Here is a 101,955-nt window from a genome sequence, read left to right on the forward strand (position 1 = left end):
AAGGGTAAAATTAGATCTTGTAGGAAGATATTTCAATGCAAGAAGGATCGTAGGAAAGGACATAAATCAACATCTGGAATTATGTTGCAGCCATTAGGGTCACCTGGTTGCAGGAGGGACAGGACTGGCTGCTCAGTACTCCTGGGTTCTGTTGTTTTAGATGTGACAGGGTGGGAGGGATTAAAAGATGAGAGGTGGTGTTACTAGTCAAGGAAAATATCATGGCAATGCTCAATCAGGACAGACTGGAGAACTCATCTAGTGGGGTATTATGGGTGGAACTGAGAAATAAGAAAGGTATGACCATGTCAATGGGGCTATATTACAAACCATCCAACAGTCCAAGGGGTTTAGAGGAACAAATTTATAAAGAGATCCCAGACTGTTGCAGGAAAAATGTTATAGTTAGTGATTTTAACTTTCCTTATATTAACTGGGACTCCCATTCTGTAAAAGGACTAGATGGGATGGAGTTTGTCAGATTTGTTCAGGAAAGGTTCCTTAATCAGCACATAGAAGTCCCAATGATAGCATGTGCAAAACTTGATCTCTCACTAGAGACAGACAGGGCAGGTGACAGAAGTTCATGTGGGAGGACACCTTGAATATAGTGAACATAATGCAATTAGTTTCAAGTAAATATGCAAAAAAGGTGTGGTCCATGGGTGTCATAAGGTGGGTGTTGAAGGCAGACCCAAATGCAAGACAGACACTACTGGGAACTGGACTGGACTAGGGTTAGGGACAGGATTGGACAGACTTGGGCTAGGAAAGCAGGACCAGGCCAAGGAACTGGGAACTAGGAGCCTGGACTTGGACTCCAAGCCAGAAACTGGGTCTTGACTTGGGCTCAGACCTCAGAAGTAGGCAAGGACATGACGTGGCTACTGGGCAGGATGAGGCACTCCTTGGAACACAGGGCCAGGATGACTACCAAGGTAAACCACTGAGGAAACTATCAGGGGTTCAGATGGGGAGGGAAAGAGAACAATCATGCCTCAGGGCAACAGCAAAGACCACCTGACTTACCCCACAGAGGCAAGGGCAGGAAGGGAGCTCAATCCAGGGTGGCTCTGAGTCTCAGGGCAGCCAGTAACCTTGACTGGCTACAGAAGCAGCCAAATCCATATCCAGCTCAGAGTGGCAGACAGCCACTCAGCTTGCCCCAGAAACAGCCAAATCTATACCACGATGACTGTTCCAATGAGAGACAACAAGGCTCCATAAAGCAGTGGTCCTCCAACCAGGCCTAGAGATCACAAATGGCTGCTCTAGCCTTCCACCAGCAGGTTACTCCAAGAGGATACTGACAAGACAAACCAGCACCCATACATGCTCCCAGGGCCACTTATATTCCCAGCCCCAAGACGAGCATCAGGTGCCTATGATTAAGCCCAACTGAAACAAGGAACAACCAGAAGACCCGGAGTCCAGAATCCACAGACCGGACCGTGAACTGGAATGCGGAATTTACGGACCAGACCATGACAGTGGGTTGAGATTCTAAATTGGAGAAAGGCCAATTGTGATGGTATCAGAAGGGACTTGGCAAGTGTGGATTGGGACAGGCTGTTTTCTTGCAAAGGTGTACTTGGTAAGTGCGAGGCCTTCAAAAGTCAAATTTTCAATAGTACAAAGCTTGTATGTGCTTGTAAGAATAAAAGATAAAGATAACAGGTGTAGGGATGCATGGTTTTCAAAAGATATCGAGGAGCTGGTTAAGAGTAAAAGGAGATGCATAGCAGGTAGAGGAAGGTATGAACAAGTGATGTGCTTATGGAGTATAAGAAATGCAAGAGAACACTTGCATCAAGAAATCATGAGGGCTGAAAAAAAGCATTAGGTTTCCGTAGCAGAAAAGGTGAAGGAGAATTCTGAGGGAATCTACAGAGCCAAAGGGTTTCGGGGGAAAAAATTGGTTCTCTGGAAGATCAGAATGGTAATCCACAGGTGGAGCCAAAAGAGATGGGGGGAGATCTCACATGATTTTTTTTACTTCTGTGTATACCCAGGAGATGGACTCAGAGTCTATAGCAGTGAGGCAAAGTGGCATCAGCTTCGTGGACCTTCTGCAGATTACAGAGGAGGTGGTGTTCGCTGTCTTGAGGCAAATTAGGGTGGATAAATCCCCAGGGCCTGACAATGTGTTCCCTCAGACACGCGGGAAGCAAGTATAGAAATTGCCAGGGCCCTAGCGGAGATATTTAAATCGTCCTTGGTGACAGGTGAGATAGCAGAGGATTGAAGGATAACCAATGTTGTTCCACTGTTTAATAAATGCTCTAAAATTAACCAGGAAATTAAAGGGTGGTGAGCCTGACATCAGCAATGGGAAAATTATCGGAAGATATTCTGAGGGACCGGATATATGAGCATTTGGATAGACGTGGACATTAAGGGTAGTCAGATTGTCTTCATGAATGGTTGGTCATGTCTAACCAATCTTACAGAATTTTTTAAAGGAAGCTACCAGGAAAGTTGATGAGGGCAAGGCAGTGGATACAGTCTACTTGGACCTTAGCAAGGCAGTTGACAAAATCCTGCATGGGAGGTTGATCAAGAAGGTCCATTTGCTCAGCGTTAAAATGAGGTAGTAACTGGGATTAGACATTGTTTTTGTGGGAGAAACCAGCGAGTGGTAGTAGATGCAACACACATCAAATTTGCTGGTGAACGCAGCAGGCCAGGCAGCATCTCTAGGAAGAGGTACAGTCGACGTTTCAGGCCGAGACCCTTCGTCAGGACTAACTGAAGGAAGAGTGAGTAAGGGATTTGAAAGCTGGAGGGGGAGGGGGAGATGCAAAATGATAGGAGAAGACAGGAGGGGGAGGGATGGAGCCGAGAGCTGGACAGGTGATTGGCAAAGGGGATATGAGAGGATCATGGGACAGGAGGTCCGGGAAGAAAGACAAGGGGGGGGGTGACCCAGAGGATGGGCAAGAGGTATATTCAGAGGGACAGAGGGAGAAAAAGGAGAGTGAGAGAAAGAATGTGTGCATAAAAATGAGTAACAGATGGGGTACGAGGGGGAGGTGGGGCCTTAGCAGAAGTTAGAGAAGTCAATGTTCATGCCATCAGGCTTCTCCTATCATTTTGCATCTCCCCCTCCCCCTCCCCCTCTCAAATCCCTTACTCACTCTTCCTTCAGTTAGTCCTGATGAAGGGTCTCGGCCTGAAACGTCGACTGCGCCTCTTCCTATAGATGCTGCTTGGCCTGCTGCGTTCACCAGCAACTTTGATGTATGTTGCTTGAATTTCCAGCATCTGCAGAATTCCTGTTGTTAGTGGTAGTAGATGATTGCCTTTCTGACTGGAGGCCTGTGATTAGTGGAGTGCCGCAGGGATCATTGCTGGATCTGTTGTTGTTTGTCATACATATCAATGACCTGGATGATAATCTGGTTAACTGGATCAGCACTTCTGGAGATGACGCCAGGATTGGGGGGTATAGTGGACAGTGAGGAAGGCTGTGAAAGCTTGCAGCGAGATTTGAACCAGCTGGAAAATTGGGCTGAAAAATGGCAGATGGAATTTAATGCAGACAAGTGCGAGGTGTTACACTTCAGTAGGACCAACCAGAGTAGGTCTTACACAGTGAACGGTAGAGCACTGAGGAGTGTGCCAGAACAAAGAGATCTGGGAATACAGGCCCATAATTTATTGAAAGTGGCATCACTGGTGGATAGGGTCATAAAGAAAGCTTTTGGCACTTTGGCCCTCATAAATCAATGTATTGAGTACAGGAGCTGGGATGTTATGTTGAAGTTGTATAAGATATCGGTGAGGCCTAATTTGGAGTATTGTGTGCAGATTTGGTCACCTACTGACAAGTAAAATGTAAACAAGGTTGAAAGAGTACAGAAAAATATTACAAGGATGTTGCCAGGTCTGGAGAACCTGAATTATAAGGAATGATTGAATAGGTTAGGACTTAATTCCTTGTAATGGAGAAGATTGACAGGAGATTTGATAGGGGGTTATACAAAATTATGAGTGGCTATACATAGGGTAAATGCAAGCAGGCTTTTTCCACTGAGTTTGCGCAGGAATACAACTAGAAGCCATGGGTCAAGGGTAAAAGGTGAAAAGTTTAAGGGGAATATGAGAGAACACCTCTTCACTCAGAATGTCATGAGAATGTGTGGAATGAGCCACCAGCACAAGTGGTGCATGGGCACTTGATTTCAATGTTTAAGAGAAGTTTGGATAGGTACATGGATGTTAGGGGTATGGATGGCTATGATCTGGGTGCAGGTCAATAGGAGTAGGCAGTTCAAATTGTTTAGCATGGACTAGATGGGCAGAAGGGCCTGTTTCTGTGCTGTACTTTTCAATGACTGTATGACTCTACACTAAATTGGGGAAGAAATATTACAACTGGGTAAGACAAGAACTAAGGGATGTGAATTGGGAAGAGCTGCTAACAGCAAGTCCACATCTGACATGTGGGATTTGTCTAAAGACTAGTTGATTAAGGTTCACGATTGGCACATTCCAGTAAGGAGTAAGGACAAGGGAACCCTGGATGAACTGAAAATCCCTAGGGGCAGTATGGTAGTGTAGTGGTTAGCACAATATTTTACGGTAATGGTGACCCGGGTTCAATTCCTGCCACTGCCTGCAAGGAGCTTGTCTGTTCTCCCCGTGACTGTGTGGGTTTCTCCGGATGCTCAGGTTTCCTCCCGGAGTCCAAAGATGTACAGGTTGCTAGGGTAATTGGTCACTTGTAAATTGGCCTGTGATTAGGCTAGGGTCAAACTGGGGGTTGCTGGGCAGCACCACTTGAAGGGCCAGTACTCCATGCTGTATCTCAATAAAATAAAATAAAATTTTTAAAAATTAGTGAAAAAAGTAGAGGAAGCATATGTAAGATTAAAGAAATAAAATCAGACTGTGGAATATAGATAGCAGTAAAGTGCTCAAGCAGCAATTAGGAAGATCAAAAGGAACTGTGAAATGTCTTTGACAAGTGGAACCAAGGGGAAACTGAAGTAAGTTTATAATAAGAAAAAGAGGAGAACTATGGAGCGGGTAGGTCCATTCAATGATAAAGGAGGGAATTTGTGCTTGGAGTTAGAGCAAGTGGCTGAGGTTCCTTGTGTCTGTAATTATGGGGCAGTACGATTTGGAGCAGAGTTGGGTATGGTAGTGTGCTGGGACATTTTGAAATTAAGGACAAGGTAGTGCTAGGTCTTCTGAAAAGCATTAAGGTGGATAAGTCCTCAGGGCCTGATGGCATATATCCCAGAATACTGAAAGAAACAAATGAAGAGATTGCTAGGGCTTTGTCAAATACTGTATATCTGTGTCCTCACTAGCAATAGAAAGGTCTCACGGGACTGGACAGGAACAAGTGTGCCTTTGTTCAAGAAGGGAAAAGGGGATAATCCAGGTAATTATAGGCCTGTGAGCCTCACGTCAAGGGGAAACCTCTTGGAGAAGATACTTAGGTTGATTCAGAAAATAAATACATGGGACCCAGAGTGAACACAAATTTGGATTTGGAACTGCCTTGCCCATAGAAGTCAGAGAGTAGGGGTAGGTGAGTGTTATTCTGGCTGGAGACCAGTCTATGTTCTACAAGAATCAGGGCTGGGACTTATGTTGTTTGTGACATATATACCAATGTTTTGGATGAAAGTGTATATGGGTGGATTAACAACTTTTCAAATAACACCAAAATTGGTGGAGTTGTGGACAGTGTAAAGGACTATCAATGAATACAGTGAGATTATTATCAGTAGCATCTACAGACAGAGGAGTCACAGGTGGTGAAAAAGAAGGCATACGGCATGCTTGTCTTCCTCGTTAGGGGTGTTGAGTATAAGAGTAAGGAGTTCATACTGCAAATACTGTACACAAAACTTTAGTCAGACTACAGTTGGATTCTTTCATGCAGTTCTGTGGAGGCTGTGGGGTGGATGCAGATGAGGCTTACCAAGATATTGCCTAGTTATTGAGGGTATGAGCAAGTCCTCTGTTGGTCAGGGTCAACCATGAATTCCGTGTCCTAGGTGCCTCAGCAAACCAGGGCAGTCTGATCTGGTGAGCAAGCTGTTGCTCGTGCAGCAGGTGTCTCCTCTTTACACAGCTGATGAATACAAAAGAATGGCAGACACCAATAAAGTTTGGCACCAGCAGCATCACAGAAGTTGCCAGTTAACATTGAACTCAACACAGGACTGCCTTAGGGACTCCTGCTCAGGATTTTTCCCTCGGGGTTTACTCCCAAAGCCTTCCCCATGTGTGGGTATAGCCGCCATTGAATTGAATTGACTTTATTTCTTACATCCTTCACGTACATGAGGAGTAAAAATCTTTATGTTATGTCTCCAGCTAAATGTGCCATGTGCAATCATAGTAATTTATAATAAATAGAACAGTAAACATAATATAGAGTACACTCAAATCAGCGTGAGTTAATCAGTCTGATGGCCTGGTGGAAGAAGCTGTCCTGGAGCCTGTTGGTCCTGGTTTTTATGCTGCAGTACCGTTTCCCGGATGGTAGCAGCTGGAATAGATTGTAGTTGGGATGACTTGGGTCCCCAATGATCCTATGGGCCCTTTTTACACACCTGCCCTTGTAAATGTCCTGAATCATGGGAAGTTCACAACTACAGATGCGCTGGGCTGTCCGCACCACTCTCTGCAGAGTCCTGTGATGAAGAGAGATACAGTTCCCATACCAAGCAGTAATGCAGCCAGTCGGAATGCTCTCAATTGTGCCCCTGTAGAACGTTTTTAGGATTTGGGGGCCCATACCAAACTTCTTCATCCGTCTGAGGTGAAAGAGGCGCTGTTGTGCCTTTTTCACCACACAGCTGATATGTATGGACCACGTGAGGTCCTCGGTGATGTGGATGCCGAGAAACTTGAAGCTGTTTACCCTCTCAACCCCAGATCCATTGATGTCAATAGAGGTTAGCCCGTCTCCATTCTTCCTGTAATCCACAACCAGCACCTTTGTCCATGCAGCTGAGGTTTGAGATCAGAGTTTTCCTTCTCCTAGATGAGCTGTCAACTACGGCTGATGAGCCCCATCTGCCCGAAGTGGCTGGTTTTAAAGCACCAGTAACCTGCCTTTGCCTCTTTTCCTGTCAGTAGCAACGCTTTCCCTGGATTTGGTAGCTAAGCCAGACATGAAGGCCAGGAGCTGGACTTGGTTGTCAGAGGTTATTTGAGACACCCACCATTGGGAGCACTTAACAGGTAGTGGGAGTCAATTCCCCCCTCCCCCCACCCCGGCTATGACAACTTTAAAGAACTGTATGAGCTATAAGGCTGAAGAAACTTGGATTGTTTTTTCTAGAGTTTTGGAGGCTAAGGGGAGACCTGATAGAGGATTTTACATTTATGAGAGGCATGTATAAGACAGCCAGTCAGAATCATCTCCCCCAGTGAAAATGTCAAATGGAGGACATGCTTTTAAGTTTGGGGGGATGGGGGTGAACTATAAAGAAACATGAAGTGTGAGATTTTGTATACAAAGAGAGGTAGATGCCTGGTATGGGGGTAATAGTGGAAACTGGCAGTTTAGTGGAGTTTGAGGCTTTAAGATAGACACATGCATAGATGAGAAAAATTCACACTAAGTCTGGGGTTTACCTTCTGAATAAACTTGCTCTTTACTGCAAGCTGGCATCAACAGATGTGTTACTCACCCTGGAACGAAAGCTCCCGATCCAAAGCTTTTGATATTCTTATTTTATGTATTTCTCATCTACTTCCCACTAGATCTACCCAGCATGGGTGGTGTGCACACAGAATGACGTAAGCCATGCGCAGTGTTCAGCTTCAGTGCCCCTGTGCTATGTGAGCTGTGTGCAGTTCTGCTTTTACCTTATAGGCACAATGGCAAGCTTCCATCCTGGGGTTAATGGGATTGTTGCTAGCCTGGTAACCACGCATGAGTTTACTATAGTTCAATTTAGCCTGCAGTTTGTTGCTTAGGCTGGTTTGAACCTGTTATGGACCTTCTCTGCCTGGTACCAAGCCCGAAGAGCCTTCCTTATCTCCCTTGTACTCTACTGCTGCGCTAACGCTAAGAATTTGCTATTACCTTCCATGCGTGAATATTAAGGGAGTGGAGGAATATGGATGGAATATAGGAAGAGACTATTTAATATAAATTGGCATCAAGATAGGCAAAATATTGCGGGCAAATGGCCTATCCAGTGCTGTGCTGTTCCATGTTAATATTACTGAAAGGAAAGATTTATCTTTTAGTTTCCAGAATTAGCTGAGACAGCAAAGTGGTGAATACAGTATCAATTTAAAAAAAAGCTTTGGTATGAATAAGCTTAACAAATAGTGTAGTGTTTTAAATATTTAACCTGTTTCTGAAATGCTTTAACATTTTAATCATTACTGTTGTGGAGTAACGTAGCAGTTAGCACAACGCTTTACGGTACCTGCAACCTGGGTTCAATTCCCCCATGACAGCATGGCTTTTCTCTGGGTGCTCTGGTTTCCTCAGGCAGTCCAATTCAAAGGCCTATTGTTTAGCAAGTTAATTGGTCATTGTAAATTGTCCGGTGATGAGGCTAGGATTAAATCAGGGGATTGCTGGGTGGTACGGCTTGAAGGACCAGAAGGGCCTATTCCATGCTGTATCTCAATCAATCAATAAATAGTTATTGTTAAAACAAGTGTTATATGTATTAACAAGGTGCTGGAGGAACTCAGGCAGCATCTGTGTAGGGAAATGGACAGTCAACATTTCAGGTCGAGATACTTTATCTGCTCTGAAAGATAGAAGGAGATTGCCAGCATAAAAACGAGGAGGAAAAGGGTGGAACAAGAGCTAGCAAGTAATAGATGGATCCATATGAGGAGGAGTGAAGGGCAGATGTAGGAGGAGAGTGTGGAAATAATGACAGAAGCTGGGATATGATAGGTGGAAGTGACAAACGAAGGGCTGAAGATGATGGAATCCCCTTGCATATTTCATCGTCTCTAGCCCTTTGTTGCTCTCCCTTCTCTTCCTACTACATTTCCTTGGTTGAATCCACTTATCACCTCCTGGCTTCCCTCCCCTTTCACCTTTTAAACTGGCTACCACCCCTCCGTCTTTCAATCCAGATGAAGGGTCTCGACTTGAAACATTGACACTCCATTACCGAATTCCTCCAGCATCTTGTATGTTGCATCAGATTCCAGCATCTGCAGTCTCTTATCTCTGTAGTATGTAGTAACCTAATATTAACATGGTATAAAGTTTAGATGAAAAGCATGATGGCCAATTGTCAAGACTGATGCTCTTTGTGGAGAAAGGAATGAAACACACGTGTTTAATGTGTGTTAACCAGAATTAATAGGCTGGTGATATGCTTGAATCAATTGATAATGGTGAACCTACTGGAACTCCACATTGGTTACCTAGATGAGTTCTAGTCCAACACCTCCCAGTGCTTTATAAAGAAGATCCACTCAGACTGTATGCTGTTGTGCTGGGGATCTGATGTGAACCCCACCCCCCCCCCGCCACCATGATGATTTGCTCACTTCAATCTCAATGCTTGAAGCAGTGGAGGCTACCTCAGTAAAGATATTTAAGACAAGGTCAGATAGATTTTTTGCATAGTAGGGGAATTAAGGGTTATGGGGAAAAGGTCCATGGTCAGATCAGCCATGATCTTATTGAATGGCGGAGTAGGTTGGACGGGCCAAATGGCCTACTCTTATGTTCTTATGCTTCATGATCTATGAGTGCTGATGCTGGGCAGGCTGGAGGGAACAGCATGCTCACTCATTTGCTAAGCTGCATGCTAAATTGTGGGGTTCAGCGATGTCACCTAGAAATTGTGATAATGTATAGCCCATTGGCTGGGACAGGCAGTAGCTGTTCCCTACAGTCCCGTGTAAATCTTAGGCATAGATACTAGGGTGCCTAAGACTTTTGCACAGTACTGTAGTAATTTGATGTATTGCACTGTACTGATGCTGCAAAAATAAGAACAAATTTTGTGACATATGTGAGTGACGATAAACCTGATTCTGATATGGGCCTCTGTTGTGGACTGAGAGTGGGAAGGGGAGAGGGAGAGGGGAGTTACAGTTGGGAAAAGGAAAGGGAGCAGGAAACACTTGAGAAACATTGTGTAATAATCAATAAACCAAATGTTTGGAATGAAATTGCCTTGCCACCCCCTGCCCTGGCACTCCATCTCTGCCACCTGTCCCCACATGCCTCCCGTAGCTCTCCACCCTCACCACTCCCAACATCCTATGCTCCTGCCAGATTTGCAAGCTCGTTCTCCTCTCTACCTTGACAAGAGTAGAACTGTGCAAAAGTCTTGGACACCCTAGCTGTATATATGTACGTAAGACTTTTGCACAGCACTGTATATTGACACATTGTATGCCAAAGAGAAATCTCTGGGCTTGGGAACATTGTGTAGCTGAACAAAGAGAGAGGGTTGTTGTGACTGATTAAAACAGAGCCACATGGAAGCTGTAACTGGGAAATATAAAACTCTTTATTGGCACAGCAAACCTTCAGGAGAGAACCCTGAAATCACTCTTCTGGCACAATGTTTTATACTTCTTCAAACAGTCTGTGTTCTTACATCTATTGATGCTTCTGGACACATCTTCAGTGATGTTCCTGGAATCATCAGGTGTTTCGGGTCTTTCAACATCATACAACCCCCTCCAGGTGACCCAGCTGATCAGACCCCAGCTTGAGTCCAGGTGGCTAGCTACTTATGACTCCATGGCTCCCCTCTTTTGAACCACAGCCATCTTGAGGCCCTCTCTGCCGCATCGGTGGTACTGCAGATGGCTCTCCTCTTCCTCTCTCCCTCGATGCCCAAAATGCTGAAGGCTCTAACTAAAGAACGGGCTACGAATCCCCTACAACCAATCTCCACTGGGTCATGGCTTGCAGCTTCCCATCAACCCCTCCCTTCGCCGTTGCCTCCAGAATTTGGTTAACATCTTCATCAAACTGCTTCCATAGTGAAGTCACGTTAGCTGCAGGCCATTTGATCCGCCTCCTGTTAGACTTCATGTTAGAGGGATTAGTTTGCAACACTTGGAGGTTCCGGGCACTATGGGGTGACTCCGGGCCTGGCCCCTCCTTCGTCTCACCAGGTTGGACACCTGCACGTTGTGCTGCTCCTGCTCCCGCCAAACACTTCATCCTCGCTTGGTGGATCTTCAAGCCACGATCGTTCTTGCAGATTTTGCCACGTGCACACTGCTTCCTCGTCGTCGTTTGTTCATTGCCTGGGTCTGGTGTCGTTGAAACAATAAACTATTAACTACAATTTCAATTGCCATTATCTTCTACTTTTGTTGCAGTGTTGATTGATGGCTTCGTGAATATACAACTAAGGAGAAGGTTAAGCGACAAACAGAATCTGAACAGATCTGTTCGAAACTGTGCTCTTAAGTGGCAGGGATAGACTTTTAACAACGTGCTAATAGCAGGAACATTCAATGTACCCTGTGTAGTTCAATGGGACTGAGGCTACGTCTACACTACACCGGATAATTTTGAAAACAAAGCTTTTTCTCTTCGTTTTGACCCTCCGTCCACACTGAAACGGCTCTTTCCTCCCCCAAAAATGGAAATTTTCAAAAACACTCTCCAGAGTGCGTAAATTTGAAAACGATTGCTTCGCATTGTAGTGTGGACGGGGTAAACGGAGATATTTTAAACCGCTGTCATGACAACACCACAACAACAAAGCTTTTTCTGCTTCTGCTTGGTGCTGCGCAAGCAATGCTGGACAGTTGTTATAATGCGCAGTCGGTGTGAATGGCGTGAGAGTTAAACTGTGAAGTGAGCTTTTTTGACTAGATCCCCTAAATTGATTTGATTGAGTCTATCTTTAAAAATGTTAATGTCAGAAACACTGCGCAGGTCTGGCGGCAGAAGATTCCACTGTCTTGTTGATCTTGGGTAGAGGACGGCTTCATGCGTGTGTTGTTTACTTTATTGTCTATGTTAATAGCTTTTTTGGAGTTAAACATCTCCACGTTCTCCACTGCTTTGCTGACTTTGTAGTCATTTGTAACTCGCGGAAACAGTTCGACTTCATTGTCTGTCTAAATGGAGAAGTCCGGTCTGCTTTTTCCAGTGGAGGTTTTCTTTGTATTCCTCGAAGACATTTGTGAAAACCTTCTTTTGCTGTTGTTGTACGTACTCTTTTGTTTTTGACCAATGGAAATAGCACAACGCCGCCGTGGAAACGTAAAAATTATACCGTTTCCTCTTTGCTTGTTTTCTGCAGATGTGTCCCGCACATGCCCAGTAGGAGGAGATTCACCGAAATATCCATTTTAGTGTGGACAGAGATATTTTGAAAAACGCCTAGTGTGCACGCCTGTTGTTTTTACTCAAAACCGGCGTTTTCATAAATTTGAAAATGCCGGTTTCGCGTAAAAAATATAGGCATCCAGACCAAGTGTTTTTGAAAATACCTCCGTCCACATTAAAACGGGTACCTGGGCAAATCTTCTCCTACTGAGCATGCGGAGGACACATCTACAGAAAACAAGCGACATGTTTGGTCGCAAACAACAGGAATTCTGCAGATGCTGGAAATTCAAGCAACATACATCAAAGCTGCTGGTGAACGCAGCAGGCCAAGCAGCATCTATAGGAAGAGGCGCAGTCGATGCTTCAGGCCGAGACCCTTCGTCAGGACCAACTGAAGGAAGAGTGAGTAAGGGATTTGAAAGCTGGAGGACATGTTTGGTGTTGAATCTCGCTGTGAAAGTGCGCGTTTGTGCAGTTACAGACTAGAAAAACTTAAAAGGAAATTGCCAAACGAGGGACAGCTGTTGACTCTCGCGCAGGAGGACTTAAAACTGAAAAAAACAAATACTGGAGCATATGGAGGCAACCGACAGGGAGTTCACGGACAGTATAACCCAGCTGACGACGAACATTGAAAAACTGACTAACTCTGTTGCATTAATAAAGCACCTTGTTAAATGTGCAAAACATGTCTGCATCAATGTTATCTTGTATTTCCATACAATGTTACATTAGGCTGTTACACATCCGTTGTCAGAGAAGTACTTGCATAAATAGGTAAACCACCTTCATACAAGCAAGGACAGAAAACAGGGCAAAGTGAGTATACTTATTTATTCAGTAAGTTATGAGTCAAAGTATTTGGTGAGTACATTTCTAACTCTTCTGGCTTCAGTCTTGTTGCTGTCTGTTCTGAAATCTTTAGGTTGTGTGGGGAGTTGCGTTCAAGAAAACAATGAAATGCCGTGCTGCCCCCACCATCTGTTCCGGCACATCATGACAGCATTTTTTGGAAATCTCTGGTTACCCCGTCCACACTGCTCTGCACAAGTGGCGTTTTCAAATTTACACACTCTGGAAGGCGTTTTTGAAAAGCTCCGTTTTCAGGGGAGGAAAACGCCGTTTCAGTGTGGACGGAGGGTCAAAACGAAGAGAAAAAGCTTCGGCTACAGATTTGTCCAGTCTAGTGTGGATATAGCCTGAGTCAGAATGCCTCATGCCTACATGAACACAAGAGATTCTGCAGATGCTGGAAATCCAGAGTAATGCATACAAAATGTTGGAGGAATTCTGCAGATCAGCTAGCATCTATGGAGAAGAACAAATACTTGATGCTTCAAGCCGAGACCCTTCATCAAGACCTGATTGGTTTCACTAGCCAAAAAGCATCAGTTGGAAGTTAAGTTGTGTACAGGTTTAATTTCCTGAAGACTGGCTTGTATTTTAGTTCATCTATAGTTCTTCTTTTTAAGCCCTTCACCCCGACTGGGGCGTAGTCCACTGACAGCAGCTCACCATTGCCCTTGGGCTTCTGTAGCCCTGTAGCTCTGGGTTTTTAACGGGATGGAGTCGCTAGCCCTATGCCCAACCCTCTTCCTTTCACAGATGGGCTTGAAACCATCCATAGTGGAATTAATCTATAATTATGCTATCTATAATTTCATATTTCCAGAATGATTCTTAACAGGGGAAGCAGCAGTTTCCATTACATCCAACAGGAGCTGAGAGAAACGTCAGGTTCTGAATTTTCTGTCAATAAATGGAGTAGTGCCTGCTAATCCCCAGCAATGGCCCAGAGCAAGAGTAGATCAGTCTGAGTGAAAAAGAACAAGCCTGTATACTATTAAATAGAGCCATGAGATAACTCAGAGGACTGTAAATTACAAAGTAAGAGCACAGGGGTAAAATGTATAAAAATACATCAGAGAGAGAGAAAGTATCACCAAGGAGGTGAGAATGTGTTAATAAAACACATCAAGAAGAGTCTGTGTCCTAGTTACTCAGAGGGCTAGCAACTAAGTTTTCAAGGAAAAGCCTGTGATTACTTTACACTTTATACTTTATTGTCGCCAAACAATTGATACTAGAACGTACAATCATCACAGCGATATTTGATTCTGTGCTTCCCGCTCCCTGGAGTACAAATTGATAGTAAAAATTTAAATTATAAACCATAAATAGAAAATGGAAAGTAAGGTAGTGCAAAAAAAAACCAAGAGGCAGGTCCGGATATTTGGAGGGTATGGCCCAGATCTGGGTCAGGATCCGTTCAGCAGTCTTATCACAGTTGGAAAGAAGCTGTTCCCAAATCTGGCCGTACGAGTCTTCAAGCTCCTGAGCCTTCTCCCAGAGGGAAGAGGGATGAAAAGTGTGTTGACTGGGTGGGTCGTGTCCTTGATTATCCCGGCAGCACTGCTCCGACAGCGTGTGGTGTAAAGTGAGTCCAAGGATGGAAGATTGGTTTATGTGATGTGCTGCGCCATGTTCACGATCTTCTGCAGCTTTTTCCAGTCTTGGACAAGACAACTTCCATACCAGGTTGTGATGCACCCTAGAAGAATGCTTTCTACGGTGCATCTATAAAAATTAGTGAAGGTTTTAGGGGACAGGCCAAATTTCTTTAGTTTTCTCAGGAAGTAAAGGCGCTGCTGGGCCTTCATGGCAGTGGACTCTGCTTGGTTGGTCCAAGTCAGGTCATTTATCACCTTTGCTAAGTAGTGCTTCTTTGTACTTTATGTACTTGTTTATAAATCTGTAGTGCTTATAACTGATACTAGGTAATACTGTATACCTGTACCTAATATGATTTGCTGCAGTCACAAACATCTTTTCAGTTTGATTAAAATGCAAGCAGAAAAAAAACCTAAAGAAGATTAGGTTTTACATACTTGCCTTCTTATTGACTGGTTACAAACCTTGCTCATCCATCTTCAGATTCAGGTAGCCCCAAGGCACTTCGGCTCCTTTTTACTAAATTATTGTGTTTGTAAAGTCCCTGCAGGACTTGCTCCAGAATCGCAAAAGTTTTCTTGTTCCATGGTAACTGCAATTAAAACATGATCCTGATCCAGATAGGCTTCTGGAATTGTGTTGCAAAACTGGAATACTGTGAAAGATGCTAGGGGTTAATTTGACTCAGCAAGGTATTTTGTTTACAGAGAACCATAATACGTATTTCTTCTCAGAAAGCTTAGGCCTTCTATGTCTACATTTGCTTAAGTGTACAAAAGAACTAGATTTGTATAAAACTTTGCATCAGTCAGCCCAACATGCAAAACATATGCAGTTAGAAAATTTCATTTTATGTACTTAATGAAGTCATGGTGCTACAGTCACAGTCACCTATTAATAGCCAACAATACATACACTGTACTCAGACTTCAAAAAATATAGACAATATTTACATACATACAACTAGATTTAACCATATCGTAGACCTCTGTTGTACTTATTCTAAAGCTGTTTCATATTCTGCAACTAATCCTTCTTCAAGCACATTTTGGAAGTTATAACTGGGCCTGCTTTCTTCTCCCTTTATTCAAATAATTGCCTTTATTCAAGTTGGAGCTGTAATGAAAGGGTTAAAAACAGATCTTTTCTCTTGGCATGGGGTTGATCGTTCACAGTACTCATAATGAGCAAGCCCGTTAATTAAAAAAATGTGTACAGCATAAGCACTTGATTCATCCATGAGGCCTTGGAGTATACAAATGTAAGCTTTTATGGGAATGTGATAACTTGGTTTCTTTCCCAAAGATGACCATTTCAGTTGGCAAAATAAAGTCTTGATGATAAGATTTTGGAAACAAGCGAGACTTGTTCAGTGACAACATAGAATCTATCCTCCCTGTACATCTACAGTGGTAATAGAAAGTTCGTGAAACCTGTAGAATTTTCTCTATTTCTGCATAAATATGACCTAAAACGTAATCAGACCTTCACACAAGTCCTAAAACTAGATAAAGATGAAATAAATAACACAAAAATAATTATACTTGTTTATTTAGTTATGGAGTGAAGTGCGAGTATGCCAACTGATTTTTCTAAATGTAGTAATGGTATGTTCTGGATTGGTTCCGATTTGGTATATTGCATGAAGTTTTGAATCCAATCAAGCCTGTTTAGTCATCCAATTGCTAAACAAAAGGTTTGTATTTGTAGTTTAATTCAATGACTGTCAGCTGGTCCATTGTAAATCAAAATACCCATTCGCCTTAGTGGATCAGTTGGGTATGTGTAAGGCACTTTATTGATGTTAGAGTCTGCTGCCTTTTAGAAATTGTCTTTTTAGCTGATTGAGCGGTATCTACACACATTTCTGACCTTCAATCATTTACCTGCATAGTGGTCTTAAACATTCCTCTTTTTCAGCCACCTTCGATAGCGCTGATGTTGCTTAAAAGCATTCCTTATCACTCCCGTCAACTTGTGTGCAAAGTACTCTGTGTGCTTGCTTCTGAAATTTGCTTCCTTGACATCTGAATTTTCGTGGATTTTAATTGTCTATACTTGCTAAGTATTTTCTGCCTTTGCAAACCAACATTATGTATCTTATTTTTATAGTGAAAACACTGAGCACATTTGAGTGGACACAATTTAACTAAATATTTTCCTTGATGAAGGTAACAGATTTCCTTGATTTTTGAATGAACACAACTGAGTCAAATGATTGCCCTGATAATGAAAAGTTTTGTCCTCTTTTTGTTCTCATATGATGAGGTATTCCTTCCGAGACTGTCTTTCTTATGATGTTTGTGGGTCTGAAGAACGAACAATGCCAGTGCTGCAAATATTGTTTGATTCACAGCATGCATCTATATATTTGCCTCTTGCAATGAATGTAGTTTCATTGCATTTTCTGATACAAATTCCGTGGCTGTAGCAATCTTGTATACACAGTAAATTCAAATGTGAGTGCTAGTACCACTCTAGGCCACAGGAGATGCCCTTAACCCTGGCATTAAATAGAATCAGTATCAGGTTTAGTGTCACTGGCATAGGTTGTGAAATTTTGTGGCAGTAGTACACGGAAATCATAAAAATAAAAACTACAAATTACAATGTAACTAACAATATATTTTGGAGATTTTGGAAGTGATATCTCTATGTTATTACTTGAGCACATGCAACTTGGCAGAGGCTAAACCAGATGTATTTCAAAGATTGTCGTGGGTTCATTGTTTGGGAAGGAAGAGCTGTTTCATTGGGATGTACTTCATTCAAACTGTCCTGAGACCAGTGTCCTGACAAATTAATAACTAGGGTTACGACAAGGCATTACATTAATTAGACTAATAAAGTGTATTAGTATGGGTTGAAGAATTGAATTGAATTGACTTTATTTCTTACATCCTTCATGTACATGAGGAGTAAAAATTTTCGTTAATTCTCCATCTAAATGTGCAACGTGTAATTTATAGACAGGTTATCACAGAAGACAAGGTCAGAACCGATAGATCTTTATCATACGAGGAGATGGCACAAAAGGATTGGTTCTTGCCTCTCAATTGATATCCATAGCAGCATTTCCCATGCACCTATCTCTCTCTGTGTAGAAGAAAAATTGTCTGCACTTTCCTAGATATACATATATATTAATAACATGAAAGAGGAGACAAAGTATAATGTATCCAAGTTTGCTGATGACACAGAATTAGATGGAAGGTATATTGCAATGAGGATATTTGTTTTCTGCGACAGAATATTGCCAGGTTGAATAAGTGGGGAAAAACTCGCCACGTGGCCTGGTAGACGTGCACCTTCAGGGTCGACCCGGTTTCTTGCTGATGTCACCGATTGAAGCATCGTGGGAGACTGAAGCATCGAGACAGCAGACGGTTTGCGCTGCCCTCGGAAGAAGGCCCCTGTACTTGAGCAATGCCCTCTCTCTCTCTCTCTCTCTCTCTCTCTCTCTTTTGATGGTGACTGAGAGCCTGTTGGTCCTCGAGCCGGGGGACTGAAAGAAGCAGTGTGGAAGATTGTAACATCGAAACTGCGAGCTGCGGGTTTTCTGCTCTTGACGTTGCAGGAGAGCGACTCAGTCAGGCCGGATCGGATCGGGAGTAGCATCTCCAACAGCATCACACTGGACATGGGGGCCCCCCAGGGCTGTGTGCTCAGTCCACTGCTGTTCACTCTGCTGACCCACGACTGTGCTGCAACACACAGCTCGAACCACATCATCAAGTTCGCCGATGACACGACCGTGGTGGGTCTCATCAGCAAGAACGATGAGTCAGCATACAGAGAGGAGGTGCAGCGGCTAACGGACTGGTGCAGAGCCAACAACCTGTCTCTGAATGTGAATGAAACAAAAGAGATGGTTGTTGACTTCAGGAGGACACGGAGTGACTACTCTCCGCTGAACATCGATGACTCCTCGGTAGAGATCATTAAGAGCATCAAATTTCTTGGTGTTCACCTGGCGGAGAATCTCACCTGGTGCCTCAACACCAGCTCCATAGCAAAGAAAGCCCAGCAGCGTCTTTACTTTCTGCGAAGCCTGAGAAAAGTCCATCTCTCACCCCCCGCATCCTCATCGCATTCTACAGAGGTTGTATCGAGAGCATCCTGAGCAGCTGCATCACTGCCTCGTTCGGAAATTGCACCATCTCAGATTATAAGACGCTGCAGCGGATAGTGAGGTCAGCTGAGAAGATCATCGGGGTCTCTCGTCCCACCATTACAGACATTTACACCGCACGCTGCATCTGCAAAGCAAACAGCATTATGAAGGACCCACGCACCCCTCATACAAACTCTTCTCCCTCCTGCCATCTGGCAAAAGGCACCAAAGCATTCGGGCTCTCACGACCAGACCATGTAACAGTTTCTTCCCCCAAGCCATCAGACTCCTCAATACCCAGAGCCTGGACTGACACCAACCTACTGCCCTCTACTGTGCCTATTGTCTTGTTTATTATTTATTGTAATGCCTGCACTGTTTGTGCACTTTATGCAGTCCTGGGTAGGTCTGTAGTCTAGTGTAGTTTTTGTGTTGTTTTTATGTAGTTCAGTGTAGTTTTTGTATTGTTTCATGTAGCACCATGGTCCTGAAAAAGGTTGTCTGTTTTTTACTGTGTACTGTACCAGCAGTTATGGTGGAAATGACAGTAAAAACTGACTTGACTTGACTTGCTGGATAATATCATAGAGTGTCATAGAGTAATGCAGCATGAAAACAGGCCCTTTGGCCCAACTGGTCCACGTCAGGTGCATGAATATACGGGCAATGAAGGGATATGCCGGAGCGATCAGTTTAATTTGGCATCATGCCTAGTACAGACATTGTAGGCCAAAGGGCTTGTTTGTATGCTGTACTTTTTTATGATGAACGTGCTGATTTGACATTACATAAGGGTTCTATAATAAACATGTCTCAACAATGGATTTTTAAATATTAAGAAAATGAAGTGCTGATGCAGGAAAGTGGCACAAAGATAAAATATCAGACTTTATCTCACTGAATGATGCAGTATGCATGATGGTTGATCGGTCTAGTCCTGCTTCTAATTCGTATTTTCTTATTCAAGCCGCATCCAATCTATTCAACACAGATTTAAAATTAACCTTATCCTAGCTGCAGATTAATTGAATTCATTTTTTTATCTGCATATACATTTTAGAGTTTATAGTCAGTGCCTATATGCCAATCTGCATCGCATCTCCTAATCCCTGATAGGTACATTGGGAAGGTCTGTCACCAAGTGAAGATGCTATCTTTTTATAATTCTTGCCAAATCTCACTCTGGGGTAAGTAGCACGATCTTGGCAAACATTCTGACACTTAATTAAATCCCTGGGGGTGACTATTGGCAGTTTTAACTGTTGGTGATTGGAAATGAAAAGGTGTTAAAGAAATTCAAAGCAACACATATAATACTGGTGGAACTCAGCAGGCCAGTCAGCATCTATGGAAATCAATAAACAGTCAGCATTTCAGACCGGGACTCTTCTTTAGGGCTGGGAAGAATAAAAATGTGGGTGATGGGAAGGACGATAGCTAGAAGGTGATAGGTGAAGTCAGGTGGGTGGGAAAAACTGGAGAGGACGGAATCTGATAGAAGAGAGAGGACCATGGGAAAAAGGAGGGGCACCAGATGGAGGTGACAAGTAGCTGAGAAAAGTTAGAGTCCAGAGTGGGGAATAGAAGAAGAGGGAAGGGGGAGGGAATCATTTCTTTACCATGAGGAGAAATCAGTGTTCCTGCCATCAGGTTTGAGGCTACCCAGGTGGAATATGAAGTGTTGCTCCTCCACCCTGAGAGTGGCCTCATCTTGGCACAAGAGGTAGTCATAGACTGATGTGTTGGAACAGAAACTGGAAGGGGTATAGGAATTAGAAACAGAGAAAACCTACAGCACAATACAGGCCCTTTGGCCCACAAAGCTGTGCCAAATATGTCCTTACCTTAGAAATTACCTAGGGTTACCCATAGCCCTCTATTTTTCTAAGCTCCATGTACCTATCCAGGAGTCTCTTAAAAGACCCTATCATATTGCCAGCAGCCCATTCTATGCACTCACCACTCTCTGCAATAAAAAACTTACCCCTGACATCTCCAATGTACCTACCTCCAAGGACCTTAAAACTGTGCCCTCTCGTGCTAGCCATTTCAGCCCTGGAAAAAAGCCTTTGACTATCCACATGATCAATGCCTCTCATCATCTTATACACCTCTATCAGGTCACCTCTCATCCTCCGTCGCTCCAAGGAAAACAAGGCCAAGTTCACTCAACCTATTCTCATAAGGCATGCTCCCCAATCCAGGCAGCATCCTTGTAAATCTCCTCTGCACCCTTTCTATGGTTTCCATATCCTTCCTGTAGTGAGGTGACCAGAACTGAGCACAGTACTCCAAGTGGGGTCTGACCAGGGTCCTACATAGCTGTAACATTACCTCTCAGCTCTTAAGCTCAATCCCACGATGGATGAAGGCGAATGCACTGTATGCCTTCTTAACCACGGAGTCAACCTGCACAGCAGCTTTGAGTGTCCTACGGACTCAGACCCCAAGATCCCTCTGATCCTCCACACTGCCAAGAGTCTTAACATTAATACTATATTCTGCCATCATATTTGACCTACCAAAATGAACCACCACACACTTATTTGGGTTGAACTCCACATGACACTTTTCAGCCCAGTTTTGTATCCTATCAATGTCCGGCTGTAACCTCTGACAGCCCTCCACACTATCCACAATGTTAAATATTAAAATGGTTGGCTACTGGGAAATTTTGCTTTTGGTGGATGGAGCAGACAAAGCGGTCCCCCAATTTATGACCAGTCTCACCAATGTAGAGGAGGCCCTTTGGGAGCCCTGGATACAATAGACGACCCTACATATTCACTCACCTCTCCTGGAAGGACTGTTTGGGGCCCTAGATGGTGGAGGGAGGAAGTGAATGGGCAGGTATAGCACCTGCAGGGATAAGTGCCAGGAGGGAACTTAGTGGGGAGGGATGAATGGACTAGGGAATCACAATGATCCCTGCAGAAAGCAGCAAGTGGGGATGGGGGTGAAGGTATGTTTGGTGGTAGGATGCTTTTGGAGATGGTGGAAGTTACTGAAAATGATGTGTAAGATTCAGAGGCTCATGGGGTGCTAGGTTAGGACAAGAGGAACTCTATCCCTGCTAAGGCGGCAGGAAGTTGGGGTGAGCGTACTTGTCTGGGAAATGGAGGAGATGCAGGTGAGGGCAGCATCAACGGTGGAGGAAGGGAATCCCTGTTCTTTGAAGGACATTTCTGATGTCCCAGAGAGGAAAGCCTCATTCTGGGAACAAATGTGGCAGAGGTGAAGGAACTGAGAAACCAGAATAGCATTTCTCAGGAGAAAGGGTGGGAAGAGGTTCAGTCAAGAAAGCCAAAGCTCTCCAAAGTTCTTTCTTTACACCAGTTATCACGTACCAGCAACACTTCCCACGGCCTCTTATGAATAATTCTCTATATAAAAGCAACAAATGGAAACAGGAGTGCTGGTATGTGGGTTAGGAACTCTTAATGTGGTATAAGTGCTTCAGTAACTTTGCTTTTCCATGTGTTTGAAAAATTAAAGCACCGTGCTACCAGTATTTGCAATAATATCCTATGTGATGTAATTAGTAATTTAATATATATTTTCAATCGGTATGGAGGTTTAAGTTTTGTGGCATATGAATCACATAATAGGATTGTTACTGTGCCATCTATCACCCACATCGTCCAGAAAGTGGACTCTCCATGTTTATTGGGAATTGTACCCAATTTTTAATTCAGTAATTATCAGCGAAGAGAAGGTGGGCATCTTCTTATGGTCTCATAAGACAAACACTATTATACACATGTCATGTGGGGTGTTATGACATGTGCCTCAGATGACACTGTTTGTACGTTAACACACCTCCCGCCCCTATTAGTCCGTGAGCCAGGACCCCAAATTTGGGCCACCAGTACCATCTGGGGGGGGGGGGGCGGGGGGGAATAATTCTTATAGTGATTTTTGGCAAGGTATACACCCCTAGTGCTAGAAAATATGTGATGGCATTGCAGCGGTGGTAGCTTTCTGTGAGGGGTCTGGGAGTTGCACCTCCATGCTATAAGAAACATGAACCCATGGTGCTTTGCCTATGATAAGATGAATTATGCCAGGTACATGTCCCCTTACTTTGCTCAGATGATGAACCTCCCAGAGAAGAATCCTTCTGTGTATGAGACCTTCAAGACAGGCCAATTCTGAGTGCAGCTGTCAAGTAACAACCCCTTTGGGCAGATCCCTGTGGACCAGGCTATTGAAGACACACAGACTCCTGGAGGCACATCACGGTTCAGCCTGAACGCTGGAGCTATCAAGTGTTACTACATAACAGCTGAGCACTGCAGTGCATTCCTGGGACAGTTAAGCGAGATGGTGCAAGGCAACAAATCAGAGCTTTGTCATGCGGAGCTACAGCGGCCAAGAATCCAGAAAGGCGAGGAAGCAGTTTCAGCAGTGGTTAGCCTCATATATGAATGGGTCAACCAACTTGCAGAGAAGCGGGATCTCATTAGCATCTCTACGGCAAAGGCAGCCCCCAAGGACATTGCCTCAGACCTGATGAAGGCAAATGAGATTGGTGAGCAATGCTATGCAACCTTCAAGGATGAGAGACTAGAGGAAGACCCACCAGCAAACAAATTCCATGACCCAATGAAAACCAACAAGCTGAAAACATTCAGTGATATGTGTAAGAAGAGAGAAGTGAAATCAAATGGGAGAGCGATCATCTTGAAAGCAGACAGATCTTTGTTTGGATGCATCATAGTGATGGCACAAGGGCGCAGTCTATGTATGGAGGATATCCTTTCTCATCCCCTTGGACCATTGCCCTGGGCACTGTCCACACCAGAAGGATTGCTGAGAAAGACAAATAAAGCTACTTTAGCCACAGCCTTGCGGAAAAATGTAGCAGTAGAGGAGAAACTCCCAGGAAACTCTGCTACAGTGGTGATGGAATGAACTTGGTCCAAAGAGCGAAAAGTGATCAAGTTACTTTCAGAGATGTTGCCACAACAGTTCTGGGTATGGCTCTGAGGGAAGGCAGTCAGAGTAGCAGAATAGATGTTGTGTTCGACACATACAAGGAGAACTCTATTTCAAGAATCATGAAAGATCTCCATGGGGTGAAGAGACTGGTCATGAGTTGCAAGGTATCACGGGCACACGGATGGTGAGGCAATGGAGGAGCTTCCTGACCAAAGTCAGTAACAAAAGTAGTCTCATTAGCTTCATAGTCCATGAATGGAGGAAGGTGGAGTACAGAGCAAAGCTACAGGAGAAGATTCTGAAGGGGAAAGATTACTAGAAATTTTAGGTAGTCCAAAGATAGCAGTAATAGGGTGAGGAGAGATATCTATATTTAATACCTTAGAAATAATATTGAAAATATCTCTCCAAAAAGTTTCCAAAGTAGGGCAAGACCAAAACATATGAGTTAAAGAGGCTATCTGCCCCGAACATCTATCACAGAAAGGATTAATATGCGAGTAAAAACGCGCTAACTTATCTTTGGACATATGTGCTCTATGAACCACTTTAAATTGAATTAGGGAATGTTTAGCACAAATAGAGGAAGTATTAACTAATTGTAAAATCTGCCCCCAATCATCCACAGAAATGGTAAGCCCCAATTCCTGTTCCCAATCTACCCTAATCTTATCAAATGGAGCTTTCCTAAGTTTCATAATAATATTATAAATCATAGCCGATGCACCTTTCTGACATGGATTAAGGTTAATTATCGAATCTAAAATATATATAGGAGGAAGCATTGGAAAGGAAGAAAGTATAGTACTTAGGAAATTTCTAACTTGTAAATATCTAAAAAAATGTATTCTTGATAAGTTATATTTATTAGATAATTGTTCAAAAGACATAAGGGAACCATCTAAAAATAAATCCAAAAACCGTAAAATACCCTTAGTCTTCCAAGTTTGAAAAGCGCGATCTGTAAAAGAGGGAGGAAAAAATATGTTACCTAAAATAGGAATCGCTAACCCGAATTGATTAAGATCAAAAAATTTTCTGAATTGAAACCAAATACGCAAAGCATATTTAACGATCGGGTTAGAGACCTGCTTAAGGCGTTTCGAATCAAAAGGAAGAGATGAACCTAAAATAGAACCAAGTGTATAACCCTGAACAGATTGTAATTCCAATGCTACCCATTTAGGAATAGATAGTATGTCCCGGTCAAGTAACCAAAATTTCATATGTCGAATATTAATAGCCCAATAATAAAATCTAAAGTTAGGTAATGCTAAACCTCCATCTCTCTTAGCTTTCTGTAGAGAAGATTCTGTATGCAACTGTGAATGACAAATGTTACAGAATCACATTTTAGGACAGTGGGAAGGTGTCAGCTCTTCAGTGTCACCAAGAAGAAGCAGATGGCTGCCTACTTCTCCATGCTGCCCATGCCACAGGAGAGAGATACCAATCTGTAGTGATCTGCTCAGAAGACACAGATGTCTTTATCATGTCTTTAGCATTTTGTTACAAGATTGAGGCCCCATTGTTCCAGAAGAGTGGCACTAGAACCCATACAAGGCTTGTAGACATCAGGAAGGTTGCTGCCACTGTTGGCATAGAGGTCGGTAGGTCTCTCATTGGGTTGCACGCGTATACAGGATGTGCCACTGTAAGTGCTTTTGCAGGCAAAGGGAAGAAAAGTGCCCTAAAACTTCTGACCAGCAACAGGGAAACTCAGGACACATTCTTAAGAGTTGGGTCAGGAATGGGACCTCTCCCCAGAACTGAAGGACAAACTGGAAGCATTTGCATGTCTCCTGTATGCCGCAAAAGCATCGACCACCAAGGTCAATGAGCTCAGGTATCACCTTTTCTGTGCCAAAAAAGATGAAATCAAAAGTCATCAACTCCCACCATGCAAGGACTGCTTAACAAAACATGCATAGTGAGCCAACTACCAGGCTGCTATATGGAGAAGATGTTTGGAGGACCCACAAGTGCCAAGCCCTGTTGGCAGAGGATGGAAGATGGAGAGAGAAGAGGAAACTGAACAGTTGGTGGTGCACTGGATGGAAGGCAGCCAGCACCTGATGTCGTCCTGGATCTACTGGCCTGTAACTGTCCAAAAAAATGTTCACTCCCAAGATGTATGTGTGTTGCAAATGGCCTCAGGTGTACTGACATGTGTAGACTGGCAGACTGTGAGAACCAGGCATCCACCTCAGAGAGTGTGGAAAGTTCAGATGAAAACGTGGAAGACTTGGAAAATTATTACAATTATTAATAGGTTATGAAAGTATGGAAAACGAAGTATGGAAAGCAGTCTTTGATTAAATATATTCATTTTACAACCAAGTGGGGCTTGGTTATGGCTGTGTGGAACCCCACATTTGAATTATTGTACTGTAATTCTATATGCTATGACAAAAGCTTAAGATTGTTTAGATTTGATACAATATGGAAAATATCATGACATTGATAAAACTCCAGAAATCTCTCCAAATGAGGTTATTTTACCTTTTTTTGGGGGGGGGGGTAACATTTTCTGCTGTACTGATGTTAATATGGAATGTATAGAAAAAGTGATGATGAGATGTACCCCAGGCTACTGTGGGAGGCAAGGGAGGAGATTGCTGAGCCTCTGGCGATGATCTTTGCATCATCAATGGGAACGGGAGAGGTTCCGGAAGATTGGAGGGTTGCAGATGTTGTTCCTTCATTCAAGAAAGGGAGTAGAGGTAGCCCAGGAAGTTATAGACCAGTGAGCCTTACTTCAGTAGTTGGTAAGTTGTTGGAGAAGATCCTGAGAGGCAGGATTTATGAACATTTGGAGAGGTGTAATATGATTAGGAATAGTCAGCATGGCTTTGTTAAGGGCAGGTCGTGCCTTAGGAGCCTGATTGAATTTTTTGAGGATGTGACTAAACACATTGATGAAGGAAGAGCGGTAGATGTGGTGTATATGGATTTCTGCAAGACATTTGATAAGGTACCCCGTGCAAGGCTTATTGAGGATCCAAGGGGACGTTGCTTTGTGGATCCAGAACTGGCTTGGCCAATAGAAGGCAAAGAGTGGTTGTAGACAGGTCATATTCTGCATGGAGGTCGGTGACCAGTGGTGTGCCTCAGGGATCTGTTCTGGGACCCCTACTCTTTGTGATTTTTATAAATGACCTGGATGAGGAAGTGGAGGGATGGGTTAGTAAGTTTGCTGATGACACAAAGGTTGGAGGTGTTGTGGATAGTGTAGAGGGCTGTCAGAGGTTACAGCAGGACATTGATAGGATGCAAAACTGGGCCGAGAAGTGGCAGGTGGAGTTCAACCCAGATTAAGTGTGAAGTGGTTCATTTTGGTAGGTCAAATATGATGGCAGAATATAGTATTAATGGTAAGACTCTTGGCAGTGTGGAGGATCAGAGGGATCTTGGGGTCTGAGTCCACAGGACGCTCAAAGCAGCTGCCCAGGGTGACTCTGTGGGTAAGAAGACGTACGGTGTATTGGCCTTCATCATCCGTGAAATTGAATTTAGGATCCGAGAGGTAATGTTGCAGCTATATAGGACCCTGGTCAGACCCCACTTGGGAGTACTGTGCTCAGTTCTGGTCACCTCACTGCAGGAAGGATGTGGAAGCCATAGAAAGAGTGCAGAGGAGATTTACAAGGATGTTGCCTGGATTGAGGAGCATGCCTTATGAGAATAGGTTGAGTGAACTCAGCCCTTTTTCCCTTGGAGCGACGGAGGATGAGAGGTAACCTGATAGAGGTGTATAAGATAATGAGAGGCATTGATCGTGTGGATAGTCAGATGCTTTCTTCCAGGGCTGAAATGGTTGCCACAAGAGGGCACAGGTTTAAGGTGCTTGGGAGTAGGTTCAGAGATGTCAAGGGTATGTTTTTTCCAGAGTGGTGAGTGCGTGGAATGGGTTGCCAGCAATGGCCGTGGAGGCGGATACAATAGGGTCTTTTAAGAGACTTCTGGATAGGTACATAGAGCTTAGAAAAATAGAGGGCTATAGGTAAGTCTAGTAATTTCTAAGGTAGGGACATGTTCGGCACAACTTTGTGGGCCGAATGTGCTGTAGATTTTCTGTGATTACTTATTGGAAGTAATAAAACTACCACTGGTGCAATGCTATCACGTATTTTCTAACTCTAGAGATGTATACCATGCCAAAAATCACTATGAGCATTATTCCCCTCAGATGGTACCGACCAACCCTACTGGCTCACGGACTATATCTTTAAATTGAGTGCAGGAGGCCGCAGCATTTTCACTCCGCTGCCCTCTCGGCAGTGACTCACGCTCGGCCTCTCCGGAAATTACCGAGGGCTGTCGGCCCTCTTGTTCCAGATTCCCGAACGCATTCTGTCAGAGACATTACTGCCCGAGGGGATCTCTGTCGTTCACATCTTTTATTTATTTTCCTTCTCGGATCCGACTTGTTATCTCTCTCCCTCACCCCCTTTTCTTTACCAGTGAGAGGAAATGCGGCGGCCGCGTCGATCTCCAGCGAGCCGCGCGCGAGCCGGTCTGCGCGCGCAGCTCCGTGCCTCGGCGCTTGAGACGATTCCGGCAGCTTTCTCCGGAAGTGGTAACGCGGAGACCGCTGGGAGGCCCGGGTGAAGCCGCGAGGTGACAGCGGTGGATAATGGCGGAGGCAGCAGCGGCGGCCATGGGGACGGCGGCGGCAGGAACAGGAGCGGCTGCAGCACCAGTCGCAGGTGGAGGTGGCGGAGGAGTTGGTTGGACTAAACAGGTGACGTGCAGGTAAAGGAAGTAAGAAAAAAGATTACAGTTTCGTCCAGATCACAGCGTTCTTATCCGCGGATTATTTGCGAGCACCACAATAATAAACGTCCTATTTAGTGGCGATCTGTTTAAACCTGAAAACTCGACAATCACAGGGCGAGCCAGTGGAGCTGTTCTCAGTTAGACAAGGACTTGTCTTCCTTGGCTGTTTGGTTTTAGTCGAGGCTTGCGGCACACAAATCGTTAGATTTTTGGAGGCGTGCAAGGAATTGTGTCGATAGGTGCCGGTTAAACTCTCTTCATTTAGGTATTTAAAGATGTTCCGAATGGCTGATGATGACATAACATAAGAACATTATTGCTTAAAGAATTTCTCTTTTAAAAAGGTGTTTTTATTGATTGTGAAGTGCTTTTGGAAGTTGTTTAAAAACTTTGCGGAAAGGAAGAAATATCTTCTGTTTTGACGTGACGTCATGTCCACCGAAAACCGCAGTGAGCTGGAGTTCTTTCAATTGATCTTCAATACTGAATTTACATTACACGTGTCCATTTAGACAGTTATCAGCATTTCCTATATTTTTCACTAAATACGTCGACGAAATTTCATCGTTTTTGTTGAACTGGAATTTTCACTAGATGAACTTCGTTTTCAAGTCACATTCGCCCTAGGTATATGTTGCACATTGTCCAATTTAGATGTTATAGATTTTTGAGAACTTGGAGAAGTTAATCTTTCGTGAATTAAACATTCATTAACCTACATTTGAAAATGTATTTGGAATGTCACCTTTTCATAGACAGAATTGTAAAAGGACATCGGAAAGTCTGGTGAGTAAAACTGCACCATATGGAATTCAAAACAGGAAAGTGTGATGATTTTCTTCGATGTAAACTGCATGAAACATTCGAAATGGTGAGGAGATGGAAAATGTGGATGAGAGACATTTAAAATCTAGGTCAAAAATTGAGAATAAGTGGTGTAGTGTAAAGAAATGAAGTCAAATGGAAATTTGGCCTTTTTTATCCCAAAATAGCTGGCAATCAAAGTGAAATTTTTACACGTGTACAGACCTATGATTGAACTTCATCTGGAATAGCACGGTTAATTATGGACCCTGCACCAAGTTGGGGGTGGTGCAGAGAGTGAGATGGTGGAGCATAGACTCATCAGAAAGGTGGTGCTTTCAATGATGAACACAACTCGTAAAGCCTTGGTTTATAAATTGAATATGGAGGCCAAAGATAATAAAGTTGGGGTATTAAAAGAGTTAATAGATTAGATGGAGATCGTTTTTCTGCTGAGTGAGTTCTTATGATAGTGTCAGGAAGCACTTCTTACACAGTAGTGGAAATCTGGAATATGTTCTCCAGAAATATAGTAGTTACGGCAATTGAGTGTTTTGAATCTGAAATTGATAGATTGTGTTGATTCTGTAATCCTTTAACACCATTGACCTGACCTGGTAAATAGCCTTAAGGTGGAGATTAGCCTGATCTGATTGAAGAATGAAACAGACTTAGAGGCTGAATGACCCACTTCTGGGCTTGTATTTGTGGCCAAGTGGGGGGGAAACTGATGAGAACATTTAGAAAACTGAGTTTAACATTTATAAAGGCACTTAATTTTGTAGCATTTGTTTTTATTGGATGCCTGGCAACATTAGCAAGGCTAACACACTTTGTCCAAATTAATTCAAAAAAGACGCAGCAAGTATTCAACAAATCAGGCAGCATCTGCAGAATGAGAAATTGGTAATAATTCATTCGACAAGGTGTCTTTGATATGATCAGTCTTCAACCTGAAGTATTAAGTTTCTCCCAGATGCTTCTTCGACCTGCTGAATGTTTTCAGTGTTTTATGTTTTCACGTCAAATTTCCAGTGTCTGAAGTCCTTTGTGTAGTGAGTCAGTGGATTTAGATCACAACTTGATGTCCTGCTTTTGTTTTCTCTTAAGAACATATTGCTCGTTAAGTTGAACTTCGGGTCAGTGTTACTCTGTGCCACCTAATCTGGAGCAGCTCAGGAGTGGTAATTCTATGAAATATAAAAGAGAGGGGACTGGATTTTTTTTTATTGAAAATGATCATTGCCTATACATGTAATGAGTCTGGTAATCGCCATTGTTGAGCTAGAGCCTGACAGTTGTCTTATGTCCAGCTCTGTACAAGCATAGGTTGCTTTGTTTTCTGATACAAATTCCATGGCTGTAGCAATCTTGTATACAGCTTCATGACTTGAACAACTTGGGGACGATGAAGAATTTGAAGGTATAGAGTATGATCTTAAATGTTACAATGAAAATGAAGATTTGAAGGATGCAATCATCGATAGCATTGTATGAAGGCAGTCTATTGTCTACACTAGGTGTCTGCTGATTTTACTTATAGTCAATCAAAAGAACAAAGTAGTGTACACCTCAAATACACAGTTTGTACTACTACAGTAGTATTAATGGTGTTCTAATTTGTTTAGTATTTCATTTAAGTACATAATATGTTACTCAGATAAGCAGTAGTTTGTCTGTTTTTAACTATTTCCATGAAACTTCGGCTAATTGGGGCAGCTGCTTAATCGGGCCAAAATGTACCGGTGCTGATGTGTCCCAATTAACTGGAGTCTACTGTATAGATGAATGAAAGCTATCCAACCCAGCTTAATTTCATTATGTCAGGAAGGTCAATGATTCTATTATTGCAATTAGATTCAGAAACTATTTTGAGGTATTTTCCCTTTGCTAGCTCAGTGCATACTTGGAGCGTTTTTTTGTTTTTGTCTTTAGTCCTGTTTTAGTTAGAATTAGTTACTGAAGTTACTTTCGCCATATGTATTTTATCTGTAAGAATTACCTTTAAAAAAAGCTGAAAAACAGTTTTCTGTTCAATGTTTGTTGTATGAACTGTCATTAACTAGAACAGGGTACAAATTTTTTGAATCACTGTCATGTACACGATTAAACTGCACTGTTTTATTTTGCCCATATAATTTAGTATTCTATTTGTTTTGATTACTTGTATGCAATAAAGTCTATTATGCACAAACGTAAAATTACATGGGGATACTTTTCATTTTAATTGCTGGCAGTTTCAATTTATTGAAATACCTTTTATTAAAAATTTTTGGCATCTATGAATGATTGCAATCTTTACAAAATTTCTGACTTAATCTTTATCTTGGGACATGCATGCATATTCTCAAGTGAAATTAAAAACGATTTTCCATAGAATCATAGAGAGCTACAGCTTGGAAATTGGCCATTTGACCATCAGTGATCCAGTTGTACTCGTCCTACATTAATCCTATATTTTTATTCATTCTCATCAAATCACACCCCCCCCCCCAATTCTCCCACTGATTTACACACTTGGGTTAATTTTTTGATCAAGTAACCTATATTTAACAGCATATTCCTGGGAAGTTAGGGCCTGAAGGAAGCCCACACAGGAGAAAATGCAAACACCATGTGGACAATGCCCAGGTTCAGGACCAAAGCCGGGTCGCTAGAGCTGTGAGGCTAGCTCCTCTACTAGCTGCTTTTCTTTGAAAGGAATACACAATAAATAAAATTGAATACAAACTTGGGGACTGTGATCTGGTCAAGGGCAAAATAAGCTGAGCTTCTGCACTTTTAGAATCATGGGATATATTTACAACACATTGAGCAGAGGCTATGCAACCCATCTCACTTATGCTGGTTGAATCACATCTCCTCGTACTCCTATGCTGGTATCCCTGCAGGTCATGGCTCTTCAGACCTGTCCTTGTGATGTGAGTATACCCGCAATGCTGTTGGGGAGGAGTTCCAGCATTTTGACTGAGTGACAGTGATGAAACAGTAATACATTTCCATGTCAGGGTGGTCTGAAGGCCACCTTCCATGTGGTGGTGGTGATGGTCCCGTGTATTTGCTGCCCTCATCCTTCTGCCTAGTAGGGTTGTGAGTTTGAAAGCTGCTGTCTAAGGGGTCCTGATGAGTTGCTGTAGAAGGAACAAAGTGCTGTACTCTGAGCTGGTGGTGAAGTGAGGAAATGGTTTTGGATGGGTTGCCTGTCAAATGGACTGCTGTCAACAGGAATTCTGCAGATGCTGGAAATTCAAGCAACATGCATCAAAGTGCTGGTGAATGCAGCAGGCCAGGCAGCATCTCTAGGAAGAGGTACAGTCGACGTTTCAGGCCGAGACCCTTTGTCAGGACTAACTGAAGGAAGAGTTAGTAAGAGATTTGAGAGGGGGAGGGGAAATCCAAAATGCCCCTAATCTGAGGAAAGACATCCTTGCCATAGAGGGAGTACAAAGAAGGTTCACCAGATTGATTCCTGGGATGGCAGGACTTTCACATGAAGAAAGACTGGATGAACTGGGCTTGTACTCATTGGAATTTAGAAGATTGAGGGGGGATCTGATTGGTCCAGAACAAGGGGTCACAGTTTGAGGATAAAGGGGAAGCCTTTTAGGACTGAGATTAGGAAAAACTTCTTCACACATAGAGTGGTGAATCTGTGGAATTCTCTGCCACAGGAAACAGTTGAGGCCAGTTCATTGGCTATATTTAAGAGGGAGTTAGATATGGCCCTTGTGGCAATGGGGATCAGGGGGTATGGAGGGAAGGCTGGGGTGGAGTTCTGAGTTGGATGATCAGCCATGATCATAATAAATGGCGGTGCAGGCTCGAAGGGCCGAATGGCCTACTCCTGCACCTATTTTCTATGTTTCTATGTTTCTATGATAGGAGAAGACAGGAGGGGGAGGGATGGAGCCAAGAGCTGGACAGGTCGTATTTCTCTCTCACTCTCCTTTTTCTCCCTCTGTCCCTCTGACTACACCCCTTGCCCATCCTCTGGGTTTGCGCCCCCCCCCGGTCTTTCTCCCCGGACCTCCTGTCCCATGATCCTCTCATATCCCTTTTGCCTATCACCTGTCCAGCTCTTGGCTCCATCCCTCCCCCTCCTGTCTTCTCCTATCATTTTGGATCTCCCCCTCCCCCTCCCACTTTCAAATCTCTTACAAGCTCTTCCTTCAGTTAGTCCTGACGAAGGGTCTTGGCCTGAAACGTTGACTGTACCTGTTCCTAGAGATGCTGCCTGGCCTGCTGCGTTCACCAGCAACTTGGATGTGTGTTGCTTAAATGGACTGCTGTGTCCAGTATGCTTCTTGAGCGTTGTTGATGCTGCACGTAGGCAGGTGGATGCTTGAGCCTTGTAGATTGTGGATAGGCCTTGGGGAATTGGGAGGCAAGTTTTTAAGATTCCTAACCTCTGACTTACTATTGTACCTGAATTCTGTATGTGGGCAACACAGTGTGCTGGAGGAACACGGGGATCAGACAATATCAGTGGAGGGAAAGGGATGGTCAATGTTTCTTTTCCTTCTACAGATGCTGCCTGACCCATCAGCATATTGTTGCTCTAGATTCTGCAGTCTCTTGTGTCTGGTAACTCCCAGGATATTGATAGTGAGTGGGGAAAGTTAGTAATGGTATGCCATTGACTTTCAGAGGATGATAACTGGATTATTGCTTGCTGAATATTGTCATTAGCTGGTATTTGTGTGGAATGAATGTTCCGTGAATGAATGATGCTGAACATTGTGCAATGATCAATGAACATCTCCTCTTATGACCTTATGATTGAAAGCAGGTCATTGATGAGGCAACTGAAGATAGATGGGCCCAGGACACTATCCCAATGAACTTCTTGGAAAGATGTCCTGTGGCTGAGATGATTGAGCTCTAACTGCCACAGGAGTTACTAGATAGTATTACCAGTGGTGGGTTTTCTCCCTGATTCTCATGGACTGCAGTTTGGTCAGATTCCTTGATGCCATACTTGATGAAAAGCTGCTGTATTGTCAAGGACAGTTACTCTCACTTATTATATAATAAAAACATAAGAAATAAGAGTAGGCCTGTCATCTGGCCTATCGAACCTGCTCCCCCATTCAATCCTCTAAATAATTTGTTTTCCACTGAATTTAGTGTCAGCAGCAATCTTAGATGTGTTATACTTAATCCCCCTTTCCAAATTGTTAAAGTATATCATAACAGTTGTGACCCTAGCACCGATCCTGTGCCACTCTGCTCATCACTGACTGCCAGTGGGAGAAACACACAAGATTGTCTTTAAAGCCACAATGTTGCTTATTTTGGCTGAATTGTCTTAGGTGTTTTTCTAAGGTGAATTAAACTACTTTTAATGCACCAATGAATCCATCTCATTGTATGTAATATTTTAAAGATTAAAAACTGTAATTTTCATTCCTAGTGTGTAAAATTTACAAGAAACTTAAGACCATGAGATAGAGGAGCAGAATTCGAATACTCGGCCCATCAAGTCTGTACTGATGGCAGACTTGATCCTAAACTACAGGAAACATGCGCTCCACATCCACTCTATCTGGCTCTTTCAATGAGATCCCCCCTCACCCCCATTCTTCTGAACTCCAGTAAGTTTATGCCCAGGCTCTCAAATGTTTCTCATTCGTGAATGATTTCATTCCTGTAATCATTCTTGTGAACCTTCTCTGGACCCTCTCCAGTACCAGCACATTTTTTCTTAGATAAGGGATCCAAAATGGCGCTCAGTACTCCAAGTGCAGTCTGACCAATGCATGATGAGGGCACAGTATCACACCTTTGCTTTTGTATTCTAGTCGTCTTGAAATGAATACTAACATTACATTTGTCTTCCTTGCCATTGACTCAACCTGCAAATTAACCTTCAGGGAATCCTTCACAAATACTTCCAAGTATCTTTGTAGCTCTGATTTTTGTATTTTCTCCTCATTTAGAAAATAGACTATGCCTTTATTCCTTCTACCAAAATGCATGACCATACACTTACCTACACTCCCTACACTATATTCCATCTGCCACTTCTTTGCCCATTCTCCCAATCTGCCCAAGTCATTGTGTAGACTCCCTGCTATTTAAACACTACCTATCACTCCATCTATCTTTATATCATCTGCAAACCTGGCCACAAAGCCATCAATTCATCATTCAAATCATTGACATATTGTGTGAAAAGAAGCAGTCCCAGTATCCCTGCGGAACACCATTTGTCATTGGCATTCAACCAGAATAGGGCCTCTTTATTCTGACTCTGTCTCCTCCCAGTAGCCAATCTTCTATCCATGCTAGTAACTTTTCTGTTATAGCATGGGACTTATCTTGTTAAGCAGCCTCATGTGTGGCATCTTGTCAAAGGACTTCTGAAAATCCAAGTAAGCAACACCCACTGACTCTATCCTGCCAATTATTTCCTCAAAGAATTCCAACAGATTTGTCAGGTAAGATTTCATCTTAAGGAAATCATTCTGACTTTAGGCTACTTTATCATGTGCCTTCAAGTACTCCAAAGCCTCATCCTTAATAATGGATTGCAACATCTTCCCAACCAGTGGAGTCAGGCTAACTGGCTTATAATTTCCTTTTTTTGGCATCCCTCCCTTTTTAAAGAGTGGACTGACATTTGCAATTTTCCACTGTTCTGGAGCCATTCTGGAATCAAGTGCTTCTTGAATCATTACTAATGCCTTCACAATCTCTTCAACTACCACTTTTCGGAACCCTGGTGTGTAGTCTATTTGGTCCAGTTGACTTATCTAACTTCAGACCTTTCAGCTTCCCAGGCACCTCCTTAGTTATAGCAACTACACTCACTTCTTCCCCGACACTCGAATTCCTGACATTCTGCTAGTGTCTTCAACAGTGAAGACCAACGCAAAATACTTAGTAAGTTCATCTGCCATTTCTATTGTTTCCCTCTCCCCCCTCCCCATTACTCTCCCTCCAACATCATTTTCCAGCGGTCCAATATCCACTCTTGCCTCTCTTTTACTCTTTACATATGTGAAAAAACTTTTGGCATCCTCTTTGATACTTTTGGCTAGCTTACTTTCCTATTTTTTTCCCTCCATATGGTTTTCTCATTGCCTGTTGGTTTTTAAACACTTTCTAATGGTCTAACTTCCCACTAATTTTAGCTATATTATATGCCCTCATTTGTTTTATGTTGTCTTTGTCAGCCATGGTTGCCTCATCCTCCTTTTAGAATACTACTTCATCTTTGGGATGTATTTATGCTGGGCCTTCTGAATTGCCCCCAGAAACTCCAGCCACTGCTGTTCTGCTGTCATCCCTGCTGGTGTCCCCTTCCACTCAACTTTGGCTAGCTCTTCTCTCATGGCTCTATAATTCCCTTTACTCCACTGTAATACTGATACATCTGACTTTATCTTCTCTCTCTCCAAAACTGCAGGGTGTATTCTATTGTGTTATGATCACTGTCTCCCAAGGGTTTCTTTATCTTAAGCTCCCTAATCAAATCTGGTTCATTGCACAACGCTCAAACCAGTTTGCCTTTCCCCAAGTGGGGTCAATCACAAACAGGTCAAAAATGCCATCCTGTAGGCATTCTACAAATTCCCTCTCTTGAGATCCACCATCAACCTGATTTTCCAAATCATAACATATCACAAGATTGCCTTTATTACATACCTTTTTTTTCCTTTTGAAAATTATATCCCACATCCTGGTTATTGTTTGGGAGCCTTTATATAACTCCCATCAGGGTCTTTTTACCCTTGCAGTTTCTTAACTCTGCCCACAGGAATTCTACATCTTCATCTAATGTCACCTCTTTCTAAGGATTTGATTTCTTTTTTTCAACTAACAAAAGCACCCACTCCCTCTACCTATCTGCTTGTCCTTTCGATGTTAAGCTCCCAGCTATGATCTTCCTTCAGATACATCTCAGTGATGCCCACAATGTCATACCTGCCAATCTCTTAATTGCACTATGAGATCGTCTACCTTATTCTGTGTACATTGTGCATTGAAATGTAACACCTTCAGTCTTGTATTCATCACTCTTTGATTTTGCTTCCATGTTACACTTGCCATTTTGCCCTATCATCTGCTTGTCGCATTAAGCACTGCACTAACTTGTATACCACCTGCCCATCACTGAAGTTCCCATCCTTCTGCCAAATTAGCTTAAACCCTCCCCAACGACTCTAGCAAACATACTCGTAAGGATATTGGTCTCTCATGTTCAGGTCTAATCAGTCCTTTTTGTACAGGTCATACCTTCCACAGAAGAGGCCCCATTGATCCAGAAATCTGAAACCCTGCCCTCCCCCTGCACCACTTCCTTAGTCACTCATTCATCTCTACCATCATCCTATTCTTGCCCTGACTAGTAAATTGGGCTCAGAGTAATCCAGAGATGATGATGACGATGGGCATTATTACTACTACTACTTCTCCCTTTCTACCTATGACATTGGAGCCAACGTGCCCCCAACATTTAGCTATTCACCCTCCACCTTGACCAATGTGTAGCTGCTCTGAGACATCCTAGCACGCAGGAGGCAACACACCAACCTGGCTTCTGTTTCGTAGCCACAGAATTTCTTGTCTGTTACCCTAACTATCAAGTTTCCTATCACGGCCACTCTGCACTGAGCCTCAGTGCCACTGGCCTGGCTGGCTACCGATGCTGTTCCCTGATAAGTCATCTTACCCCTCCCTCCCCCCACCTTCCCCAGCAGTATCGAAAGAGGTATACTTGTTGCTGAGGGCAATGGCCACAGGGAAATCCTACACTGTCGGCTTATTTCCCTTACTTCTGTTGGTCACCCACCCACTACTTGAAGCTTGCACACTGGGTGTGATCACTTCAGTAAAAGGCTTGACTATTAAGTTTTCAGCACCCCCCCCCCCCACACCCCGGATGGTCCTGAATGCATCCAGCTCTAGCTCTAGTTTTTTGACCTTGTTAGTTAGGAGCTGAAGTTGGGTGCACTTCTTGCAGATGTAGTCATGGGGGTGACCATTAGGTACCCTGAAATCCCAAATCTAATAGGAGGAGTCTTCCACTGTCTGAGCTACCATTCTCCCTGCACTTGTTAGGCCTCGAACTTCTCAAACTAAGTTTTAGCCTGCACCTGTCCTTGCCGAAACCTGTTGAGCCAAACCCTGACCACTCTAACGGTCTCTGCTCAAACCCTAATGCTTTTTATTGGCACTTGCTAATTAATCTGAGTTACTATTAACCCAATCAATCTCCCACTCTGCAGACAAGTCCCGACAGGCCCCACTTGCTTTTTGAAAACTGTTGAGTAACGTCCACAAGGAACTGTCTCCAACTCACTCCGCAATCTCTCACTCTGTAAATTTGTTGAGCTGTAGTTGACCCGAGAAATGTACAAGCATCTGGTATTATCTGAGCTGCTGTAGGAAGGTGAGGGAGGTGTTGGAAACGGACCAATTGAGTTTGAGGGCAGATTGGAAGTTAGAGGGAAAGTTGATGAAGTTGACGAGCTCTGCATGGGTGCAGGAAGCAGTTACCTATGCAGTTGTCAATGTGACATAGGAAGAGTTAGGGAGCGAAACTGGTGTAGGCTTGGAACATGGACTGTTCTGTCTAGCCGACAAAAGGGCAGGCATAGCTAAGACCCGTGCAAGTGCCCATGGCTATACCTTTGGTTTGAAGGAAGTGGGAGGAGCCAAAGGAGAAATTATTGAGAGTGAACTGGTTTACTGAAAAAAAAATTGAACTGGTTGAGTTACTAACTACAGGGTAGTGGTTTAAATAAGTTATTTAATGGTCAGTTAAAGGACAAATGTAGTTTACAATGTCCTATGATCTGGGCATTACATAAATGCCTGTCACTAATTGCCCATCATGATTTGCTGCCGGTAATCACTGTGGTCCTTCAAATGAAGTTACACCCACTGTACTGTTGGGTTGGGAATTTCAAGACTTAGACTCAGAGGCATTGAAAGGTAATGATATTTACAAGGCTGAATTGGAGGGCACCGCACCTACAGCTGGTAGTGTTCCCTGTGGTCTTGATCCCTCTTGGTGGTAATGGTAAAGATTGCAGATTTAGGAAATAGGAAATCTTGGTTTGGTGAGAAATGGAAATCAATTTTGTAGATAGTGCATCCTACTGGTGAAGGGAATGAATGTTCAGAAAGGATACCAATCAAGATGATTCCAACATGTATCCAAGATTCCAACATGTATCCAAGCAAGTTCAGAGTATTTGATCATACTCATGATTTGTGACTTGTAAACTGCAGAAAGGCTTTGTGATATTTAAGAGGGAGCCACTGACAACAAGAAGTTGGACTAGTTAAGCTTCTAGTTAGTGATGACCTATTCAAGTATGACACCCACACCCTCCAATAAGATGTGGCTGATCTACTTTGAGTTCTGAAGTCAGTGGTAACCCAGAGGATTTTGATGGTAAGTGAAATGGCAATGTTAAGGGAAAGTGGTTAGGTTTTTTTTGGAGAAAATCTATTGAGAGTCCATAATTTTGATTTGATTACTGCCAGTTATTGGCCCTGCTTGAATGTTAGCAAGGTCTTGCTGTCCACGGGCATCATCAGCTTGGCTGTAGAGGCAGGTACATCAGAGGCATTTAAGGAACTCTTATATAGGCTCATGGATGATAGAAAAATAGTCATAGTCATACTTTATTGATGCCGGGGGAAATTGGTTTTCATTACAGTTGCACCATAAATAAATAGTAATAAAACCATAAATAATTAAATAGTAATAAGTAAATTATGCCAGGAAATAAGTCCAGGACCAGCCTATTGGCTCAGGGTGTCTGACCCTCCAAGGGAGGAGTTGTAAAGTTTGATGGCCACAGGCAGGAATGACTTCCTATGACGCTCAGTGTTGCATCTCGGTGGAATGAGTCTCTGGCTGAATGTACTCCTGTGCCCAACCAGTACATTATGTAGTGGATGGGAGACATTGTCCAAGATGGCATACAACTTGGACAGCATCCTCTTCAGACATGGAGGACTAATGGAGGACTAAGTAGGATGAAAGGGTTAGATAGATCTTAGAGTAAGTTAATAGGTCGGCACAACATTGTGGATTGAAGAGCCTGTACTGTGTTGTAATGTTTTATGTTCTATATGCTGGCTTCTGTGGGGCTACAGGTGTGTTCTGTTAACTGGGAACTCGGTTCATGGCTGCACATCTGATATGAACAACACGTAAGAACAGAACACTGATGTAAACTTGGGATGACCTCTCCTTTTTCCAGTGAGTCATGAACTGAACAATGAGCAGTTCAGCTAGATTGGGAAGTTCTGGACATGCTTTAAAACTTGGAGGTTGTTAAGTTAGTAAAGTGCTCACAGAACCAGGGGTAAAGGATGTCCTGCATGCCAAACACTTTTGTAAACATCTTTGTTGGTCAGTTGCTAAGAACATAATTGCAGAGTTGAGGTTTGATTGTCATCAGGATGGGTGTTCACAGAAACTATTACAAACTTGTTGAGTGAGTTTCCCATTGGTAACGTGTTTCTGAAGATGGGTGAAATACTTGTCAACACTGGTCTTGAGTTGGCTCATTGAGTGAGAACTTGAAAGATTCCCTATATGGCCTTGAGATATGAGACTGTAGATGCCGGAATTTAGAGCAAAACAAACTGCTGGAGGAAGGAACTCAGCAGGCAAGAGGAAATAGTCAGTTCATGTTTCATCTGGAAATATGACCTTTAAATTAGCAGAGACAATTGTTAAGAAAGCAAAGTTAGACTCATGGTGAACTCAAGTTAATATAGGTAACAATAATGTCCTCTGCAAGCTTGTATTTCCTGCAATGGAGTGCTACCACTGATTTACAGTTGAAGATTCTTTCTGCACTCTGATTATCCACAGAAGATGCTGCAGGAAATATGGACAGTTGACATTTTGTGTCAAGACCTTTCATAAGGACTGGTGAAGGGGTTCAAACTGAGATGTTGACTGGTCATTTCTCTCCATAGATCCTGCTCAACCTGCTGAGTTCCTCTAGCATTTTGTGTGTTGCTCTAGATTTTCACCTGCGGTCTCTCTTGTGTCTCTAGTATTATCCACCTAGTTCTATTCCAATGAATAATAACTTGCCATGCCATTCAAACTGTGAAACATACACCTGCAGGAGATGATCTGTACTTCCACCAATCCACCACTGGAGGGCAGCACCAACAGGAGAGCCCACCCCCAACTGGGCTGCAATACTACGCAACAAAAACAATGCAAGCTCGAGGAGTGAGGCCTAGTCCTAACTATAACCGAAGTGACACTGCTGCCTTGCCACCTGTCCATCCACTAGGAAGACAGTCACTCACAGTTTTTCTGCACGCCACATTCATGCCAACTTGAAGGCACCTACTCCAGCAGTAGCAGGGTCTCCATTTAGGTTAGCTCTTCCAAACCCAATCTGGCTTCTCCTGCAGCCGAATGGTTCAGCTTAATCTCCTCAGGCCCGATGGTCTGGCTTTCGACAACCCAGAGGGTACTCCGAACAGTGAGCAGCACACTGATGTGATGGACCTGCTGTACAGGTAGTTATTGGAGTAAATAATAGTCTTACTATGTATGAAAACACATTTAACAAGGAGAAAAGCACCTTCGGTTGGCCTCCGAGAAGTCCCTGCATGTATACGTGGTGCCATCTTACCAAAACAACATATGAGATTAGAACTATACTTAACATACCAATGGGGTAGAGGGTGACAACCTTTCGTGGGCAGTTTAACTTCCTTTGTGCACTAATATCAAAAGATGTGTGCACGCACACACCTTAGAGGGAACATTGCAACCTGTAGGCAAAGATTGGATGAGCCAGGATTGTTTTCATTGGAGTGGACAAAACAGTAGAGACCTTCTGGAGGTGTACAAAATTATGAAGGGCCTAGTAAATTATATAGGATGGATCTATTTCTTTAGCAGGGAAATTGGGGACCAGGGAGGTAGATTTAAGACAATTAGCAGAAAGGTTAGAGGACAAATGAGGATAAGGCTTTTTTTCCAGAATGTAGAGCTCTGGCACTGTAAGAAAGGCCAGAAATTGACTTTGCACTTAAGCAGTACTTGGGTATATACTTGAAGGGCCCTCATCTGTGGAAGTATATTAACCTAGTACTGCATGATCTGTACTTTTTTCCCTCCATCCCACTTGCTAATGAAATGCTCATCTGTTTTTTTTTTGTCATTTATACACACAATGTCAGTGGTTTAAATGGCTAGATTCTCATTCTCCGCGGTTCATAAAAACAACTTTGCTGGCCATATTCAGATAATTCAGTCCCACCATAACTGGCACCCACAGAGTGACTATTGACTTCTCGTATTGAAGTTAGTGATTAAGTTAAGCATTATTGGTCTGGAACCATTCTGAATTAGGTCTCACAAAAAAAACTTGTAACCGAGAAATGGACAGTGGGTAGAAAAAATGCTACATCTATCAGTCGATGACCATAACATACATATGTGTGTGTGTGTGTGTGTGTGTATACACACACACACACACACACACCACTGATGTCGAATCATCTGTGACCAAAATACCCAAGGACCACTGTAAGAGCTGAGAATATTGAAGCGATTATTAATGAAAGGCAGTTAGCGCCTGTTGAGAGGGGTACTTTAAAGATCCCCCTAAATAAGACTCTTAAACTACAATGCATAATCCAGTGCAATTTTTGCATTAGCCCAATTAGAAAATGTCATCTGACAAAGCCTTTGAAGTACCCTAATGAAGCAGAAAATCTAAACTACATCATGTCCAGACAAAAATCTTTCTCTTAATGTCAAAAAAAAGCTGGATATTGACTTCAAAGATGGTGGGGGAGGGGTTTGGAACTGTACATGTGCTTGTCTACATTGATGGTGTTGAGGTTGGCAGGGTTGAAAGCTTCAAGTTCCTTTGAGTGAACACCACCAAAAACCTCTCCTGATCCAGCTATGTAGATACCACAAAAAAGAAAGCTTACCAGCACTTCTCCTTATTTAGGAGGCTAAAGACATTTGGCATGTCCCCATTGATCCTTACCAATGTTTATCAAATAAGCCATAAAAAGCAATCTATCTGGATACTTAACACCTTGGTATGCCAACTGCTCTCCATGTGACTGCAAGAAACTGCAGAATAGTGGACAAGGTTGTCGAGGCTATTTTAAATGTCATGGCTCCTTTTCAGTGTTAATGAACTAAGGTTCCTGTGAGTCACTGCAGACACTGCACTTTTTCACAGAGACTTTGAAAGCATGTTTAATTGTTCCTCTTTTCATCTGGCAAATCTGTTGACATGGCAAAGTTTGTGGTGGGTCATTTTTCTTCCTCAGTCATGTTCAGCATGCAAGCGCTGTGGCATATACATTGGAGGTGACTGAATGTAATGAGGACTCCATGTTAGGTCATGCATTTGAAGGGTTATGAGGAAACAAAATGCCTGATATGTCTTCCACATTTTGAGCTGTTTTAGATAGTCCTTTATCTGTGGCAGGCAGGAAGGTAGGGATCACTGCTATGCAGTAGACTCTGAGTGTTCTTTGATCTGAGGTCTTGACCTCCAGGCACTCTCGCCATCAAATGTCAAAAACTGCTTACTCACTGAAAGGTATTAGTGAATTTCAACATCAATCCCCTTCCCTTTTTTTTAGAAAGGTGGTCTATAAGAAATCAAAAGTTGTCCATCTTTACATAGTTCTTGGACCCTTTTATCATCGGGGTGTTACACAGCAGGACAGATTAACAGATAACCTGCATATATTAAGTGCAAGGGCCATTCTAGACAATGTTTAACAAATAATGACTTGGGCTTCAGCCTTTGAAATGGTTGCTTTTAGAGTTCATTTATCATGTACTCATTTGATCAGGTACCCTTTTTCCAGTAAATGGCTACTAGTGAGATACAGGGTTTAAGAAAGTAAGGCCTCTAAATGTGTTGCAGTTTCCATGAAATTATAAGCTGAAACTGTGAAACTTTACTTTGTAGGTATTTCATGCATGGAGTTTGTAAAGAAGGAAACAACTGCCGTTATTTCCATGATCTTTCAGCCAGCAAGCCTTCACTAATTTGCAAGTACTTTCAGAGAGGATGTTGCAGCTATGGAGATCGCTGCAGGTAAGGAGCACCAATGACATTTAAAGTTGTTCCAGAAATAGATGTATTTTCTTTGAGTTGATAACTCAACTCTGTTGGGCTTTGACATAACAGATGAATTTTAGCATTTTAGTTATTTATTTTGTGCTTGGTACTAATGACTTTCATAAGCAAGCTCCTGCCACTTGCCAAAATTTGCATAAAGTTGGGTGATATTACATTGTCCAGAAATTGAACAACTCATTGTAATAATTTACTAAATTGATTTAAGCAGCCTTTATTTTAATCTTTAGATTAGTATAAACATCCCACTGATATTTAGTAAGGATCTGTGTGAAGGAAAACGGGAGCAAATTTCATCTCATATTTAGCTTCCATATCATGAGCTGTAAAACAGCTTAAAACCTAGTAATGTCAAATATTTCTAATATTTCGTTTCGATGGCAATTAAATAGGTATTTTTATTTTGATAAACTGTCAATAAGGTATTGTAAATGTATATCCATGCAGTAATCACATTTAACATGATGTTTGGGTACATTCAACAGTTTTGGATGTATCAAATTATTTTTGCTCTAATCACAATGTTTAAATGCCTTGCTAGGATTCAAAATGGTGTGAGATTTTTCTATTTTTCCAATAAAACAATTGTAAAACTGCATAGTTGTTTACATGTGTTGAGATATAACACACACCCAAAACGCTGGAGGAATTCAGCAGGTTGGGCAGCCATCTGTGGAAATCAATATTTCGGGCTGAGACCCTTCATCAGGACTGGAAAAGAAGGAGAAAGAAGCCAGGTTAAAAGGATGGGATGAGGGGAAGGAAGACAGTCTAGAAGGTGACAGGTGAAGTGGAAAAGGTAAAGGGCTGTAGAATAAGGAATCTGATGGCAGAGGAGAGTGGGGGGGGGGCCAGAGGATAGGGGCACCAGGGGGAAGTGATAAGCAGGGGAGGAGAAAAGGTAAAGGTGGGGGGTGATGGGGAGGGGAAAAAATTACTGGAATTTGGAGAAATCACTGTTCATGTGATGAGGTGGGAGGCTACATAAAAGGCTCCTTCAACCTGACAGTGGCCTCTTCATGGCAGAAGAAGAAGAAGCCCTGGTCCAACATGATAAAATGGGAATGAGGATTGAAAATGAAATGATTGGCCACTAGGAATCTTGCTTTTTGCAGATGGAGGAAAAGTGCTCAACAAAGCAGTCCTCCAATCTATGTTGGCTTTCACCAATGTAGAGGAGGCTGCAGCAGGCAACCCCAACAAATTTGAGGTGGTGTTGCCTCACCTGGAAAGACTGTTTCTGGCTCTGAGTGAGTTGAGGGACGATATGATTGGACAGGTGGCACTTCTGCCACTTGCAGAGATAAGTGTCAGAAGGGAGATTAGTGGGAATGGACAAACAGACCAGGGAATCATGGAGGTTGTGATCCCTGCATAAAGCGGCGAGTGGGTGTGGGGAGGAAAAGATGTGTTTGATGGTAGGATCCCGTTGAAGATGGAGGAAGTTGCAGACGCTGATGATGTGGTAGGTGAGGACAAGCAGAACTCTGTCCCTGTAAAGGCAGTGGAAGGATGAGGTGAGTACAGATGTTTGGGAAATGGAGGAGATGTGGGTGAGAGTAGTATCAATGGTGGAGGAAAGGAAACCCTGTTCTTTGAAGAAGGAGGAGGTGAAAGACTGAGAAAAAAGGACTAGCATTTCTGTGGGAGACAGTTTGTCTCCAGAGATGGGGAGAGAGATGTCAGAAGTCGACCAAGTGAATTTGATGGCAGATTAGAAGTTGGGGGCAAATTTGATGAAATTGATGAGCTCCACATGGGTGCAGGAAGCAGCACCAATGCAGTTATCAGTGTAGTGCGAAAAGAGTTGAGAAGCATTACCAAGTATCTTGGAACATGGACTGTTCCATGCAGCCATTGAAAAGGCAGGCATAGCTAGGACCCATGCAGGTGCCCATGGCTACTCCTTAAGTTTGGAGTAAGTGGAAGGAGCCAAAGAATAAATTGGTGGGGGTGGGGTCCAGTTCTCCCAGTTGGAGAAGTGTGGGTGGTGGAGGGAACTAGTTGGGTCTTTTGTTGAGAAAGAAGTGGAGAGCTTTAAAGCCTTTATAATATGGAGGTTGTATAAGTGTATAGGGACTGGATGTCTATGGTCAAAATGAGACAAGCCAGGGAATTAAAAGTTGTTGGGAGATGGAGAGCATGTGAAATGTCACAGATGTCGGTGGGAAGGAAACAGAATGGAGTTAAGCTATGTGGAAGCGAGTTCAGTGGAGCTGGAGCAGGAGCAGGCAGAAACAGTGAGCCTACCCAGATAGTCAGGTTTGTGGATCTTGGGTAAGAGGTAGAAACAAACAGCATGGGATAACGGAACTATGAGTTTGGCAGTGGATGGGACATCTTCAGAGTTGATGAGGTACTGGACATAATTAGTTTTACTCATAAGGTAAATGTAACCAATGGTACAAATACCTTTGTTTATAAAAAATCTTTGGTAGTGCATAATTTATTACAACATGATGCCAGTATCATTCAATTTACTTAAACCTAGTTGGTCATTACGCTTATTCACTCTGTATTTGCCGAGCATGCCAGAGAACCTAGTGTATTTGTTGAGAGCATGAAAATGTCAAGGTTTTAACTTCATGGTCACTGAAATGCAATAAATCAAAAACAGACACTTGAGCAAATGCACTGTCATAGTAAATGGGAATTTAAGAGACAAAGGATGAACTGATAATATCTCTTTTTTTTTAGAAAAATGTTTGGAAGCCTTTGAATGATAGCTTATTTATCCAAACTGTCGCATCACCACTACCACCACCACCGCCACCTATGTTTCATCATTAATCTAATTGTTGCGTATACTATCCTTTTAATAGCTTAAACTTGACAATCTTTAATCTTGCCTAAAGGTCTCATTGTTGACTTGCATTATTTAATAATGTTTTTGAAGTACATGTTTATTTTTGATTTGCAGAATCTTCTATGTAAAATATTGTGTTGCTTTGTGATGTAATCATCATTTCAACTCATGGTGGAGGAGGTGATAATTTGGTCTACTGCTCCAGGAAAGGTAGAATGGAAGAAGCCAATGAAATCAATATCAAAGAAGAAAAAGTCATTGAAACAACAGTTAAAATACAGAATGAATTTAGTAATAATTAATACAGCACAGTGGGAGAAGCAGCAAATCTTAAACTATTCCTATAACAAAATTTATTCTAGTTTATTAGAATTATTTTAAGGAGGGGGACTGGTACCACACCAGTCTGTTGGCGTTGCATCAGTCCGGAGAAATGCCAGAGTCTACAATAAGAAATATGTTAAAAGAGCACAGAGGTAAGGTTTAATGGAGCTTAAAAAAGAAATAAGGTTTTGTTAATCTGCTACAGTTTGAGGACATGACTACAAAATTGGTAAAGGGGAATTAGTGGATGTTGTGTATTTGGATTTCTTAGACATAGTTGGTCAGTAAGGATAGACACATGGAATCAGAGGTGATATAGTGAGATGCTTTGAAGTGGTTAACTTAAAGAAAGCAAAGAGCGAGATTTCTCATGTAAACTGGCTATAATTGGAGAATAATCTGTCTTTAGGCCCCAGTTATTCACCATTCATAACAATGATTGAGTTGAGAGAATCCAATGAGTTTGGTGATGGGATTGTGAGAAGGGGGGAAGGATATAATGGAGCTTCAAGAAGATGTAGATAGACAAGCTAAGTGAGGGGGAAAAGATCATGACAGGTAATAAGGGAAAATGTGCATAAAATGGAAAACTATTTTGTTAAATGGTGATGAATTGGAAAATGCTGATATCCAAATGGACATGGATATTCTATATAAATTGCTGAAAATCAACATGCATGGACACTAAGCAGTTAGATTTCTTTTTATAAGTGAATTTGAGTACAAATGTGGAGAGATCTTGCTGCAGTTACAATAGGGTTTGAAACCTGAGAAACTTGTCATAGTGCAAATGCAATGAAAGTTCATTCAATTGGTTTGTATAGGATAGTGTCAAGTGTGGAAGATTTGGACAGAAGTCAGTCTAGCTCTTATTGAAACTTGTAACATTCTTATAGGGGCTCAACAAGATAGATGCAAATGCAATGTTTTCTGCTGTATGGGAAGTTTATGTCATGTTTCAGAATTGAGACAAGTTATTAGAGGGTAGAGAACTTGTGCATGCAAAGGATGGTGAATCATTGGAATTCTCTACCCCCAGAGTGCTATGGAAGATTGGTCATTGAGTTCATTTGAATCAGAGATGGGTAGATTTTGAAATTCAGGGATATCCAAATAGTGTAGGGGCTAAGTTAGTAAGTTGGATATAAATTTGGTGAGTAGTAAAACAGATGGCTCAAAACTAAATCTGGTGATATTCACATTGAAAACGGGAATGCCCACAAACAGGACAGTGGAAGTTCCTTTAAGACTATAAGACATAGTAGTAGAATTAGGCCACTTGACCCATTGAATCTGCTGTTCTATTCCATCATGTCTCTGTAGCTTCATTTACTAATCCAGACTCCAAGATGTTCTCTCATCAATTGTATTCTTGGCATAAAAATAAATACACTTAAGAGGGTTCAAAATGACTTCTCCAAGTCTACATCCTGTCCCTAACTACCACATTTTCATACTATTTCTTATAACATTTTCATAAAAGAAAGAGGTAAGAAGTGCATAATAACCAAGGTCTTTAACCATATAACCATTACAGCATGGAAACAGGCCATCTTGGCCCTTCTAGTCCGTGCCGAACTCTTACCCTTTCCTATTCCCACCGACCTGCACTCAGCCCATAACCCTCCATTCCTTTCCTGTCCATATATCTATCCAATTTAACTTTAAACAACAACATCGAACCTGCCTCAACCACTTCTGCTGGAAGCTCGTTCCACACAGCTACCACTCTCTGAGTAAAGAAGTTCCCCCTCATGTTACCCCTAAACTTTTGTCCTCTAATTCTCAACCCATGCCCTCTTGTTTGAATCTTCCCCACTCTCAATGGAAAAAGTCTAACCACGTCAACTCTATCAATCCCCCTCATAATTTTAAACACCTCTATCAAGTCTCCCCTCAACCTTCTACGCTCCAAAGAATAAAGACCTAACTTGTTCAACCTTTCTCTGTAACTTAGGAGATGAAACCCAGGCAACATTTTAGTAAACCTCCTCTGTACTCTCTCAATTTTATTAACATCCTTCCTATAATTTGGTGACCAGAACTGTACACAATACTCCAGATTTGGCCTTCCCAATGCCTTATACAAATTCAACATTCCACCCCAACTCCTATACTCAGTGCTCTGATTAATAAAGGCCAGCAAACCAAAAGCTTTCTTCACCACCCTATCCACATGAGATTCCATCTTCAGGGAACTATGCACCATTATTCCTAGATCCCTCTGTTCTAAAGCATTTTTAATGCCCTACCATTTACCATGTGTTTTTACTGTTCTCAAAATAAGTAGAGACTCCATTATTGTGTAATAAAATCAGATTTTTTTTTCCTGATCTTCCTGACAGATCAAGTATCAAGATACAATCAAGTATTTTGGATCCTGGTTATTTGTTGTTTATAGTTAGCTTCATAGTGTAGAAACAGGCCCTTTGGTCCAATAAATTCATATTGACCTTCAACCACCCATTTACTCTAATCTCACATTATTGACCTCCAGATTCTTAAATTCATTAACTCACTAGGGACAATTTACAGCATCCCAATTAGCCTACCAGTCTTTGAGATGCGTGTGTGTCTGAGTATATAGGAGGGGGCAAGAGGGGTGCTTGTACATTCATGGGGCAAACAGCACCTGAGACCAGGCTTGAACTTGAGTTTTCAGAGCTATTTGGCAGCAGCTTTCCCAGCAGTGCCATCCAATTCATATGAAGAAAGTGGGGAGCTAGCAAGGTGCTTGGCAGTAGCATAGAAAAGACCAGCATTTAAGTGGCAAAACTATCCTTGTTAGCTATAGGTCCATATGACCACATGATATTACCAGGGCCAGAGGGACTGAGTTCTAGGGGGAGGTTAGACAGGCTGAGCATTTACTCTTTGGAGTGTAGGAGACTGAGGGATGATCTCATAGAGCAGCGGTCCCCAACCACTGGGCCGCGGATCGGTACTGGGCAGTAAAGTATGTGCTACCGGGCTGCGAGGAAATGATATTTGGCGATATGAGTCAGCTGCACCTTTCCTCATTCCCTGTCACGCCCACTGTTGAGCTTGAACGCACGTGCGGTCATTACCCGCGCGTCATCCATGTCAGCGCGGGAAGAAATCAACTCCTCGAGCTTGCAAATGACGGCGGGCTGAAAAGTATGTTTGACATAACCTCTCTGCCGGTATTCTGGATCAAAGTCAAGGCTGAATATCCTGAGATAGCCACGGAAGCACTGAAAACGTTGCTTCCATTTCCAACATATCTCTGCAATGAATGCAATGAAAACTAACTTGCGGAATAGACTGGACATAAGGAACCCCCTTCGAGTATCGCTGTCTCCCATCACCCCTCGATGGCACCATCTTGTTGCAGGGAAACAAGCCCAGGGCTCCCACTGATTCAGCGATATTGGTGTGTTGCAATGATTTTATATGTTCTACGGGGAAAATATGTGTTGTGTTTAATATCCAAACGTTACTTAAAATGTTATGATGCTATTGACTTATAAGTGACTTATAATTATCACTATATTCCTGCGAGGAAAATATGCGCTGTGTGTTTAATATTAAATTCGTTAGATAAACCCTTTTAGAAACAAAATTAGCCACTTATCACCTCTATTCCTATATTCTGGTCATGATTAACACCCTCCCCCCCCCCCCCAAACAGAATTGCCAAAAATAATTTGTAGAAAAAATTGGCACGTACACGCATGCGCACTGGTGCCTGCGCAAGGCTTCATGTTCATGGTTGTCTTTCCCGGGGTAAACACAAGTGTCCCGTATTTGACTTCTACTCTGGTCTGTTGGCAACCCTCCCCGCCCCCGGGTTGGCCGGTCCGCAAGAATATTGTCAATAATAAACCGGTTCGCGATGCAAAAAATGTTTGGGACCCCTGTCATAGAAGTATATACAATTACAAGGAGCATGGATAAGGAGCGTGTTTTTTATTCCAGCTTTGGGGAATTGGAAATTTGGAGAGGTTGTTTTAAGGTTGGAGGTAAAGAGTTTAAAAAGAACCCAAGGGGCTACCTTTTTAACGCAGTTGGCGGCAGATATATGGAGCCAGCTACCAGAGGAAGTGGTTGATGCAAGTACATTAGATACATTAACAAGTATGCGGACTGATTACAGATGGCAGTAGTCTAGAGGGATATAAGTGCTGGGAAATGGAATTAGTTTGAATATACCTCTTGATTGACATGAGTAAGTATTGCTGAAGGGCCTTTCACCATGCTGTAAAACCCAATGACAAATGGAAAATACTTTGCTTCTTGGTTTATCTGCAGGTGTTGCTCTGGTGATTGTGTTCTGATTTTTTAAATTCTCTGCTCCTAACAAATTATAGAATAATTCTACTAGCTGTTAGTTGGATTGCTCAGTTACTTCAGTCTTTTTTGATCTGTTCTCAAATCTGCATAATGGGACTAAAACTCAGTCTTGGTTTATGCAAGGATACTATCAAGTGAACCAGAGCTGACACTTATTTTGAAAATGATTAATAGACGTGAAGTTTATTTTAGAAAGCAGTATCCTGACATTATGCCATGTCTTCTGCACCACTACAGCTCCGTTTTTTTCCCCTTTGGATGAATAAGTTTTGCAAACTGTGTGGTGTAATACATCACAATGCTTGTAATTGTTCACACCATTTTGTTATTTGAGCATTTCCCTGTTTACAGAGGTTTATTGTATGATCAAAGCTAGGTGCCTAATGAACATATGATTTCCAAATGGAGGGCAACTTCACAATGCTTAACTGTTATGTTCCTGGAATAATCCACAGGTTGTGTTCCTTGCTTGACTACATACTACATACTCCTGAATTTAGCCTCCAGAATACCCCTCCATATTGGACATTTTCCTGCAGAATTTTCCTCATTTCTGGTCCAAATTCAATGCCTTGCTGTTCATTATACTGTGGGCCTTGCACTGTTAATAAGCCCGTTGATTGAGATTAGATCGGCACTTTGGTCAACAAAATTAAAACTGCACACTTGGTCAGCATCTGTATTGTTCGCTGTTTCAGAAAGTGAAGAGAAATGGCAAGGATAATGATACCATCCAGTCATTATTGTTTACTTGGACATTATCTGTCACACAGATGCTTATATCTGTGTCCTGCTAGAAAGCCTAATATATTGAGTGACAGTTTTTTTTTCCTGAGCGGAGTCATAGTACAAGAAAACAGAGATAGCCACACAGAGTTAGCTATTAATTGAATTGAATTGACTTTATTACTTACATCCTTCATATACGTGAGGAGTAAAAATCTTTGTTGCATCTCCATCTAAATATGCAACTTACAGTAATTTATAATAAATATTATGTACAACAGGATAGTCAGTATAACCTAGAAATACAATTGTATCAGCATGAATTAAGCAGTCTGATGGCCTGGTGGAGGAAGCTGTCCCAGAGCCTGTTGGTCCTGGATTTTATGTAGCGGTATCGTTTCCGGGATGGTAGCAGCTGGTTTAGTTTCTAGTTGGGGGTGACTTGGATTCTCAAGGATTCTTTGGGCTCTTTTTACACACCTGTCTTTATAAATGTCCTGAATAGTGGGAAGTCCACATCCACACATGGGCTGGGCTGTCCGCACCACTCTCTGCAGAGTCCTGCGATTGAGAGAAGTACAGTTCCCATACCAGGCAGTGATGCAGCCAGTCAGGATGCTCTCAATTATGCCCCTATAGAAAGTTCTTAGAATTTGGGGGCCCATACCAAACTTCTTCAACCATCTGAGGTGAAAGAGGTGCCGTTTTGCCTTCTTCACCACACAGCCGGTATGTACAGACCATGTGAGATCCTTGGTGATGTTTATGCCGAGGAACTTAAAGCTGTTTGCCCTCTCAGTCCCAGATCCACTGATGTCAATAGGGGTTAGCCTGTCGCCATTTCACCTGTAGTCCACAACCAACTCCTTTGTTTTGGTGGCATTGAGAGAGAGGTTGTTTTCTTGACACCACTGTATAGGGAGATTACTTCTCTGCAGGCTGCCTCATTATTATTTGAGATTAGGTTTATTTATTATTATTTGAGATCAGATTTGGGAACAGCTTCTTTCCAACTGTGATAAGACTGCTGAACGGATCCTGACCCGGATCTGGGCCGTACCCTCCAAATATCTGGACCTGCCTCTCGGTTTTTTTGCACTACCTTACTTTCCATTTTTCTATCTTCTATTTATGATTTATAATTTAAATTTTTAATATTTACTAATTTTTACTATTTTTAATATTTCTAATATTTAATATTTGTAATCCAGGGAGTGGGAAGCGCAGAATCAAATATCGCTGTGATGATTGTACGTTCTAGTACCAATTGTTTGGTGACAATAAAGTATAAAGTAGGTCTATCAGCGTAGTGTCATCATCTATACATCATCATCATCATCATCATCAGGTGCCGTGCCCAGTTTGAGCTTTGACTGCCATGGCCCACACACTCCTGTTTCAGGTCAAGTGGATCGATTCATTGGTATTCATTTCCAGTTCTCTGGCTGCTGTCTCCATCATCATTTGTCTTTGTCTTCCTTTTGCTTTCTTTCCTTCAATCTTTCCCATAATTACCGTGCATTCTGACTCCTCTTTCCTAATCACATGTCCAATGAAGTTACGTTGCCTTTTCATGATCTCATACATTATTTCTCTTTTTGTGTTTGCTCTGTTCATGACATCCTCATTAGATATTTGTTTCGTCCATGATGATATTGTCCAACATTCTGAGCCATGTAACATAACTGGATGAGCGTAACATTTCATTACTCTGAGATGGGTTGTTATGCCTAGTTTAGTATTGGTCAGTATACTCTTCATTCTCGTAAAGGTCTCTTTTGCCATCCCTGTTCTTTTTTTGATGTCCATGTCGCACCTGCCACCTGATGTCACCCGGCTTCCTAAGTAGCAAAAGTTCTGTACTTGTTTTATATCTTCCCCGTTTATTCTCAGCCTGCAGATAGGATTCTCCTTTTTTTTTGGGATATCACCATACATTGTCTTTTTGCAGTTGATAGATAGACCCATTTTTGCACTTTCTTCAACAGTATATAAGTTAAGTTTTGTAGTTCTTCCTCCGTACTTGCAACTAACACAGTGTCATCTGCATATCTGAAGTTATTGATGTTTTCACTGCCAACTTTGATTCCCAAGGTGTCTCTTATTTTTTGTAATATTGTTTCACTGAACACGTTAAACATATCAGGGGAGAAAACACACCCTTGTCTAACACCTCTCTTGATTTTCGTAAACTGACTCACTTCTTCATCTATTCTTACAGTGGCAGTTTGTTCCCAGTACGGATTTCTGATCAGGCAGAGGTCTTTCGAATCTAGATCTAGAGTTTCCTGTAATATTTCAAATAACTTATTGTGCTTCACTTTATCAAAGCTTTTGTGTAGTCGATAAAACAAACAAATCTTTTTGCACTTGAATAGCTTGTTCTGATAGCATCCTTAACATCAATATTGCGTTTCTTGTATCTTTGTCTTTCACAAAATCATATTGTCTTTACCTATTTCAGCTTGTATCTTACTTTTAGCTCTTGTCATCAAAATTCTTTAAAGTATCTTGGTGATATGACTCATTAAACTTATGGTCCTATGTAATTCACATTCTATTGCTCCAGGTTTCTTAGGAAGAGTGATAAATACTGATTTTTTAAATCTCTTTTGGTATTATTCCAGTCTCATAAATGTCATTGACTAAATCAGTAAGTATTTCAATTCCATAATCTTCAAGGGTGATAATTTGTTCTATTATTAATTCATCAGGACCTGCTGCCTTTCCTTTCTTCATCTTATTTATTGCATTATGAACTTCAGATTTTAAAATACTTGGTCCCTCAATGTTTTTTCTTAATTTCTGGTTTTTCACCTTGGTTGTCTTCAAACAATTCCTGCATATACTCAGTCCATCTGTTCATAATCTCATCTTTTCCCATGATAATTGTACTGTCCTTTGCTTTCAAACATCCACCTGAAGAACAGAGGAGGTTTTTACCATTGATATTCTTGATTTGTTGATGTAACCTTTTTGGATCAGTAATAGGGATTCTTTCTATTTGCTCACATTACTGGTTTAACCATTCTTCTTTGGCTTTTTGACATAAGCTTTTAACTTTTTTATCTAAGGACTTATATTCTATAGGATTTGCTTTCTTCCGTCTCCTTTCTTCCATTAGATTTTTGATTTCATCTGTCATCCATTTATTCTTTGTGCTTTTATCTTTACTAGGAATCACTGACTTTTGCTGATTCTACCAAGGCGTCCTTTAGAGTAGTGGTCGCCAACTTTTTTAAGCCCAAGATCCTCTACCTCGGCCTTAGTGAAAGGCAAGATCGATCTAGACACGCGCATGTGCACCGGGCAGAAAAGACCGGAAGTAAAACCCCAGAACCCTGGAAACAACCTCTCTTTACAAACAGTGGGAGTATTGCTATATTACCATTATCCTAATTAGTATTACTTATTTTTATAATGCTCACATTACAGCACCTTTAATTCTGTGTTTCGTTATTTAATTTTATTTCAACACGAAAAATTAAGGAATAAAAATTGACTGTTGCACTCAGTGTGATGACTGGGGCTGAATACTTTCTGCTAGTTCCCTGAAATTTGGCTCATGACTACAGACAGCCAGTCTGAGACACTCCGTGAGGTGTCCGTCAGTAAGACAGCTCCTGTACTTAGATTTCATAATTTTCATCTGTTGCAGCACAGCGGCCTTGTAAACCTCCTGACAGACTGAATATTTGAATGGACAGTTTCCTTCGTTAGACTGAATGTTGAATCTGCCATGTTTTTCAGGTGTTTTGTATTGGTAAACTGTTACTGAGACACTAAGTTTCAGGGGTATACAAGCCAATGACACCACTGTTTTTTGTTTCCCAGTTCTTTTACATTTGGGGAATGTTGGAATTTAAAGGGGGAGAAGTGTTTATAATGTTCACATTACAAGATAAGTTAACACCAATGAGGATAATGGTAATATAGCAGTACTCCCACTGTTTGTAAAGAGAGGTTGTTTCCCGGGTTGCGGGGTTTTACTTCCAGTCTTTTCTGCCCGGTGCGCATTTTTCTTTTTTTTTGGGATCTACTGGGCAAGTCTCAAAGATCGACCAGTTGATCGTGAATGACTGGTTGGCGACCACTACTTTAGAGAGTTAAGTTTCATTTCTACATGATTGCTATCATCTTCAACAGATTCTATTTCTAGACTTTGAAATCTATTCCTTACTTCAATTGTAAATTTTTGCCTTTAGTTTTCTTCTTTAATTAATTGCAAGCAGTCAAGGGATTGTTCAGGTTTTAAACTGCAACTGGTGATGAGGCTCTGATTGGGAACTTTCAGAGCTTTGGGGAAAGTGGAGTTACTCCTTAGTCATTCATTGCTCCCAGGGCTGCTCTGACCCAGAACGGTAGCACCTGCAAGGGTTCCTCCTCAGGATACGAGCGAAGGCCAATGGCAGATCCGGCAGGTTCAGTAACTGAGCTTATGACGGAGAACACGAAATCTGCAGATGCTGGAAATTCAAGCAACACGCACAAAATGCTGGTGGATTGCAGCAGGCCTCCAGCATTTTGTGTATTTTAACGGAGAAGGCGGATGAGCTAGAACCTCAAATGTCAACAGCTGTAATACAGGCAGATGAACACTTGGGAAGAGATATGGCGATTTCTTTAGTTCGCCCGATGGTAGGCAATAGCAAATCAATGTTGCAAGATACTGGGTTTCCTAGAATCTATTTGCTAAGAAAACCATGGTCAAACTCACAAAATGTATCACACAACAACAGCGTCAAGAGGATCTTCAAGACAATTCTGAAGATGCTTTGCTCAGTAGGGTTGATTCTGGTCAGCAGGGAATCCCCGACCGTCATCAAGCTACTGCTCATCATCTATACACATTACACCTGTGGTCTGTTTGCCAGAATGATTGTAATGTTGAATTAAATGCAAATCCCCAAAATATAACTACTGGTTACACCCACTTCAACTCTGCTTCCCATTCCCATTCAGATATATCCATACCTGGCCTCCTCTACTACCATGATGAGGCTAAACTCAGGCTGGAGGAGCAACACCTCATATACCGTCTAGGTAGTCTCCAGCCCCTTAGTATGAACATAAGAGTTCTCCAACTTCCGGTAATTCCCGCCCCCTCCCTTCCTCTATCCCTATTTAACTCTGCCCCCTCCCCCAGCTGCCTATCACTTCCCTCATGGTTCCGCCTCCTCCTCCTTCTTCTACTACCCATTGTTCTCCTGCCTATGACGTCCCTGCTTCCCCTTCCCCACCCCTTTGTTTTCAAATTACTGGTCTTTCAACTGAATCTACAAGCATTCTTCAAATCCTTCCCCCTCCTTCTTTCTTCAGTCCTGACAAAGGGTTCCAGCCCGAAACGTCGACTCCTGACCTGCTGAGTTCCTCCAGCATACCGTGAGTGACACATTAGTGTGTAATGTGTATCTGCTACTGGTCCAATGAAAATGGTTAATGTTTTGGTTCAGACATGGAAATGCATTGCTGTCCAGCATCATTAGCTCAAAATCTTGAAACTCCCCACCTAATTGCACATGGTTCAAAAATGGGACTGTTTACGACTTGTTCAATGCCAGCTATAGCTTGCCAGCAATACAAATTTCTCATGAATGAACTATTTACAAATTACTATTTCATGCATTTACTTTCTTCCTCCAGCAATAAAGGATTTCATAGATCCTCTCGTTATAATGGTGGTACTTCCAAATATTAAAAAAACATTTTATTTGCAAACAAATTATATAGTTGCTAATATATTTAGTAAAAATTCCTTTTATGTGAAAGTACTGGCATAGCTCTTTTCTCCCCCCTCAATTCTCAATTTTTGAATCATTCATTCAATCCTTGTAGCATGGGGTTGCAGAAGTAAAATTGCATTCTTTAAACCCAAAAGTAAAATTAAAACTGAAGTTCTGAAATGGGATAGTTAATGGTCACCCAAAACTGTGATTAGCTTGGTCTTCATTTTAGCATTTCTTAAGGAATCTGGCAAATGTTTATTTTATAACAAAGTTGATCCTGAGCTCCAAAGTAACATTTTGAAGTAAACTGACAATGAAGGATTGCCTCTTTTATCTGAAACAAATTTATGCTCATCTTGCATACAATGTAAGGCTAGCAATCTCACAATTTAGAGATGGTAGAGCGGTGACAAAATGATGAAATAAACCTTGGCATCCATCAACCTATGTATTGAAACTAATGTATTTTCACATAACATTGCTTGGAGTCATGATATGGGTGTGAAATGAGAGGGTGGAAATATAAGTTAAATTTTATTTGAATATGAATATCTCCAGGAGATACCCTTGTAACAGATGTAGCTGAAGTTCATATTTATTTTATGGAACTATTTTAAGTAGAATTAGTTCTGTAATAGAATTTAACATTACTTGATATAAAACTTGGTATTTGCAAACCCAAGAGGATTTGAAAAAATGAATTAATGCAGCTGGTAGAAAATAAACTAATTTTAAACTAACCCTTGCTTATAATAAACAAAATTGGATTATCATTCAATGCTATTATCAACTATTTATTTGGCCAAACCATAGCACTGGACTTGATGTCAATTGTTTCTGGTGATCATTTTTTTCCATGGCAGAAAATAGAACTTTTAAGCTAAGGCTTGTTGTAATACCTCCACCTAAATGAAAATAATGTTGTAGCTCCCAAGATAGTATAGATGCTATTTTATTTTTGAACAAAGATTTAAGAAGTAGGAAAGAGAGCAAAGTCCTGTGTAAAAATACATTAATTAATTCTGGGAGATAATTTAAAGAAAATGCAACAGAAATAATGTCTTTATATCAACAATTAGTCTTCCCTTCAACTCCTAGTTGGTGTTTTTTAAAATTTGCAATGGGCGAGACCTATTGGCACAGTTAGTGAATTATTTCCTCTTTTACAAGTTGAAATGGCTAATAAGCAATTTAGCATCAGTTTAAAAACTTGAGAACATGGTTCACTTTAGATAGTGTGATTTCTGTTTGTTATTTACCATGGTGAAAGGCTTGAGGGCAGTAAATGCAGCATTTTACTTTATTGTCGCCAAACAATTGATACTAGAGTATACAATTATCACAGCGATATTTGATTCTGCGATTTGCGCTCCCTGGATTACAAATCAATAGTAAATATTAAAAATTTAAATTATAAATCATAAATAGAAAATAGAAAAGGGAAAGTAAGGTAGTGCAAAAAAAAACTGAAAGGCAGGTCCGGATATTTGGGGAGTACGGCCCAGATCCAGGTCAGGTTCTGTTCAGCAGTCTTATCACAGTTGGAAAGAAGCTGTTCCCAAATCTGGCTGTATGAGTCTTCAAGCTCCTGAGCCTTCTCCCTGAGGGTAGAGGGACGAAAAATGTGTTGACTGGGTGGGTCGTGTTCTTGATTATCCTGGCAGTACTGCTCCGACAGCATGTGGTGTAAAGTGAGTCCAAGGACGGAAGATTGGTTTGTGTGATGTGCTGCGCTGTGTTCACGATTTTCTGCAGCTTCTTCCGGTCTTGGACAGGACAACTTCCATACCAGGTTGTGATACACCCTAGAAGAATGTTTTCTATAGTGCATCTATAAAAATTAGTGAGCGTTTTAGGGGACAAGCCAAATTTCTTTAGCTTTCTTAGGAAGTAAAGGCGCTGGTGGGCCTTCTTGGCAGTGGACTGTACTTGGTTGGACTAAGTCAGGTCATTTATGATATTGACCCCGAGGAACTTAAAGCTTTTGACCTGTTCCACTTGCGCACCACCGATGTAAAGGGGGTCGTGCGGTCCGCTACTCCTTCTGAAGTCAACAACCAATTTCTTCGTCACCAATCAATATATTTGAAGTATGATCTAGGAATAAGCAATATATTTTAAGAATATGATTGAGAAAGTACTTGTAAGAGATGTTGAAGATAGAAGCATTAGAGGTTCATTTTCTAAAACTCCCCAGATTAGCGGTTGTGCCTTTTCCCCATTGAATATAAATGCTGGAGTGATATTTCTCTCGAGGAATATTCCAGGTGATGACAGACTTGTAAGTTTAACATTTATATGCACGTTACAATGTATAGACCAGAGTAAGTACTTGAGCAATTATGAGATTGAAAATTTAGCAAGAATTTGTATAAACCACATCTGACCTCAACTAGTAGACCTTTTTTGGGGGTGGGGGTGGGAATATAGCAAGGAGCTTTTATGTTGGACTGTATGTTCTTGGAGTCCTACTGCACAGAAACGGGTCCTTTTCCTACTGAGTCAGCACTGACATTCAAATACCCATTAACAATAATCCTACATTCCAAAGATATACGATTAGGGTTCGTGAGTTGTGGGCACGCTATCTTGGTGTTGAAGCTTGGCAACACTTACAAGCTACTCAGCACAATCCTCACTGATGGATTTTGATGTAAAACACCACATTTCACTTTGTTTCGTTGTATGTGTGACAAATAAAGCTAATTTTAATCCTTAATCCCACTTAATTCTCCCCATCAGTCTCTCTCAGATACTGCCACTCACTGCCATGCAAGGAGCAATTTCGAGTTAATCTATCACCATATTCATTTTTGGATTGTAAAAGGAAACACAAAGAAATGCATGTGATCATGAAGAATGTATAATTTCCATACAGAGTTCAGATAGCTCTTGCAAACCTGGTTCTATGAGACATCCATATTTTAATTGCAGTACAAAAGCATTTGGTTGGTTTAGGTGCATTTTTTTCATACACGTGCACTAGTTGTCAATGATGACAAAGCCTATTGAAATGTATGCTTTGTTTTTATTCAAAAGTGAGGAAATTATATTTCAGTTTTACACAATTTGGGTCAGTGCTTGTAATTACATAGCATCTTTTTAAATATAACTATGTCCTGAGATGCTTCACAGGAGGCATAACAAATAAAATTTGAGACCAAATTGCATAAATAGGGATTGGGACAGATATCGACTTGGTTATAGAGAGCTGTTTTAAGGAGGAAGGAAAGGTGGAAGAGTTTGGGAAGTTTAGGGACTTGACTGGGACATTTAAAAATGGGGATGTGCCTGATACCAGAATTGGAGAATTACAGTTGTAGGGCATGATTAAAGTCACAAGGATTATTACATTTTAAAATCAAAACTTGCTGAATTGTGAACTAGTGTAGGTTAGCAAACAGAGGTGATCATGTCGTAGTATGAATTAGTATAGAGTGCTGTTTTGGCTGAGCTCAAGGTTGAAAATGAAGTCAAGTAATTCTGTAGAAGTGGGAGTTGTAGTAATGGCTGAATCTTGATTTGGGGTTATTTATGTAGTTCAATATAGAGAGCAGGATAGAGTGGGTAGCAAGGAATATGGTTTTTTGACTGAAAACAGTAGAAATTGTAAAGAGAAGCCAATGCAGATAATTCGCCAACTAAATAGTATAGAGGTGTATAAATTGACGAGGAGCACAGAAAGGGTGAATGTAAACAGCCTTTTTATCCAGGATTGAGGAGTAAACAGCTAAAGAGATTTAATAGGAATCCAAGGGGCAACATTTTCATCCAGAGGGTGGTCTGTATGTGAAAGGAACTACCAGAGAAAGTGGTTGAGGTAGATAGATTAACAACATTTAGAAGGCATGTAGAGAGGTAAATGGATGGGAAAGCTTGAGAAGGATATGGGACATGCTTAGATGAGAGCGTAGATGGGAATCTTGATTTGCATGGAGCAGTTGGGCTGAAGGCCAGACCCTAATTCTATTTTCCCTCGCCATCAAACCTCAGTTACTCTAATTTGATAAGTTAGATATATACTTTTCTCCAAATGACTGGAATCTTGGCCAATTGAAACATTGAAAGCCAAAATTAGTAGACTTGTGAAGGAGGTTTTAAGGAACATGTAGCAAAGTTGAGCAGTGGTAAAGAATTGTGATGTAATTGAATGAGAGAGCAAGCTCATTAGCTAAATGGCCCATTCCTGTCGTGTTCCTGGGTGGGGGGGGCGGGGGGGGAGTTGTTATCACAGGTTTGCGTTGCATTAATTGTTATATCCCTAATTGATATACAGGTATGACCATGTGAAGCCGTCAAAGCAAGGATTGTCGGAGTTTCAGAGTGGTCCTACACCACTGGCCCCGAAGGATTCTGCCACAGCATCAGCTACAAAACTTACTCCACTTACCAAATTAAATGGTGAAATGAGCACAAAAACAGCAGTGATTGAGGAATCCAAACCTTCAAGAACAAGCTCAAATCTGGAGGACTGGGTTAATGCAGCAGAGTTTATACCTGGACAGCCATACTGTGGACGAAGTAAGCTGATTCGACATGTTTACATGCTTGATGTTTAATGAAATAAAAAAAAACAAACAACCTGCTGTAGTATATCTCAGTTTACTGTATGTTTCAATATTCAACATTCATTACAATATTTGTAATGAGCAATTCCTTATCTACTACTTTGCAAAACAAACAAGGGCTTCTTTACTAGGGCAAGGAAAATGGTTCAGACTTGCTTTTCTTTTTAAGACATTTTGGCTTTATTTGCTGATGTTTTGTGAAAATGGAAGTGGCAATATTTAAACTAAACCAGTTCAATTATCTAATTTATGTTAGATATAGGATGGTCAGTTATATGACTGTCTCTTGAATTACCCCCATAACACAAAATTGTTGTGTAGGGCATTTTTCATTTTGTCCCACTACTCCTTTAGGGATTCCTCTTGGAAAATATATAAAGTAAGGTAACCATGGTGTAAAGTTGAATCAAATTGGAACACTCACCCTTGGTGCAATGCTTTCAGGTGTAACTAGGCAACCGTTCCTAAAATCTATATTTGTGTGTTACTAACAAGTTCGAGGAAGGAGTAATGCTGCAAGTATAGAACCCGTTTCCATTTTTCTGGGGTTTTTTGCAACAAAACACAAAAAAGATTACACCAGAAAAAATGTCATGATACATTTTGCAATTGTGCAGAGTGGAGCGGGCTAATTAAAAATTTTGCAGAGCTATATGTCATGTCTTTGCGTATACAGAACTGCTTTGCTGTGTGAAAAGAATATCATGCGCAATCAGCGGAACAGCACTGGAATATTTCTGGGAACATTGAGGGGATGGTTTGGAGGGAGGTGAATGAACACACACTCAGTGAAACCTCTTTGTTGATGGCTGGTGCTCATAAGTACAAAATAAATGTTTCTGGACACTTGTTAAAATAGTAGGAAATTATTCCTATTTTCATGAACTCTGACCACGTGACATTTTAACCAGCTTGGAAATAGACATCTCATGCCTTCAAGTGAAATAATCTTGAGGGTTATGTTGGGCTTTGTTTGGTTGCAATTGAGCTGGACTTAAATTTTAAACTTCTTCCCCTCGCAAATGATTTATTCATTTATTAGCTGAAAATACTACCAAAGTTGGAGTAGCTGACATTTGAAAGATGAGGTGACCTCGAGTTTACCTCAGTTGATGAAATGGAGAAGTTATTCACATCTGTTATTTTCAACATGTAACTTATAGTGGTTGTGTATGAGATGGATATGCAGTGGTTTTTCTGCTCTTATCTGTTAAAGACTAAACATGATTTATTGTAATATTAATATTCTTACAAATCAGGAATATTTATTGAACTTGAATTTGCTTTATTTATGGTTCCTAGATCAAAATCAATTATTTTATGTTTTGACATCTAATTTACAGTGTGACTACAGCAAAAGACTGTAGATGTTGGAGATCTGAAATGCAGAAAATGCTAGAAAATGCAGGTCAAGCAATGTCTGGAGAGAGCAAGATGATAAAATTGGATTAATCCGTTTCTCCCACCCACTTTACCTCTCCCTCCCCCACCCCTATATTAAGTACTTACTGAATCTTTCTGGCATTTTCTGTATCTTGAGGCTTGCTGCGATTACAAACACTAAAGTGTTAATTTTTGTGAATCCCTTGGTCTTTTTTCCTGACCAAAATGCAACTATTTAAATTACTGAAGTCAGATGAGCTTCTCCTTGGAACTTTACAGTTCCACATTTTTAACAATGTGGCTTCTAGTAAAACTGAATATAAAATTTATTAATAAAAATTAATTTGCAATGTTTGAATACAAATTGAGAACTATGTCCAACATCATTATATATGCTTATAAATTATACTCTTAAGGTGGCAGGAATGAACTTTTGGCCAAAAGGGCTAGTCATAATATCCAAGTAAAACAATTTGGTGTTGTTTTAAGCTATCAATTTTAGTATTTTTTTAATCAAAGTAAATTTCTTCTGCCAGTAGCTTTTGATATTAAAAAGCCATCAACATTTGCAATTCTTTTAAAATTTTTGTCTAGGAATATTGGTGTGTAACGTAAAACTCCTCAAGAGGTGGATAAATTAAACAATATTTCCTTTTTTCCCCAAAAGGATTCTCAAGTGCCTGATCCAGTGTGACTGCTTGTGGATTGTCAGGTACTGAAGCAGACCTGACTGTATATACACTGCTGTTAAAACCAGAAGGGGAAACTGCAGCTCCATTTTTCCACTGTTCACCTAGTTTCAAGAGTTATGAGTTTTCATAAAAATTGGTTTTCACATATTTTACAGGGGAACAGTTCTCCCATAACCATATGAATTCCTGGTTACAATTCCTGGTTGCATTGTTAGGTTACATTTGGCAATTACACTTTTCTTTTGAAATGACCTTTTCTATAAAAGAAATTGCGCACCTTTCAGGTCTTTATATATTCAATGCCTTCGGCAGCCAAAAGGCAGCAGACTTCTTCAAAGAATACTTCGAAGCTGGCAGCCTGGATATGAAGTTACTCAATCTGATTCTTTATTATTGAATACTTGAAAATTTGATAACCATTGAAATTAATAGCAGTTGTCTCATACATGTCATCTTCACATTGATGTTAATAAGGTGTAAACTTGGTGACCTTCTTGAATTAGCATTTTCATGTGCAGAGACAAATGTCTTTTATTTTTAAAAGTCAGGCTTCTTTAGGAAATTCTTGTGAACTTTGACAATATAATTCAAAACTGTAAATTATATGAGAGGGACGTAGCATTATTATACTTAACTGTATTATTCTATTCTAAGTATTGAGAAAGGATAGTATGATCAACCCAGGACCAGACTTTATAGTCTGATTTACTTGTTGAATTTACTGAAGAAATCCTAAAAAGTGAGACTTCAATTTTAACTAGTGTTAAAATCTGTTACAGAAAGTGGTAGTAAATTTTAAATTTGTAGTTTTGATATTTTAAAAATTATTCATTTGGTACTATTGTTTTCAACTAACTTTGTTGGTTATGCAAGCTTGTCTAGCATATGAAACCTTATTCACTTTGGCAAGTATTTAAGGAATCAGAATAAAATTAATTTGTCTTTTGAGTTTAATGGTGGATTGTAATTTATTCAGCTGTTTGTTGACAATTAATTTCACTGGATAGCTTTCCAAAAAAATTCTATAAAAATTATTGCACAAACACCTTTTGACTGGTTGCATATATTTGACAACTGGTATACGAAGCATTTATTCACAAGCATGATTACAGCAAGGAATAACTAAGGAGGCAGCTGAATTGAAATAGAATACTGCAATCAAGCCACCATCTCTCTGAATCACACTGTTAAAGTCACTCTTCACCTGACTACACTGTTGTGAATATTTAAGTGCTGTTTTTCCTATCTGGTCAGTTACCAGGTTTCTTTGCATTCCAGGTGTGATAGAAAGCTGTTGTACTCTGCAGTATGGAATCCATAACCACCTTGCTTGTTCACTTGCTCTTGAAGTGCACCTTATTTTGCAGTGTGTAGAAATGACTATTTTAAAACATTATGTTTACTATAGTGATGTTTTAGCAATTTAAAACAACATTTTGCCTATGCAATGCATTTCTCAAGAATTGTATTTACAGTTGTAAAAATGCACAGTCATAATTTATTTAATTTTATTAGATTCCTTTCAATATGTAGTCCATTTTTGTCTTCCCTGGTGTCAGTTATCTAGAGAGTGAGTTAGACAGATTAGCTTGTAAATGTTTTATGACGTGCTAGTGATTGATCACTCTCTTCGGAGCTCTGAGACGAAGTAACCTTTCATTCCAATTCCATCATATCCCATGTAAAGTAAACAACTGTTTAGATTTGTATTTAATGTCATCCCTTCTACATAACATGCTTTGTTCCTTTACATTGCTCAAAAGTTTCCTTATGTAGTTTCTAAAAAGGTTAAGTTATTTTGAATTTTTTCATGTTTCAGTTTTTAGTTTAGTAGGAAGGGCATTAGAAGCATTTTCAGAGATGGGTGGTAATACATGGATTGAATGTCAGAAGTTGAAGATTGATTTACTGTTCAGTTGGCATGATTAAATTTCTGCTGATCAGCTGAATTGCCTCAGATAATAAAATCTTAGAATAGTTTAAATGTAGCAAATAAGCTGTATTTTGAATTCATTCTGCGACTTGATTTGCAGCTACTGACCTTTTTTTAGGCCTTGAACCATTTTGCATGAGTGTCAGGTGAAATGCAGGTATTTGCATAAAGAATGTAAGCTTGGTCATAGAAAAATGTTATTCTGTGCATAATTTGTAAACCTGTGGCAAGATTTGTTTTTTTTTCCTGTATATTTGATTATTTTAATGCTTTTATTTGAAAGAACCTAAATCTTTGTGACTTCCTTTTAGCTTCAGACTGCTCTGCGAAAATAGAGGGGTTGCAGTGGGATTACAAACCTGAGGTCCATGCTGCATTTAATACAGCAGCTTTAATGTAAATATTTGAGTTATGAACTTTTTTTCCTGCCGAGTTTCTTCAGTGTCAAATCAGAACAAGCAATTGTTGTCATTACTAATCTGGGCTAGTAAGTTGCTAGAAAGTAATTCCTTAAACATTAAAATGATGGTGCCACATGTGTCTGATTAGCAGCTTGCAAGAAAATCAAAAACTAGAGTAGTTCAAATTGACAAGATTAATGAAGGATGTTTTTGTCAAGCCATTTAGTGAATCATTGGTTAAATTGTTAAACCATCTCTTCTCTCTTCCTGAGTTTTAGAGTCACCTCAGAGATACAGTACTTGAACTTTATAAATCAGTACCATTTGAAAGGATGTGTTATACTTTCAAGTCGCTTAATGAAGGTAGTTTGATGTTGTTTACGACTTCAGTCTGTCAACTTCTGTGACAACACTGGCGCCAAGCTGTGTTGACACTTGCCCTTCCCTTGGACTACATCAGTGGTTTGGAAAGGGGGAACCCGCTGCATGGGCAAAGGCCAGTTCTTCAAACCTTCTCACCCAGGCTTGTGCCCTGGAGAGGACACAGTCCACCAGAGGCGCAAACCCATGATCCCCTGAGATCAACGGCTGCCTACCACTAATGAAGGTGAACATTTCTAGTCATAGACTTTAAGAAAGAGGCAGGAGTAAAATTCCTAGGCATCGGACTCTAATCAAAATTTGATGATGCTTCCATGGCATGCCTTTGAGAATTTATTGAAGGTATTTGTTCAGGCATTGGCTGCAATTGAGACAAGGCAGTTGTGCCTTGCAATAATTGTCGCTATGCTGACTGGCTTACATGCAGCTAAGTATAATCTATAACTGATATCATATAGGATGCCCATTATTTTTTGAACCAGCTGCAACTTTTGTATCTAATCATCAATAGTTTATTCAAAAGAATTCTCTCTTGGGTTTTTTTAAATGTACAGTATACAACCAGGAAAGTATTATACACATTATTCTCTTTTGGGCATATGTGTGGCTAACCATAATACATGAATCTGATTCAAAATCGAGTAGATCGGTTAGTGCCATTTGCTAAAGACTATTTGACACTGAAGATTAATTTGTATTTGTTCCCTATTAATTAGGAATTTATAGCAGGATTCTTGAACTTTTCTGGTGTTTATTTAAACTGATGAGCACTCTTGTCCATGTTCTCCCACCACAACTGCTACCCTTCATCACCCCATGAACATTCAAAATAAAAAGTCCTTGTTAATAAATATAATCAAGATCTTATAGGGCTTAATTATGAAAGAAGGTTGCTTAAACTTGTTTTGAATTTTCTTGTATAATATTAAGTATGGAGCAAAGGATTTGATGCAGCAGATACAGCAAAATTATTTCCTGTGAAAAGAGTGGGAAGAAAATTGAAGGGAATAAGTCTAAAGCTGTTGTCATTTAAATAGGAAATTGGGAAAACTTTTTTCACACAGTAAGAATATGAAAATTTCAAAGGCCATTGTGAATATTATAAAGCAATTATGAATATACAATAGATTCCAGTTAATTGGGTTCACTGAGCCAGCCTTTTATTTGGGACTACTCTAAAAGAACAAAAACTAAATCAAGAAAATAGCCGGGATTCCCTTCATTTATTTGGGACACTATGCTGCTTAATTGGGGCCGAACAGTTTCTAACAAGCATCAGTCACGTGCACTTCTGTGGCTGTTAAACACTACACTGTGCTTAGAACATTAGTTGCGTGTGTTTGTGTTCAAAAATCAGTGATTTTTGTCACTGATAGTTGATAAGAAATAAGCAGTAAGACAATTCACTGTGTCTTGCTCACTGTGGTTTCAAGTATTCAGTCTTGGAGATAACAGAAACAGCTGGGAGTGAAAATGAAACAATTTAACTATTTCAACAAGTTAGGAATTACAAAGGTATTGTTAATTATTTTGAATGTTGCAATGAAAATGAAGATTTGGAGGATGCAATCATCTAAAGCATTGTATGAAGGCAGTCCATTATCTGCACCAGGAGACTGCACGGATTTTGTTCATTTACAGTCAATTATAAGAACACACAGATGAATTCCTCCATCGATAACTTATTAGGAACTAAGACACAGTTTTGTAGTACTGTGGAGGTTTGGTACTATTTTAATTTGTTCTGTATTTCTTTTAAATATATAAATTATTCATTAAACTGTAGTTTTTTTTAATACCTTTTAACTATTTCCAAGAAACTTCGGCTGATTGAGCCAAAATATACTGACCCCGATGTTTCCCAATTAATCAGAATCCACTGTATTACAAACGCAGTGGATATTTTATAGTGTTAATTGAATTAAGGCCATAAGATGTAGGAGCAGAAGTAGGCCATTCGGCCCATCGAATCTGCTCCACCATTCAATCGTGGGCTGATCCAATTCTTTCAGTCATCCCCACTCTCCTGCCTTCTCCCTGTACCCTTTGATGCCCTGGCTAATCAAGAACCTAACTATCTCTGCCTTTATATGCACCCAATGCCTTGGCCCCCACAGCCACTCGTGGAAGCAAATTCCACAGATTTACCATCCTCTGACTAAAGTAATTTCTCCACATCTCAGTTCTAAAAGGACATCCTTCAATCCTGAAGTCGTACCTTCTTGTCCTAGACTCCCCTACCATGGGAAATAACATACCTAATCTGTTCAGCCCTTTTAACATTTGGAATGTTTCTATGAGATCACCTGAAGTCCAGAGAATACAGCCCAAGAGCTGCCAGACATTCCTCATAAGGTAACCCTTTCATTCCTGGAATCATTCTCATGAATATTCTCTGAACCCTGTCCGATGTCAGTGTATCCTTTCTAAAATAGTGAGCCCAAAACTGCACACAATGCTCCAAGTGTGATCTCACAGGTGCCTTATAGAGCCTCAACATCACATCCCAGCTCTTACATTCTATACCTCTAGAAATGAGTGCCAACATTGCATTTGCCTTCTTCACCACTGACTCAACCTGGAGGTTAACCTTTAGGATATCCTGCACAAGGACTCCCAAGTCCCTTTGCATCTCTGCATTTTGAATTCTGTCCCATCTAAATAATAGTCTGCTCATTTATTTCTTCCACAAAAGTGCATGACCGTGCACTTTCCAACATTGTATTTCATTTGCCACTTCTTTGCCCATTCCCTAAACTATCTTAAGTCTCTCTGCAGGCTCTCTGTTTCCTCAACACTACCCGTTCCTCCACCTATCTTTGTATCATGGGCAAATTTAGCCACAAATCCATTAATCCCATAGCCCAAATCATTGACGTACATCGTAAAAAGCAGATGTCCCAACACCAACCCCTGTGGAACTCCTCTGGTAACTAGCAGCCAGCCGGAATAGGATCCCTTTATTCCCACTCTGTTTTCTGCTGATCAGCCAATGCTCCACCCATGCTAGTAACTTCCCTGTAATTCCATCGGCTCTTACCTTGCTAAGCAGCCTCATGTGCAGCACCTTGTCAAAGGCCTTCTGAAAATCCAAGTACACCACATCTACTACATCTCCTTTGTGGACCCTGCTTGTAATTTCCACAAAAAATTGCAGTAGGTTAGGCAGGCAGGATTTTCCTTTCAGAAAACCATGCTGGCTTTGGTGTTGAGGCACATAGTTTTAAAGTAGGAAAATAGAATGGGGTACAGATCAGTCAGGATCTAAATGAACAATAGAAACAGCTCAAAGGACTTGCTCCAATTCTTTTAGCTCTTTCTCCCACTTTCCCCATCTGACTTTGCTTGCTGCAGCTTTATTGTTGCCTTTTTTCTTGCTCTCTTGATATTTTTTTAAATCAGGTATCAGTCCAGATTGATTATTGTAAAGTAAGTTTTGCCCTTAATTTGCACAAATATTCCAAAATGCATATTTAAAGCAAAGTGTTGCAACAATAGCAAAGATTCTATAAAAGGGTTATTAACATTGAGCAAGTAGAAGATAGAACAGTACAATTGCAGTGCATAGTCAATCTGAGTGGCTTGATATATGTTGTGATCAGTCATTGAGGAACGTGTGCTTAAGAAAACTTGTTTAGGATTGGAATGATATTGTTACTTTGGAATAATAAGCAGTTGAAAGTGTTTCATTACTCCTTCTTTCAACTTTAAAATAACGTAAATGGTCAGTTAAACCCAGGAAATGATAAACTGCACAGGACTATATAAAATTGTGATATATCCTTAGTTTTATAAAAGAAAAATAAGAAAACAATTTCAGGATTTGTGTTTACTGATAACTGCTAACATTATTGATTATTAAATCATTTCCTGAACCTGCAATGCTATCCAAGCATCTCTGTATTCTTCAGTTGCAATAGTAGTCATAAAATATTTTTTGTCATGTGTATATCAGCCAATATCATTTTAATAAAATGATCCTTCAGCAACTTGATGCTAGTGGACGTGATTGCCCAAAAAAATTCTACAGCCTGACTTCCAATCACAGAATGCAGTGCTCTATCATACAACTGTTCAAATGCTCAATAAACGCAAATATGCTTTCTATATTTGAGGAATAATGTATGAGCCTCATGAGGTAAGAAAGCATCTTCCAAATATATAGCAAAGATTTCCTTTAAATTTAATCCTTTGGAATAAGTATTTTGATTTGGTGTTTACTGCTAAATGTAAAAACGTCTATGATTCCAGGTGTTTTAATTTTCTTATGCAATCCTAAAATTGCTGACCATCTTTACAGTGTCAGCTTTTTAAATATTGTGCAAGTTGTTTGAGAACATTTGGACCTATGGCTTATGTTTGAGTTGATTTTATTACTTATGTAATATATGTTATGTAGAAATGATCCTAGACTGACTGATTTACCTTTAGCTTAGGCATTGATTTTGTTTTTAGCCAAAATAATATTTTAAAACTAAAGGCATGTCCTGTTATAAGGTTTAAAGTGTTCTAAACCTATAATAAGTATCAAGACATAACTGACTGGTAGTGGTATTTTAAGTTAACTTTTATTGTAATGGTTTTTGTTTTCTTATTTGTAAAATAGCTCTTCAATAATGATGCAGCAGACAGTAGTAATGTTTTAGTGATAACATTTTAGAAATAATCATAGCTATTATATTTCTTTGATTTAATAAAGAAAATTAAAAATCAACACCCTGTGGTTTATGCTGCTTTTATGGAAATTTATAATTGATAACAATACAGGTGAAAGGTGTGAATGGCCCAGGAAGCTGCCACTCCGGAAATTTTACATTTTCTTTGGATCCTTGTAATGAAAATATCTTGGAGAAGAGCTGAGTTTTTGAGTGAACCAAATACAGAGAAGGACTGTAAAAACAGACACCTGATTATACACTGATATTGATACACAATAAATGCTTCCTTTTGAGATGTCATAAATTTGAATATGAGCTGTTCCAACACCAGCATAGTTTGGCCTGCTACTACATTTAATGTTTTGTTCTTGTGTATATACAGCAAACTCACTTTGCAATAGTACTCCATACTAGGAAAAAAATAAGTTATCCATTTAATGGTAGAACTTTGTTTGGAATTTTCTAAAACAGCACTTCACTCAAACATCTAATTGAACTTGAACCAAGGAATTGAATCCACACCAAATGATAAACTTATTTTGGTCTAGATAAGGAGCTAGTCTTGGTGCCAGAAGGAACAGCAACAGGCTTTGTAGGATCTGTCTAGCAAGAAATTATAGAGAGAAGAAGAGGGATTATTGAGTTACCTGCAAACTTTCTTGAACTTAAAAATGTAACAACTCTGGCTAGTTGTGATTGAAATTTTACAGCCCTGGTACACGTGGACAGGAGTCATATACAAGCCATACATGATCTTTTTGTCTGCTGTTTACTATACATAGCGGAGTTGAGAATGAGATCTATCTGACTCGTACAATACCAGATGTGAGTGAATTGTTACCTATTTTTAAACCTGGTCTACACATTAATCTGCATGTATTTTGATAATTAATAGTCAAAAATAAGATTGTACTGCTGACAATTTTATTTGCCTGAGACAAGCTTGTATTCTATCATGTGTGCAATAAATATCTGCTAGTAATGGCTTATTAGAAATCTAGGTTGAAACTGTTCTGAGATGTAAAATGATGGCTGTATTTTGAAAAATGTTTTATCTTTTCTTGCATCCATGTAAAAATATCAGCCATATATTTTGTTTTTGTGATTCTACTGTTGTGCCTCCCATGTGTTTTTAAAACATAAAAGGTGCCAGTAAATTGCCCACTTTGATCTCATTAAGTGATCAGGAGGTCAGAGATAGCTTAGGGCTAGGAATCCTCTCCTTTCTAGTAGAAAATGCTTAAGCTTTCATTTACTTGGGCCTGAACTTCAACAATTATAGTTGATTAGTATGTTGAGCCTGTAGTCTATTTCTATTCAGGTTGAATGGTAGTGTACAAGTAATTGGGGAGCAAGCTCTTCCTTAGAATGTAATCTTTGTAGCTTGCTCATCTCAGACACTGTAAATAAAGCATTTCTTTCTCCTTCAGGAGAAGGTTACTAACTGTTGCTCATTAGGTGCTCATGGCCAACATTTCTGGAATACATGCACACTACATTCTGGAATTTTTGTTTAAGAGAAGCTTTAATTAGTAACTAAGTTTGGCAACCAAATTAACTCCTCATCCACCCACCTCAACTTCCCCATCAGAACATTTCTGCCTTTTCTTGCTTCATTTCTATAAGTCTATTGGATGATATTTTAATATGGTCTAAGTAGTGAATTGAAATTGTACTTTTGACACACTATTGTAAGGTCCTGTTGGTAACTAGTTACAGGATCATTTAAATATTCTCATTACAGCTGTACCAACTTACCAGGAAGCAAGAATGGAAAAGTTAATAATAGAAGAGAGCTTTGAGGCCACACAGACTGTTGAAGAAGTTAAGAAACAAATGTGTCCATATGCTGCTTTGGGAGAGTGTCGATATGGTGTGAATTGCGTTTACCTCCATGGAGATGTATGCGATATGTGTGGCCTGCAGGTTCTTCACCCAACTGATGCCTCTCAAAGATCAGACCACATAAAGGCAAGTAATTGAACAGCAAGGAAAGAGTTGTATTGTGCTTAGGGTCCTTTAAAGCAGTATGTGACGGTAAAATGAAGACAGATTTAAAGTGTGGATAATCACTTTGCCTATTCCATTTGTAATAAAATACAATTGCTGGATAAAATTTGCTCTGAAATTCATATTTGAGCCATTTGCTCTACACCAATTCCTCCTGCTGCTTGTTCATGTTTAATGCAGATAATAGTCCATGAAACACTGGATTTATTTTAACACTCTTTAGTAATGCTATACTGAAGACAAAGTATATCAAACTGCTGATGGCAGGATTATGGTTGTAAACAGTGCTAAGGAATACGTTAAGTAAGTAGTTTGAGTACTTCAAAAGTAGAGTTGTGAATTATGTACTAAAATATTTGAACACAGTGAATTGCTAATGATGTTAATTATGTATGGTTGTAATCTTGGATGCTGTTTTTGATTGAGATTTTAAGCAAAAGTCTTTGAATATGTAACATTTTCATGTAGCATTTACTTTTAGAATGTGAATGTCAACAATGTTAACTTTAATTTACATTTCTTAAAATTGTAATATTGCATTTTCTTGACTTTATAGGCTTGTATTGAGGCCCATGAGAAGGACATGGAACTATCTTTTGCCATTCAACGCAGCAAGGACATTATATGTGGCATCTGCATGGAAGTAATATACGAGAAAACAAATGCAAGTGAGCGGCGTTTTGGAATCATGTCCAACTGCAGTCATACCTACTGTCTCAATTGTATTCGAAAATGGAGGAGTGCTAAACAATTTGAAAATAAAATTGTAAAGTAAGTCCTTTGAAAAGGCAAATGTCTTGAGCCTACTCCGTTTTTCAATAAAGATCAAAGATGTTATGCTTCCTGTTTCTGCCTGTCCTAAGTAAGCTTGTACCACTTTGCTTACTGAGTACTTAACTTTGCATTAAAAATCTTCAAGTCTTTTTCTATTCAAGCTCCAAAGGCTCCTAATTCTCAGAGGGCAATAAAACTTGCCTTATCTGTCTTAAATAGATGACCTCTTTTAAATTTGGATTGAAATTTTTATTTATAATTGCTTAGCTTTAATTTGTAATTACTAATGTTTGTGTTGTAGATCTACTCTCAGTAATTTACTGTCCTGTCTATATACATTCTCCCAATTAAATTGTATGTTCAAATTTGCTTTGGAGGAGAAAGGGTCCCAGAGTGTATCCCTCAAGAAATTTTTTTTAGAATTCTGACTAGTTGGAGTGGGTTGCTGCAGTGGTGTGGTGCAATGTTGCACCATTGTCTCTATATCTACAGGACATGTCAGGTGAAGTTTACTTGAATATGGGAAAAGATTCAAACCAAGTATGAATTCATCAAAAGGAAAACCAGAAGACAAAATATATTTATCACTCTTCGGGTGATTTAAAAGCTTAAGCAAATGATAGAATCCTAATTTAGTTGTTTCCAGTTTTATTGTTCAGAATGCAAATACTGTGTTGTGCTGCTATCCATTTAAAGTCAATTGATCACTAAAATTTCAGTTTCTGTGTGAAGTTACGTATTCAGCAGTTTTCTGATTATGTAGAAAATTAGGCCTTCCTTTAACTTCCCTGTACATCTCAGATAAATTTATGGTATTGTCATTGTAATTTTTCACCATTTTATTTTTCAGATCCTGTCCGGAATGTCGAATTACATCAAATTTTGTCATTCCTAGTGAATATTGGGTGGAAGACAAGGAAGAAAAACAAAAACTTATCAAGAAGTATAAAGAGGCAATGAGGTAAAATTGACTATGATACGTCTCCAATCTAAGTGTTGCTTATATTATTGCAGTCACTATTTTTGATATGTTTTCGGTTTCCCATACTAATGTTCATGTAGCCATACAAAACTTAAGTACAGAAAAAAATAATGCAAATGTAGTTGTGCAGTCTTTACAAATCATTTTGCCTAAAATTATAATGCTGATAAAGTCAGTGACCAGCAGTAAATGGGTGTAGATTTGCTCATTCTTGTTGCCCTGTCCTGTATTTTTCATATGTTGACTGTATCTCAAGCTAAACAAGTGAGAAGTGGACATTAGCTTAAGCAGTTGGAACTTGAAGAATGTCAAAAATGTACCCCTCTTAGTTTTTCTCGTATTAGCACCAAAACATCTACTTTAAACCAACCATCCATGTACATTAAGCATTACATGTTTTTAATGCTATTGTAGAAGCTTTTGTTCCTATACAAGAAGTTCTATGTCATCAGAATCTGGTTTATTATCACCGTCCTACAATGTAAACTTTATTGTCCTGCAGCAGCAGTATTGTGCAAAGAAATAAAATTACCATAAATTACGAAATATGTAGTGCAAAAAGAAAAAAGGATAATGAGATAATATTCATGGCAGAGAAGAAGAAGCTGTTTTTTGATTTGTTGAGTGTGGGTCTTTATGCAAAATGCAGTTAAGATCTCAGTGCAAGGAAATGAAGAATATTTACTGTAGAACATCAGCTAATGCTGGAGGAAATTTTGTATCAAATCCTGATTCATATTTTATGCAAGAAACATTCTTTGGGTCTTCAGTATGTTGGAACTGTGTGAATGATCTAGTTAGGACTGAGAGGATGTACTGTGAATCCTTAATATCCATATTAAAATTTTGTATATCACCGCCAAGGACTGGAATTGTTGCCATTGAAAAGGAGGCAGAAAGCTTCCTTTTCAAACTATTACAGTGCAAGAGTAAAGATATTTACAGTATTAATAAAAGGAGTTCCAAGATAGTTCTGTTGATGACAAAGTATGATCACATACTGTATGTACATGCAACTAAAGGTAGTGTCTGGCTTTGAGCAAGAACCAGACGGAGTAAAACAGGGTGGTAATGTGAGTTTTGAAGAGGAAACTGGTTTCGAGAGGATATGAATGGCCAAGTGAGTGAACAGATGAAATGTAATATGGAAAAAATGAAGTAACTACTTTGTTTAATAAAAATATAGAAAATAAGAGTGTTACTGATCTGGTAAGAGGTTGAGAATTGGTGATGTTCAAAGGGATTGACTTTACATGATGTTCTTGTACACAAATCAATGAAATAGAAGGTGCAGGTACAACAAATAATAGAGAACCAAGTAGTATTTTGACCTTTGCTGTACAAAGATTTGATTACAAGGAAAAGCATTTTATTGAAAATTGATAAAATCATGGTGGGACTGAAACTGGAGTTTATTTACAGAATTGGTCTCCCTACCCAAGGAAGGGTATATTTGCCAATAAATGTGATATAAATAAGATTTATCAGATTGTTTCCTGGGATTATCATGTGAGGAGAAATTAAACAGACTACATGCATTCTCTCGTGTTTACTGGAATGAGAGGTGATTTCATTTGAAACATTTACAATTCTGAAAGTGCTTTTCAGTGTGTATGTTATTGCTAGGGGATATGGAGCAATGATAATATAAAATTGCTGCTCATCTTAATGATGGAAGTCATGCCAGAGGGAAAATGGCCTACAACTGCTTCCATTCGTTAGAAGATTGTTGTTTTCCAGCTTGCATGGCATTATTGTCAGTAGCCACTGTTGGAAAAATCTTTGAAGTGCTGTAATGTTTAACGATGGAAAACTTACTGCATCTGTGCACTGGTGATAAAAAGGAGTGAATATTTATGATGTATTGCTTTGCACTGCTCGAGTAAGTTGGTTTTCCCTGGATGATGTTGATCTAATGTCTGACCAATTCTAACAAATGAAGTATGTTCTATTAGGCTTCTTTTCTGCACATAGTAAAAAGGCTTGAGGATATAGGTATGTCGTAATGAAGAATTCCTGATGAATGGTGCCTGACTTGCCTCTATAATCAATAATAGTCCAGTTTAATTTCCTGAATAATGATATTTTGTTTTGAGTAACAGTTATTGAATATTGAGCAGAGGTGCCATTGGTGAACATCTGTGTTGCTTGAATTTTATTTCCAGGATCAGGAGATGTGACTGGAACTGAGTACAGCAATCATCTCATATATTCTATTTCACACTTTGTAATGGAGAAAGGTCATTTATGAAATATCTTGATGTCTGGATTAGGAATTCTGCTTTGATTTCTGCTCTATCAATGATAGAGTGGAAAAAACAGAAAATGATATTCTTGCCTGGGAAACGGAAAGAGATCGGTTGTTGGAAAAAGTGGACGTGGTGGAAAATTTTAGTAGGAGAAATAATATTAAGATTGTTGGTCTTAAAGAAGGTACAGAAGGAGATAATCCAATAGAATTTTTTCAGAGATGGATCCCGGAAAATTTGCAAATGGAAGAGGGAGATTGGCCAATTTAAATTGAACGGGCACATAGAGCTCTAAGACCAAAACCACAACATAACCAAAATCCGCGATCAATTTTTATAAAATGTTTAAGATTTCAAGACAAAGAAAGGATTCTACAGGCGGCTGCCCAAGCTGCCAAGAATAGAAAAGGGCCATTGATGACAGAAGGGAACAAAATTTTTTTCTACCCTGACATAAGTTATGAACTTTTGAAGAGAAAGAAGAAATTCAACCCAGTGAACAAAGTCTTATGGGATCATGGTTATCAATTTATACTGCGCTATCCTGCAACCTTGAAGATTTTTTTGGCTCATGGAGAAAAAAGATTTTTTGATGATTACTGGAAAGCAGAGAAGTTTGTGCGAGCATCTTTGAATATTCACCAGACAGAAGAAGAAGTCTAGGGGAGCGAGATGGATAAAGATGAAGGCTGGGACAGGGAATAGACTTGGTGGATTTTTAAAGGCGGAAGAATATATAACTATATTATTAACTATATGATAGAGGGGAAGAAATGTAAAAGTTTGAGGAATATTAGTTGGGAATAGTGACATTAAATTTTTTTTTAAATAAAAATTTTTTAATAAATTTTTTTGTTACGGAGGAGCTGGAAGAAATACTGACCAATCGCTACGGGATTCATGTGTGCAATCGTGGCGACAGCCATAACCCGCAAAATGGAGGGGGGTAATGTTGTGGTCTTTTTCACTCACAACATTAGTGAGGGGGTATTTTGTTTTTTTCTTTTTATATTATATCTATTTTTTATTTCTTTCTTTTTGCCTGGATGATTGGGGGGGGAACACATAGCAACATGGTGAAGTTTAAAGAGATTCCCCAAGGAACTATGAGAATTGAGATGTTAAGTAATGTGTTAGATTGGAGTAATTTTGTTAAGAATAATGACTAACTTATTGAATTTTTTGAGTTTTAATGTTAATGGGCTTTAACGGACCGGTGAAAAGAAAAAGAATTTTAACACACATTAAGAAAATGAAGATAGATATAGCCTTCTTGCAGGAAACACACTTAACAGAAACAGAACATCAGAAATTAAAGAGAGTGGGTGGGAAGTGTTGTTGCAGCTTCATTTAATTCAAAAGCGAGGGGGAGTAGCAATTTTGATCAATAAAATGTTACCAATTAGAATACAAAATCTAATAACTGATTCTGCGGGGAGATATGTGATTATACACTGCCAAATTTTTTCCGAATTATGGACCCTCATGAATATTTATGCACCAAATGAAAATGATGCAAAATTTATACAAGAAGCTTTTTTGAATTTGGCTGATGCACATGATAAAATATTAATAGGTGGAGACTTTTAACTTTTGCCTAGACCCAGTCTTAGACAGACCAACTAAGGCTGTTACAAAATCGAAAGTAGTAAAACTAACTTTATCATTGATGAAAGATTTAAATTTGATTGATATATGGAGAAGAATTAACCCCAAAGAAAGAGACTATTCGTTCTATTCTAACAGTCATAAAAGTTATTCAAGGATAGATTTTTTTCTATTATCAATGAATATTCAAGATATGGAATGTAAATATGGAATATTTATGGATATAAAGCGAGAATATTGTCAGATCATTCTCCTTTATTAATAACAATAATAATGACGGATAAAGAAGAAGTGACTTATAGATGGAGATTTAACTCAATATTATTAAAACATCAAGATTTTTGTGATTTTATGAAAAAACAGATCCAAATTTTTTGGATACAAACTCTCATTCAGTTGATGATAAATTTGTATTATGGGAAGCGATGGAAGCATATTTGAGGGGTCAGATAATAAGTTATACATCTAAAATTAAGAAGGAATATATGGTAGAACTAGATCAATTGGAAAAAGAGATTACAAAATTAGAAAAAGAATCTCAAAGACATATGATAGAAGAAAAACGAAGACAACTTGTCAATAAGAAGTTACAATATAATACGCTTCAGACATATGGAACGGAAAAAGCAATCATGAGAACTAAGCAAAGGTATTATGAATTAGGTGAGAGACTCACACAAAATTCTTGCTTGGCAGTTGAAAACAGAACAGGCTTCCAGAATGATAAATGTAATTAGAACAAGTGCAAATAAAATTACTTATAAACCTTTAGAAATTAATGAAACCTTCAAAAGTTTCTACTCTGAATTATATCAATTGGAATCACAAAATGATGTTAATGAGATAGAAAGATTTTTATCACAGATAACTTGCCAAAATTGAATTCGGAAGAACAGAAGGGATTAGATATGCCGTTTACATTAAAAGAGGTTGAAGAAGCTTTAGGATCACTTCAAAGTAATAAATCTCCAGGAGAGGATGGTTTTCCATCTGAATTTTATAAAAAGTTTAAAGATTTATTAATTTCTCCTTTTATGGAGTTAATACGTCAAGCAGAAAAAACACATAAACTTCCAGAACCTTTCTCGACAGCGATTGTAATAGTATTGCGAAAAAAAGATGGCGATCCTCTAAAACCAGCATCATAGAGGCCTATTTCTTTGTTGAACACGGATTATAAAATAATAGCAAAAATTTTATCTAGTAGATTATCTAAATATTTACCAAAATTAGTACATATGGATTAAACAGGATTTATTAAAAATAGACAATTAGCAGATAATGTAATTCGGCTACTTAGTATAATTCATTTGGCACAAAAAAGGGAGGAAATGAGTATAGTAGAAGCCTTGGATGCAGAAAAAGCATTTGATAGATTGGAATGGGAATTTTTATTTAAAGTATTAGAAAAATATGGGTTAGGAGTACCTTTTATAAACTGGATTAAAACCTTAAACACTAATCCTAACGCTAAAGTAGTGACAAATAGTCAAATTGCAACACCATTCCAGTTAAAAAGGTCAACTAGACAAGGTTGTCCATTATCACCTGCTTTATTTGTATTGGTGATAGAACCATTAGCAGAACTAATTAGAATTGATTCAGATATTAAGGGTTTTAGAGTTAATCAGGTGGAATATAAGATTAATTTATTTGCTGATGATGTTTTGATTTATTTAACAAACCCACTGCATTCATTACGTAAACTATCTTCTAGATTGGAAGAATATGGGAAAGTATCAGGGTATAAAATAAATTGGGATAAAAGTGAAATTTTACCTCTTACTAAAGGAGACTACAGTCAACGTAGATTAGCAACCCAATTTAGATGGCCGATAAATGGTATAAAGTATTTAGGTATAAGACTTGATAATGATATAAAGAATTTATATAAATTTAATTATTTACCACTATTGAAAAAAATTCAAGAAGATCTTGACAAATGGATGATATTACCAATAACATTAGTGGGTAGAGTCAATGCTGTAAAAATGAATATGTTTCCTAGATTGCAGTATTTATTCCAAACACTATCAATACAACTGCCACAGAAATTTTTTCAAGAGTTAAATAAATGTATGAGGAAATTTATTTGGAAAGGTAAGATGTCAAGAATATCATTGGAAAAATTGACGTGGAAAATTGATTTAGGAGGGTTACAACTTCCAATTTTTAAGAATTATTATAAAGCAAATCAACTTAGATTTATTGCATCTTCCTTTGACGAATGAAAACTGGCATGGATTAGAACAGAGTTAGATAAGATAGGAGAAAATATACCCAAAGATTTTATATATAAATGGGAATCTAAATGGCTACGGGAAAAGAAAGAATCTCCTATATTAAAACATTTGATTGATCTATGGAATAAGATAAATGTTGATGATGAAATAAAGAAATCTTTATTAGCAAGGAGACCTTTGGTCCAAAACAGACTTATTCCTTTTACAATGGATAATCAACTTTTATATAATTGGTACCAAAAAGGGATTAGATGTATAGGAGACTTTTATGAAGGAGGTATACTGATGTCATTTGAACAATTAAAGAATAACTATAAAATATCAAATAATACTTTCTTTTGTTACCTTCAATTAAGGGCTTATTTAAGAGACAAACTGGGTCAAACAATGTTTTTGCCGAAACCTAATGAAATTGAAATTTTAATTCAATAAGGAAAAATTAAAAAATTATTTCTTCTATGTATAATCTGATTCAAAAACAGACACTTAAACAAGGAATTCACAAGTCAAGACAAAAATGGGAAATGGATTTGAGTATTAATATTGATGAAACAAATTGGTCAAGACTATGTCTTGACAGTATGACAAATACAATAAATGTTCAACTTAGATTAGTACAACATAATTTTTTTCCACCAATTATATATTACACTGCAAAAAATAAATAGATGAAATTCAAACTTATCTGATCAATGTTTTCGGTGTAATCAAGAAATTGGTACTTTTTTACATTCTACTTGGTCTTGTTCCAAAATTCAACCTTTTTGGATAAATTTAAGAGTTTTATTGGAACAAATTATTGGAACTCAACTTCCACATAACCCTATATTATTTTTATTAGGTGACATTGTAGGGATAAAACTGAAACTTAAATTGAATAAATACCAGAAAGAATTTATAAAAATCGCATTGGCAGTAGCCAAGAAGGCTATAGCAGTTACTTGGAAATCAGATTTGTATTTAAGTATGGATTGTTGGAATAATGAAATTTTTAGCTGTATTCCACTTGAAAAAATTGCTTATAATTTAAGAGATAAATATGATACATTTTTGAATATTTGGCGCCCTTATTTACAAAAGATAGGTTGGCATATCTAGGTGCTCCGATGATAAAGATGTTGGTCCTTTGGGGAAAGTAACAAATAAATATATTAAATTTATTTCGAATCCCATGGAGCATGTGGAGACCTTCCAATGTGCAGGCAGTCTTTCTTTCTTTCTTTTTCCTTTTCTTTCTTTTAGGTAGGGGTATATATTGGGGGGAAGGGTTAAGGGGAGGGGGAGGGTAGATATTAGTATTTCATGTAATCAAGTTTGAAAACTCAATAAAAATTATATAAAAAAGGAATTCTGCTTTGAGGAGCCCCTGCAGCAATCACTGGAGACTAAATTGTCCTCCAACAATCATAACCATGTTCTTAGTTTTTGATACTGATTTTTTGCTATGGTTATATTTTAACTATTTGAATCCAGCCTTGATGTTGAATAGTGAAATTTGTCTCAATTCTAACATTCTGCTTTTTGGACCAAGTCTGTAATGAACTTTGGAGACTGTATGAAATCCAAGATGATCATAGAGCTAGGGGTCAGTAGGTTGTGCTTAATAGCACTATCAATGAACTCTTCTATTATTCAATTAGTTTTGTCCAACATTTTGTACACAGGAAGCAAGGAGGGCCATCCATCAAATAAAATTTGGTTCTTCAGTATAGGGTATCAACCTAGCTTTACAAAGCTGCATTCTTAAGGATCAAATGGGCAATTTTCCACTATTGTAACTATACAGAAGCTGATTCTAATGCATAGTTTCACCATTGTGACAGTGCTGTGGCTTGTTTTGGCTGTCACCATCTATGACAGTGATAGCCTGGCAGTTGAGTCCTTCAGAATTCTGCTAGCTTTGCCATTAATGGTGATGTTGACTGTGTCATAGTAGTAATATAGCAATCAAAACCGACCTTTCAGCCCAAGTCATCCATGCCAGCCAAGATGCTCAGAACTAAGCTAGTTCTATTGGCCCTCAATTGTCAGTTCAGGGGGTGCAGAAGGTCATGACATCCGGTAAAGCAGAATTAATAATGAAGACACTTGGGGCTATTTATTCATTATTGTATAACTCTTCAGCCCTCTGTGCAAAATGGTGGTGAATTTGGAGATGTTGGATGAAAGGTGTGATTTTATAATTATAACTCAGCTCTGCTTGATTGCTCTACCCAACAACTGCATGAATTCCATTGCCAGTCTAGAAATGGTGTCCCTGGAGGTGTGTTTTTGCAGAGTTTTGTTGAATCTCATGCCTAGGATCAAATTTGGTAATTGTTGGAATTGTGTGGCTTTCTAAAATGTGCCACATTGCTGCAGCTCTGGAGTCATGTACTGTATACCCAGACTGGGTGCAAATAATAAACATCAGTGAACCAGAAAGGGCTCTTATGTGATTATTTTTATTTATCACTTAATTTTATTTAACTGAATTTAAATTCCTCTACTGCATTAGTGGAATTTTGGTTTGTAAATGGCAGTACAGTGGGTGTAGCTAGTAAAATTGCTGCCTTACGGTGCCAGGATGCTGAGCTCGACTACCATCTATGTGGTGTTTTGGCTTTCTTGCTGTGACCGCATGAGTTTCTTCTGGGTGCTCTGATTTCTCCCCACATCACAAAGATATGTGAGCTGGTAAACTAACTGGCCACTTTAAGTCCAAATTCAAGTTCCTTCCACTCTTATACATTATTTTTCATGAATTTCAGAAATATCACATGTATCTGCTGTAGTGTGAACTCTCAGCCCTAATTTCCTGAGAAAATATTCTCAGTTTTCACACCCATCCGTCCCTTTTCCTCTTCCCAGACTTAAAAAATAAATCAAGTAATGACCAAGAAACATTATCTCTTCAGCTTTACATTCTTCATTACAAATTATTTCTTTGACATTCTTTGCTGTTGTATCACATAAAATTAATCAATACTATGATATTGTTAAATCCCAAATCAGAAATTAATTCTACTCAAATCAAATGCTAACAAAGAGATAGTCAGTAAAATGGCTAGTATATTATTTGGTTGCAAGGGTTGATTTCAATATCTTTAGTATAAGAATCTGCTGACAATCCTGGAGAAGTTCATGTCCATATTGTAGCCAAGTGCCAGTTCCAGCACAGATCAAATGGATTCCCATGGCCTTTACTTGAATCAGAGCAACATTGATGCTTTTTGTGAATACACAAGCACCAACCAACACAACAGAACTTGGATCATTTTCAGATTTGTCGAATTGTTATGGATGTTTCCTTCTCAACCTTATTAAAGCGACCATATTAAATCAGAGGCTTCAGGGAATTGGTTTCCACAGTATAAAGATGCAGTTATGTAATGTAAGCTTGATGATACAGGTAAGGCCCCAAAGTGCATTCAAGTGGATAGATGGCATTTTCTGATTGTGCTTAACATCGATTCATTGTTGGTAATGCTTCCCATGCAATTAATAACTACTGATAGGACTACAAGGATGCTAATGTGAATTAAAAATGACTTGATTTATAGATGAATGTTGCTATTCCTACAACTGCTTTCAGTAAACATTTATCTTTTGCTCTGCAGCAATAAAGCATGTCGATATTTTGATCAGGGACGTGGGACTTGTCCCTTTGGGGTGAACTGTTTCTACAAGCATGCATACCCTGATGGCCGCTTGGAAGAGCCTCAACCACAAAGGAAGCCAATTGGATCAATGGGTAGATATCGGGTAAGGACATTATAAAAAGTGACCTGTTTTAAGAAAGTTTACTTGTGTTATTGCTTGTATGAGTAGTTAAAAGGAGATTTAAAACCCCAGAAACACTCAGTAGATAGTGAGAGAGAAACTGTTTCAGATTGCTGACCTTACTTCAGAACTAATTGGAACCTATTATGGAGCATCTGGAGCTACATCACTTATTGTTTCTAACCAACTGATGTAGGACAAAACTATGATAGATGTGGATTTTCATATTTATCCACATTTTCATGTAGATTATGTGTTAATCCTTATTCTAAATTGTATGTTAATATAAAATAATTTAAACCGCATATGTTAAAAGCTCTGTTCTTTATCTGAGAGAAAATTATATTTTAATTTCATTTGTAAATACCATTTATTAAACATAACATGGAAATATTAAATCATTCTCATTTACATTAGAGTTATTTTGTACCAGTACAATCGGAAGGCAAAATTGAGATGATTTCCTTTCATTGATCTCATTACTATGTTGTTTCTTGACATCTACCAACTTCATGAAGTACATCAAAGAAGTCTTAGTGTATCTGTTCAGACTGGGGGAGGAAAAAGCATAATTTTAAGTTTTATCATTGTGGTGTTGGTAAAATGAAAAAAAGTGACTAATATATTTAGTCTGTTTAGTCACCAATCTAAAGTAAGGTAACAATATACCCTGGAGGCTAATTCAACATCAACTAGTTGTTAATTCAAGCTTTTGAATTGTTTACAACCATATGTTTTGTCACAGAACCAGCGGAGGGCACATTTCTGGGATTTCATTGAAGAGAGAGCAAGCGCTGATTCCTATGAAGATGATGAAATGGTCACCTTTGAGCTTGGTGAAGTGCTACTAATGCTTTTAGCAGATGGCCCTGATGATGACTTTTCAGATTCTGGTGATGAGTGGGACTTGTTCCATGATGAAATGGATGTTGATTATTATGAATTTGACCTATAGCACCCAATGTTGATTTTGGACTGTCTGTTCTTTGTTTTTTTAGACAGTAGCTTTTCCTGTGTTGTGGCAGTGCCATATTGTCTTAGGCAGGCCAAGCACTCTGGGTGCAGTTTCACTTTGGACGTTTGTGCGGAGTTCTTTGTCAGTAGTACATCAAAAAAGAAACTTGTTCTTTGTAAGTTAAATTAACTTGCTTTGCTCAAGGTGATAAGCTGTAAGATAAATATAGCAACTAACTATATTTATTCATGTGGAAATAGAGATGGGTTTAGGTACCTGACCTAACATTGGGTATCTGTCCTTGATGGTTCTGAAAGTGATATTAACACTTACAAAACCCTGAGATCAGCAAAGGACCACGTAGACCTTAATTCATCTGATAGCTTGTGTTATTCCATATGACACGCTATCCACGTTCTGCATTTGTTTTTAAAGAGGGTGTCCTGCAGCAGTGGCCTTTAAGAGTCTGGGTATAAAGTAATTATGATTAACAACCATTGTCTTTTCCTGTCTTTCTATTTTTTTTAATTTTATATAGTATGCTAATAGAGCTCAGGAACCTTGCTAAGAGCTACTGAGTAGAAAGTGAGGGAGCTGAACCAATACACCACTGAAGTAAGGAGCTGGCTTCATTTCTGGACTTTTGCTCCCACGTACTGTATGGTTGAACAACTCCCTCTTGAACATATGTCATCAATCAGCACTCAGTTTATACAAAAATATTTTTTAAAGAAACTCTAATAGATCAGAAAGAAGAGGATGTTAATCAGAATTATTCTGTGGTTTAGTCTCAAAGAAGGAATCCACTGTTAAGATTCCACTTTATGTATACAATTCAGAAAGGTTGTTTGCCATGATAAAATGAATTGATGGCATTTTAAAAATATAACAAAACTTGATATAGTACTACCAGATTCTACAAAAATGTGAGGTTAGCTATTCCATATAATGTTTTTTTATTTATTAACTATTGGCTATTCTGACTGACATTTCCATGTTAGTTGTCTTATTTAAATTCTAATCTAGATTAAAAATAATAATTATAGAATTACTGAAGTCATCATATTTATCCCTGTGTTTTGTAAAATGCCGTCTCATTTTGTAACTTATCACAAGTTATATCTGACTGAATTCACTTCAGATTCCATTTTGATTCTTAAAATATAGAATGTTCTTGGTGAAACTGATTTGATCTGCTGTTTGAGAATGATAAGAATGAGTATTTCATAATTCATCAATTTCAGGCTAAATGTGTAAATTTCCAGATTCAGGCAGATGAACATCCACTATTCACTCCTTTTATAAATGCTCACATGTTAACTAATTGATGGATGGGTTGAAAATGCTGAGAGTCAGTGAATGAGATTCAGTCAAAAGTACCTATTTCTACCACCTTGTATAAATATATTGAAATTCCACATCCTCGGTCTCTGGCTTCATGGTATCTGCACAATATGAACTCATTTGCAGACTGAAAATTAGCATCCATGTTTCTATTATCCTTTAGAGGATATTAGGATTCTGTGATTATTTTTAATGAAAGCATGAGAAGCTGAGTTTTGTGGCATGACTTGGATATGTAATAATGCAAATTAGCCCCTTTCCCTTTTTGTGGAACTGCACGAGAGGTCTGATTTTGTGAAGAGGTTTTGCTGTTGTGAGCCTATTCATCTTGGCAATGAAAGTGGAAGTAAATGTAGATTGCCAAAGCTGTTTGAGATCAGTTACCCATACCTCTGGAAATGCAGCTGGAACAGATGCCCTTTAAAATGTCATAATATGAGTTAAAAAAAAACAGCATTTTTCTAAATAAATATCTTTTGCTCTAAGCCTTGTTGTTTGTCTCCTCTATCCCTGGATTTAAGAGGAAAAATATGTTCTCTTCATGAGAATTGCGGCTGAGAGCCTAATGGAGGAGCAGCATATGCCTTGAAGATGGTGAAAAGTCGTTGGAGAGGCAAGAAGCAAATTATTTTTCCACAGAATACACAACCTCATAGATCTTTGTGGCTGATTCAGTTAAATTTCTGGCCACTGAATGTTAGTAATGGGAACTTTAGGCATAAAGGGTCATACACACCAAGTCTGCATTTACGATCAACAACCCACTTACTCGCATCTTAATTTATTCACCATACACAAAGTTCAAATTTACGGTGGCCAATTCATCCCACAGAGGACGGCATCTGAAATCAAGATTTGACTGTGAGGCAGTAGCTCTACTAGCTTTTACAATGTTATTACTATTTTAATAATGTAGTAATATTTTATTTCACAAGGATATTGTTTGATACTCCTGTCTTCCTGTGATAAGATCACTAATGTCCACCAACCATGGCTGTCAGTTTCAACATTGACTTGTACCTGTGGAAAATTGCCTAGATATATACTCAGAAAATAATAAGAATAAATTCAGTCTCATGAATTACTGTTCCATCTGACATCAGCAATGTGATGGAATGTGTTGTAACAGTGCTATCAGAAAGCATTCGCTAATAACTTGTTCATCACCATTTGCTTTGAGTTTGTCAGGACCATTTGGCCTAAGATGTTATTTAGCCTTCATGCAACTTTGGAGGTGAAATGAGAGTGAAAACACTTAATAAAGATTGTATTTGACAAAATATTTTTACTGGAACTCACTGAAACCACAAGTCAAATAAAATTGAGGGGGGGAAACTCGTTGTAGTCATACCTTGCACAAGATAATTCTGGTTGATAATCAGATTCACAGACTGTAGGAGATTCTTGGCTGTGTCCAAGGACAAAGTTACCTTAAATCAAAGAATCACTTTCTTTCCTTAAGGGCAAAAGGAAGCGTGTTATTGGTTCATTGCATACCTCCTCAGAAATTGACAGTCACATCTGTGACACCCAAATAATTCAGACGCATCCTTAAAAGTCATATTTGTGCCACACAAATGCTAGGCAGTGATCATCACCAACATGTAGGAGATTATCCACTCACTCTTACATTCAATAATATTTCTGTTGCCACATCCCTCATTACTAGACCTTGAGGGCTAGCACTGACTGAAGGATTCCCTTCATTTGGGATACCGTGCCTCTTAATTGGGGCAGGAGACTGTTGCTGAACAGTTTCTAACTAGTGTCGGTGCGTACACTTGTGTGGCTGTTAGATAATATACCTCACTCGGAGTGATCGGTTTTTAAAATAGCGTCAGTTGCGTGTGTTTGTGTTCAAAAAGCACTGATTTTTGTCAGTGATAGTTGATGATAAATAAGCAGTAAGACAATTCAGAACAGTTTGCTCAATTTGCTCACTGGTTTCAAGCATTCAGCTTGGAGATGCTAGAAATGGCCATTGGACGTTATGGAGCGAACAGTTTATAAATAGCATCAGCATGTGCTTGTGTTACCGACGGATACCAATTCAAAAAGCGGTGATCTTTGATCAATTTGTTTTTATTTTGAAGGTAGCCCATTATCTGCACTAGATGTCCGAACTGATTTTGTTCATTACAGTTAATCAAAAGAACACGTCAAAATTCTTCTTCTGTCAATATCTATTAGAACTAATAGTTTTCAAATTCTGCAGTAGTTTTGGTAGTATTCTACTTTGTTCTGAAATTAAATTAATGCATAATTTGTTACTCAGCTAAACGGTAGTTTGTCTTTGTTATGCCTCTTAATTATTTCCATGGCTAATTGGGGTAGCCATTTAATTGAACCAAAATGTACTGGTCTATCAGAATGCACTGTGTGTGTGTGTGTGTGTGTGTGTGTGTATTTACGTACACAGTACTGTGCAAAAGTCTTGGGCACCCTAGATTATTTTAATATAAATTTCATTTTAGACATTTTCTTTGTCTTCTGTGTTAGTGTGCTAATAGAAAAAGGCAAATTTTAGATTTCCAAACTTACATTTTCTAAAAAAAAAAGTTAGAGAATTTTTTATATTTTATTAAAGAAAATAACATTAAGTAATAGACCACTTTTCAAATAAAAATGATGACTTTGTAGGTATATAACCCAGTGCTTGATTAAACTAAGGTAACAGATGCTAATGATTAATGATATAATAATGAGTTGAATTAAATAAACTGATTAACTGAAATGGAAATAGGTGTAGAAGGAATCAAACTAAAAGGTGAGGGTGTGGCAGATGTTTAACCTCAAATCATCAATTCTTACACCATGGCAAGAGTGAACATAGCAACAAGACACAAGGTGGACATCCTGCATCAGCAAGGTCTCTCCCAGCAGAAACTTCACAGCAGACAGGAGTTTCAAGGTGTACTGCCCAAGCTCTTCTGAAGAAGCACATAGAAACGAGCAAGATTGAGGACCAGAAATGCAGTGGTCAGCCACAGAAACTGCAGCAGACAACAGATGCACCAAACTGCCATCCCTTCTAAATTGGAAGAAGTCCAGCACCGCATTCAGCTCTGAACTCACAGAATCCACTGGAACCCAAGTACACCCCTCTGTAGTCCTGAGAAGTCTTATCAAAAGAGGTCTTCATGGAATAGTTGCTGTCAAAAAGCCATTCCTCCAAAGTGGAAACAAAGCTTAAGAGACTCATTTACTCACCAAAAAAACACAAGGACTGGGGTGCTGAGCAATGGCAGCAAGTATTCTGGACTGACGAATCAAAATTTGAAACTTTTGGCTCAAAGGGTGGGTTGTCTATAGAAGAGCTGTAGACTTTTGAATAGTACCGTACATGGATGAGTGTCTGCAGCCAACAGTGAAGCATGGCAGAGGTTCCCTGCAGGTTTGGGCCTGCATTTCTGCAAATGGAATTGGTGATTTGGTCAGAATTAATGGAAACCCAAAGCTGAGAAGTACAAGCAGTATCCATCACACAATACCATCAAGGAGGTGTCTGATTCCTCCCAACTTCATTGTGCTGCAGGACACATGACTAAGGTCATAAAGAACCATCTTCTGTAAAAAGAACAGATGGTATGGCCTCCACAGAGCCTTGATCTCCACATTATTGAGACTGACTGGGACTATCCGGAGAAGACAGACATAAACATGGAACAACATACCAGCCGATTTTCATAGGTACACTGATGTGTATTTTATGAGAGAATTGATGCAATTTTAAAAGGCAAAGGATGGTCACACCAAATATTGATTTGATTTAGTTTTTTACTGCTCTTTATAGTAATTATTTTAATATTTTGAAACTTTTTATTATTGTTGAAAGCATCTACACTTTACAGAATTTTTTCTACATGTGCCTAAGACTTGATCAGTACTATATTGTGTGAGTGTGTAGCTCCAACACAGACAAGTTTAATATCATCTAGGATACTACCACAGGGACATGCTGGGTCATGGTGAATTGCATAACTAGGGCTGTGGATAAGGGCTCTAAAGTAAATAGGAAGGTGATTTCAACAGCTTGGAAAAGTAAAAATAAATTAAAAGTGAAGGGGAATGCAGAAGGAAGGGGTCACAGAAGTCTCTGCAATAAAAAATACAGCAAGTTTAGAAAAGGATAATAATTTAACTTTCGGTAACATGAAGACAAAATAGAAAAGGGTGATGAACAGAGGACTAAAGGAGCTATATTTTAATGCACACAATATACAAAATAAGATAGATGACTTTGTAGCGAAGTTAGAAATTGTTTATTTTGATGTTGTGAGCCTCACTGAATCGTGGCAGATAGAAGATAAGTTAGGAGTTTAACATCCAGGGATACACTTAGTATTGAAAAAACAGACAGATGGGCAGAAGTGGTGGGGTCACTTCTGGTTTAAAAAAAATTAACTCAAATCCTTAGAAGTGCATAGCATCGGAGGATGTAGAATCCTTATGGTTAAAGGTAAGGAACTGCAAGGGTAAAAGGACCTTGATGTGAATTATGTACAGGCCTCCAAATAGTAGCCAGGATGTGGGGTACAAATTATAACAGGAGATAGAAAAAGCATGTAAAAAGGACAAAGTCCCAATGGTCATGGGGAATTTCAATATGCAGGTAGATTGGGGAAAATCGTGTGGCTCTGGATCCAAGAGTAGGAATTTGTAGACTACCTATGAGATGGCTTTTTAGAACAGCTTGTGGTTGAACCCACTAGGGAAAAGGAAATTCTGGATTGGATGTTGTGTAATGGACCAGATTTGATTAAGGAACTTAAGGTAACAGAATCCTTGGGAGACGGTGATCATTACATGATAGAATTTACCATGCAGTTTGAGAGGGAGAAGCTAAAATCGGATGTATCAGTATTACAGTGGAGTAAAGGGAACTACAGAGGCATGAGAAGGGAGTTCACCGAAGTTGACTGGAAGGGGACACCAGCAGGGATGACAGCAGAACAGCAATGATTGGAGTTCTGGGGACAATTCAGAGGCACAGCATAAATACATCCTAAAGATGAAGTAGTATTCTAAGGGGAGGATGAGGCAAACATGGCTGATAACTGAAGTCAAAGACAGCATAAAAGCAAATGAGGGCATAGCATATAGCAAAAAATGGTGGGAAGTTAGAGGATGGGAAGCCTTTAAAAGCAACAGAAGGCAACAAAAAAGGCAATAAGGAAAGAAAAGATGAAATACAGTCTAGCTAGCCAATAATATAAAAGGATACCAAGGGTTTTTAAAGGAGTATATATAAAGAGTAAAAGAGAGGCAAGAGCGGATATTGGATTGGTGGAAAATGATGCTGGAGAGGTTCACAACGTCCAGCCTGACTGCTGGTTATCACATCACTTTGAACTCCCTTGCCCATCGCCATACTGACCTGTCGGTCCTCAGCCTCCTCCAGTGCCAGGTGAGGCCAAATATAAACTCGAAGAACAATACCTCCTATTCCAGCTGGGTAGTCTACAATCGAAGGCTATAAGCATTGAATTTTCAAACTTAAGGTAACCCACACTTCCTGTGGTCCTTCATTTCCACTTCTCCCCCAACCATCACCAAGTTTCATTCTCCTCCAACTAATTCCATCTGTCCATCTCCCTTGTTCCACATTGTCTTCCATGCATCACTTGCCCCCTCTTCTACCCACCTCCATCTCCCTGCTCATCTGGTTCTACCAATTGCTTGCTAGTCCCTGCTTCATTTCTCACCTCTTCACATCGGCTATCTCGCCTTGACACTCTCAGTCTTGATGCAGGGTCTCAGACTGAAACATTTACTATCCCTTTGGCTTGACAGATACTGCCTAACCAACTGAGTTCCTCCACTAATTTCTTTGCTTCAGATTCCGGCATATCATGTCTCCCCAGATCCAACTTGCCAGCATGCTTTGGATCTGGTATAGATGGCCTATGGTGTAGTGGCATCAACACCAGAATTTGAGGCAAATGGTCCTAGCTTTGAATGCAGCTGGCTCCTTGCATGCTGGGTTGAGGGTTGGGCTAGCAACTTGGCCTCATTTAAAAAAAAACCAGAGAAACACTAAGGAAATGACACAAGATGCCACCTGATGTGTGAAAAGGAACAACACGCTTGGATCTTATAAATCCCATTAAAGGCAACAGTGGCTGACAAGGGATGTTGTCAAAGGTCTTGCTGAAGCATATGCAGACCACATGCTGGCTTTCATTAATGTACTTACTTCAAGATATAAATCAGATGGAATTAGTTGGAGGAGAATGAAACTTGGTGATGGTTGGGGGAGAAGTGGAAATGAAGGACCTCCTTATTGTCACATGTACATTGAAACAGAGTGAAATGCATTGTTTGCGTCAAATCAAGTCAGTGAGGATTGTGCTGGGCAGCCTGCAAGTGTTGCCACACTTCCGGCACCAGCGTAGTATGCTCACAACTCATTAACCTTAACTCATTAATGTTAACCGTACATCTTTGGAATGTGGGAGGAAATTGAAGCAACCAGCAGAAACCCACACAGTCATGAGAAGAATGTACAGACAGCGGCGGAAATCAAATCCTTATCTTATGGCTGGCTGCCGTACAACATTGCACTGATTGCTACAGTTCAAATTATTCCGGAGGATACATTCCAGTTAGAGGATTTCCCACCAACAAACTCATGTTGACTATCAATCCCTATCTTTCCAAGAGAAAATAAACCTTGTCCCTTAGAATTGTTTCCAATCATTTCCCCCACCACTGATGTAAGACTTACTGCCCTGTTGCTACCTGCTTACCCCTGCAGCTATTCTTGAATAGAGAAATAAACTTTGTTATTCACCAGTCTTCTGGTATTCACTGATGACTAGAAAAGATGAAAAATCACTGACGGGACTCCAGCTGTCCTTGCGTCCTGCAATACATCTCATCAGATATTCATCTTCCTTTATTTCCTTGAAGATCTCTATTACATCCTCCTCCTTATTGCTAACATGTTCTGGAATATCATTAGCTCTCCCTGAACTCCCCATCTACTATTGCTTCTCCTTAATAAATAAAGCCTGAAGTATTAACATAAGACCTCATCCACATTGTCTGACTACACAGATTACTCCTTTAATTTTTAATGGGACCTACTCAACTTGCTGATACATCTCACTCATGTACACCCTCTTATCACCATCTGAAATTCCAGCAATGATAGTTGTGTTGTCAGCAAATTTATAGATGGCGTTTGAGCTGTGGCTAACCACGCAGTGGTGGGTGTAGAGAGAATTGAGCAGTGGGCTCAGCACACATTCCTGTGGTGTGCCAGTGTTGATTGTCAGCGAGGTGGAGATGTTATTTCTAATCCGCAGGTGATGGTCTTCCAGTTAGGAAGTTGAGCATCCAGTTGCAGAGGGAGGTACCAAGGCCTGGGCTTTGGAGGTTTTCAATCAGAGCTATAGGAAGGGTTGTGTTAAATGCTGATCATTTGTATTGGTATAGGCATTTGTATTGTCCAGTGGTCTAAGGCTGCGTGAAGAGCCAATGGGATCACGTCTGCCATAGACCTATTATGACAATAGGCAAATTGCAGTGGGTCCAGGTCCTTACTGAAACAAGAGCAAATTCTAGCCATAACCAACCTCTCAAAACACCGTAGATGTGAGTGCTACTAGACTATAGTCATTAAGGCAGCTCACCCTGCTCTTCTTGGGCACTGAAATGATTGTTGCCCTTTTGAAGGAGGTTGGAACTTACAATTGTAGCAATGAGAGATTAAAAACGACCTTGAACACCCCTGCCAGTTGTTTGGCACAGGTTTTCAGAGCCCTACCAGGTAATCCATCGGGCCAGTCTGATGTTGGCCTCCAAGACAGAGATCACAGGGTCCCCAGATGCTTATAGCTGTAGTTTTAGTTCCCCTTTCAAAGTGTGCATAAAGGGCATTGAGCTCATCTGGGAGTGAAGCGTCACAGCCCATTCATGATGTTAGGTTTCACTTTGTAAGAAGTAATAGCATGCAAACCCTGCCAGAGTTGACATGCAACCATCTCAGCCTCCAACTTCATTCAGAATTGTTCCTTTGCTCTTGCACAGCTCTTGATAAGGGTATGTACAGTATGTTCTCATAGGCACACAAGTTGAGTGGTGCCACAACACAGAATTGATTGTGAACTTCTGAAAGAGTAAGATGGCAGAACACACACCAGTCCTCATCGAGAGGTCAGAAGTGGAAAGAGTGAGCAATTTCAAGCTCTTAGGTATCAGTGTCTCTGAGGATCTATCCTGGGCCCAACACATCAATGCAGCTACAAAGAAGGTTCAACAGCGGCTATATTTCATTAGGAGTTTGAGGAGTTTTGGTAAGTCACCAAAGACACTCAAATTTCTGCAGCTGTACCAGGGAGAGCATTCTAACTGGCTTTTATCACTGTCTGTATGGGGGTAGGGGGCTACAGTATAGGATGAAATAATAAGCTGCATAGAGTATTGAGCTTAGTCAGCTCCATCATGGGCACTAGCCTCCATAGTATCCAGGACATCTTCAAGGAGCAAAGCCTCAAAAAGGTGGCGTCCATTATTAAGGACCCCCATCACCCTGGGCCTCAATACCCCCTTGTGCAATTGGATCCCGGATTTCCTCACTTGCAGACCCCAGTCAGTTCGGATTGGCAAAAACATCTCCACAATCTCCATCAGCCCAGGAGCACCATATGGATGTGTGCTTAAGCCCCCCGCTCTACTTATTTTACACCTACAACTGTGTCACTAAATACAGCTCCAACACCATATATGTTTGCTGATGACACCACTGTTGTGGGCCAAATCAAAGGTGGTGATGAATCAGCATACAGGAGGGAGACTGAATCTTGGCTGAGTGGTATAATAACAACAACCCCTCACTCAATGTCGATAAGTCCAAGGAACTGATTGTAGACTTCAGGAGAGGGAAACCAGAGGTCTATGAGTCAGTAGTCAGAGGTTGAGAGGTGGAGAGGGTCAGTAACTTTAAATTCCTGAATGCCACTATCTCAGAGGACCTGTCCTGGACCCATCATATAAATATAATTACAAAGAAAGCACAATAGCGACTCTACTTCCTCAGGAGTCTGCGGAGATTTGGCATGTCATCAAAAGCCTTGGCAATCTTCTATAGATGAGTGGTGGAAAGTGTGCAGACTGGCTGCATTACGACCTGGTACGGGAACATCACGGATAAAGCCCCCTAATCATTCAGCACACCTACATGAAACGTTGCCGTAGAAAAGCAGCATCGATCATCCTCACCACCCAGGCCATGCACTTTTCTTGCTGCTGCCGTCAGGACTTGCATCACCATGTTTAAGGACAGTTAGTACCCCTCAACCATCAGACTCTTGAACAAAAGGGGATAACGACACTCATTCTATTTCTGGTGTTCCCACCATCAATGATTGCACTGTAAGGACTATTTATCTTGTTATCTCATGCTCTCATTATTTATTGCTATTTATTTATATTTGCATTTGCACAGTTTGTTCTTCATCCTGTTTACAGTTACCATTCTATAGATTTGCTAAGTATGCCTGGAGCAAAAGGAATCTCGGGGTTGTATATGGTGACATGTATGTACTCTGATAATAAATTTTACTTTAAACTTTAAACCCAGGGCATGCACTGTTCTTACTGTTACCATCTGGAAGGAAATACAGGAGTCTGTAGGCACACACTCAACAATTCAGGAATAGCTTCTTCTCCTCTGCCATCCAATTTCTGAATAGACATTGAACCTCACTACTTTTTAATTTTTTACACTAATTTAGCTATTTAATATTACATATATACTTAATATAATTCAAAACTGTCTCTATTATTACGTATTGCATTGTACTGCAGCTGCAGAGGCAACAAGGAATTGCAGAGTTATGGACACAGCTCAGCACATCACAGAAGTCAGCCTCCCCTCTATGGACTTTGTTTACACTTCTTACTGCCTCAGTAAACCAGCCAGCATCTCCTCCGTTTCCTGTACATCTCCACTCACCCCTCTTCCCAGTGTTGTAATAGTGATAAGGTCCTTATTGCCCTTTATCCACCACCTCATCAGCCTCTGTATCCAACACATTATCCTCCGCAGCTTCTGCCATCTCCAAAGGGACCCCAACACTAAACATATCTTTAACTCCACCCTCCACCCCCTGGCTTTCTACAAGGATCGCTCCCTCCACAATTCCTTTGTCTATTTGTCCCTCCCTACAGATCTCCCTTCAGGTACTTATCCTTGCAAGTGGCCTAACTGCTACACCTGTCCATTCACCTCCTTCTTCACCTCTATTCAGGGCCCCAAACAGACCTCCCAGGTGAGGCATCACTTCACCTGTGAACTGCTGGGGTCGTCTATTCTGTTCGGTGCTCCTGCTTCGTCTCCAGCCCTTCAACTTTCCCACCCAGCTGGCCTCACCTATCACCTAGCCTCTTTCCCCTCCCCCTACCTCTTAATTCAGACATCTCCCCCTCTTCCCCCACCTTCTCTCGCAGGTCTGAAGAACGGCCTCGGCCTGAAACGTTGACTGTTTACTCTTTTCCATAGATGCTGCCTGGCCTGCTGAGTTCCTCCAGCATTTTGTGTGTGTTGCTTTAGACTTCCAGCATCTGCAGATTTTCTCCTGTTCAGCATAATCAAAGACCCGACTCACCCAGGACATCCTCCCAGGCAGATGATACAAAAGCCTTAAAGCATGTACCACCATGCTTGAGGGTAGTTTCTGTCTTGCTGTCATCAGACTTTTGAGTGGATCTCTTATACGATAAGATGGACTCTTGACCTCCCAATCTACCTTGTTACGATCGTGCACTTTACTGCACTTTCTCCGTAGATTTTATGCTTTATTCTGCATTGAGGTAGAACAAGGTAAAACAAAAACCCTACACTGTGTAATAATTTGATCTGTATGAACAGTACAGAAGAGAAGTTTTTTACTGTATCTTGGTACATGTGACAATAATAAACCAATATCAATTTCTGCCATAAGCCTTAGTGAAACCAGAGTTCACAGTAGCTATTTAACCCATCTTTGGGTTATGTGATTAAGCTGGAACAGCCAGGCAAAACAGGATTATGGGCTTTATAAATACATATGACACAAGGAAATTATTTTAAAAGTTTATCAAGCACTGGTTCGACAGCAGCTGAAGAAATGTTTTCAATTCCGGCCATCAGGGAGGATGTGAAGTGCTTGGAAAGCATGTAGACAGGGTTTACTACAATGGAGTCAGGTGCATGGCTGAAATTACTTGTTTAGATGGAAGAAGTGGGATTGTTTTTGCAGCAGATACGTTTGAGAAGTCAGTCAGTATGTTTACGAAAGTTTGTTTATGCGTTGAAAACTGGAGGGTAATTTAAATTGATTTATGAAAAGAACATAATTCATTGAAAACTACTTTTTAAAAATATACAAACAAGACATATAAAGAAGGATATATACAAGGATTATTCTGGGAATTATAGACCAGTCTTACATCAATGGTGGGTAAACTACTAGAGAGGCTCTTTGGGACAGGATTTATTAGCATTTGGAGAAGCATAGCCTTATTAGGGATAATCACATGGTTTTGTGAGGGGCAGGTCCTCATGAGCCTAACTGAGTCTTTTTGAGGAGATTTCAAAGCAAATTGATGAAGGAAGAGCAGGAGATGTAGTGAAAAATGGATTTTAGTAAATCATGTGACAAAGTTCCCTATGGTAGACTCATTCAGAAAGTCATGAGGCATTGGGTCCATGGAAACAGCTGTGCAGATTTGGAGTTGGCTTGCTCAGAGAATACAGAGGTGCATATTCTGATGGAACATACTCTGCCTGGAGGTCAGGAATCTGCTCTTGGTCCCATATTTTTTGTGAGTTTTATAAATAACTTGGATGACAAAGTGGAAGGGTGGGTCAATAGGTTTCCAGCTAACATGGTGGATGGTGATGTTGTTTGTAGTGTTTAAGGTTGTCGAAAGTTACAATGAAATAGAGACAGGATAGACAGCAGAGTGGAGAAACGGCACATGGTGTTCAATCTAGGAAAGTCTGAGGTGATGTACTTTGGAAGGTTAATGGCAAAATTCTTAGTAGTATGGAGGAACAAGGGGACCTTGGGGTCCAAGTCTATAGGTCCCTCAAAGTTGCTACACAAGTTGATAAGGTGTTTAAGAAAGCTTAATTTGTAGTTACCTTCATTAGTCAAGGAGTTCAAGACCACAAGGTTATGTCGCAGCTCAATAGAACACTGGTCAGACCGCACTTGAAGTTCAGTTTTAGTCAACTTATTATAGGAAGAATGAGGATGGAGAGGATGCAAAGTAGATTTACCAAGATACTGCCTAGATGAGAGAGCATGTCTTACGAGAAACAGTTGAGTGAGCAAGGACTTTGCTTTTTGCAACAATAGAGGATGAGAACATAGAATACCATAGCACAATTACAGGCAAAGTTGTGCCAAACTTTTAACCCACTCTAAGATCAAGCTAACCCTTCCCTCCTGCACAGCCCTGCATTTTCTACCATCAATGTGCCTATCTAAGAATTTCTTCAATGTTGCTAATGTATCTGCCTATACCACCAACACCTGGCAAAGCACTCTATGCATCTACTTCTCTCAGTGCAAAAACTTCACCTCTGCTATTCCCCCGATACTTTCTTCCAATCACCTTAAAATTATGTTCCCTCATATTAGCCATTTCCCCCCTTGATCTATGCCTCTTATCATCTTGTACACCTCTCATCCTCCTTTGCTCCAGAGCTCTAACCCTGGTAAACCTTCTCTGCACCCTCTCTAAAGCTGCCACCTCCTTCCGAGAATGAAATGAAATGTGTCTTGATAGAGATGTGTAAAATTTCGAGAGACATAGATGGAGTGGACAACCAGTGCCTTTTTTCCCCAGGGCTGCAATGACTGATGCCAGAGGATGTCCTTTTCAGGTTAGTGGATGAAAGTTCAGTGGAGATGTCAGACGTTGTGTTATTTTACACAGAGAGTGCTTTGTGGCTGAAACACACTGTTGGAGATGTGATCGAGGCTACTACATGGGGGACATTTAAGGGACTCTTAGGGGAGTGGGAAGGGTTGATGGTGCTTGATGCTTGTGCATGGGAGGAGGCAGGAGGCTTTGGGGTTCTTGTGTCTTTTTTCTGTCATTCATTCTTTGGGTTTAAGTGGAGAGTAAGAATTTCAGGTTGTATATTGTATATGTATTCTGATAATTAAATGGCAACATCAGACTATTGAACATGGATATAAGAAAAATACAGGGTTATGAGCTGTGTAGGAGGGAAGAGTTAGATTGAACTTGAAGGAGGTTTAAGTAGGTTGGCACAGCTAATTGAGGCAAATTCCATAGGCACTTTCAGAAAGGGGCATTAAAACATCCAGGCCAATGATTATATACATTACACTTACAAAAAGTTTATAGAGACTTAAGTTGGTGAATGGCATCCTTCTGTGCTTTACTGACTCCCTATTCCTAAAGTCTCAGACACTGCGTACCAAATTGCCTAGTTCTGTTTCATCTATAACCTCCAAAAGAATAATTGCTACACCTTCATCAGGTTGCTAATGTATAACAAGCAAACTAATGCTTGCAAATCCAATAGATGGAAAGATCTAACTGTATAATGCTGGTTAGTCAGATAAACATTGACTACTTTCTCCCTGCAGTCCCATGACGGCACCTGGAGTACT

The 101,955-nt window shown here is 39.9% G+C and overlaps 1 protein-coding gene across 1 annotated transcript; it reads left to right on the plus strand.

Moving 5' to 3' along the window:
• The first annotated feature begins 28,351 nt into the window (after positions 1 to 28,351).
• On the plus strand, positions 28,352 to 89,579 carry mkrn1 (makorin, ring finger protein, 1). Its single transcript, XM_063058022.1, has 8 exons — positions 28,352 to 28,529; positions 44,306 to 44,434; positions 62,649 to 62,893; positions 74,133 to 74,359; positions 74,955 to 75,169; positions 76,023 to 76,133; positions 85,854 to 85,998; positions 86,762 to 89,579. Exons 1-8 carry the CDS (start codon positions 28,411 to 28,413, stop codon positions 86,969 to 86,971), a joined length of 1,401 nt encoding a protein of 466 aa, XP_062914092.1. The 5' UTR covers positions 28,352 to 28,410; the 3' UTR covers positions 86,972 to 89,579.
• The last annotated feature ends 12,376 nt before the right edge of the window (positions 89,580 to 101,955 follow it).

The sequence above is a fragment of the Mobula hypostoma genome, chromosome 9 (assembly GCF_963921235.1).
Source record: "Mobula hypostoma chromosome 9, sMobHyp1.1, whole genome shotgun sequence".
Classification (NCBI taxonomy): domain Eukaryota; kingdom Metazoa; phylum Chordata; class Chondrichthyes; order Myliobatiformes; family Myliobatidae; genus Mobula; species Mobula hypostoma.

Excerpts from the sequence above, each read along its gene's own strand:
- mkrn1 (XM_063058022.1), top strand. The coding sequence starts at position 28,411 with ATGGCGGAGGCAGCAGCGGCGGCCATGGGGACGGCGGCGGCAGGAACA. Across the intron at positions 44,435-62,648 it reads AGCTATGGAGATCGCTGCAG|GTATGACCATGTGAAGCCGT; the intron begins GTAAGGAGCACC and ends ATTGATATACAG. Across the intron at positions 74,360-74,954 it reads AAAGATCAGACCACATAAAG|GCTTGTATTGAGGCCCATGA; the intron begins GCAAGTAATTGA and ends TTGACTTTATAG.